The 144,179-nt window shown below is 35.7% G+C and overlaps 1 protein-coding gene across 2 annotated transcripts; it reads right to left on the bottom strand.

Moving 5' to 3' along the window:
• Nucleotides 1-32,246: 32,246 nt before the first annotated feature.
• Nucleotides 32,247-139,375, bottom strand: GABRG2 (gamma-aminobutyric acid type A receptor subunit gamma2). 2 transcript variants are annotated; one of them, XM_004450560.3, is made up of 10 exons: nucleotides 138,682-139,375; nucleotides 105,998-106,149; nucleotides 104,407-104,474; nucleotides 101,476-101,696; nucleotides 98,368-98,450; nucleotides 94,838-94,975; nucleotides 43,395-43,547; nucleotides 38,333-38,538; nucleotides 36,108-36,131; nucleotides 32,247-34,701 (listed from the first exon to the last, which is right to left on the bottom strand). In XM_004450560.3, the coding sequence occupies exons 1-10, from the start codon at nucleotides 138,786-138,788 to the stop codon at nucleotides 34,426-34,428; spliced, it is 1,428 nt and encodes a 475-aa protein (XP_004450617.1). In that variant the 5' UTR covers nucleotides 138,789-139,375; the 3' UTR covers nucleotides 32,247-34,425. The 2 variants fall into 2 exon arrangements, with proteins under 2 accessions (XP_004450617.1, XP_004450618.1); XM_004450561.2 differs by lacking the exon at nucleotides 36,108-36,131.
• Nucleotides 139,376-144,179: the final 4,804 nt, after the last annotated feature.

Here is a 144,179-nt window from a genome sequence, read left to right as displayed (position 1 = left end):
GTTGATGTGGAAGGAGTGGGGTAAGGGTGATGGGAGTATGTGAGGAACTCTTATATTTTCTTAATGTAGCATTTAAAAAAATATAGAGAAAAAAAGAAAAACCAAAAAAAAAAAAAAAAGACTGTTTCTTTTACATGACTGACTTTTTTAGGCACCCAATCAATATTAGTGGCCCTATAATAACTGCTTTCCAGCCATTCATTCACATATCCCCAAGGTCTATTCCTCTGACACTTCTTATCATTTGCTAAAATTATCTTATTCATTTATGTATTTGTAGTTTATTGCCTGTGTCCCTCACCTTTATCATACCTTCTAAAATCTTTCAGTGAAAGACTGCAGTTCAAATTCCATCTGACCCTTCCATGGCCTCAAAACTCCTCACCTAGTCAGTGGTTGCCTCTCTGAACGCATTTCTTCTCAGTCACCTCCTGCTCACTCACTTTCAGTCATGGGACTCTTAGAGTAATCACAGTCAGGAGCTCTACTTTCTTTCCCCTCTGCTTGAAACACCCTTCCCATGGATATATCACAAAACTCCCACTCTCTTCAATTCAGGTTTCTGCTCAAGAAGTATCCCAACAAATAGTGGACATTCTGACAACACTGATTGAAATAGCATGAATAAGAAATACAGAAAGAAAAAAAATGAACAAAAGATATAAACAGCTGATTCAGAGGAAACCTGAATGATCATAAACATATGAAAGGATCCTGAACCCTATGAATAAAAAGGAAACTACAATTTAAAACAAAGCAGCACAATTTCACACCCAACAGATTTGAAAAAAAAAATTAAAATCCTTAAAATAATATGTATCAGCAGGAATATGGGAAAAATAATTCTTTAATTTTTTTTTTTTTCTGGTAGGACTCTAAATAGATAGTTACTCTGGAAAGAAATCTGTCTGTAGACAGGAAATCTAGGACTAGGATGAATACCACCCAGCATTTTTCTCAGGGTTTGCACACTGCTGGTTTCCTTTGACTCACATATGTTGGAAAATGATGCAAAACAAAAAGCGCTTGCACTTAATTTCAGATGATTCTCAGAATCCCTGAAATCTATCCATCGATGGTCCAGAGTCCCCACTAACTTCTGTACCAGGGACCCATGATTAAGTTTCCTCATTGGGAAACTAACAACATTATATAATAGACAGCCATTGAATAGAAGAACTCTTACTGGAAACTGAGAACAAGTTAGACATCTGAAAGCTACTTATAAACCAAGGAACAGAAGTTTCTCTGTTCACATTTTCATCTTTGCTCTTTTAACTAGCTGACAGGCAGATCACTGACTGTTAGAGGTTTGCAATAATTAGCAAACTTTAGGTCAGCTTCCCCTGATATGCATTGGGAAAAGGCAAAGCCCCTTCCCTGTGTCTGAGGGCATGGCATGGCACTTTCCCACAGGTTAAACAAAGGAACCTCATAGAGACAGGAGTAAAGAGAAATAGAAATCTTCACCATCTGCCTATCAGGTGGAGATGGAGATCTTTACTACCCCTACCTGCATATCAGAGGGAGAAAGAGATAGAAACCTTCACTATTTACATATCCTTTCATCCCTAAAGATGAAAAGAAACATCTGCTCCTGCAGCATTCCAAGAAATGATAAACTCCCTCAACCCCCTCCTACTACTTCACTGGACCCTCAACCCCCTCCCACTAACTATCATTTCCCCACCTAGAAAAGTTCTGTATAAATTCAAGTCCCCCCCTTCCAGGAGTGGGCTGAAGTCTCTCTTCAGACCCCCACCATGCTGGTGGGGGAACTGAAGTCTGTTTTTCAGACCGCCTTTCTTGGGAGAGCTTCTCAATAAATACATTTTCTGCCTGTGGTCAATTAGTCTCCGTGTCCCAGTGAATGCCGTTTTTCTCCAACACTGACTATAATGTTAACAGTCTTGATACTAATTTGGGTTAATATATGTGTTGCTCGAAATCTACCTAAAGTGTCAATTAAAAAAAGAAACATCCATGAATATATATTCAAAAGTATCACTTGTAAGAAATTCCTTATTAAGCTAACCAGGATGGCACATAAAAGGTATGTGTGATATCAATACCCACCTCCCTAAACTACTCTTCTCTTCGTGTGTAAAATTTCAGTCTCTCCTCTCAGGACACTTTTTCATGTACATGCATCCTTCTCAAATGATATTTCATGGATTCACTTTTTATTTGCTGGAAGTGATATATGAAGTGGAAACCATTTAATTTCCTGTGGCTAGGATCTTCCACATGCTCAGGAGAAGTGGTGGGAAAGGAATTCTCTCCCTTAGATGCTGGTTAACTTTGTTTCATTCAATAAACATAAATCCCACAGAGCTCTAATCAACTAGACCTGACACATTTCATTACAATGCAACCCACTGGTCAGTCAGGGAAGGTTCTAGAAATGAAGTATAAACCAGTGAGGTATATTGACAAGAACACTTGATACTTGTATTTGAGACCATAATTTTCCAGTGACAAACTTAGAATCTTTTGACAAGTTACTTAAACATGTGGACTTCCACTTCATCATATAAAATACAAAGGTCATACAAGGGACAAAGAATGGTAGAAATAAAAAAATTAGAACTGTTATTTAAAAGAATCACTTTATTTTTCCGGTACTGTTTATTATTCTGTTCCAGCAAATTTGCTTGGTGAGAGCAGAATTATAATTAATTCTGAAAAATACTTCTTAGCAATTAAGGTAATTACTTCTTCATGATCCTACTTTAAAATATAAAATAAATGAGAAACATTTCTTGGAGAAGCATGTCTTTCAGTTATATCACTATTTACTTCTACTTACTGCTGACATTTACAGACCTTCCAGTTGTTCCCCCTTATTTAGCTTAAGCATGTGACAGCTTTGCTATTCACCCCAAGTCTTAAGATAATTCTGTGTCTTCAGCATCTATGTGGATCACCCATCCAACAACATAGCCTCCTATACTTGGATCACCTCAGTTCGAATGATATTTGATCTTCATTCAATATGAAAAACCTGAACTTTGCCATTACCTGGATCTATTTCATCTAAACTTCCAGGTTTATCATTCCATTCCGTTTTCTATGCCTATTTTTAAAAATATGTCAACTGGGTCACTGCTCTCCAAATGCTTCTCTATGAATTGGATCTCGTTCTATTTTATAAAAAAAATTTCATAATAAATTTTCAGAGTGTTGGGTCAGGATCTGGGTTGGTATGTGGGAATCTGTATGACAGGGTTAGCCTGTGACTTTTCTCTATCACCATCTCCTTCAGTATTTATGGCCTTTACTCTCCTGCCTAAGCAATGAGGTTCATCAGTTAGTTACACTGTAATCTTCCTGACAAACCATCTTTGCACTTCAGGGCATCTGAACCATGTTTTTCTCCCCTAGCCATGAGAGAAAAGGTGTTTTCTCTCCACCCATTCACTGGATCCCACCACATTCAGTCTTCTTAAGAGTCTTAGATCATTAAAGATAATTTATTTTCTTTATCTTTAACCTTGTCTTCTCTATTGACTCCTTCCCAACAGTTCAAGCCTATGAAATTCTTTAAAGTCTTTAAAAGATAAAAATTTTCTTTCTCTAGATTGGTTTAGACCTCCTGGAGCTATTTTCTCATCTCTCTCCTTTTCAAAACAGAGTGTCTTAAAGGAGTTGTCTACAATTGCGGTCTATATTTTCACACCTTCCTTTCATGCTTCAAACAACTACAATCTGGCTTCTGCAACCTCTACTTAGCTGAAATTGTAGATAAAATCACCATTGACTTCCTTGATCCTAAATTCAATGGAAATTTCTCAATCCTAATCTTAAATATTGTGCAGCATTTGATCTGTTCATCAACCTCTCCTTGTACTGTATTTTATTATTACTATTATTATTTTTGGGAGGTGGGGGCATATTAGTGTTGTGGCATCACTTCCTTCTTAACTATATAGCTGTCTGAGCCCCCTTAATTGGAATTTCCTTTTATTTTCCTCATCAGTACAACCTTTCCTTTCCTCATGCTAAATTATTTCCCTCTGTAATTTTACCCACTCCCTGATCTACATACTATTTATATTTTAATAATTCAGACCCTATATCCAGTCTAAATCTCTCTCCTTAACTCCAATCTAAATATCCAAGTATGTACTGAAAATCACCATCTGGATGGTAGTACTGTGATTAAATATAAGAATCAGAACATTTGAGACTAACTGTGGACCAGGCTCTCTGCTAAATATTTCGTGGATTATCTCATTGAATTCTCCCAACATTACAACATAGGGTAAAATATTATTACCATTTTAGGATGAGAAAACTGAGGCTTAGAGATATTTAACAATACAATGCATGCAACTAGAATTTAGATGTGCCTGATTCCCAATCCCATAAACAGTTTTCATACTGCTTCCAGTGACAACTATGCAGGGGCTTCCATACCACAACTCAAATCCAGCAGGTCCTAAACTGAAACCTTCCATTTGCTTTACTATTTCAAAGATTTTCCAATTCTCTAACAATTTACCATTCAAGAATCTGGGCTTTATCTCTTTCTCCTGCAGACCATATCTAATAAATCACAAATCCTGTAACTTCTTCTTCCTTAATACCTTAAAAATACAGTGATTTCTCTCTATCCCCACTGTTGAAAACATTAACAATCCTCTGAATCACTGCAGCAGCTTCCTAACTGGCAATCCTGCTGCTGGTCATGGCCTCTCCAATTCATTTTTCACAATGCAGTCTTAGTGATTATCTGAAGTCAAATCTGATCATGTCACTTCCTTGCTTGCTTAAAGCCTGTCAATGTCATTCTGCTTCTCTCAGGATAAACTCCAAATTCCTTACCAGGGCAGTCAAGGTTATTCATGACCTAGCATCTGCTTAAATCTATAGTTCCCTCTATCCAAGCTACTCACTTCATTCTAAGCTCTGACCATTGGACACTAAAGTTGCCCAACAGGCTGCACTTTATTTCCCTTCTAAGATTTTTAAAAGTTTCTTTTCCTCTGCCTAATAATTTCATCCTTCCCCCTTGATTCAATGGGCTACCTCTACCTCATTCTTCCTAATTCAGCTTGGTGACCACTTCCTCTTGTAAGCATTCTCTCACCCACCAAGATCCCCCACATTCTCCCAAAGCACATCAGCATTAACCTGATCAGAGGATTTATTGCGATGCATCATTATCCTTTTTTTTTTTTTTGCCTGATTCCATCACTACACTTCATTTTGTTTCGAGAATAGGCATTGCCTTTTTCTTAGCTTAGCATTCACCAGAAACAGATCCTGAGGGAAAGATTTGAGTGCAAATAATTTTGAAGGAGATCCCACTTAACAGTGGTGGCTGAGAAAGGAGTGAGACAGGGAATGGAAGGGCTGTCAGTATAGAGACCCTCACAAAACACATTGAACTATTTGTAAGGGGAGCCACTTATGCTGAAGTACTCTGGGACCCAATGCACTACATGGCCTCAGAGTTACTTCACCCTACCTGAGAGGATATTCACAACCCTCTTAGTTTGACCGACCATCCTGGTTGCACTGAAAGTTCTAGTTTTAGCACTAAAAGTCCTGCATGCTGGGAAAACCCTCTGTCCCATACAAACCAGGGTAGTTAATCACCCTAACACCAACTCTCATTGGTTACTGGTCAAAGGGAGCTGAGAGGCAGGAGGATTAGAGGAGGGAATAACACTTTTAACTAGTTGTACAAAATGTGCAATGGACTCCAGTGACCCAAAAGCCCTCAGGCAAAGAAATGCAGGAGCTGGCAGTTCAAGTTTGGCCTAAGGTGCAATAAATCAACAGCATCCGTTATAGATTGTTTACTATTCTAGATTTAATACCTCACAGTGTCTGACACATGGTAAGTGCTCAATAATATTTATTAAATAAGTGAATATGTTTTTAAATAAAGAAAAGAATTCGGTTCCCATGACTTTTTCATTATTCTATCCTCACCATGGAGCATCATTTCTAGCATTTAGTAAGAGTTGTATAAATAATGTCTGAATGAATGAAAAATTGAACTAAGGCCAACTGAATAAGGTAGATGATCTTCAAGGTGTTTTAATAAGCTGTGAGATTCTAGAATACCTCCCTCCCCACAAATAATACAGTATGTACCTTCCACGGTGCCCTCTTCAAACACATCACTTTATCTCTGTGTAGGCACAGAGGAGAGCAGAGCACACTATTTAATCATTCTTAGCCAGTTCACATGAGGGAAGAGGGACATTGAAACATTTTCTCATCAGCCTCACAGCAGAGTAGCTGTGACTAATTGGAGAAGGACCATAATGACCCAGTTTTTAGGCCTTGTCATTTCAAGAACATTTAAAAACACACCGTAGGAGACAACCAGCAAGATGGTGGTGGAGTAAGGAGCTCCTAGAGTCAGCTCCTGCCACAGGACAGTTAGCAAACACCCAGAGCTCTCTGGAGCTAGCTGAAGCACCTGTTTGGGGGATCCAGGAGGCCAGAAGAACATCCTGCAACATCCTCAAAGGATTGGAAGGAGGAAACTGACCATCTGCCGAGAAGACTCATAAGTAGAGGCTCCACGCCACGGAGGCCAGTGCCCATCCTCCACTGGAGACACAAGCCACCTCAGAAGCTGTTCTGTGGCTAGAACTGAAAGCTCCACTTCCCCAAAATGAGGAAGGAAGAGGCAGTTGAGCACCAATTTCAACTACTGATGAGGAAATTCAGTGGGCTACAGTAAAATCCTGAACAGCTGAAGCTTGAGCCTGTCCAAGTCAGAAAGAGGCTGGGAGCTGCCATCTTAACTCTGCACCTGGCATGAGGGGAAACAGGGTGGACTGAAAATCCCAGTGCTGGTGGAGACCACCTTCTTCCCATCTAGATCATATTGCAGGTCTATCCTAGGCCCCAGTGCCACCTCCAGCAGGGAGGAAGCTGCGGGGACCTGCGCCAGCCTCTCAGGGAAATTACCAGCCAAGCCATGGAGGCCAGTGATTGTCCTACTCTGGTGGCACGAGCCACCCCAACCACTGTTCTGTGATGGAAATTGGAAGCTCCATTTCCCAGAAACAGGAGAGAAGGAGATGGTTGACTGCCAATTTCGGCTACTGATTGGTGGACTTGGCTGGCTTGGAACAGGCGAGTATGAACCAGCTCAAGTCAGAAAGAGGCCAGTAGCCACCATTCTGACTCTGCCCCCAGCCTGAGGGGAAACTGGGCTGACTGAAACTCTCAGTGTAGGCAGGAACCAGTTTCTTTCACACAGATCAGCCTGCAGACTGCCTAGGCTTCAGCCCTGCCTCTGGCAGGGAGGAGGCTGAGGTGCCCTTCCCCAGCCTATATAGGTAACTGCAGGTAACTCTGGTTGGCATGGACTGAAATTCAGAAGTCTACCAGGGCAACTGGGGTCATCTTGGACCCACATTGCATAGATTGCTCCCACACCTTTAGTTCCATCCCTGCCCCAGGCAGGGGAGAAAGGGATGTGAAGCTTCATCAGTTTCTCTGGGCAACTATGTCTAGGCCTGCTCATGAATTATTCCACAGAGCTGTGATGCTGTCCCTACCCCTGGCAAAGGAGAAAGTTGGAAGAAGCTTCATTAGTCCCTGGTACAATTAGGGCAGCTTAAGCCTCCATAGCTTACAGGACCAACTACGTGCTTGGCCCCTACTGCACAACCAGCAAGGGAGAAACGATAAGAAGTCCTAAACTAAAGAGAAAAACTGCACCCAGAATAAATACTTTAGTAAGCCAGATGCGAAGACACCAACAAAAAATTATAATCCACACCAAGAAACAGGAAGTTATAGCCCAGTTAAAAGAACAAGATAAGCTTCCAGATGACATAAAGGAGTTGAGACAACTAATCATAGATGTTCAAACACATCTCCTTAATAAAGTCAATGAGATGGCTAAAGAGATTAAAGATATTAAGAAGACATTGGATGATCACAAAGAAGAATTCGAAAGCATACATAGAAAAATAGTAGATCTTGTGGGAATGAAAGGTGCAATCAATGAAATTTAAAAAAAAACATTGGAATCATATAATAACAGATTTGAGGAGGCAGAAGAAAAGATTGGTGAGCTTGAAGAAATGACAGCTGAAAATGAACACACAAAAGAAGAGGTGAAGAAAAGAATAAAAAATTGAACAAGGTCTCAGGGAACTAAATGACAGCAAAAGGCATGCAAACATATGTGTCATGGTGTCCCAGAAGGAGAAGATAAGGGAAAAGGGGCAGATGGAATATTTAAAGAAATAATGGTAGAAAATTTCCCAACTCTGTTGAAGGACATAGATAACAAGACTGTCTTTCAAAAATGAGTGTGAAATTAAAATATTCACAGATAAACAAAAACTGAGAGAATTTGTAAGCAAGTGACCAGATTTTCAGGAAATACTAAAGGTTGTGCTAGAGCCTGAAAAGAAAAGACAGGAAAGAGAGGCCTGGAAGCAAGTCTAGAAATGAAGATTATATCAATAAAAGTAACTAAAAGTGTCAAAAGAGTGGTGAAAATAAAATATGACAGCTAAAACTCAAATAGTCAGGAATAAACTTAACCAATGATGTAAAGCATGTGTATTCAGAAAACAGCAATTCAATGTTAAAACAAATCAAAAAAGCCCTAAATAGCTGGAAGAACATTTCATGCTAATGGATTGGAAGACTATCATTAAGATGTCAATTCTACTCAATTTAATATACAGATTTAATGCAATCCCAATAAAAATTCCACCAGCATTAAAGAAAAAAATTGAAAACACAATCATTAAATTTATTTGGAAAGGTAAGGAGTACTGAATAGCCAGAAACATAAAAAGGAAAAGTGAACCCTCATCTCCCGACTTTAAATCATAATATCTACCTATAGTGGTAAAGAAAACATGGTACTGGCCTAAGGACAGACACAAGAGACCAATGGAACCAAATTTATGGTTCAGAAACAGACCCTCACAGGTATGGTCAAGTGATTTTTGACTAGCCTGCCAAACTCACACAGCTCAGGCAGAACAATCCATTCAACAAATGGTGCTGAAAGAATTGGACATCCATAGCTGAAAGAAGGAAAGAAGACCCCTATCTCACACCTTTTCCAAAAGTTAACTCAAAATGGATAAAAAACTAAGAATAAAAGCAAGAGCCATAAAGCTTCTAGAAGAAATAATTGGAAAAAATCTTCAAGACCTGGTGGTAGGTGGTGGATTCTTAAAGGAGTTAATAGAAGGACTGAGTGGACTACTGATGTTTAATGTATGTAGAAGTTCTAATTAGCTTTACTGTAAAGGCATGGAAATGTATAGAGTGGATGGCAACACACAATGGGTAACAGCTAGTTTATAAATGGGGATGTGACTGAAAATGGTAGTCTAGTTATGTAAATGCCAGTTGACAGAATGCTTGAGAATAATCTAGGAACTGGATAGCACGGTAAATCAAGAAGTGGGCGAGAATTGTGGTTGATGGTACAGATGCTAGAGTGTTCGTTGTTAGCTAGAACAAATGTATATCACTACTGCAGGGTGTTGGGAGTGTGGAGAAGCATGGTAGAAAGACAGCTGGAGTGACCTATGAACTGTGGTTAGTAGTAATAATATAATATTCTTGCATCTATGTGAAAGATATACTGTGTTCATACTGTATGGAAAATGTGAGCTAAATGTACTCTATGGAAAATGTGAGCTAAATGAGCTCTATGGTAACAATCAGATGATATTATTTTATCTGTAGCAAATGACACATCACATTGTGGTGTGTTGATGGAAGGGTGTTGTTTGGGAATTCTGCACATGTGCATGATTGTTTTGTAAGTTTACAACTTCTGTCATAAAAAATATATATTTAAAATATATTTTAAAAATAATAATAGGGTAGGTTGAGGGAAAAACACACCAAATATAAGATAAGGACTATGATTATTAGTAAGATTTTGACAGTATTCTTTCATAGTTTGTAACAAATGTCTCATGACAATGCAAAGTGTTGGTGAAGGTTTGATGTATGGGACCCCTGAATGATGTTATGCATGTTTGCTTTGTAAGTTCACAACTTTTACTATACACTTAATAGTGTATATGTGTTCATATATAAATGATATAAAGATAATCAGATTGGTTAGGGGAAAACTACTTTCTTCAGTAGTAATATTTTGGCAATGTTCTTTAATCATTAGTTAAAAAGGTTTAAAAACAATGCAAGTTATTGGTGGTAGGGTGAGATGCTATATATGTTTGTTTGATGTTATATATGTTTGTTTTGTACGTTCATAACTATTATACACTTATTGTTTATGTATGTTTATGTATGAGTGATATATTTCAATAAAATTTAAAAAAAAACAAACACCATGCCATGGTGGGACATAGATTGACTATATCCACCTAAGCTTCCCTACTAATCAAAAAGTAAAGAGAACTGTGTTCTCTGAGCTCCTATCCAGACATTTTCCTTGGGCATTTTCTCTATTTTTCAAAAAGAAAAGGGACTGAAAGTAGAGGTGTGGGTGTGAGATGGGCTGAGTCTTCAAGTAGCTCACTGAAACATCATTTGTAACAGGAAGGACCTGGAGGAAAGAACAAAAGGGATATGTTTAAACAAGAGCAGAAAGTGAGCATGCTCATCTCCCAGTTTTTAGAACATTTTGGTATTTTAAAAACTTTTTTTTTTTTTTAGTGTACCTTATATGTAGCACTATGGTCAGTTTGCTTGATGGTGATTTTTAGGCAGAATGTCTTATTCTTTAAGAAAGTTTTTTTCTGTACTGCCCTCATATGTACTTTTAAAAATCCAGAGTTTTATCATAGCAATTTTCTAATTTAATAATAAACCCCTTTTCCAATTATAAAATTAATTCATGTACAAAGTGGATGAATTTAGAAAATTTGGAGTATTTGTTTTTTAAATCACCAGTGATATCTAATTCTATAAACAGCATAAATAGTATTATCACTTATCTTATATTGATCTATCACCTATCTATAATTTATCAATCTATATCTATCTACTTACCTATCTATATCATCTATCTCTAATTCTATCTATCAAATTTGATCATTATCTTTATGACTTTCAGATTTAAAATATGTTTTGATAGCATCCTCAAAATTTGCCTTATGGACCCAGGGTTAGGCAGCCAGAGAGGTTGCACATCATGATTTGCTTTGAACATAAGCAACTTTTGTAGCTTGCCTTCAGATGGGTGGCAGACGGCTTAATGATTCTCCTTGGAGAGGTGTCCTTGGGAGTTGGCTCTCAGAACACCTGAGATCTAGGTGTGGTCAGAGGACCATGGGACTCTGGTCATGGGAGATATGGCCCACAGGTACTGGTGCTATAGACAGAGAAAGATGATTTCAGGGCCCCTGTCACAAAGGCAAACTCTCCACATTGCAGTGACCAAGAATTAGTGCCTAATTCTCACTTGAGAAATATATATATCACACATCAGGAAGAAAGCATCAAGGATTCCCTCATTTGACAGGGGCTAATTCTCTCAAGCAGAGTAATAAGGCTACTCCATAGACAGGGTATAGATTTTGGCATATTTTTTACAGGGTTTGGATTATCCTCTTCATACAATTTATGGAATATTTTCCAACTAGTAAAAGAATATTTTAATTTCTTCTACTAATTTATGAAATGCAGTTTGCAAAGGAAACTTGTATAAGCATAAATAACATAACAATGGCTTTACTAATACTCAAGAAACTATATCCCTTCTCTCTCCCAGTCCCTGAGAAGTTTACATGAAATTCTTTGCATAGCCTGTGGGAATATGATGTTAAAATGAGAGTTCATGGGTTCCAATACCTTCAAGAGAAAACTCTGATCCTGCTATTATTTTTCTGAGATCCCATTGCTAGTTAATTGCAAAAACAGAGCTAGAATAGAATTAATTTGATTTTGTATCAAGATTCTTTATTGCAACCTCCTATTTCCCAGTCAGGCGGTGTGTTTATGTATTTATAATACACTGACAGTATCTGTAGGTATAAATGAACATAGAAAATGTATATAGACAAATATATCCTGTTAAGTATTTTTTGAAGTTATATGTAGAGAGAGATAGGTATGCAAATCTTAAGTGTAGAGATGACATAATTTTTACAAAATTACCTGCTCCTGTACCCAAAACACAGATCAAGAAACAGAATATGATTCTGTCCCAGAAGTCCTCATGCATGCTTCTAGTCACTACCTGCTCCCCACAAGAATTCTTCTCACTTCTGCACCATAGATTAGTTTTGTTTCTTTTTAAATTTTATAAAATGGAATCTTACAGGTGTTCTTTTTGGGTTTTCTAGATTATAGAATATGGTATTGGGAGAAATAATCACAATTCTATGCATCCTTTCTATAGTTGATAGGCATTAGGTGGTTGCAAGATTTGATCTCTTAGAAATAATGCCATGATGAGTATTCTTATAAACATTTTCTTTTGATGAATATATTTATGTTTTAGGAGGGGAATTGCAGGGTCATTGGGTATACATGGTATAGCAGTTTGATATTATTGATGAATTCCAAAAGGAAATACTGGATTATGTTTGTAAACTGATCTTTTCTTCTGGACATATTAGATTATATTGGATTAGAGGTTTACTTGATTAAGTAATCAGGTAAACCTCTTGTGCCAGTAGGGAGCTGAGTCTGCACCGCTTGGTGGGTGGGAACTCTCAGATAAAAGACATGGCAAAGGACAGAGTTGGAGAGTTTTTGATGTTGGAGTTTGATGCTGAAGCCTTAAGCTAGAGCTCCAGGTAGTAAGCTCTCAGAGGAAGCAGAGGCAAGCCCCAGGAAGAGAGAAACCTGAGCCCAGGAAAAAGAAGCCAGAGAATGGGAAGAACCCAGGAAGCCTGAACCCTTGCAGACATCAGCAGACATCTTTCTCTACCATGTGGAAATAGACTTTGGTGAGGGAAGTAACTTATTCATTATGGCCTGGTATCTGTAAGCTCCCACCCCAAATAAATACCCTTTATGAAAACCAATCAATTTCTGGTATTTTGAATCAGTATCCCTTTGGCTGACCAATACACATAGGTTATTTTTTGTAGACTCTTACAACAGTTTTTCAAAGTGTTGTACAATTTATGCTTCCACAAGCAGAGTATGAGAGTTTGAGTTGTTCCACATTTCTGTCAACAACTGAAAATTTCTATCTTTAAAAAAAAAAAAACAGTTTTAGTGGTTTTATAGTGCCATGGCATTATAGTGCAAATATTCACTGCCTTGATAACTAATGAAATTATTTTATTGGCAATCTGGATATCATCATTTGTGAAGAATGTCCAAGTATTTTGGCCAATTTCTATTGGATAGTTTGTATTTTTTGTGTTGATTTAGTAATTCTTCTATATTTTAATATGAGTTTTTGTCATACATATGTATTAAAATGATTTTTAGCATGTCTGTGGGTTTGCCATCTTAGTAGTGTCTTCTAAAGAAAGAAGTTCTTAATCTTAGCATAATCCAATTTATCACTTATTCCCATTATGGGTAACTTTTTTTTTTTTTGTATCTTTTTCTCTTTAAAGGCCCCCTAAGGCCTTTAGTTAATTATACATCAATAAATCTCAACAAAGGAAAACTTGTTATGGGAGAAATGGAATAATCTGGGAATACAACAAAGATCTAAAATAATAATGTTGCCAGATTGGTTTCCAGGTTCTTGGTTACATTGTAAGAAAAAGTTCAGAGATACACCACAGTTATGAGAAAGTTATAGGCAGAATTTAATAAAGTGAAAGTACACACACAGACATGAGTGTGGGCGTGCTCAAGCTAGAAATGTGTGCCCTCTATTCTGGGGTTCCATGTTTTCTGGGTCACTCCAGGGGTTAGGGTCTGTGCTGACTGGCATATTTGCAACAAAGCAGGGGAGATACATTCGATGGTTTGATTTTTTTAGGGGTTGCTGGTGGTGATTGGCTTCTGGCTGCTGTCCATGAGCGCTGCTGGAGTTGGCTGCATGAGGAGATATGAAAGTGGGTGGTGGTGGTGGCCATGCTTTTCCTGCCCCAAGCTGCTTTTTGATAGTGCAGCTACTGGGTGTGTGTTGCAAGTTGCCCCCACATAACTTGCTCGTGCAATTTATGAGGCTATTGCCTCAGCCTCTCTTACCATGTGGTGTTTGTGTGGTTTATTGTTGCTTATTGGGTTTTCTGCCTCTCTTCCTTAAGTCCCTATTTTATCTTGCCTCAAACCCCCCTAAGAAAGTTGTGCACCCTAACCTTAAGAAGGAGGTAAGCATGAAGGTCTTTCTTTTCTATATCCTTCTGCAGACTAAGGATTGTAGTCCCTGCTTGACAGGGTATAAAACTCTCCTGCTGCTCTGCTGGGGTTAGGAGGAGAGGTGCTTGCTTTAATGGCTATGAATGGGTGATATTCAGGCCTGAGCAGAAGTTTGTTTTGCAGTACATTAATCCTGGAAGAAATAAATTGAGTTAGGAGCTTAAAAATGCAGAGACCTACTAAGAGTATAAGGGGCATGGTTGAGATGGGGCTTAAGAGGGTTTTATTAATTAACCAAGAGAAGTGAGAGAAGTATGAGAATAGTGAGAATGGAGTGCTGCTGGTAGCATTTTCTAGTTTGTTTGCCCGGTCAATAAGACTTTTTATGTTTTGCTGGGCTTTACAAGAATGGCTGACATAGAAGAGGACATTATCATTAGGTACTTAGCTTTTTCTTTCTGCAGAGATATTCAGGTGTCCAATGGCTGGAATTTTAATGTCTCAGCAGATGTCTGTAGTACATTGGTACTTCCTTGGCCAGCAGGCTTTATTCAGAATAAATGCACCCAACTGGAAATCTCTTTAACAGCTGTCTGCTTAGTTTTGTGCTGTTGCCATGGTGGCAGCCAGGTCAAGGAAGACATTGGATGAGCTCATTTAAGGCAGGAAAATTAGTTGAGGTCATTGGAGTCTCAGGGAAAACTGGTTTCTTCCATGATCTGCTGCTTTTAGGATCCTCTATTCTTGAGTTGGGAGGGCCCCACTTCCCAGTCTGGAGGCCACTAAACTGGAAGAGTGGATATACAACCCCAATAGTCTAGGATTTCACCAGGCCGCTATTTCCTCAAAGGTTGTGTGGTCCCTCTGGGCTGTTACCCTAACAAACAAACCTCAAATCTGATTTATGTGTTCCTAGGCACTAACAGACTGACAAAGTTAAAGTAAGCAGATATTAGAACAGAAGAGAGAATTTTACACACTAACTTAGCATAGGAAAAGACCTAACTTTAGAATCACCTTCATCCAAAGTTCCCGGGTCAACTCATGGCAGAAACCTAGACCAGAAGCCTTCAGCTTCATTCCTCCAAGGAAATCCTTGGGTGCTTCTAAGTATGGAGCTGAGGGATTCAGGGAAGCCCTGTCCCCTATGAGATACAAATTGGGGCTGCATCCTCAACCTGTGGGATTTTTCACTAGAAGGATTGTAGTATCGCAAGGGATTGGCAAGGAACTAGAAGACCATTCTCCAGGAACATTTTAATCTTGGTCCAGAGGCCCTTAACAACTTCGTCCTTAAGGAGATACCACTTAATTGATGGTTTATGAGGAGGTTTCTTATTCTATAGGGGAGAGGTTTAATAAACAGGCTAGATCTTGATTCCCCATTGTGGCAGTGTGAGGTTACATATGAATTCCAAAAAGAGATTATATTTGTAAATTAGTCTGTTCCCCTGGGTAGTGTGATAACCCTTTGATTAGATTCAGCTGAGATGTCTGATTAAATTATGCTAAGATTAGAGCTTTATTTCAACTATGTCATTAGAGTGGGACTTAGCGTTGAGTCCCAGCCCTCTTGGTGAGCTGATAAAACAGACTTTCACATGGAAGTAGACACACAGAGAAGAACACAGGGAAGTGTGGCAGCTCCATAGATACAGCAGAGTCCCAGAGAAGAGAGATGAACCATTCACCTGATAGTTACAGCTGACCCTGTGAAGAGATCAGAGCAGCTGAGCCTGGAAGAAACAAGCCCCAGGAAGAGAGATGCACTTTGTGACAGCCTACAGCTGAGATCAGAAGAAGCAGGACCCAAGGAGCCTTAAGAGGAAGGAAGAAGGCTGAACCCTTGCAGACACTACCCACCATCTTGGTCAACATGTGGCAACAGACTTTGGGTGAAAAAGTATCTTTTTCTTTCTTTCATTTTTTAATAAAGCATTTATTAAAGTACCACACATTGAAAAAAACCTACCTTTTAAAAACTTAGAGACCTACCATACAAATGTTTCATACAATAGGATAGAGGAAAACCTCAAAAATTTGAAAGAGATAAACAGTATTGCCTATTCAAAAGGAAATAAACCAGAAAATAATGAGAAACATGGGAAATATAATCTATGAACTGAAAATTAAGGGGGTAAACTCTTATAAATAACCTTGGCACAAATAAAATATACATTGTGAAAAATAACAATAATACAACTACTCAATAAGAGTTGAATAATTTTACATAATTACATAAAAGTATCAGAATCACAAATCTAAAATAATATTCCTGAGATAATTATTGGTCATGTATTGTGTAAAACACATATGTAAGTTAAAATAAATGATATGAATTAGCACTTGCCTTAAAATGTTAAAAGAAATAAAATTAAACACTATTGGGGTAGAGATATAGGAGTTTAGGAGAAGCAAAAAAATAATTCATTTATAAACATAAAAATAGAAATATCTAAGATTCAGATGAACATTCCTAAGAGCTCGAGAAAGTATCTCTTATGCTACCTTGAGTTGAACTCTTTAAGGCCTTGTGACTGTAACCTTCTACCTCAAATAAATACCCTTTATAAAAGCCAACAGAGTTCTGGTACTTTGAATCAGCACCCCTTTTGGCTGACTAATATACCCATTCACTCCCCTTATTAGGCACAACCAAGATGAGAGAGGCCTGAACTGGCCTGACTGAAATTTTTTGCCTCCAAACTGAAGCCCCAAAGTTGCCTAGGTCTTGGGAGATGTTTGCAGTTACTCTCCAAACCAAAGGTACCAAGTTCTCTATGTCTTGGGAGATGTTTGGACCTACTGGTCTGGTTCCTGGCATCCTGAGAATCCAGAGGCCTTATTGCTGGGCATCCCAATAGCACCCTAGATCTTGGGAGATTCTGGACCTGGGTTCCAGACCAAAGCTACAAAACCAAAGTCTCTCCCTCAAAGGAGGGAGAGCTCCCCTAGCAGTTTTTGGATCTACTCTTTTGAGGGATAAAAGTTTGATCATTGTCCAAATAGCTAGAGATTGTAGGTCAGGGACTTGACCCATAAGGGAGCACAACTCTTCTATAGACCCTTTCTACTTTGCAGTGGCCCAAGATTGATTTCATGGCTTCTTGGGGAAGTGGGTGACCAGAAATAGAAAGTGGTTTAGGATGAGACAGATCTCCTGGACTCCCATGCTCCCATTGGACTTCTACTTCACTTGGGGAATGTCCCCAGACAGGATTCAAGGATGGTGTCACCCATTGCCCTGCACCTCTTGGATCTGCATGGCATGGAGTCTGGTTCCTACAACCTCCAAAGAGGGAGCAGGAGACCTCTAAGTAAACTGAGATGATGTCCTTTGGAAGCAGTGCTGGAGGCCCATTCAGATTGGCTAAGAAAGAGAGGGAAAGAGACACACAGGCAGGCTTTGGTTAGAGGCCAAAATCTCACTGATTTCCTTGGGTAGAGGAGAAGGTTACCAGAAATTATCTCCTGGTTTGCTCACCAGAAATATTTTGCTTAAGTTGTTTTCCAGGTTCTTGGTTGTGTCATAAGATAACATTCAGAGATGTACCACAGTTACAATAAAGTTATAGGCAGAGTTTAATAAAGCAAAATTACACACACAGACATGAGTGCGGACATGCTCAAGATAGAGATGTGTGCCATTGGTTCTGGGGTTCCCTGTTTTATGGGCCACCCCAGGGGGTTAGGGTCAGTGCTTATTGGCATATTTGAAACAAAGAAGGGGAGATTCATTGGGTTTTTTCTATTTTCAGGGGTTGTTGGTTGTGATTGGCTTCTGGTTGTTATCGCTGCTGGAGTTTGCTGCATGAGGTGATATTGAAGCAGGTTAGGTAAGAAATTAATAGATGCATCTAGAACCTGGCAAGAAGTCCACATGGACATCAATATCCCCAGATGGCTGCTGGAAGACCCTTGTAAGAAATCCCATGCGGAATGAGATTTCCTCCGGAAGCCAGGAAAAGCCCCGGATATTCCCTAAGGACTTTATTGTGCCTTCTGGGGAGATTGGTGGGTTGGGTAATCAATCAAAAGAGCAAACAGCTGGGACTCTACCCAGGTCATCCGCAAAGGGGCAGAATAATTAATGGTTTAAAAAGCAAATGCAAAGGGTTTTTGCCCTCCTGACTTAGTCCTGTCCCAGTGCCTGTCCCGGTGTCAGTCCGTGTGCCTGTTCCTCCCTTCTGTGCCCTGTTCTCATGGTTTTTCCCTGCCATGCTGGTCACACAAGTAAAACCTGGGCATTTATAATGTATAATGGGAAATTGTAGTCTGTAAGTCAGCCTCCTTTATCACTTTTAAGCCCCTTCCTCTCTACCTGGCATTTTCTCCCATTTCTTTTCCCTTCCTACCTTGATAAATGACTGGCCTAACTAACACAGCATGCACTCGAAATTTACTTCCTGCAGTTTAGTTGAGAACCTCGACAAAATCTGGTCACAATATGAAAGTGGGTGTGCTTCCTGCTCCAAGCTGTTTTTTGATAGCGCAGCTACTGGGTGTGTGATGCAAGTTGCCCCGGCATAACTTGCTGGTGCAATTCAGCAGGCTGTTGCCTCAACTTGTGCAAGTCTGCAGGCTGATGCACATCAGCAGGCTGTTGCCTCAGCCTTTCTTACCATGAGGTGTTTTTGAGGCTTATTGGGTTTTCTGCCTCTCCTCCTTAGGTCCCTATTCTATTCTGCCTCATTAATGGGTGAAATAAAACTTTATAAGCAGAAAATGTATATCAAATTATTGTTATGTCACTTTCATTGTCACCAAAACAACCCTTTATCGAGTACCAGCTATGAGTTTTATCCTGTGATTTAACTTTATATTATAAACAGCAAAGCATTTCGGAAAATTGTGAAGAGTGCTTAAATTAGTTCAAATGATAATATAAAGGGTCATGTGAATTTTAATAACAAAAAATAAAATCCTGATATAAAGGAATTATTACCCTTGGAATTCGAGTTTAATTAGCCAAAGAGTACTGAATTAACGGTCAGGGGAATATAAATTTGTTCTTTCTTTTCCCAGTGTATCATTTACTATCATGCTCTTTCTATCTTCCTGTCAGTTTTCCTCTTACTTTCACTCACCCTGAAGGCATATAGATGACCTATTTCTTATATTTTCTATAAAGAGTACAAAATAGCAAGAACAAGACTTTAAAATTACACATAACGAGAAAATCATCACCTCTTTATCTTCCTAATTCCGGAGCATGATGCATGAAAAACAAAGGCAAGCAAAATTGGTTTGGTGAGGACTTGGAATTAATTGAGAAAAGTATAAATAATTTCTAAGTTATCAAGAAAGCAAGAATTTTAGTATTGCTCCTTGTTGAACAGAATCTTACTGGCAAAGTTTAATTTAAAGAAAAGCTTTTCTTGTTTTATCACAAAAGTAATTGGGTCTATTGGTTACTATTGATGGATAATTAGTGAATAGCAAGCCTCATTAAGTTTTTTGAAATTTCATGGTGCTTGTGAATAGATTTTGGCTTTGATGATGGTCTTATATTAACATTTGAAGGTTACTTTTGGTTTTATTCATTAAGTTAAGCACTACTCTGAGGGATGAGCCTTGGAAGAATGTGGTGAATAAAAAGTATAGATAAATATATACATGCATATGTGTATATATATATAGGCATACATACATACATATGTATATATAATCTGATTCTTGTTTCAAAACGTCATGGGTATTTTACAAATAATAGTCCAGTGACTCCAGTTTTGTATCTTTTGTATTGAAAACTCTCCATCTCTCACATGCCCATTATGGGTCAGGCTCTTGGCCAGGCAATAAAGATTCAGAGATGAAAATTGTAGTCCCCACTGTTGAAAGAGTTTATAGCTCCATAGAAAAGGCCAGCAGGTACACATTTTATAAATGTACATGTGTGTGCATGCATGTGTGTAAGTCTGTAATATAAAATGATTTCTTAAGATGGGTTGATAACAAGGTCTAAAACTGCAGCCTTCAAGATAGCAGCAGGGGTTTATTTCTTTAATAGTTGTTACCACTTCTTCACTGCATAGCTGGGAACTCAACTTCTTAACATAAAACACCTTTTGGAGCCTTAAACATTATCTCTTTTTAGTCCCTAGGCAAAAATCACTGTGCCTGGAAACCAATGTGTATTCAAAAGAAATGCATGATGACTGTAAACTTCACATATATGCAGAAAGACGTTAAAGAGTACTGATTCAATACTTTATTAGATACTAGTGATTTTTTAAAAAATGGTTAACGTTTTATCCTAGGGAAGCCCTAAGAAGCACGTGAGGCTTTTCTAGGCTTATTTTCTATTTCTCAGGCAAAAATGGGTTAAAATGAATGAAAGAGTCACAGTTTAAGGCAACCTCCCCATGAAGGTAAGATCTGAGGAGGGGTAAGGATTTGGAGGACAGGCCTTTATTTATTTCCCCATTATAATTTTCACAACCCATTGAATTCCAAATTTATTGCATTTCTTCTGCCTTATATTTAAACCCTTTAAGGGCAGGGAGGGCCTGTTCAGTTTACTGTGATATTTCTAATGCTTAACACTGTGCTTGGCATGTGCTAGACATTCAAAATCAATATCGAATTGAAACAAATCTTCATTACCTTACAAAGGTATCAAATCTTTTTGTAGAATAAACAACAACAAAAAAGTAAAGAGTGAAAAAACGGTGTGGTTGTATTCACCTTAGTTTAAGCTGCACCAATTTAATTTTAATTGTTGCTGTAGGCATTCTGTTTACAGAAATAAGACTGTGGGTTTACTATTTTTAGCTTTCAACCCAGTAGATAATTGTGCCCTTGCGCCCCCAGTGACTAAGGGGGCCTGACTCTTTTTAAGTTCAGCAATAGCAGACGAGGATTACTGGCTCAGAAAGTCCACTCTTGGTTAAAACAGCTACCGGCGACTTTGACCAGGAACCTACTGGCTGACTTGGCAACTTGCTGTGGGCTCACCAGAAGGGAATGTCTAATAACCCACATTAACTCCCAGATAGTAGTTTGATAAAGGTATTTGCTTGAATATTACAAAACCAATTGGAAAGTCATTCATGTTGAACAGAATATATAGTAAAAAATATATGGGTCTCCTCTAGTATTACAATGTGATTTCTTTTAAAAGACTTTTTTTTTTTTTTTAATTGAATAGTAATCCAAATAGAAAAGCAGAAATTTCACCATTTCATCAGAAAGTTATGACGACTGTGGTGAAGCCAAAGAGACTATGACAGTTAGGCTCATGCGTCAACTTGGCCAGTTAATGGTGCCCAGTTGTTTGGTCAAGCAAGCACTGGCCTAACTGTAAGTGAGGACATTTTGTGGACTTAAATCATCAGTGAGTTGATTACATCTGTCAGATTAAATCTGCAATCAGTTGAGGTGATTGCCTTCAACAATGAGGGATGTCTCATTCAGTCAAAAAAAAAAGTGATTTCAACTGTTAGAAGAGAAAATTCTCATCTCTACTTCAATCAGCCAGCTTCTCGGGAACTCATTGAGGACCTTCACTGGAGTTTCTGACTTGCAGCTTGGACTTGTGCAATCCTATGGTCATGTGAGACAATTTTATAAAATCTCATAATGTTTACAGATATTCTCTGTCAGTTTTGTTTCTCTAGAGAAGGCATGACTAATACAGAGACTCTTTCATCCATCACAAGTGCTAATTTTGGAGGGAGGTTTGCTGGACAATTTCCATTCATTTCTCTAGATCCGTTCTCCACCTTTCTTTACTGTACTGGTTGAGGCTGACCTCACTGGCCCACCCCATCTGAGTTTTCATGCCCTCTAGTTTACATATGGCTTTGACCAATGGATGCTTTAGGTAAGAAAAGAGAGAATTCTGGGTATTTATTCCTTCTCTCCCTCCCTGCATGGCCACTATTTGGCAGTTTTTATATTATCCATGTAAAGAACAGCTCCTACAGGTTAACTTCTCTTCTACTGTTCTTTCTAGGTCCCAGGAAATGCTCCTTCCTCTGGAATTTACAGGACTATGGTCACATGATAGGCAGAATAATGCCCCTTCCCCCCCAACTTGTCTATCTCCTAATCCTGAGAATATGGTACCTTACATGGTAAAAGAATGAAAGGCATGAAGATAAAATCAGGCTAAATATAGTTAAGGGAATCAAGATGGGAGATTATACTGAATTATCTGAGCAAGCCTAATGTAATATTCAGGCCCCTAGAAGACAGAGGAGGAAGGGTCAGAGTAAGGGAAAGAGATAGAACAATGGAAGTAGAAGTCATAATGATGTGACTGCTGGCTTTGAAGATGGAAGAGGGCCATGAGTCAAGGAATGTGGGAGTTCTCTGGAAGCTGGAAAAGGCAAGGAATGTATTCTCCTATACAGCTGTCAGAAGAAATGCAGCTCTGTTCATAACTTTATTTTAGCGAGTGAGACTTTTGACTTCCAGACTGTAAGATAAGAATTTTGGGTTGCTTTGAGCTAAATTTGTGTTAATTTGTTACAGCAGTAATAGGAAACTAGTACAGGTGGTAATAGCTTTCCACTGTTGCTCCTCACCATCCTTTGTTGGTGGATTTTAATCTTGCCCACATCATTGTAAGTAACCCCTTCATTCACTTCTCTTCAACTTCCCCATCCTGTGTACCTTCTGCTGTCTGCTAGGATTCTGATTTTAAAATACTTACCTGCTTTTATTCAGCAAAACCACTCTTATGGATTAATTGTAGGGAAATAGGAGATAGATACAGTGTCCAGTAATGCCATTAATTGCAGCATTATTTATAACAGCAAAAATAAGAAATAATGCAAGTTTTTAGAAATAAGGGACTTGCTAAATAAATTATGGTACAGTCATAGGATATGATATTAGACTGCTGGAAATGTTTATGCTACATACACACAAAGAAACATCATAAATGTGTGAAAAATCAGGTTACTGATCAGCTATATACATCTATCTTTATCATCTATCTTTCTATTAATATCATCTATCTAATTTATCTGTCATCTATCTATCAAGCAAAAATATATTTAAATATACATGGAGAGATAGAGAAGAAGGGAAAGATAAGTGATGTTTTTAGTGGTTAATTCTCCCCCCACCAAGATGTCTTCCTCATCTTTTGGCTCATTGTTTTTCTCATTGTTTGTACTCGTTATCTTCTTGTTGTTGTTTACTCATTGACTGTTCGTTTTTTCTTTAAGAGACATCAGGAATCAGACCCCAAATCTCCCATGTGGGTAACAGGTGCTTACCTGCTTGAGCCACATCTGCTAACTTCTCATTTTTGTTGTTTTTTTTCATTGTCTGCTTGTTGTTTATGCTCAATATCTCCTCGTTGTCTGCTCATTGTTTGTTTGTATTCTTTAAGAAGAACAGGAAAATGAACCTGGGACCTCCTCTAAGGGAAATGGGTGTTCAACTGCTTGAGCCACATCTGCTCCTTTAGTGGTTAATTCTTGCTAGTGGAGTAAGGATCATTTTGTGTGTGTGTGCCTTATCATATTTTTCAAATGTCCTAAGATTTTTAATACTAATCAGAAAGAACAAAGTTTTACAGCAGTAACTGGGACCTTATCAGGCATTTATTGCAAAGAAAGCCTTTCTGGTTTTGTCTACAGAATAATGATTTATTCTTCCTACAACTGTTTGTATGTAACTTCATTATAGATACTTGGTCTTCTTATCTGATTCCTCTATCATATTATGAAAATTTGGGGGCAGAGAACAGTCTAAAATATTTTTCCTGCTGCACTCACATTGCCATATGTAAGGCCTAGAGTACATGTTTACTAACAGCATTATACTGAATTGGATTTATATGTGCTAAATCAAAACTTCTTGGATGAGAAACTTATTTTCAGTTCCATGAAAGATACAAAGTAGCAGAAAAAATATGAGAAAATTTCATATAGCAGTGAGATTGACACAAGATAAACAACCCAATTTAAGATGAAAATAGATAGTGAATTATTTATATATTCTTGTCAGAGAATTTTTCTTTTATGATTTGTTTACTAAGAGGATTGGATGAATGTAAGTGCTTAGCTGGGGTACATATTTGTATTTATGCCACTCAGAAATCACATCAAGAATGGGAAGAGATAAAAGAAACTAGCATATTGTACTTTAGTCAAATTGGAAGGATTTTATGGACTAGGTAGAATGTTAATAAGAGAGTGTTCAGTCTGTTGAGTCAAGAAAGGCATTCTAGGAATATGGCACTCCATTGGAGAAGACTTGAAGGAGGAAATAGGACAAATGAGCTAAGACAGCTGTATGGGGATATGGTAGAATTTAGTAGAGTTTGGATATTAGATTATTATAAATAAAGTTACACCAAAATTATCAGCAGAGTAGTGATAGAATCAAAGCATGCCTGAAGAAAAAGAGACCAAATTCCTTCAATTACGTGTGAGAAACTGACTCCCAGCAAGTTAGGGGTAATTGATGAAATCCCTGGATGTGACATATATTCTCTAACCCTGGCCAAACAGTTTTTCCTGCTTATGGGAAGAGGCTCCTCATAGATCACAAACATTATTCTTAACAAGATAGACCATAATCCTTGTGCCTTTTCTTTGGTGACACTTCCTATATGTGTCTGTACTGTGGAAAATGATTAACCTCCAATCATTGCATGGTATGAACTTAGTCTTTACAATAAAAGTTTGAGTTATGTATTATACTACTGATATTCCCATTTTAAAGATGAAAACTGAGGCAGAGAAAAGTTACATCACAAATTTTGATACGACCTAGCATTTGAAATGAGGTCATCTGGATTAAGAGCCACCATGTTTCTGTTTTGTTGTACAAACAATGATTAGAGAAATCTTTTCTTCCCTATCCCAAATATGGCAAAAGGTAGTAAAAAGTGGATTTTGCAATTGCCCTATAATTTCTAACCTTGGAAAGGGTAATAATAGACCTCTCCTACCATTTGCTGAAATGATAGAAAGAATAAGCCTCCAGAGATGAGCTATGGGAAACTCCTTGATTGCTTATTGCCTAAAACCCTGAGGACAAAGACAGGTCCAGAGGTTTTCTGATGATTGGACATCCTTTCTTTCAAATTGAATTCTAAAAGTAATATGGCTAATTCCTGACTATTGACTGGTCATTGTATTTGATAGGAAATAAAGGAAATGCAAAATCCACTCACTTATCTCTGCTGCTTGTTATTCTAAAATTTGGCTCACTACAATAAAGGAATCAAAGTGAGGTCAAGATCAAGAGAAGAGTGCATCCTCAAGTTTGATAGATCCTAAAGAGATAAAGTATTCCAAATTTTTACTTCCAAATCCCAAAACACTATGAAACACAGTGGAAAGAGAGATGCTTGGATGACTCTCCCAGGTCTATCATTAATTTGTTTGGGGAAATTTGGTAATTTATTCAATATTGAAAAGTGCATCAGTGCTATTGATCTAGGTCACTCTTTCTTTCTTCTACACATTTGAGAAAAATCCATAGTGACAAATTTTTGACATAATTCGTAAAGACTCCATCATTTGATTAATGTAATTTGACCTTCTTCACAGGCAAAAATTTTTCCTCTGAGTCAGAATAATACTGAGATTTTAAAAAAGGGATGAACACCATACAATGAATATGAATATGTACTAGGTTAAAGATAAGAGCATTGACTTAGACAATAGACAAGAACTCAGTGAAAACTACAGTTTTACCATGTCTGACTAGTGAGAAGTTGATGCTTATATTGGATGCAAGGAGTCATGGGGGTCAACAGAATGACAGGAAGAGGAATTTTAGGGCAGCTGTATTTGTAAGGTTTATACTTCTTTCTCCCAAGAATTTCAAAGGACTTCAAGAAAATATGATTCTGTCTATTGATTATGGCTTAAATCTAATCAACTCTTCTGTTTTTAAGTTTGGAAGATGCATAAAAATGTCAGGTGGAGAGGAGGGGTAAGATGGTAGCAGAGTAAGGTGCTCCTAGAATAATGTGGACCTATAGGGCAGTTAGTAATCACCCAGAGCTATCTAAAGCTCCTGTTTGGGAGCCCCAAGAGACCAGGAGAGTATCCTGCAACATCCATGAAAGTAAGAGACGAAGACTGCCCATCTGAAGAGAAGACTCCTGAGAAGAACACCTCACACTGCGGAGGCTGGTGTTGGTAGTGCAAGCTGCCTTGGGAGCTATTCCATAGCTGGAGTTGGAAGCTATTTCCCAAAAATGAGGGAGGAAGAGAGAGTTGGGCACTGACTTCAGTTACTGATTAGTAAATTTGGCTGGCTAAAGTATAATCCTAAGAACAGCTGAAGTTTGAACCTGTCAAAGTCAGAAAGAGACCAGTAGCTGCCATTTTAACTATGCCCCTACCATTAGGGGAAGTAGGGCTGATGAAAAATCACAGTGAAGTTAGGGATTGGCTTCTTTCCACCAAGATCAGATTGCAGCCCTAGCCTAGACTCCAGCCTCACCTCTATAAGGGAGGAAGGTGGGGGAACCTGCACCAGCCTCTGGGTTACAGGTGCTTTCAGCCAGCACAGATACCAGTTGGTCCATTCCCACACCCCAATGTGATAGGAGAGGAGCTGTTTTCCTTGGCCTCTCTAGGCAACTGCCCACATGAACTGGTTTGTTGAGTGCCTTCTATTCCATCTCCATATCTGCCTCCCTGTAGGCTAGAAGGTGAAAGGTGTTTCCTCAGTGACCAAAAAAAAAAAAAAAGCTGGAGTAGCTATACTTACAATGGATGAAATAGACTTTAAAAGTAAAATTGTTATGAGAGAGAAGGAAGGACATTGTACATTAATAAAAGGGGCAATTCACAAGGAAGTAATAATAATCATAAATGTATATACACCTAACCAGGTGCCCCAAGATACATGAGGCAAACACTGGCAAGCTGAAGAGAGAAATAGATATCTCTACAATAATTGTTGCAGACTTCAATAGACCACTCTCAGCATTGGATAGAATATCTGGGCAGAAGACCAATAAAGAAACAGAGAGCTTGAATAATATGAAACATTGACTAAACCTAATAGGCATATGCAGAACACAGCACCCCAGAACTTCAGGATACACATTTTTTTCACGTGCTCATGGCTCTTTCTCCAGAACAGATCATATGTTGGGTCACAAAACAGATCTCAATAAATTCAGCAAGATCCATATTATACAAAGCACTTTCTCTGATCATCATGGAATAAAGTTGGAAATCAATAAGAGGTGGAAAAAGAGAAAATTCACAACTCTATTGAAAGTAAACACACTCTTAAATAATCAGTAGGCTAAAGAAAATATTTTGAGAGAAACCAATAAATACCTCAAATGAATGAAAATGAGATTACAACATATCAGAGCCTATGGGATGCAGCAAAGGCAGTGCTGAGAGGAAAATTTATGGCCCCCAATGCTTATATTACATCAAGAAAAAAAGAAAGAACTAAAATCAATGACCTAACTACACAGCTGGAGGAACTAATAAAAGAACAACGAATTAATCCCAAAGCTAGTAAAAGAATGAAATAACAAACATCAGAGCAGAAATAAATGAAATTGAGAACAAAAAACAATAGAGAGAATTAGCCAAAACAAAAGTTGGTTTTTTGAGAGGATTAACAAAATCAACAAATCCTTAGCTAGACTAACAAAGAAGAAAAGAAAAAAGATGCAAATAAATGAATAAAAAATAAAAATAGGACATTACTATTGACCCCAAAGAAATAAAAGAGATTATAAGAGGATACTATGAGCAACTATTTGCCAAAAAACTAGAGAATGTAGACAAAATGGAAAATTTCATAACAATGTATGAACAACCTGCCCTGACCCTAGAGAAACAGAGATTGAAACAGTCAACCAACAACTCCCCAAAATGAAAAGCCCAAGATCAGATGGTTTCACAGGTGAGTTCTACCAAGCATTAAAAGAAGATTTAAAACCGATCTTACTCAAGCTCTTCCAAAACTGAACAAGAAGGAATGCTACCAAACTCATTCTACAAAGCCAACATCACCCTAAAACTAAAACCAGATAAAGATATTATGGAAAAGAGAAAATTACAGACCCATTTCACTAATGAATACAGTTGCAAAAATCCTCAAAGAAATACTTGCTAATAGAATCCAACAATACATTAAAAAATTATTCATCACGATCAAGTAGGTTTTATACCAGGCTACACTATAGTAATAAATAAAAAAAGAAAAACCACATGATCTTATTGATTGATGCAGGAAACATTTGACAAGAATGATGTTGCATTTGACAAAATACAGCATTCCTTCTTGATAAAAATACTACAAAAGATAGGAATTGAAGGAAACTTCTTCAACATGATAAAGGTCATGTATAAAACCCCACAGCTAACCTTGTACTCACACATGAAAGACTGAGATCTTTCCTGTAAGACCAGGAATAAGACAAAGATGTCTACTGTCACCACTGTTGTTCAATATAGTGCTAACGGTTCTAGCTATAAAGCATCAGGCAAGAAAAATATAAATAAAAGGCATCCAAATCAGAAAGAAAGAAGTAAAAATTTCACTATTCACAGATGATATGATTCTATATCCAGAAATTCCCCCCAAAAATCTACAACAAAGCTGATAGAGCTAATAAATGATTTCAGTAGTGTGTCAGGAAACAAGATCAAAACACAAATATCAGTGGTGTTTCTATACAGTAGTAATGCACAATCTGAGGAGGAAGTCAGGAAAAATGTCTATTTATAATAGTAATTAAAAGAATCAAATATTTAGGAATAAACTTCGCCAAGGTGTTAAAGCACTTTTATTCAGAAAATTATAATGCATTGTTAAAAGAAATTTAAAAAGACCTAAATAATTGGAAGAACATTCCATATTTATGGATTGGAAAACTAAATATCATTAAGATATCAATTCTACCCAAACTGATACACAGATTCAATGCAATCCCAATAGAATTCCAGCAACATTTTTTAAACATTTGGAAAACACAATTATTAAATTTATTTGGAAGGGTAAGGGGCCCCAGAATAGTTAGAAATACCTTAAAAAGGAAAAGCAAAGTTGGAGCATTCTCAATTCCAGACTTGAAATCATATTACCTAGCTACAGGAGTAAAAGCAGCATGGTATTGACATAAAGATAGACCAATGGAACAGAACAGATGGTTCAGAAACAGACCCTCACATCTATGATCAAGTGATTTTTGAAGTCTGTCAAACTCATCCAGCTGGGACAGAACAGTCTACTCAACAAATGGTGCTGTGAGAAATGGATGTCTATAGCCAAAAGAAAGAGGACCCCAATCTCACACCTTATTCAAAAATTAACTCAAAATGGATCAGAGCCTTACATATAAAAGCCAGAAACCTAAAGCTCCTAGAAGAAAATGTAGGAAAACATCCTCAAGACCTGGTGGTAGATGGTGTATTCTTAAATCTTGCATTGAAAGCAGGACGAATGTACGAAAACATGGAGAAATGGGACTTCCTCATACTTAAACACTTTTATGAGTCAAAGGACTTTGGCAAGAAGGTGAAAAGGCAGCCCACTCAATGGGAGAAAATATTTGGAAGCCACATATCTGGTAAGGGTTTGATTTCCATTCTATATAAAGAGATCATACAAATCAACAATAAAAAAGCAAGCAATCCAATTAAAAAATGGACAGAAGATTAAATAGACATTTCTCCAAAGAGGAAACACAAGTAAAGCACATAAGGGAAGCAGTTGTGGTTCAATTGATTGGGCTCTCGTCTACCATATGGGAGGCCCAGGGTTCCTGTCCCAGGGTCTCCTTGTGAAGGCAGGCTAGCCTGTGCCTGTAGAGAGCTGACGGCCTGCCCCCATGGATAGCTGACAGCATGCACCTGCAGAGAGCTGGCGCAGCAAGATGACGCAACAAAGGGAGACAAGCGGACACAGAACACGCAGTGAATGGACACAGAGCAGACAGCATGTGCAAGCTGCAAGGGGGGAATAAATAATTAAATAATTAAATAATTAAATATATTTTTTAAAAGGCACATAAAAAATGTTCCGTATCTCTAGCTATTAGGGGAATGCAAATCAAAACGACAATGAGCTATCACCTCACACAGCATATAATGGTCATTATTTTAAAAAGAATAGAAGTGCTGGAGAAGTGTGGAGAAATAGGAATGCTCCTTCACTGTTGGTGGGATTGTAAAATAATGTAGCCTCTGTGAAAGACAGTTTGGCAGGTCCTCGGGAAGCTAAATATAGAAATACCATATGATCCAGCAATTCCTCTACTAGGAATATATCCAGAAAAACTAAAACCTGTGACACAAACAGACATCTGCACATGGATTTCATAGCAGCATTATTCCCAATTGCCAACAGATGGCAACAACCCAAGTGTCCATCAACCAATGAATGGATAAACAAAATGTGGTATATACATATGACGGAATACTATGCTGCAATAAGAAGAAATGAAATTGGGACACATTTGATAACATAGATGAATCTTGAAGACATTATGTTAAGTGAAGTAAGGCAGACACAAAAGGACAAATATTGCGTGGTCTCATTAATATGAACTAAATATGAAGAATGAATGCATGGAATTAAAACCTAGAGTGTAGGTTATTAGGTTATTAGGAGTTAAGAAGAGGGTTGAGAAGAACTACTGATGCTTAATGAATGTATAAGTTTTAATTAACTTGACTGTAAAATTATAGATATGTACAGAGTTGATGGTAAGACATTATAGTCAGTAGCAGCTGGTTTATAAATGGTATTATGGCTGAAAAGAGTAGTCTAGGCATGTAAATATCAATTGGAAGTAATAGAATAATCTAGGGACAGAATAACACAGTGAACTTTAGAGGTGAACGAGAATTGTGGTTGATGATACAGATGAAAGAGCTATAGCGTATGTACATAACTATTGCATGGTGGTGGGAATGTGGAGAAGCATGGGAAAAATACAATTGGTGTGACCTATGGACTGTGGTTAATATCAATACAGTAATACTCTTGCATCAAGGCCAAAGATGTACTGTGTTGATAACGGAGGGGAGTTATGGAAAAAGTGTGCCAAATACATGCTATAGATCATGGTTGATGGTAATAGTCTGATGATGTTATATTATAATCTGTAACAAATATTCCACCATGGTGTGGTGTGTTGGTGAAGGGGTGTTATATGGGAATTCCACACATGTGTATGATTGTTTTGTAAGTTTACAATATCAGTAATAAAAATATATTAAAATAATAATAAGACAGGTTAGGGTAAAAATACACTAAATGTAAGATATGGACTATTGTTATTAATAATATTTTGATAATGTTTTTGCATAGTTTGTAACAAATGTTTCACAACAATGAAAGGTGTCAGTGGAAAGGTTATATATGGGACCCCTGTATTATTTTATGCATGCTTATTTTGTAAGTTCACTACTTTAACCATACACTTGTTTATATATGCTCATGTATGAATGATAAATTTCAATAAACTTATTTTTTAAATGACATTAAAAGACAAACAAAAAAGTCATTTGGCCTTAAAATATTTACAAGAAGGTTTACAATGAAAATACTCCTTAAAAATGAAACATCATGATGTAGGGTCACATTGAGGCATATATGACTCTTGCTGGCTCTTTCAGGAGAGCTGATCTGATAAAGGTAGGAGGAGCACACAGCAGTGCACAGGAAGCACTGGCAGTAAGGGAAGGAATTTTAAACCATGAATTGAATGCTGTGACTACATGGGGTGACATTATTTTACCTAATTTATAGCTGATAAAATGGTAACCTAGACCTAGAGAGTCTGAGTTGACAATTATCAAAAACCTGGTGGAATTTGGATCCCAATTCTGTCTGACACCAGATTCCATATTCTTAACCACACCTAAAATACTGAGATATAGAAGACTTTGTCTTTACTTATTTCATGATATTTCTGCTGCCTTCTCTACTCCACTCCCAAAACATACCTTGTAATGATTTTTGAAGTTAAGAAGCTCACAAATAGGAGTCTCTAAAAGTGAAGACAGTAGGGGGGAATGAGAAAGGAAAGAGGGATCACAATCTTTAAGACAAACCAACCCAACAAGATCACTGAGATGCCATTATGGTTTAGAATGCAGCATTTTTATTGTAAAAGCCCACATTAGGCAATTCCTTTGTGAAAAGGTTTTCAAATACATAGACAGGGAGCAGCTGATAATTAAGAATTAGAGTATATATAATATATATTTGTATTGCCAATACTATGCACACATTGGAAAGCTAGCTTTTTGAGTGTCCCCATTACAGAACATAGTTTGAATCAACATTAATAACATGTTTTTCACCATCAAAATTTGCCAACAACTCTCCCAAGAAGTCAACATTTAATATCTCGACAAAAACAAGAAAATAATTCATTCTATTTACATGGATTTGAGGTTATATACTAGAGCACTGGTATAATAAATGTTTGTAAAGTTGGCAGCTAAATGTGTTTCAAGATTCATCCAGATGATTTGATGATACTTCAATGATTTTATATTGACAAAGTCACTCTCTCCTCTTTTCTGTTTTTAGGTTATCTATAAAGTCCATTCTAGCTATGACTTAACACAATAATTATAATAAGAAAGAATTGAAAAAGGGTGCTGTTTTAGAAAAATTAAAATGCAGGATAAATACATGAAGATGGGGCTCAACTTATCATGTTTGAAGTCTAGGACAACCCCTTCATTTGATTAGAATATGGTCTAATGAGGCCATAGCCATTGGTTCAATCTCCTTGAAATTCATCCATTTGTTCTTTCATTCTTTCATTTAATCCATCCATCCATATACATATATTTTTTTCTTCTTTTTCACAGAGTATATTATACTACGTTCTGAACACTAGTCAGGTATGAAGCTTGCTTATTATGCCTATCATATGTCCACAAGTAGAATGTGGATGGGTCAGGGCTGACTCATCTCCAGTCCTGGAAAAATAATACAGCACCCAAACTCTAATTATGCCCCAGAGAGTCATTTCTTTGCATAAACATAGAAGATAAGTATGGTTTTAAAAAGGAGTATGAACCCTGCCTAAAATAATTTTTTGACAGTGAACAAAAATAACCAAAGTTTTTTGGATCCTTTTTGCTTTTTCCACAAAACAAATATCACTTTGTGATGTCTATGTGAAAAGATGAATCAGTTCCAAGTCAGAACAGAGATTCACCCTAGTATATGAGGTCAATCCACTTCAAACCACATTTACTGAGCACTAACTGTGTGCCAGGCACTATACAAGGTGCTGAGAATCCAAAGAAGAAATGACAAGGATTCTGCCCACAAGGCACTCACAATCACTAGAAGCAGATCTTGACATAGGGACTAAGTCATGTTATGATCTATCATCCAAAAGGGAAGAAAAATAGCGGCAAGCACATACAGTTACTTTGTACTCTTGTTATGAAAGTGGGCATATTTAGAGGTGGCAAATGTTGATTATTCGATCTATATTTTACTTAAAGTGTTGCAATATGTGAGACAAGAAAAAAATAAGCTGTTTGATTCTCCATGCATGAGGGAGAAGGCAGCAAAAATTCATCCCTCCAATTCCCAAAAACCCAAACCCTTATAATTACATTCATGATTCCTTTGTATCTCAAAGACAGAAAATAAAAGACAATATTTTATGATGGAAACTGCAATCTATTTATTTTGGATCTAAAAAGATGCATGCATTAAACTTAAAGCATTCTAAGTTATTGAAATATTTACATAATTGTACATGTGGTGGTGGGGATTTCTTCCCAACTTGGGATAGATTTGTAATAAAATTCTAGTCTATGCTCTTATATTTAATGTAAGTTATGATCTTCTCAAATGAGGAATTAATTCTATTGGGATCCAACTTACCATAATTTGACCCCAAGTTAACTTAGGGTGCCATCTCTGGGACCTTTTGCACCTAATTGTATTATGAAATGGTAAAGACACAACCACTATAAATAGTAATAGCTTTCACTATTTCAAGCTGTAGCTAAAAAATATCCTGTTTGGTTTCAATGCTCTTGCTTCAATTTCACTTTGTCTTGCAGGTTTTAAACATAGCAAACATTAATTTTCAAAGTACACTAACCGAAGGAGAGCTGGGCACACACAAAAAATGACATTAATACAATTTACCAAGTTTGGACATAAAAACACATTTGGATCATTATAAACCACATAGGAGATTATTTTAAGTGGACTTAGGGCAGCTTCTCTCCATGACATTCAGTGAATAAGACCCATATCAACGTTTCCCCGCTTCCTTCACAGGTAAAGATAGGAGACCCAATAAACCAGATTGAACAAGCAAAAAGCAGTGGGAAAAAAGATCCGAGCATATGAGTCCATTTTGGCAATACGGATATGTATCCTCCCATGTCTCCAAGCCCCTGTTCGACAGTCTTCAAAACAGCAGAAAAAACTGGCACAGTCCTTGCCATCCAGACACTCATACCCATATTCTTCATCTCTCTCTTGAAGGTGTGTGGCATTGTTCATTTGAATGGTCGCTGATCTTGGGCGAATATCAATGGTAGGGGCCTGAGACAAGGGTGGGGAAGGGGAGGGGCCAGAGTTAATTATACTTGACAAATCCTAGAATTGTTGCCCACAATGTCACCAATGTGAATGATGAATCTGAAAATGGTTACTCAGGAAATTGCTATGACATCGTGATCTACAATGGTAAATTTGAACTTAGAGAGCATATTTGCGGATTTCAAATATTGAGCTTAAGCAGTGCAGCTAAAAATAATACCATCAAGCTATAGCAAGAAGATTGAACACCAAAAAAAAACTCAAAGGTTAAAGATTTAAATAAACAACTACATGATATCTTTTCTAGTATTAGATGTGAAGTTGCATACATGAAGGCATTTAATGGTGTTGCACGTGAGTGGAACAGAGAAATAAAAATGTACCAATTTTGAAATCAGTTTTGTAGTCATGCTTAGTTATAGGCAAATAGTAATACCGTTACACTGAGCAAAGATGCTGTTAATAGAAAACATGTTAAAAATAAGTGTGTGTGTATATATGTATATAAATTGGGAAGGTCCCTGAGTTTATACCACAATGGTATGGCTTGTTTTAAAGGAATATAATATTTTGTCTAACATTCACCATTTAGAAGCTTCAGAATGTCCAAAGGTTTACCTACGTGTAAATAAAAATTCAGAAAAAAATGTTACTGCCTAGCCATCGAACCCTTTTTAGCATTTAGGAAAAAACTGGTACCACTTAAATACATGCTAGTCCAATCTTTGCCACTAGATAAATTATAAAATTGCTATAAAATTAAATGACTTATTTAATGTTAATTTGGATGAGTCAATTTGAGTATAATATAAACGGAAATCCTAGTGTCAATTGAATCAGAATTCAACTCAGAATAGAAGTCTCATTACAAAGTTGCATAATGATAGAACGAATAGGACCAGTGATCACCCTGAAGGAAGCAATGGATGTTTTTAACCTAAACCCTCCTGAAGAAAGTATATTTCTTATAGAACTGAGGTAGAGTTCAAGTCAATAGAGATTATTAATTTTTTATCAAGCAAACAAATCTATTTTGAATAAGGAATTACAGAGTTAATATTAGGCTTAAAAGGGAATGAATGCAGTAGGTGTAGCTGATGAAATTGGACCATACTTTCATTTAAGAAGGGAAGGTCAGTCTTGGATTTGATATTAAAGAGGTCCTCTTTCCTTGTGATATCTCATGGGGCTTATAGCTTTTGAAGTCCATGTAAGTTCAAAGCATCTGTGAATTAATGTAGGGCTATTGAATCAACTCTAGAAATCTATGAAACTATCTCATCTGGAATGTGTTATATCTAGTAAAATGCTTAAATGTCTACTCATTAAAAAAATAAAACACCATGTAAGCATTAATAGTTAAATTCAGCAGTTGCATGCAGTGAATTTCCATTCCAAAAACATTATACCTTGAAGGAAAACATCCGAAGAAGCTTTGGGTTTGTAGACAGAAAAGAGAATTGCATTTTTTTTTTTTTATCAAAAGGAGAGAAAGATAGAAAAAAAAAAAAGAGAGGGAGACAAAATAAGATAAATTAAAAATACATTTTGAAAACATAGTAAGTGAAAGAAATTGAAATTATAAACACAGAGGGATAGTTCTGAGCTTGGGATAGAGTAAATGCCTAACATTGGAAAATGGAATTTTGTGACTACTGAAATCTACAATGTTATTCCACATATGACTAATTATAAAAGCCAGTGTTGTCCAATTGTGAGGAGGCTTTCTTTGTCTGGCTCCTCTGTATGGCAATACTGTGATTATATATTTTTAATTATCATCAAGCAGGCCTTAATAGATGTCTTAACATAACAAAGGACCGAATATACAGGAAAATGAAATTTTCAACTTCTCATTCAAAGCTTAGGCTCTTGCTAGTTTCAAAAAACCATCCAATTGGTTAAAGGGAGAAATGTATGAAATTTCCAAGTAATTTTATTGTCTTCATTTCCTTAATTCTCTTTTTCCCCTGTTTTCTTCTGCAGTTCCCATGTCCCTGGATTAAGAAATCCATGTATTTCTATCTTTGCAATGAAATCCACCTTGCACTGACTTAGCTGCTAGAGAGAGTCAAGCTCCCTTCAGAGCTTGATTGAAAGCTGGTTCACACATCCTTGTTACCGCTGGCAGATAATAAAGCCTAGTGTCAATTAAGCCATATTTTGAGGGAGAGCAAAATGGAAAGGGAAAAAGAAGGAGCAAACAAGGTACAACACGACAAAGAAACTAAAACAAGGATAAAGAAAATGGAAAGGCAGAGAGATGCAAGACAGACAGTGAAAGGAAGGACTCATAAAGCATAATAAATATTTGGTAAATTAAAAGTAAGCATTTTCTATTGATCATCAAGAATAATGCTTCTTTCTTTACCTGTTATAAAGCATTATATTCAAATAAATATTCATGGCTTGTATAATTTCACTGGATTCCCAGAGCTACATCAGGATACAACTTGGACTCAGCTAGACTCCTTCAGTTTAACTCATCCTCTGAAATGTCTTGCTCAGATAACTAGCTATTCTCTAATCTCACATGTCCTTTAGAGTAGAAGACTAGGAGAGGCCATCAATTCAGGAGGCCAGGATGATTTCCTTTGGCCCCGTCTTGAAAGAGAATGGAACATAAATTTCATGGGGCTCTTATGAGTCAGAAACTGTGTCCAAGTGGGTAAGTGGGTAGCAATATGCTCTTCTCAAAATCCACAAAAAAAGACAATTACTTTAAGCATTCATGTGCATGCTTCATCACCTCTATTAGAAGTCTGGTGTCAAGCTGAAGTCCCTCTACCTGTTTCTAAACTGTTCAGACTTTGGGGTCAATCCAGTTTGCTTATTGTAGAAATCATCATCATCCACCATGATCATCAATTATTAATGATGAGGGTTTTCCATGTGCCAGGTGCTATGTAATTAATGATTTTTTTACCCATTTTAGCACATTTATATTCATAGTAGCCCCACAAGATATATATATTTTAATAATATTCATTTTATATATGAGAAAATTAAGGCACAGGGAGGTTAAATCACTTGCCCAAACAATAGGTGAGTCATGTGTCTTAGAAGAGAAATTAGATACATTTCAAACATTAAATCAATAGAAATCCTGTTGTAGAAACACACACACACCTGCACACACAGGTATGTACATCACATTATTTGCAAAAGTGTGATGATACTGGAAACTTCAAGAACCTTGTGGATTCCTAGTAGAGTATCTTGGTTGAAAATTCTAATTTAAAAAAATCAATGATTTAAAAATATAGTAAGGGGGCCAGGAAGACCAAAAAAAGAAACCCAGTCTAATAACACCTAGAAAGGGAATATGTTTCTCAGCATTGGTTATATTTCCCATGAAGTGAAGAGAGCAGGTAATTATATTTACCTAACTGTTATAACTTAGAGAACACATAGATTGGGGGAGTCTGTCTTTGAGAATCAGCTCTCTCCCAAGTCATTAATGACTGGAATGGATCCTCATGGTCCAGCCAAAGTCACACATTGCATTTTCATCTTGGAGAGCAAGTGCTGAGGTTTAGCTTACTCACAGACTAACCAAAACCAAACCAACACAAAACTGGGTGGTCTTTCTACATAAATATTTCAGTGACCTCAAAGAAAAAAAGATACATACAGGGTTTTTCTTCTTTTTGTCTTTATCCTTGCTTGGTTTCCGGTTGCTGACAAAATAATGAAGGGTGCCATACTCCACTAAAGCAGAGAAGACAAAGATGAAGCAAACAGATACAAAGAGATCCATTGCTGTGACATAGGAGACCTTGGGCAGTGATTTCCGGGCAATGGTGCTGAGAGTGGTCATTGTGAGAACAGTGGTGATACCTGAACAGGGGTATAAGAGAACAAACAGATTACGTGGCCACATCAGCATGGTGGGTCACCAATAAGACCAAACTAGATTCGTGACTTCCCCTGTTAGAATGGAATGGCCTCATAATGAGAAAGAGGAATAATTAGAATTAATTTTCTCTGACCATAAATATTTATTGCCCATTATGTACCTGTCACCATAATAGGCACTGGATATATGCTGAGAAATAAAATAGACATGGTCCCTGTTTCCATGTACCCTAAATTTTATAGAGTAATTCTATAAATCATATAAACAAAAACAATATAATTACAAATTTTGGTAAGCAACATGAAGAAGAGCAGGCATCTGAGAACCTAGTTATATAGAATGCTGATGAGAGATCTCCTTGAGGAGATAGTATTTATGGCAAAACCTAAAAAATAGAAGTAATTAATTTTTTGACAATAAAGAGGAGATAACTGAAGGTTGGGTTCTGATGAAGGGAAATTTTGTCTGATCTTGGAATTTTCTGAATACCTGGCATATAGGGATGGGCAAAGGAATCAAGGTGATGTCAATGAAACAGGAGGTATAGAAGTTATAACAGGCAGTGCTTGCAAAGAGAAATCATTGAAAGGTGCCAAAGAGAGGAGGCAGGTGGGTATAGGTCACATGATCTGATTGTTGCATTTTTAAATACTATTGTAGGATGAAAAAAGTATCTCAGAAGTAATATAAAACTCATATTTACTGAGAACTTCCTCATGCCAGGTATTTGGCTAAGCACTTTATGTGCATTGCAAATATTTTCATCTTGATTTTATAGATGTGGAAATGAGACCAAAAGACCAGCTCCACATTCGACAGTTAGTAAAGTAGCAGAAGAGGTATTTGAAGATAGAAATTAAATGTCTAATGTCAAAACTCTTTTACATATTGTTCAACAGCATCCAAGCAAACTGTATGTTCCCAATGGTTGTTTAGAGATAAGGAACAAAGATAAGACAACCTATATGTGCTGATCAGTGGAGGATCAGTGGTTCTTCTGTAAAAGCTGTGTTATTCATATCAGTGAAAACATAGATTCAGTATCAGAATAGGTTCAAGCTCCTGTTGAAGGGACTTCAATTCACCTTAACAGTTCAGGCTGCAGTTTCCAATCTGTTGGTCTAAATTTTGAAGGTCCACAACTGCATTGTGTTTTAATGCCATGTGTACCTTTTTTTAGAGAGAGAAAATATAACAATGTGGTTCAGAGCATAGCATTGGAATTCAGACTTCCCAGTGGAGTTGGGAAACCATTGTAGATTCCTGATAGAAAATGTGAGATGGCTCTCTGTCTGCCATGTCATCATGGCGGAACCTTAAGAAGGTTAGAGCTTCCCACCTACAAACTTCAGGGTTGGGGAGGAGATAAAAATACCGTAGAGCGTTCTTTTGAAAATTAAATTAAACAATACATATAGAGTGCCAATATTAATAAAGTCACAATGAATGTAAGGTATTATTATCATTAATTTCAGGGACAAAAAAGACTGGCTTCTCAAACTGAAAAAAAAATCTCTCTTTAGGTTTCTATGCATTAATTTATACAGGAGTTCTTGATTGCATCTAATTATAGCTGATGTCTCTTTGAAGAAATCAAACGCTAAATTGTCACCTCGGTCTTCATTACACATTCAGGCCTCAAGCCACATCTGACCTATGAGAAGTGAAAAGGCCAGTGTCTATGTTATATACCAAAGTTGAGCCCACTTTTAAAAATCTGGCATATAATAGTTTGGTTGAAACAAATTCTGACATGTAAGGTAAAACACTGATCTAGCAAATAACATAGCTGCTATTCAGGCTATGTGGAAATTTATCACTAGCCATATAAAATTGGGCTCTTGAAGAATTGCTTCATGATATTTTCAGGGTCCTGCCTAGAACCACAGCTATGACATAAACAATAAAGCATAGAGGATGGCAGTTTTAACTGATTCACCAACCAGCAACTAAGTAGCTTGATGTGGCTTTTCAGTCCAATTTTGCTCAGCAAAGAAATTAAACTTCTCTTACCTGGGGTAGAGGAAAACTATCCACAGTTCCTGGAATGAAGTAAGCTCTTCAGGGATTTTAGCTTACTCCAGATTACTTGGGTGATAAATAATAATTGCCATTTTAATCGTTCCATCCGTGGTCATTGCACCATGATTAAACCTCACCGGTTACCACCTGTGTGCTAAACTACGTTCAAATATTATAAGCTCCAAGATGACTCTCTTCTTTCATGGTCTAGTGGTCTCTTCTCAGGAAAGAACCAGAGCCCTGAGCTTGGTGGAAATATTTTTCTTGCTCAGCAAACACCTTGGCTCTGTTGATGGCAATAAACTTAAGCCCACACGGGTTTAAAGTCATGTGGTTAACTCTTGATTGTAAACATTAGAAAAGGTAATAAGACTCAATGAAATCTAGGGCAGTGTTCTACTGTATGATTGTATATTAGAATCACCTGGGGAAACTTTTAAATATCCTGCCACCCAGGTCATGCCTGAGACCAATTAAATAAGAATCTCTGGGAGTGGCAATAAGGCATCTGTATTTTTAAGCTTCCCTAGTAATTTAAATTAAATGTGCAGCCAAGTCTGAGAAGTAATGATCTAGAGAAATGAGTGAGGCAGCAGAAACTGGCCCAGGCCTGGTTCCCTCTTTTACACTTTTCTCCCACAACTCGTCTTCAGCAAAGCTTTACACCCAGAGCAATTCTAGGTCTCGTCATCCAATGATCTGCCACCCACTGGCTATGTGACCTTGTGCAATTCATTTAACCTTGCAGGGCCTATGCTTTCTCAGCTCTAAAAAACATGATAGTGCTATATTCGTTGCAACACTTCCTGGGGTTGTAGTGATGAGTAGAAAAGGCTTGGGAGCTACTTTGGATGTGCTTGACTTGCAGCAAGTGACCTACAAATAGAAGTATCTATCTGCTCTTTGTTCAGAAGCCTTTCATTCCTCATCCTGCTCACCTTGATCCTGGCTCCCACCATGGCACTTTGCCAATGAGTATTCATTTAATATATGGCTGAAATGGCCTACCAGAGTGGTCATGGTAGGAGTTGACCAGTAGCAATCCTGACTGTCAGAAGATAAGTTGATATGAAATATTTTCCTTCAGATACCTTGGGGAATGGTAGATTAGAACACATCAATGCATTTGTTCACTTGATTCATAATCACATGCATTAAATGAGCAATCATTGAATTTCCTGCATGTGTGAGGCACTAGCTAGTGCTAGGATAAAAAACACATTTCCATTCTGATGTGAGAGATAGACATCTAAGCATGTAATTAATGGTAATGGCCCTAAAGTAACAGGTTCAATATATTTTGGGTTTGTTTCAGCATGTAGCATAGATGCGATATTACAATTGTTGAATAAGACTTGTAAAAGAGAGTACATCACATAACAGAAAAAAATAAAAATAAATTCCTTTTAAAACAGATGGGAAACTAAATTAGGTTTGGAAGAAGGCACATATGCAAATGATGTCTTTTTTTTTCCTTCCAGAAATCACTTCTGTACTCGATTTTAATAACTTGGTACAAAACATTTTGTCATAAAATGAGTATAGTAGCTAACATTTCTGGAGATCTTACTAAATTCCATACAATTTGTGTAGGATATCTTATTTAATTTAACCCTAATAAAGCTCATGAGTTAGGTACAAGGATCATACCAGTTTAAGATATGAGGAAACTGATTTAGAAAGACTAAAGGGCATTCCCAAGGTCATACTTGTTTGTGGATTGAAACCCAGGTTTGCTGGACTTCAAAATCCAAGTTCTTAACTATTTCACCATATGTTTTTTTAGATAGTGGGTTAGAAAGAGAAGTGGCTGTAAGTTTCACATAGCTAATGGTGGGGGATTGTGATTTTATAATTCACCTTTCAATAACTTTATTCTTAATTTACTCTTTAAGGAATTTTATGTAATATGAACCTTTCACTCATGGGCCTAGACTTCAGTGTCACTGTGAAGCTTTAGTTTGTTTCAGTCTATGTGAGCTTTCATTTTCATGCGAGGAAACAGATGTCAAACCTCAAGAATAATATAGCCATATATATAAGTTGAGTATGTATCAAATGTTCCTAAAAGTGGAAGGTTTGTGCCAAAAGTTCATAGGTAAATTTGTTTTCTTTTCCAAAAATAATACTTTCAATGACTTATGTGATAAAGTGCTAATTATTGTGAATGTGTATCTTCAAATATCACCACAATAATTATGTACATTAGAATTAACCCACAGCCAGTGATGTTCTGGTGAAAGTTTAACAATTAACACCCTAGTGACATAAAAAACAATAAAAAAGCAAGGCACTAATTTGTAATGTTTGCCTATTTCCATAGCATAAACACTCTCACCTTGCTAATTTAAAGCTACCAGGGTAGTATCACTGGACATGGCAGTGGGAAGAAGCATGACATCAGCTCTCATAAGCTGGTGTAAGCAGGTCCAGCAAACCACTACCTAGATTTCCCAGTAGCATTCTGAATGGGAAAAATATGCAGTAAAGTCTCAATTTTCTAAATATTTGCAACCAAAGTAAAATATCTGTTGAAAATAGGAGACTTAAGAATATTTTTAAATTTTTAATTCAAATTCATTAGTAAGAAAATTTATTAAATAAAACCTATTGAGGAAATTAAGGAAAACAGAAGAAAGGCTGTTTAAACACTATTTCTTTCAAAGTATGGTCATTTTAGTTTTAAATGAAACAAATAGGATTTCTATGTAGTTACTGGCTAAATTTAAAAGCAAATGAACTTAGAAAGGGAAATATAGACTATGTATATTGGATACTTATCTTGGGACACTACAACACAAGCAAAGTTCCTTACCCAAAGAAGTTCTGGCTGGAACAGCATCCTTATTGATCCAGAAAGACACCCAAGAAAGAACAACAATGAGCGTGCAGGGGATGTAGGTCTGAATGGTGAAGTACCCCATTCTTCTACTCAGGTCAAAGTAGACAGACATGACCACATAATCTCCTGAAATGGAACAAATATGACACCGTACAAACCCTTACCAAAAAATTTGGAAAGCATTTTTTAAATAAACATTTATTCAATTCCCATGTGGTATACACATATATATTAAGTGTTCTATATTTTATACAAAATGTGAATTGAGAAACTATCTTTTATCCACTTGGGAGAGAAAAAAAAGGCAATCCAAACTGAATCCTGATTCCTTTAGAAGCAATATAACAAATAAAGGGGAAGGAAATATTTGTTGAACATTATGATCACATTTTATTCTTTCAAGTTTTTTTGACAGTGCCTTCCCTTCCCACTGTATTTTCACATGCAATATAATTTTTTTTGTTGTTTGGTGGGAAGAGTGAGGGATGGTGTCTCAATACTGTGCCTCTCTTATCTGCAATTATTGTAACAATTTCTTGTTGTTCGTAGGACTTTGTCCATACAAACCAGAAAGGATATCCTGGTACTTGATGTTGATAAGTGAATATTTCAATCTGAATTTATAACCAAATTCCTATGCTAAGACATTTTTCTTCTGGAATCACTGAACTGTGTGGATTTCCTTTATGTAGTTACTCTAATTGATATCTGTTCATGGTCAAGTCTGACTCTCCTCCTAGTCTTTAGCTGCCTGAAGTCATAAACAGTGCCTATTTTAGTCCACCATTGCACACTGGTTGATTTCAAATAGGCATTCAATAAATGAACAAATGAATGAATGCATTTATAAATTTTAGACATAGAGAAAGAAAACTGAAGAAGCTCCACCACAGAACATTTGAGTTAAAAAAGTAACATGTAAAGGTCATCCATACAGTGTACAAATAATAAGTATTAAAGGAAGCAAAGAAACAACATATAGCAATACATGAGAACAATTTAATTTTTTAAAATTGTGATTTACAAGTTGTTTTTAAAATTCCATGTCTTTCATTTTAGATAATTCTAAGTGAAATTTAAGAGAATTTTAATGTTTGAAATTAGAAAACATATGATGAAAACATATCCTAGTTATTCTATATTTATGTTTGCTTTTTACCCTTGGAGAGCATCGGTTTCAAAAATTATATCCACACTCTCTTCGTGAAGTGAAAAATTGAGACCATTTTTCAAAAGTTGCCTCTTTTATTATGTAAGTTGTGTTTTGTGCTACATGCAAATAAGTGTGGATAATTAAATCTAAATCATGTGTTTTGGTTTAATTATTTGACATTATGCCTGTGTTTCTCCATTTACTTTGCTGGTTTAGAGCAGATTTGAAAATAAAGTTCTTTAGAAGCCTAGTGCAGAGAAAACAGGTTTAGTAAGGTATTCATTAGCCTTCAAGTCAGTTCTTTCCCACTGTCAAACTTGACCCTTCCAAGTTGCCGAGACAGAGAACCCTTCACTGACTGATCTTTGAGGGAGTATAGACTCTCTTCTAAACCTGCAGTGTTTCCCAAGTGGGGCTATTGCCTTTCGGTAGACTTATGTGCTGCTGTCAAAACCATGCTTGTTTAGGGCAGTGATAGTGATCCCAATACTCACTGGGGTCAGGACTCCATTAAACATCTGAACCCTTTTGGAGATCAATATGATGCAATTATTTAGCAATTATTCCTGAAATTTTGAAGGCAGGAATTCCTTATCAATGATAAGATTTTGGTTAAGTCTCCAAGATTATGCTTCTCTGTATTGATTTACCTAAATATAGGCTATTTAGAGTTACAGAATTTCATAAATTAGCTTAGTCTCTTTTTTTCCTGATTTAGAATATAATAGTCACAGGCTATCACTGAGGAGTAAAGAACATTCATTTGAGATGACACCAATTAATGCCCAACTTTTTCTTTCTTGCTTCTTTGATTAGAATATTAGAGGCAAATACCAGCTCTCTTATTACAGATAGGAATATCAAACAAAGAATGAGAGATGGTTTCCTTTTTCAAATGATACTACTCAGGGTATATTTCTCCTGTTTTCCAACCTTGGGAGTTCTTTGTGCATAATTGAAAATTTTGCTTAAATGGGAAGTTACAACTCATACTATCTTAAATAAATCTAGACAATTTTGGAAACTTTCTTCCTCCTCTGTAAGAGAAGGGAACTCTACAATTTGGCATTAATGATCTACTCTTTTAGAGATGAACATTAATTTTGCCTCAAGTTAGTAAGATAATTATCTCAATTCAATTCTGCACTTCCCTTATGGTGAGAGTTTAATCTTCTGTGGCCTACTTATCAATTTCTACTAGAAAGTAATAGGCTCTGAGCATCTTTCATCTATGCTAACAAATCCAAAACTCTTCTACCACTGGATTATTGATTCAAACTTGGGAACAGGCTGTTTAAAGCAAAGCAGCTTCACGGTGACACCCTGGTGCCAGTCTTATCTCTCAGGCCACATCACTTTTTGTAGTCTTAAAACCTCTTAGGCTGAGGAGCCTATAAAATCAAATCCCCTTAAAGTGCCACATCAGTGATTCACCAAGCCCAAAAGGTTTAAATGCCAACCAAGTCTCAAAGGTGGTTATTTCCACCCCTTCAAATTTATTCTAAATCTTCACTGATTCATCTTAATGTAAGCTATTTAGTATCATAGCAGTTTATAAATTAGTTTGGTCCCTGCTTTTGTCCTAATTTAGAATGCAATAGACAGAGGTTAAGTTTGAGAAGAAAATGTATATGATTTGAAATAACACCTATTGATATCCATCTTTTCCTTTGTTTCTTCTTTTTGAGAGTTTTATCTGTCTAGTTTTGAGAAAAATAAAATCAACATCAGTGAAATGTGAGGTTTCAATTATTATTTTTAATTTTATGTGGTGTTAACCACATAAAAGCTTTAAAAATCGGCATTTCTTAGGGTTGTTAGACTCTTATTTTATACATGAAACTATCACCTCTTAAAAAATTAAATATTCCACAGTAAAGAGTTCTCTCCATTGAACCCTTGAAATAATAGCAATAATTATTTTCTCGTTACCAGCACTGAAGGGTTATAACATGCAGCCCAGGCCTGAATGGCTTGCATATTGTATCTCGAAACATCCTAAAACCTTTGCCAAGAGAGTGAACAAAAGACTCATATATTTTCACCTTGTTCCTCTTTCATGATTGTTGCCTTACTTAAATACTGTTAGAGTCTATACTATTCCAATAAGTTCACTTGAAATGCATACTTAGTGCTATACTCTTCTGTATATCCCTTTCTATAACTTCTTCTTTATTTAATTCAACAAAATAAGATTGATCCCTTCTATGCCCAGAGCACTGTATTAGGTGATGCAGAGATTAAAACTTACGGGTCTTTCAACTGATTCTCAATTAAATGGGTTGAACAGAAGTAAGATTATTTTTTCTTTGACTACACTCAGAGAGATGTGTTTAGGCAATACATTAGATTTACCTTTATCACCCCTTATTAGACACTTGAATCTGAGGCATAATCCCATGAGGTTGATTTTGACCACTGATAGGCAGGCAGGAGAGTTGATTGTTTAGGATAACATTTTGGAAAAGTGTTTCATGAAATTATATGTGTATCTTATCCAATATACAGCAGTACATTTTAGAAATGGCCTGAATATTCAAATTTAAGCATAAATATAAACACTACAAAAGAGAAAAATGTAAGAGAATATCTTTATAATCTTAATATGGAAAAGACTTTGTTAAGCATAGCATAAAATAGAAAAGGCATACAGGAAAGATATTACAGATTTCCTACATAAAATTTAGGACTTCTAAATTATAGGAAATGCTATTAATAAAATTAAAAGGCAAAATACCACACTTGGAAAAAATATTTCCAAAATAAATAATTGAAGATTAATATCATGAATGCATAAAATATTCTAATTAGTCATTGAGGAAAAAAAATTTTCAATAGGTTACGAAATGGATGAAAATTCATGAGTGTATGAATAGATTTGAAACCTCAGTAGTGACCAGTAGAATGCAAAGTAAAATAAAAATACTTCATTTTTAGCTTATCTGATTGGCAGAAATTAAACTGGTGAGATGTGGAAAAAGAGCAAAGCTACAAACACTTGGTGGGGTATATTTGGAAGGTCATCTGAAAGTATATAAAATCAATTTTACTCCTACATTTTTTGGGATAAACACTGAAGGGAAAAAATTGGTTTTCAAATATTGCCTTTCAAATTTTTCTCAAGCTTGCTGTGTGTCCAGAAGTGTGAGCTATAACACATTTTGACAGAAGAATTGTCCTAAACTAAAGGGGCCTGGAGATTTATGGGGGAAAAAAGCAGTTTTCCAAATTCAATTAGTAGTTAACTTCTGTGCATGTTTCTACATGTAGTTTCTACAATCATCACCTTCCATCATTCCTAACGATGGCTTAAGTCATCCTTAGTTTTCATGAACTACTTTGTAATCACATTCAACATTCTCCCAGCAACTGGGTCTTGTGAGATCTCGGGGAGAAACACATAGGTAAATATAGTTCTTGCTATCATGGAATCCTGAGGCTAAGAAGAAAATATTCACAGCTAGATAGATATATCATCATTATGTAATAGCACAGGGCTCTAATAAAACATTTACATGTTAATTGATCTTATACAGTACTATTAGATTAATTTCTGGCAAGCACATTTCTAAACATTCTGACTAAATAACACCCTCTTCACAAGCCTTAAGTTTCCTCCAAAGAAAATCCAAATGCCTCAGCCTGGCATTCAAGGATGTCTATAGTCTGAGTTTAACCTAGGTTGTCCTTTCTCATTATGCCCTTCAAATTCTCTAAGCCTTGAAAATTGTGAACAGAATATTTTCAATTCATGCTTCTATGTTGTTATTTTTTTTCTGTCTTTAGTTTTCCTGGCATTCTCTCTCTCCCAGCTTATCTCCAGTCTCCTTTCCATCATTCCAACTTTCTGACCATCCTTCCCTCCCGCCACCCCATACACCCTCTCTATGGTATGTCTAGACCTGCACTTTCTAAGATGGTAGCCACTAGTCACATGTAGCTAATTAAGTTTAAATAAATTAAAAATTAAAAAAAAATCAGTTCTTCAGTTGCACAAGCCATATTTCAAGTGTTCATTTGGTTACCTGTGGCTAGTGACTACTATAGTGGACCATGCGGATTAGAGAATAATTTAAATCATTGCAGAAAGTTATGGTAGTGCTGCTCTAGAACAAAGTTTCTAGAATGCATATTTATACATGCCATTTGCTTCAAGTTCCCCCATATAAAATCCATACCACTTATATATGATTCTGGTCCGTTTTGCCTTGATCCATATTGAACTATCCTAGCCTTGTCTCACCCTATTCACCCCTACTTTACTTTCTACTCCTTCAAGAGGCACTGCTCTTTCTTGTGTTCTGGTTGTACATTTGTTGGCCCCAACTTCTGGAAAGCTATCTCTCCCTCTAATCATGTCGCCTACGCATATGCACCTCTAAATTGCCAAAGTCTTTTAACTCTCCCTAAAAGGCTTTGTATGGTTTTTCCCTGTCTACATCTCCAGCCTCACCTTTGATCAGGGGTTTTTAACATTTTTTTGTTCCATGAACCCCTTTGCCAGTCAGGTGAAAACCACAAACCCCTTACTAAGTCCACACTATGCTGTGTATTATCTAACAAATATGTCACACCCTCACCAACACGTCCCCACGAGAATGATGTGGTTTTTAAAATTTTAATTCAAGCTCATAGACCCCTTGTTAAGAACCCCTGCCTTAAATAGTGCTTCTCCACACTCCAGTTGGGGTTCTTGCTGTTGCCTAAATGCTCCATGTTACGTCTTGTCACTGGGTCTTTCACATTCTGATTCCCACAAATCAAGCTTTATTATACCTCATCTTTACTTAATTTCTTAATTCATTCAAATATCAATTCATTTTCACCATCATCAAGAAAGCCCTTATTAGATCAAGCACCCTCAATATGATCACATAGCATCATATGATTATGATAGAGCTGATCACAATTTCTAGTATATGATAGGTATGAATATTGGATGCCCTTTGGACTATAGTCAGTTCATAACCTCCAAAAGGAATTAGCTCTATTTTGTCTGAATATCTAGCACAGAGTCTGGTACACAGAAGGAGTTCAATAATAGTTTGTAGCTCAGATTGCCATGAGGAAAATCATGAATAAACTATATACTAGAAGTCTTTAAAATCAAGGCAAAGGTCAGCATGGGCTTTAAAAGATATTAATTTTTTTTTTTTACTTTAGATATTATTGTATCTAGGAATATTCCTGCTGGATAAATTGCTAAATTTAATCTCCTGATATGTAGATAAATGGTCACAGTGAGTTCCTAATTTTAACTCCTTGCCAAGAAGACTAAAAGGGAAGGGAAATCAGTTCATCTGAGTAGCTGCATTATGCTTATTAAAGAATCGATCAGTGATTTGAGCTTCTCAGCCACACATAATTAGTGAAGAAGGAGAACGGAGGGGTTTGCCTGCAGAAAAAGAACCACCACATTCTTCCAATTAAGCCTAATAGATGTTTCCATTTCAAAACATACCATTTTTATTTCGTCTGTGGTTTGTTTAGTCATATGTTAAAAAATGCAATGGGAATGTAAAATGAAAAATGTAACAGGCGTTTTCTCATGCTCAATCTCTTTTTAAGACCCACTCAAATTCGTCCATTGAGAGAGGAAGTGGGGAATCACAGTGAAGGATGGGGGTTGCATTAAGTAAGCTTCACCAGAAGCAGGCCTCAAGTCTGGAATTCTTACAAGGCTAACTTGTTTGGGTTGAGCTCACAGAAGGGAAGTGAAGGGAGCAGGACTGGGCAGAGAAAGGAAGCTAAGCATGGATTTGCTTCAGACTGCTTTCACAGGAAGCTCTGGAATAAACTGTACTGCAGAGTTAATCCTCCCTTGAAATAATGGAGCCAGTTACATCCACCTTGCAGGTTGGAGGCGGGGAGGGGGACTTATTTTCCCAGTCTAGGAGGCTCTATTTTGGCTGAAAAGCAATTCTTCAGAAAAGGAGAATGAGGCAATGGTGAGCTGTGAGTAGTGGACCCTCACAGCGTGTGGAGTGGGGATAGAGATTCACCAGTTCAGGAAAGGTGATCGTGAAGGGGCATCAATAAGGCCCACTGCATGGGCGTTGGTGTTAGGGTGAGAAGTTCAAACTCCTTTCATTAACTGGTTGTTTGCTCTGGGGTAAGTTCCTTAATTCTCTGAACTTTCAATCCCATATCTGTAAAGAAGGGATAATAATAGTATATCCCTCATAGAATTATTGTAAATATAAAAGAGTTAATATGCACACTGTTTTGATACAATTCCTAGTACATCGTAAAAAATAATTATAGTATAAATTAACACCATTCTGGTACATAAGTATAGAAGAAATGTGAATGAATATTCATAAGAGAATTAAAATTAGAGTCTTGGAATTCATCTAAACCAACCAACCCTGTCATTTTAAAGATTAAGTAATTGAGACCCATCAAAGAAGAAGGGTACTTTATCCAAGGAAACAGCCTATTTAATAGTGGGAGCAAGACTCCTACCTCTTCATTTTGAGCCTGTAGTCAGGGTCGTGGAGGCAAAGCAAGAAAGTATAAATTTAAGCAATTGTTAAATGTGGTTAATATAGAAATTGTTTAGAAAACTGGGGATTCCAACCACAAGGAGGAAATATGTTTTCATGTGTTCTTGAACCTTTTATAATGGACAATATTCACTTTAGAAGCTAAAAATTCATTTGTCTGGAACACCAGCCTGACTCGGTAACAAAGTAGAGTTCTCTTTTTGGAGAACAGCTTTAGATGAAAGCTCAATATACTCAAAACCTCTAGAGATATGTGTTTTTTTTAGGTTTACATGGTGAAATACTTGCTAATATCTCCGTTTTCTGCATTCTTTTACTATACACTTCTCTTTATCAGTAAAATATCTTCTTCTCACTCTCCTAAAAAATCTGTTACCGATCCTTGGACCAATGTGACATTTGCAATACCATTTATTATTTTGAGTCCATCATCAGATTTCAAATCTGCAGCAAAGGATCTATATTTTAAAAATCACACAAACAAAAACCTTTCTCAGAAACCTAAAGCTGAAGATACAAATGAGTGTTATTTGCCACTTTAATCCATTCAAAGGGAATGAACTTTCTCAACATCATTAAGTGTTAAGTTTAACATCTATGAATCTTTGACGAGATACTAAAACAGATTTGCTGTGGATGCAGAGTAGTTTACGTAGCAGAAAACACACAGGAATCAAGTCCCAGGATTCAAGTGATACAGATATCATTTACAAGATGCAGGGACCTAGGTAAGTTGTTTGAATTCTCCTAGTAAAATAGGGATAATTACACTCCTGTGAAGGATTATTTACTAATGGTAGGGAATGTATTTTGTAACCTTTCAGATCCATGTATAGATGAGTTGGTACATTTAGCTTGTTGAGAACAGGCAGTTGTGTCACAAAATACCTATGACCTTGGAAGGTAAGGTCCCTACTCAGTGATATTTCTTGGCCTTTTAAAAAGGACCTCTTTCAAACATCGCAAATAATAGTAAAGTAACCAGACTTGTCTTTTTGTTTATACAGTTATCAGTGTATGCCATATCCAAGAAAACTTTTAATATATTCTAATTATTTTAATAGACCTCAAAGATTTATATCAATAAAATTATGCTCTCCCTTGTTCTACCCAGACTCTGAAATGCATACAAATTGGGTATCAACATGTTTTTTGGTTGTTGTTGTTGTTTTTGAGGAACAGGGGCCAGAGTTTGAGCCTTGTACCTTGTATGTGGGAAGCCAGTGCTCAACCACTGAGCCACATCAGCTCCCCTGAGCTGTTTTTTTCAGTTTGTTTTTGCTTGTTGTCTGTTTTTTTTGGGTTTTTTTTTGTTTTTTAGAAGGTAGTGGGGCTCGAACCTAGTACCTCCCATGTGAGAAGTAGGTGCTCAACTGTTTGAGTCACACCTGTTTCCCTCAATATGATTTTAAATTCAAAGATTATAAAATACCCTTTTATTTGTAGTTATTCCTTGTTTTAGGGTATCATTTATGACACCAGCAAATCTCCTAAATTACTTCTTTCAGAAGTCCCATTTCAGGAGAAATTTTAAAATGTGAATTCATATTCCACTCACAGCTCTCCCAGCTCTAAGTCACTCAATAGAAATATTTTTAGCATTTCGAAAGAGAAACATCAATGAGAAACACATAAATAGAATAGTTTTAACTTTGAGAAGAAAATCAGATCAATTCAGTAGAGCAAATGTTATCTATAGAGGTATCAATGGAAATCAAAGAAATCCTGAGAAAATCATTTGCCTCCAATCAGCTGTACACATGGAGATAAAATGAAAGCTGAGGAAGGACTCTATGCAGCATGGAGGTAGAGATTATCATTGGGTTGTCACAGTTGTAATCCCAGGTTATTATTTTGGCATAGAAATGATGAAACTTCAGAGAGAAAATAAGTAGAAATCCTGTTTGTGACCTGTAGCAAGGAACAAGATTCCCAATTAAAAAAAAAAATGCATGGTTTACAGTTCTGTTCTGGGAAAATGAAGCATTTAGCCATAGGTAGCCACTTGTACCATCTATGAAGAGAGTTTGTTCTTCTAGAAAGTTGTTTGGCATCCATTGATTTGTGAAAACATAAATATTCACAAGAAGTACAAGTTTATTGTCCCAAGTTGGCCAAGGACTAACTTTGTGATACTAGGAGCCTATTTCAGCTAAGCACTCAGAGCCTTGGTTTCCTTTCTTTGTGAAAGAGAGGATGAAAAAACCCACCCTTGTAACCTCACAGAGTAATTGCAAGGATCAATAGTTATTATAATTACCACCATTTTGAGCAACTCCTATGTGCTAAAGAACCTACTAGGCACTCTGAAGACACCTAAAAACCTATGTTTTACTACTATTCAACAAATTTCACTGATTTGTATAGAAAGACTCCAAAATTTGTGGTAACTTACTTCTATCTGCTAATATTAGAGTAGGCATGTAACCAAGCTGGACTATAACTCCCAGTTTCACCAATAATTAATTTTCCACTAATTCTAAGAAAATAACATATGCAATAAGTTTAGAAGGGTAGTCTGAATATTTGTGGGGTATTTTAATCACAAAATAAGGGTTCAAATTATAATGAGAGAGGTTCAAATTATAATGAGAGAGATAATTCCTTATGGCTTCCAAAATAAGCATTCATATTCTTTATAAATATTTACCTAAATTTATTCTGTAGAAGAAACTTTTTATAAAGTATATATTTTTATTCCACTGCCCACTCATATTTTATTTCATTCACCATTAAAAATTTCTGTCAAAATTTGTGGGATACCAGAAATTAAAATATTAAAAAAGTAAGAAGGAAGAAGAGAAGAAAGTATGGAGGAGGAAAAAGAAACAATTAACTAGGAGTAGTTTGAAAGCAGTGTTCTTAAAACTGCGTCTAATGGAGCATTGGTTCCATAAGGAACTAAAAACAGTTGTTTCTTTAATCAGGAATCTTTGACTTAGCTGCATAACATGTTAAACAACTGTAGGTTCACCATGCACATTAGCAGCGATGTGGTTTTGCACTGTGGGAAGGTGTCTTTCTTTAACCTTGCATTTTCCAAGCACATGTGCTGATAGAACCCTATTTTTGGAGGACAATTGAGATAGCCCCAATACAAATATTTAGCAGAACTTACTCTAGGACATATTCCTCTTCTGGGGGGCACAGTCTCTTCCATCTTCCCTCATTTTTTTCTGACCTATTAAGCAGGAAATTCTACCCTTTTTAGAAGTACTGAGAAGAAATATTCCAAACTGCTCTCAATTCACTTTATTCATTTCTCCTTTTCTGACTGTGAGCTTGGGAGACTTGCCCATTTAGGTGTTGTTTTATTGTTCTCCACTTAAAAAGCACACCTGAGTCAAGCTTCTAATTTTTTGTGCTGATCTTGAGGCCTGCCTCACCCAGTCTCAACTTCGGGTACTCAGTAAGTGACAGGAAGCTATTCTGGGCAAGTATGTCTATCTTGTACACACAGCTCTCCCTTGTGTTGGTTAATCCGAAGGATTTGACTTGGAAGAGAAATTGTAAGAAGTCCATTTGTCACTACCAACTGATTCTCTAAACCAATGCTACAGTTCAAAGTTATTTGAGTTCCATTATTTTATTGTTGTTGATTTTACTCTTTCAATGGGCTGTAATTTCGTGTTTGAAGCCATGCCTGATTAATCTAACTCAGACTCTGACATTTTCTTAAAGAAAAGGCTCCACAGAGGTTGAGAAATTTAATGTTATCAGAATACCAAGCATTCTAAAATGGCTTTGAAAAGCAGCTGGAAAAAAGAATGTTGAAATTCAGGCAACTGCAGGCAACAATTGCAAAAGGTCAAATCATAAAATGTTCCCCAAGATGTCAAATCACTCCTGGGGATACTCTTTAAAATTATAGGTTTAAAAAATTTGACCTCACTTGCTCTTTCTTCTATGCCTTAGCACTCAATTTGAACCCCAGCCCCCATGGTGGATTTCTTTTACTCAGGAAGGTTTACGTTCTATAGCATTCAAGGATATTTTTAAAACACCTGTCAAAAGACCATTATCAATATGAAAAAATTTCTTTGAAAATTATATCATACTATATAGCTATTACTGTTCTTATTAATTATTGAATAAAGCTATTGCTTCTAGGATCTTGACTCACATTTTAGAGCTGATTATTAAAAGGTCAATTTATTTGAGTAAGGAAATTTCATGCTTGTTGGAAAAAACACTCAGCTCTAAGTTAGCAGACATGCTTTTTAATTCTTTCCTGACAGTGATCTTGTGTGGCCTTGTGTAAATCCATTAGCCTCCCTAGCTATCTTTTTCACTTCACTATAAAATATAACTAATTCAACAAGCTAGTAGATCTAGTAGAAACCCTTTGAAAATGTTAACTATGACTTTAATATTGAAAACATTATTGTTATTGTTACTTAAATCTTCATATTTGTTGAAACATGTCCAAATTTCAACAGAGTTCTAAAATTTATGCAAACACAAAGGAAAAGGAAATTTGACCAATAAAATAAAATAAAGTCCAGCTATTTGGTAGTTTGCATCCATTAATTCTATGATCTTGAGTTGGTTGCTTCTGGTTTCAGTTTTCTCACATGAAAAAAATGGGAATAATAGTTATCTCACAGGGTTGTGATGAGGAATAAATTAAATGATTCCTGCAGAATATCTGTAATAGGGTTTGGGATATTGTGGGCTGTTAGTAAATATTGCTTATTGTTATTACCATTATTTTCTTTTCCTTTCCATAATGTTTTCACATAAATGAACAGGTTTTTGACCTTGAAAATCTAGTTGGATATCAGAGCTATTCATTTTGATTTGTCTTTAAAATTGATGTCTTTTTCTTTTTCTCCACCTATCAAGGAGTCAAAAATCTTAATCCCATCGTTTCCTTCTTCACCTTTAAACCTAATGATTCTGTAGCTCCCCTTAAATTACAATGCCTAACGCAGACAATGTCAAGAAAACAGCACAATCCATCCTACCACTGACAAGTCTACATTCAAAGAATGAAACTGTGAGTCAGCCATGGCCCAGACATGGTGTAAGAAGGTTCCTTATTAGAGGGCGGTAGCCGTGTGGTCCCAGTGTAGCATGAAACATCTGTCCTGCCTCTACTCCAGTTAGGAACAATTGCCTTCTTCTAGCCATCAAAAAGAACTTACTGTGCCTTGACAGGGAAATGAAATAAAATAATGTGAAGACTTTGGGGGAAAGCAACAACCATATCCATTTTCAGATTATATTTGGGATTCACACCTCAGTTATTTTTGTCTTCAATTTATATATCAAAGAATGAATTCTAGTGTCAACATGTTTCTTGCATGGGGTGATGCATCTCTTTCATTTTACAGGGATGGACTAGAGCAGGAGCTTGATGTCAGGCATTTTCTGTCCACAGGGATGTGGGGACTGTGTTTTTGAGCAGAACATTGGCCCCCAAAAAAGAGGTTTCTAGGAGCAAATGTTCTCAGGGAAGAATCATGTGACTCAAGGGATGTAGTCATGCCCCACATCTGGATTCTGCTATTGCAGGAACTGATGTAGGGAATTATCACAGGTCCTCAAGTCCATTTTTTGAGGTGATACTTGCTTTATTTTCACAGATCGCATTCTATGTCTAATCAGCATCAAGAACAATGGCATGATGTTCACCAAAACAGAAACTGTCCTTGACTTCGTTTAATAGGGAGTTTTCAGAGATTTCATCACAGAATTAGGATTTGGATTTGATCTTACAGTTTCAGAGCTGAAAGAGAATTTAGAGATCAGGCCAGAGCCCTCATTTTCAGATGGAAAAACCAAGGCTTGAGAGGTACAGTGACATGACAAAAGTCACAGTCCACACCACAGAACCTGCATCAGAAGCCGGATCTTTCCTCATTTAAATAACTAAACTATTCTTTGTAAAATTGAGCTATGTAAAATTGAACTATGGTGTTATTCACTACAGATGTAAGAGATTTTCCATGCTTGAGTTTCTGAATAAAATGCAAAGTTAACCAATCCTGGCTGTAGATTGGTTATTTTTTGCAAAGAATAAGAAGGAAAAAATTTTAAAGAGTTATATTATTTGCTAAGGAAAGCAGTACTGTTCCCTCATCATTGAGGCAATAGCTTCTCAGCTGATCAGGAGAAATGTCTGAAGGAGAATTTGTGGGTAGCATTAATGAAATTGCAACCTCTGTAGAAGGAATCTGTTTAACAAACAGATTAGAGTTCCTTTCTTCCCTCTATAGTTTTCCCTTCAGGGACACACACACACCCAACGAACAAACAAACAAACAAACAAAAATTTACTCTTCTTTTCAAGTAGTTTCTACTGAATGTGCACTTTGTAGAATTTATTCACATTAATGTAAAACTCATTTGTTAATGTATAACCAATTCCTTAACAATTTACAGGATTTAATGACATGGGGTTAGCAATGGATATACTTTGTGAAGACTGGTTTGTTAGCTATAGGGCATTATAGAATTGAAAACTGCTGCTTTAAGATAAATATTGGCTCTTTTAAACTTTCCAAGGAGAAGAAGTATAATATACTCTTGGTGAGGTTTTCCATTTATTTTTGTTGTTGTTATTTTTTTATTTTTGGTATGTTTGTTTTGTTTTTTAATTTTTTCTGTGCTTTTGTTCATGGGAAGTGTATTAGTCAGCCAAAGGGGTGCTGATTCCAAATACCAGAAGCCTGTTTATAAAGGGTATTTATTTGGGGTAGAAACTTACAGATACCAGGACATAAAACATAGGTTACTTCCCTCACCAAAGTCTTTCCACGTGTGGAAGCAAAATGGCTGCCAATGTCTGCCAGGGTTCAGGCTTCCTGGGTTCCTCTCTTCCCAGGAGATCTTGCTTCTTTCCAGGGTTCCTCTCTTCCTGGGGCTTGCTTCTCTATCCTCTGTGAGCTTACTTCCCAGGACTCCAGCTTAAGACTTTAGCATCAAACCCCAACATCAAAACTCCAACATTAAAAAGTCTTCCAGCATCAAAAAGCTTCAACTCTGACTTTTGCCTGCCTTTTACCCTTTGGTGGGTGGGGACTCAATGCCCTACTGACGTGGCCCAATCAAAGTCCTAATCATAATTTAATCATGCCCAGGTTAGACCAGTTTACAAACATAATCCAAAATCTATTTTTGTAATTCATAACTATATCAAACTGCTACAGTGAATTTTAAGACTTGTATTCTGAAAATGGAGACAGCCCCTCTCTTTTCACATTAGTTGTGTCAGTTCCTGTAGAAAACCTGCAACTGCCCCTCTGTCAAATTCAACAGCCTTACATATAGCTCTTCTTTTATACAGAGGCACGACAACTCTGGTGACATAAATATTTCTCACAAATATGCTTGCTCTCCTATGCCAGTCTGGCTATTGTTCTTATTAAGAATAGGCACTGTTAAATAGGGAATAAAATATAAACAGACTCTTTTTGCTCCTAGTTCTAAAATCTTTTCTTTAAACCACTATCACTTTAGAGTAAGTAGAGGATACACCCATAGGAATGAAGGAAATAGCATACATCTTAGACTAGCTAGAATTATAAGGAACCTCAAGAATCAACTAATTCAGCTACAACTAAAGCTCAGAGAGTTGTAATTATACAACCAGGGTGCATAATTCATTGGTACCAGATCTATGGCATAAAATTCCAGTTTCTTGATTCTTAATTTAAAATTTTCTTATAATGAATTTCCATTGAAAGTATTGCAAAGATTTTTGATCCCTGTTACTGAAATAAAAACACAATTGCCATAACCATACCTTTATACAACTTAAAATATCATCTTGTTTAGTTCTTTCATCTTAGAAATGAGGGTCCTCATTTCTCAGCCTTTTTTCTAGGGTACTGAAAGCTGTAAGTGTTCTTCTGTCATAGATTTCCATGTGTAATTTGCAAAGAGAGAAAGTAGAGACAGAAGAGCCTGGCATTGGAAAAATTTGATTATCTGCCTGCTAAGAGCTGAGCTTGAAGCAACAGCATTTTGAAAATGCTGATGTTTCCCTCTAAACATTAGAAAGGGAAGGCAGAGCATTTCCTAGCGTTATCCTTGAAGATCTGTGGCAGGCTGTTGCGTAAAACAAACCCAAACAGGGGAAGGAATACCAGCAAAAAGTTACATCCTACTTAGCCAAATGCCCTGCAGGGAGAGACTGACAGTGTCTCTCTGCTTATAGGAGAAGAACACCACTTGCTGAATTCTGAGTGACCCAATGAAAATCTGAACTGAAATCAATATATATCCTCACTTTATCTGGACTGTGAGGAAGAGAACTTGGTGTAGCAAAGCAGATGAGATACTTGGCTTGGTCATGTTCTCTAATCTCCAGGAAAGGAAGGGCTTTCAGGAAATTGGACAAGTTTTTACAAGAAAACATCATGATTTTTCCTCTTTCTGATCAATTCTGGTGACCTAAGCAACATCATGACAAAGGCTGAATTTATCACTTATTTTTCACATTTCTTTGGTCTTTTCTTCTTGATGTTCTTGGTCCAGTGTGACCAAAGATCTTTTTTCCATTCTCTCCCTAACTTTACACAGGGCCTCCACCAGGCCTGCTTACCTAGGGCAAACTCTGTGCTCTAAATACATTTATGCCATGTAAGCTGGATTTGCACCCTGACTCTGGTTCTTGCTAGGTGTACCACTTTGGATTAATTACTTAACTCTTTAAAACTTTAATTTTCTTCACATCAACATTTAGCTCTCTTCTGTGCTGCATTTCTCTCCTTTCTGACTGATCTTGAAGAGAGAAGACACCATAGGTTGCAGATTTATTGACTGATGGAATCTTAATGGATTGCCTTATCTAAGAGGTTTGCATTTCAAAGGCGATACCTATAGACTCAATACTTTAACTCAGTGGACAAGATTTTTAATGCTGGGATTTCAGGTAACATGACAAATATGAAGCTAGGATCATTTCCAGAGCCCCTAAAACCACATCTCAGAGGAATGATTATAATCTACCTTTTTAAAACCTCAGCCTCAATAGGCTCTTTATAAAACTCTGTCCTCTCAGTTCCTTGAATTCCTCTTGTCCAATGATGCAAAGATATTGACCTCAACATTGTTTCATTAAGCCACTTGCACAGAATACTTTGCAAATATCTTCTTATAATTAATAACTACAACTTTCTATAATCTCTATTTTATGAATTCTACTCTGTGACCAATTATTTTTCTACAGCTTACTCCCTCTAGTAATCCAGCCCCTGAAATCTTTTGACCTTACACAGAGATCTTTAATCCACTAGTTCTATCCCCTTTTTGCTCTCCTTCATCTCCCTCAGTGCCCTCCCTCATTTTACTCAGTGTAAATTCTTTGCTTGCTCATTATAATCACTTTCTCATAGTCTCTTAACTAGTGCTATTCATCATATTCACCTCCATTTAACTATCTTGGTTAAATCCAAATTTCCTTTTGATTGTTGCCTCCTGCCATGTAGTGAATATGACTTCAGAACAATATACAACCACAGTTAACATTTTTGCTTTGACCACATAACTAAAATCCTCAGCAGGATCCATAATGCTGCCCTGCCCAGTAATAATACTACACAATAATTTAGTTCATTTATTTTCCTGTTCTCTTAGATGACTAATTCATATCTTCTCTCTCCTCATTCTTCCATCATGTCCTTCCTCTTTTTAATTCTCAGATGAAATATTTTTTCTTCACAAGCACACTGAAGCAATCAGATGACAAATTCTCCAGACCCACTCCACATCTACCCACTTAATTGTATCTTCATCCACATATTCTACTTTCCTCTACTAACCATTGTACTCCTTTCTATACTAAATCTCTATACCTGCAACTTAATCACATGCTGTGTCTCCTATTCATAGAACCATCACTCTACCAATTTTCCCTTTTTTTCTCCTTCATTGTCAATTTTTCACTATGTTTGATTATTTCTGTAAGTACCCAAGCATGTTTTTTTCTCCTTCATGTTTGTTTTTGCTCTTCACCCTTCTTCCCCTGATAGCTACTGTCCTTTTTCTTGCTCGTTTCTGTGGATTTCTTTGTTGCAAAACTCTTCCAAAGAGTTATATATATACCTGTTGTACCAATTTTTTTTCTTTCATTACCTCCTAAACCAGGCTATTCTTCCCAACATGCCATAAAAAAATGCTATTGTTAAGCTCATTAATAATGACCTTCACATCAATGACTCCAGTTTTTAACCCTCTATGATTCATCTTATATGACTTAATAGCAGCTGATAGAGTTGGTCCTTCCCTCCTCCTTGATTGATTATTTTCATTAGGTTTTGAGGATTTACTTTCTTAGTTTTCTTCCTCCCAAACTGGTTGTTCCATCTTAGTCTCCATTGCTGATTCCTTTACTTCTCCAGGGATATTAATATTGGAGTAGTTCAACGTTTAGCCCATGGTTATCTTCTTTTTTCATGCAGGACCCTGGTTTTCAATGGAGTCTCCAAGTGAAGAGCTAACATATTTGTATCTCTAGACCAGACCTTGTTTCTGAGCTCAGATTCATTTATCTAACCACCTATTTGATTACACCATTTGCAGGTCTAATAGATATCTCTAAACTATCATGTCTGTGACAATTTTAAATTATTTTTGTGAATCCTGTAAAAGATATGTTTTTAACTAATCCTTTCCTGTGGGCATGAGACCATTTTATTGTATCAAATTCAGTTAAGAGACCTATGATTAGATTTTCTGATTAAAACACTTTAGGGCTTTGATTGGACAACATGAGTGAAGAATGACTTAGGTTTCATCTCTGCCCTCTTGCTGAGAACACACACAGAAGAAGAAAAGAGACACAGAAAGAGAGACCTGAGAGAGAGAACTTCAGGTTCACCTACCATTGCAGAAAGACAGAAACATCCCAAGAGGGATGTTAAAGTGATGAGGTCAAGGAGAGATGCCAGATAACCCACAGATGAGCTCCAGGAGAAAGCAGAGACAGAGAGCCGCAGACCCGCCATCTTGGCTAACCACTCATTTTGTATTGGCAGCCTTGTAGCAAACTAAGACAATGTCCAAAACGAAACTCCTGATTGTAGACTCAACATAATATAGCAGTCTTTCCTTCCATTTATTCTGGTCAAATCTTACAGTTAACCACACACCCCAAATCATGGTAGATTGGCTCCTGTGTTGGTTTAGCTTGCCAAAGGGCTGCTGATGCCAAGTACTAGAAATGGTTTGACTTTTAAAGAGGAATTTATTTGGGGTAAAACATGCAATTCTAAGGCTGTGGAAAGTCTAAATTGAGGCAACAACAGAAATTCTTTCTTATCAAAGTCAGCTGCCACATGTTGAAGTAGGATGGCCACTGATCTTTGCCAAGGTTTGAGCTCAGCTTAGCACAACCAGGCATAGCTTGTCTCTTTGTGGGCCTCCTATACCAGTCTTAGCTGTTCTGCTTTCTCCCAAGTTCAGCTGTAAGATTTCAGGCATCTAGCATTGCTGGTCTCATCTTTAGCCCAGACTCTTGCAGCTTTTTGCTTAAGTGATCCTCTAGTCCTCTCTCTTACATGGCAAGATCAAACATGGTAGCTCCGTTTTTCCTGTGTCTGTCCGTTTCTCTAGGTGTGTCTGTTTATATCAGACCCAGCAAGCAGGCAGAGACTCAACCTGAGTCTTGCCTCGCTGACTTTAGTCCAATCAAAAGCCCTAAAGTGATCTTATCAAGTAATCTAATCAAAGGCCCCTCACCTGAATTTAATGCAATCAAAGGTATCACAGGGAGAGGAATAGATTAGTTTATAAACATAATCTTTCTCTTTTTAGAATTCATAAAAATAATCTCAAACTGACACATCTGTTAAAGTATATTCAGAAGTTGAGCCATTCTCACCTTCTTTACTGCTACTATTCTGACTTGTGCTATGATTATAGTTCACCTTGATTTTTACCATAGCCTTCTAACTTGTCTCCATACTTATAGCCTTCCTTTTTGTATCTATTCTGGGAACAGCAGATAGAGTAATTCTCAAAACCAGAGATCAGATCATGCCACTCCTCTGCTTAATAGATTTCAATGGATCAGAGGAAAAACAGACATATTTTCAAGGGCCTTTAAGGCCTTCAATAATCTTTCCTATAACTTTCTCCTTGATTCACTCAGTGCCAGCCAAACAGAACTTCTTTCTCTTCTTTGGACATTCCAGGCATCCTCCTGTTTTAGGAACTTTGTAGTAATTAATTGGCAGTTTTCAGAAGTCTGGGAATCCTAACTCTCCAGCATGGAATTCACCACCATAGCAAAACTTTTAGGTCAGCTGCTACCCCTTGAGGCCTCTTCAATGCCTATGTCACCCACAATCTGGATGGAAAATGTTTTAGTCCCCAGAACCCAAGGACCTTTCAATTATTTTATACCTTCATGATGAAATTTATAAATGATTGTTAAAAACACTCCAACCAGAATACAAGAGGAGGAGACAACCAGATAGCATTAACGATCCAGAGCATTAAAATGAACTTCAGCCCCCAATATAATTTGTCCAAAGATTTAGCTGTTAGGAAATAAATACAAATTCTCACTATTAGGAGGGGAAAAAAAGCAGGTAACAAAAACCTCTAATTGTTTCTCTAGTAGAAAATGAAAGCCTCTGGCATCTTAAGATATAGCATATTTATCTCAAGGTCTTTTCTTTCACGCTTAATTATCTGAACTACTAAATATAGATGAAGTACAGTCAGAAAAATACCGTGATTCAAGCTAAGAAACACTTTCTTTTATGAAGTTTTTCACAGGATTGTCTATCAATTGACGCATGTGTCTCTCCATTCCAGAAAAGGAACACAGAACAATTCATCTTATTTAAGACTGATTTTATATATAAATAATGCCCTTTCTAGGTGATTTGAGAGATCTCTTGAGCCATTTTTCAGAGGTACATTTCATTTCTACTCTCTGTTATTGGGAATACTGAAGAGCTAGAAATGAAGGACTGGGTTTCTAGCATTGTGTGACAGGTAGAGAATTAAGAAAATAGTCAATTCTACTGGCTATTTAGCTATAGATTTTCTAGTTTGTTTGAGGTAAAGGGATGCTTTGTCTGTACCACTGTTGTTTTCTTACCTATGGAAGAAGCTCCTGTAGAATAAAACTCATAGTCTCTCTCTGTTCTTTCATTCCACCCCAGGGAGGGTTGAATCACTAGCTGATGAATGACCTTTAAAAGGAGACACTAAGCATGCATTAGCCAACCCCCCTCCTCTTCCTCCTTCATCTGGGGAGCAAGCTGCCTAAAGGGCACACAGGTTCAACTCAGTTATTCTAAGAGTAGGTAATTCTAAATTTTCTGGGTAAGTAATTCTAACTTTAATTTTATAAAGCTCACTGCCTCCTAGGTAAGTGTGAGATTTTTCAACATAAGTTTTATTGGTAGTAAGGTTGACACTTTGGTCTCTTTCAACATACTTTTTAATTTAATTATTCAATTGTTTTAGAACAGAGGAGGTGAGAGGGGGTTGTTATTAATTAGGTCCATTAAACACCCAAAACTCACACTTGCTTAAATAAGCTTGCTCATTCTTCTTCTGAGCTTTTACTTATGCTATTATATTCACCTAAATAAATGCCTGTCCTCTCTTTTCAGCCTATCCAAAACCTGCCAGTCCTTAAAGAGAGAACCAGCTCAAGCAGTCCACCTTCCAGGGACCCTTCTCTGGTTCCTCATGAACCTCTGGCTTAATACTGGGCGTTGCTTAAATCCTCGTGTGCCCTAATCTTGAATCATTTTTCGATGTTACATTTTACTCATGCAGAAATTCACTTTTTCCCAGATTTGGTGATGGTCATTATTTTGCTAGCATAGCAGTGATTCTTACAAATAGTTCACACACAAACAAAAATGTTAACAGTGATTATGAACACATTCTTTGAAGTCAGACAGGTTCCTTTTTAAGTCTTGGCATTGCCATGTATTAACAGACCCCAGGCAACTTTCTTAATCTAAGTTTCAGTTTCTCACATGTATAATAATAGTAATAATAATACAATTCCTCACACCATAATGCTCAAATGAGCAAAGCCGTACAATACTTAGTTCAACTCCAGACATAGTAATTACCCATTAAATGGTAGCTACTATTAGTTTTTATAACTACATATGTGTGTACATGTGAACAGGTATATATGTGTACACAGACACCCATATCCATATGTATATTCCTTTTCCATTGTGATAGAGCTCCCAAGAAGACAGATTGAGGTAAACTGGATTTTTAAAAATTGGTTTGAAAACATATAATTCTTTTTACTGGTTAATGCCCACCATATCCCCTAGGAAAATGTGGTTAAATATAAAGAAGTATGCTATGACAATCCCATAGCCTTACAAAAATAATTAATGAATGGATAAAGGAGAGATTCATCTGTATATAGAAATTCTTCAAAGGCCCCAATAAAAATAACTAAATACAACGCATTAATGACTCCAAATAAATGCATCCATAAGTTTCAATATATGCTTAAAATAAAAGGGAACAAAATAATAATAATAATAAATAAATAAAAGGGAGAAGAATTTAGAAAATAAAACATACCAGAATGATTTTCCAAATTTTAAAAATAAGAAACAAATGGCATCTATGTCCCATTTTTTATCCGAACGTGATTGTTTAGTCTTGGTAGGATATCCTAACATTCAGTTAGTCATCTATGATCTATAAGAACTAAACACTTTGTTTTCAAATACCCAACAATTACCATGCTTAATATATTCTAAGGTATTTTAATGTGAATACTTTGATTGCACCAGAAACTGACAAAGGCTAACAGAAAATGCAAGATACCGTTGATTTTATAATACACACTAATTTCAGTGATGTTAAAATATAAAATAAACATGTATATTATAATCAACAAAATAAGAATTTTTTCAGAGGCATTTATCGAGAATATTCATCAGATGCTAAGTCAAGGTATAAATGAAAGACCAAGATTGATAGTGCCCCTCTTCTAATGAATGTCAAGAGAGATTATATGGGGAAGGCATGGAACATAAAGTTAGGGCTTAAAAGCATCAACAATTTCGGAATTTTTATTCCAAGTCGATTTTGGTTTAAATGCAATTAAAGAAAAAATTTCAAAATTAAAATGTCAAGGGATATTCATAATGGTAGGCAAACGAAAAATGATCGTATAGACTTCTACTTCAAGCTATGAAGGAGTAGCTAAATTCCTGATGAGAATAGTAGAAAGGAAATATAAATACATCATTTAAAAACAACAGGGAATAAAGGAGGTAGCCAGAACCCTAGAGAGAAGAAAGACATTTAACTTTTGTTAAATGTTAAATGACACAATTGACATTTAGTTATTTGTGGGATTTGTTGATTCAGCAGTCTCATGGTGCTTTGCAGATTAAAAAAAAATGGAGTTCTGGAGCAGCCCAGTAAGTTGGAGCCTGGTAAACAACTTATACTCTTAATGGAGTTTCTAATTACTATTACTAATATATAGAAATAAAAATGATTTTTCTGTTGGAATTTGATTTAGTGACCTTACTAAATTCTGGTATTTCATGGAGTCTATTTTATTTTCTGTGTAGGCATCATACTATCTTCAAATAATTAAATCTTATTTCTTCCTTTCCAAATGTAATTATTGTTGCCTCACTACCCTGTTCTGAATCTCCAGTGTTCGGTAGAAGTAGTGGCAATGTGAATCCTTTCCTTGTTTCTGATTCCTGGGGAAAATCTTTCCATTTTTTATCATTATGTATAATGCCTGCTATAGGTCTTTATTTTAGGTATCCTTTCTAATATTAGGGAAGGTACTTCCTATTAGTGGAATTCTAATAGATTTTTGTGATTAATGAGAATTAAGTTTTCATCAAATGAATTATCTGCATCCACAGAGAGATGACTGCATGCTTCCACCTTTCATTCAATGATGGTGATCAATTTGAAATAGAATGGCTAATTTTTAAATTTTAAGTCAACTCTCCATTCTTGAAATAAAACTCTACTAGACCATGAACAATCATTCTTTACATAGCATTGGAGTAGATCTGTTATCACTTTGATTAGAATTTTAGCCTCTATGTTCATGAGCAAGACTGGCCTACATTTTCCTTTTTTACCTCATAATGTCTTTGTCTATTATGATACCAGGTTTTATTGATCTAAAATGAATACTCTCTTTCTCTCACTCTCTGGAACAGTCTATTAAAATAATATTTTTTTTCTTAAATATTTGAAAGTATTTACTGATAAACCATATAACTGGAGATGGCTTTGTTAGTCTGTCCTTCTTTCCTTTCATTCTTCCTTAAATTTCAATAAAATTAATAAATATGGATATATTCATATTTTCTATTTTCCTTGTGTTACATATTGCAACTTCTGTTTTTCAAGGAATTTGTCCATTTACTCAAAAGTTAAATGTGTTTGGAATAATTTTCTCATAATATACTCATTATCTATTTATTGTCATAATATTTGCAGCTACTGCTCCTTTTTCATTCCTGGTATTAAAACAAGTACCTTCCCTCATTCTCCTTTCCATTACCACTTTTGCTAGAGCTTTATCAATGTTATTTACTATTTTAAAGAATTACCTTTTAGCTTGTTGATTTATTCAACCACTATTTTATATTTTGTTGTTTACTCCTCCTTTTGTAGATTCAGTTTGATTTTCTCCATTCCCACGTTTGTAATATGTGTATTTAAAATTATAAATATAGTTGCATAATTCAACTCAAAATATTTTGTAATTCTCCCTGTCATTTATTTTATTACATGTTTTATTGAATAACATATTACATATTTTCCAAACACTCAGGGAATTTTTTTTGCTATTGATCTCTAGTTTATTCCTACAAGGGGTAGAGAAGATATTTTGAAAGATGTCAGTCCTTTTAAATGTGTTGAAATTTATTCTTTGGTCTAGGATATGCTCAATTTGATAACTGTTTCACCAGCTTATGGAAATAAGCCACATTCTGAAGTGTTGAGGACAGTGAGATATATAAATACAGATATAGATATATAGTTTTTAAATCATTTTCAAATTTATTACCCTGTTCTGATTTTTCTCTTATTTTGGGTCTATGAGTTATTGGAATTTATTAAGGAAAACCTCAAATGAAAGTTGTGGAATATAGTATTTGTCTTTTAATTCTGCCTTTTTAAAAATATTGTGTGATTATATAACTAGTTGTATAAATATTTTGTTTATATAGTATTCAGTGTACTGACATTTTTATTACTCTGTAATGTCTCTCCACCCTTGCTAATACTTCTTGGTCTAAATTTCTCATCTGAAATTTGATGTAAGTAAACTAGCTTTGTTTTCACTAATAGTTATATGGTATATCTTTTAAATTATATTTCCATATAATAGCAACAGAAATTGGAAAGCCAAAATCTAAAATATACCATTAACAATATCATCAAAACCCAACAAATACTATGTATGATTTTAATGAAAAATGTACAGGTACTGTACATATATACATACACACATAAATGAGAAAGTACAATTCTGAAAAAGTTAAAGACAATCTAAATAAAGGGAAATATGTACTCGGTTCATGGAAGCTAAATATTGTAAAGATGTGAGTTGTCCACAAATTAATTTATAGAGTCAATGCAAAATCAAACAAAATATCGGTATCTTAAATTGAGAATTTTGAGATTTATATCAAAATATGAAAAACTAATAATAACTAAGAAAAAGAATAGAATTGAGGAATTACACTACTGGATATAAAGAGCTTTATGAACTAGAGTAATTCACACAATATGTTACTGGCAACAAGATAGAATATCTGACAAGAATGAGTCTTAGGAACATATATGTGATCACTCAATTCTTTACAAATTTTCCAGTATGGGAGCTTGAGGTTTTTATGGACCCCATAAAATAATGCCCATAAAATCCATTCCTGTGGGTGTGAACCTATTGTAGGTGGGATCCTTGATAAGATTTTTTCAGTAGGACATGACCAAGGGTGGGTCTTAATCCTCTTACTAGAGTCCTTTATAAATGGGATGAATACAGAAAAGAGATGGAGAGAAACTCACAGAAGCTGAGACAAAGCCAGGAAGCCAGAAGATGTGGGCAATGGAACCTGGAGGAGAAAGCAAGTGCAGGTGCCACCATGCACCCTGCCATATGGCAGAGGATTCCAGGGTTGCCTGCAGTTGGCCTTTGGGGAGAAAGCTCCACCTGATGATGACTTGATTTGGACACTTTTCTCCACCTGGGAACTGTAAGCTTGCAAACCTGTAAACACCCACTCTAAAGCCAACACATTTCTGGTACATTGTTTTGGCAGCTTTTAGCAAACTAAATAATTGTCATAGAAATGCAATATACATTTGGTAAATTTGAATCTTGATCCTTACATTACACCATAAAAAATCTAGATGTATTGTGGACCTAAATTTTAAATGTCTAGGAATACAGTTTCTCAAATATAACATAGAACTTCTTCACAACATTGGGGGAGGCAGAGATCTTTAAATAAGACACAAAAACACTAAGCATAAAATGGGGGAAAAAAGCTATTTTGCTTTCAAGTTAAGAACTTCTGTTCATTAAGGGGCATGATTAAGAAGTGAAAAAGCAAGTTAAAGAATGGGAAAAGGTGTTTGTAATATATATCTTATAAAGGATTTACATTTGAAATATGTGAAGAATTCCTATAAACCAATAAGAATGGGTTAAAACTTCAACAGGCACAAGTAGGACCTGCACAAGTAGAAATGTGCAAATGGCCAATAAGCACATGAAAACTTGCTTAATATTGTCTGTTTTAGAAATTTATATGAAAAAAAACACTCAATGTAACAATCAAGATATGATGGATTTTATCCTGCCCATTAGACCTCTCTTCCTCCATTTGTACTGAATAGAATGTATTTTAAGTCTAAGAATTCAAAATATTCAAAATAACTTGCTTATGAAAAACTGTTAGGACAAAGGCATGAGTGAGGAATTTGTAGAATTTTACTTTCTTTAGTTATGTGTTTTAAAAAATTGCTCTGTTATACTTTTTAGCTCATACTTACCTATATTTTCCATTTATGGTGTTGAGTCCAATAGAGTTTGCAAATAATCAGCTGGATAAACGATTTTACACCTCTTAACCCATATTTATTTCTGTTTGACCAATAATCTTGCTATTGACACTCACACAGTTTACTCATAATCATATCAATAAAGAGTTTAGTTTTTCAGGGACTAGTTACCTCTACCAGTGCTATCTATGAAGATTCTCAAAAGGTTATCTGGATTTCTCTATGTCCATGTATATTCCTATTGTCAAAGAATCCAATTCTAGAGTGGGTTAAGGATAGTCCTAACTTTAAAAAATACAAAATGCCAATCACAATATTTTTTATTTTAATTTATTTTTATTTTATTTTAATTATTACAAATATACTTTGAGGCAGATATTATTTTATCCATTTTATAGATGAAGAAATGTCCATTTCAAATAGATAATTAAGATGAGCAATTCACTAGCTGGAAAATTGTGATTTGGAATTCAAACCTCTATTTTTCCAACTATGGAGCCCCTGCTAATCCCATGCTTGAAGAATCAAGGGCAGCTGGAGGTCAATAACTCTATGACAACAACTTTAGGGTACTTTGGTGCTTTCCTTTGAAACATTTGAAGCTCTATAATATAATGTGATGATAAAGACTCCCGTATCATCACACGCCTCTATTACTAATTCTGATCAGATGTTGTAGTAAGAGAGAAGCTATGCATTTTGTTACATTTGTTCTACCTCTAAAAAGAGAGCAGGATTTTCCTTAGCATTCCTACCTCTCTCTGGTTTATTTTGACCTCATAGAACAAGTTAGGAATTGTTCTCTCCGCTTCAATTTTTTGGAAAATTTTTTTCTATTAATTCTTGGAATTCCACAAGCAAAGTCATCTGGAGCTGGACTTTCCTTTGCTGGGAAGTTTTGAGGATGAATATCTTTACTTCTTACTGTTTTTTTAAGATCTTCTACTTATTTTTGAGTCAGTGTAGGTAGTTTGTATATTTCTAAGACTTTGCCCATTTTAGCTAGGTTATCTGCTTTCCTGAGTAAAAGCAAGACAGTACAAGCAGTTTTCCCAAAACCATATTTTGTGACAACTGAGGTTTGAAGGATAATTTTAAATGCTACAATGATGTACTTTCAAATTTTATTTTAATGTTTATTTGAATTTATTTTTAAATTCATATTATAAAAAAAATAAATCTGCATTTGGACCTGCATGTTCAGGGATTTATTCTTGGGATGAATAATTATAATAACAGCAGCAGTAGCAGCAGCAAAAACAAATACCAGGCACCCATCAAAGCACTTTACCTATTATTCTCATTTAATCTTCACATTATTCTATGAGATGTATAAGGTTATCATCCCTGCTGTTTCAGATGAGGTAATCATGGCACGGAGAGATTACTTAACTTGGGTAGTCAGTGGTAGGCGATCCCAGGCAGTTTGGCTTCAAAGATGTGCTCTTAACCATCACATTATATTTAAAAAAATAATTTTTATAAAAATATTAAGTAAATCATGGTAGAGATTACATTTAATTATGATAGAAATAGTGAGGGACTGACTTTTGGATAATAGTACACTGAATGAAATCAATTATTACTCTCTCCAGATAAAAGTCAATGTCCAACAAAGGAATTGCTGGAAAATCCATGACATAATATTAAAATTTATTATGATTTATTTTTCCATATTTGTTTAGACTCATTTAATATCTATCTCTCCCACATGCTTATAAATGTCTATGAAGACAAAAGAGGAAACAAAACTCAAAGAGATTAATAATTTATCCAACATTTTAACACCTGTAATGGTGACGTCAGGATTTTAACTAGGCTTTTTGTTTTACTCGAATGCCTGCCAAATTAATTAATACATAATACTGTTATTGGATGACTAAAACCTGAAAAACCCACTGAGACCAGTGTTGTATGACTTCAGCTATTTTTTCCATAATAAATTATGTATATCAGGACTGATAAGGGCCCGGAAGGTGACATAAATGAATGAAATAGGGCAGTTGTGCCCAGAGATTGTAAGAAACTAATCCAGATAGATCTGAAGTGAACAGCTGTTGCATAGTTCCAGGCAAATGTAACCACTTGACAAAGTATAGCCAAGTGTGAGTGTATCTTTCATTTATTTTAAAAACTCTGGAAATCTAACGTTATCAATAAAATCTCTATATACTTCAATGGTGTGTATTATTTTTAAACAGCACACAGGACAAACAAAAAATATTTGTTTACTGAATTCACCTTGAAGATTGCCAGTGAGTGACCTCAGAAATAGGGTGTTTGCACCAGTGAGTTGCCCAACTCTTTCATGTCTTCAACATTCTGTTACCTCTGCTGCATTACAGTATAGACACTCACAAGTTGAAACTCAAGAGCCACTTCAAATTTATATGAGAGAGATTTCCCCAGACATCTAAAACATGAGATTCTGAGGTACAAATTCATTATAAATATTAGATCCTATTTAAATCTTTCTCTTTATTAAGGTCTCCGAAACACATAAATTCTTTCAGAATTCTAAGGCATTGGCATATATGTGACTGGATTTAGTAGAAGGTGAAGGATGTTGTGATACATAAAGATTTCTGCAGGATAATTTACCAGGAAAGAGCATGGGTGGGTTGTAGATATGGGACTTACATCAATCACCTAACTCATTTCTACTACTGACCCCTTGATTTTCCTTGGGGAACTGCTTCCCCCACTCTCAGTCCATGTATTTGCCTGACCACACCCTCAGCTCTAGGAGTGGACATGCGGTCACATTTGGTTCAAGCATGGACAAGTGGGTTACGATAGGACAATTGATAAATCTAGACTCAAATCCAGGATTTTTATTGTAATTGGCAGAAGAGAAGCATATTCTCTGTTGCTGAAGTTGCTAAGAGAATAGACCCTAAACATGGAACTTCTGATAGCCATTTGCCCATCACAAAGCAAGAATCTTTCTGAGAATGGATTCAGCATGGAGGAAAATAGAGGTCCAAAAGTGAAGAAGTGAGCTTAAATTTTGACATAATTTCATCCCTAGATTTCAGCCATGTCTGAAGCCAGATATCCTTTTGGAATTTTAATTACATAAAACATTCCATTTTTTAAAACTATGCTAAACTTAAGTTTTCCCATTTTTATGATTTATACTGACCACTTCTTCAGGTTCACCTAAAGATAAAATAACATTACATAATCTGAAATGTAAAGCAGACTACCTCTGACAAATCTCTGTACTACTGATGAAGACCTTCAATAGTTAGTGTGACCAGTGGATTATATAGATTACCCATCTTCTCCTTTAGTTCTTTCAGTGAAAAGAAACTTTTTCCATTTTTAAAATATTTTAATTTTAATTTGTTCAATTACCCTTGTAAGTTTTAACAGTATTTTTGAAGCTTGAGTTGCTTACTTAGATTAGTTTTAATTTGGTTTTCAACATTCCAACAAAAGGTTAAATCTTATAGCTATTAGGATATGGGATATATTAATTCTCTTCAAATATTCAACTTTCTCCTTAATTTTATAAAGTAAGCACAGTATTTCAGACTCCAGGCTAGTGAAATATAGGACTACACATATTAAACTCCAATTCCATAAAATTTTCTTGTGCTTCTTTAAGGAATTTAAGGTTAAGAACTTTTTTAACCATTTTTTTGCCTTCAGTAGCACTGAGACATTGCAAAATAAGTAAGAGCATTAATGTATCCATGCATGGATGTACAATTTCTAGAAGACCCTTTGATTGCTCACTATTCCATATTTTACAGACCTAGAAATTCAAATGCAACACTAAGATCTTTCACCAAAGACAACAGTTAATTTTCCTGATGACACTACCTAAGTCTCGGGTGAAGGGCAACAATTGTGAGAAATCCATGCCTAGAGTTTTGAAACATTTTCTGAGATATACCTACAAATCTCAGGTAAAGTACTTCAAACCATCTCAAGCATACAAATTGTTGTTCTTTCTGCTTTTCCCTATCTAGCAAGCTTAATACCTCCTGCATTCAAGTTTCAGTTCAAATGCTTTTATCTTCATGAAGTTTTCTTCCAGCTTTGACGACCAGTATGTATGGAACATTTACTAGTGCCAGAAACTGTGCTTGCTGCTAATGACACAAAGATGGAGTTAAATTTTCATAATATTGTATCTATATTTGGTCTTATAAAGACATATCTCTAATATCAAACACAAAGAGAGGTTGTAATGGGCCAATTGATTAAAAACTATATATTGTTGGGTATTAATAAATATGATTTAGGCATTGTTTGAAAATATTATTTTAACCTCAAATCTATAAAATGTACATTTGACCTGACATTTTAGAAATTATAGACCCAATACTATTTGCAAATTGGTCTTCTAAGTGATGTTTTCATACATAAGTCATATCTAAATTCATCCACTTTAAAAAATCAAATGTAAAATCCTTTTAAATATTGATGATTTTTTTATCATTTGCTTACATTTAGCTAGCCGATACCTAAATATGTGACTCCATGCAATATTTGCATTATATCATTAAAATAATAATTCAACATTCATAAATAGGTTTTAGGAGGAACATAACTGATTCTAGGTAGATAGTAAACTCAACAGAATTACATGGCTACATAACAGGGTAGTCCATGAGATTCAAGTGTTCAAATGGACACGGACATCAGTCAATATTTGGGATAGAGTTAATGGACAGGGTAGCTGCATGGGTTTGTCTGCAAGTCAATTAAGTAAGGAGAATAGAGTGTTGCTACAGATTTGTATTTACTTGAATAAATAGCTAAAATAAGTAGACTTGAAGCCTCTTGAAAATGGAATCAATGCCTTATTCAAAATTGAATTAAATATCCCTTTCTATGGTGTTTTACATATAAAATGGGCTCAGTAAATAATAAAAAATTATGAATAATCTATTTAACTGCAGAATATCTTGGTTAATGAATGCAAATTCTGATTCCCCTACCATATTTTAGTAGGAATTATTAGACTAAACTGTCGTTTCCTTTTTATATGATGCAATCAAAATTACCCTGCAGAGTTACATTGTACTTTGTAATCATAAAGCCATTTTTTGTAGACTTTCATCTAATTTTGTTATTATAATGATTCTGTATGGTTGACTAAACAGACCATCCCAATTCCTATTTATGGGCATGGAAACTGTCTCATACAGGCTAGAGACTTGCCCACACAGTTTACAGAGATAGACTCAGAACTCAAGTTATCAAACCCATCCAGAATTCTCTCATTTCCACCTCATAGGTTAGAAGGAAACATTATTCAAGTAAAAGCTACAGTGCTTATTGCTGACTACAACTTCATGTTCTCTCTATTCTACAGAGAATTCCAAAAGGTATAATTTCATTTTTAGATGTGAAATTGCAATGCTAGAGTGATGGATCTCAAAGAGAGCTCAATACTCCCCATGGTTATGATCTATTATACTCTCCCAGGCCTGAGAAGGGACCCCTGGGGGACTGAGGGTGAATTGAAGGCTTAGATACAATATCCAGTGCTTATCATATCTGTACAGACAGGTCAGATTTGTCTGGATGCAAGGCTCAAACCTGGTACTTCCAAAGGCCAAAAACTGAATGTAAAAGACAGGGAAGGTAAACAAAAACCATGTGTTTCAGGCAGAATTAAGCTGATAAAGCCATGGGAATACCACCTTTGCCACTGACTAACATTTCAGCAAAGTCGCCAAAGCAAATTCCAGTTACCAGAGTGCTAAACAATTGGTCTCTGCAGAAAACTCTCCCATCAGCCAGTGTGTGGGAGGCACTAGGCACCGCAGGCATGGGGGCGAACATCTGCCTGCCAGAAAGAGGGTGAAGGTAAGCAACTAGACTAAGCCCACTCAGAGCAGTCACTATTAAGAATTACAATAGCTCTTAAATAGGATAATGACTGTACCCGATATATCCTCAAATTGTATTCCAAGCGTATGCTAAGGTATTTTAAGAATTAGAGGTATTTTTAGGGTAATGACTTCTTCACTGAGAAAAAAAGTGACATGCTATTGAAGTACACATGCCTTCATGTGCTCTGGTATAGTAGAAACAATAGATTTGTGAGTGTTTGTGCTTCATCTGATTTGTCCTATAGAAATTGGTGTAGAACTCATTTAAAATTCAGTTATAGCCAACGCCTTGGGAATCCCATTAGACTGTGAACTGCTCAAGGGCAAGGACGATGTCTAATTTAACGTCTTAAACCGGATTAGTGGTGCTTAGAAAGCAGGAGGCCCTCGGTAAAGAACAAATGACCTGAGTCGAGCTGACCCCAGAGAGAAGAGTTTCCAGTAACTCCCAATAAAGTTTGGCAGTGTTGCACAGAGTATACATAGGGACTTTGCTGTCTGAACTGAGTCTGAATTCTAAGCTCTTAAATTCATTTAGTCATAAGACCTTGGGCAAATTATGTAAGTTTTCTTAGCCTTGATTTTCTCATCTGTAAAATGACAATAACAAGTCCATAGCAGGGAGTAATTAAGAAAATGAAATAAAATTAGTGCTATGAAACAAATTATTATTTAAATAGCAAAAAAAAATGTCTTTTTGGAATTTTTTTTCTACATATTTTCATTAGTGCAATGAAATCCTAAACTGGTTAAAAGTAGAGCAATGTTGACATTTCCATTCTATCCAATAGGTTTTGAGTGGGTTTACCTACTAATTTGCATGAATCCCTACCTTACATTGCATCTCTGACTATTCCTACAGTTGGCGAAATTCAATAGTAAATAAGCCTCTAAGAAATAAGGAAGCTGGTGCATTCAAGTATCTGTCACTCATCGAAAGCTGTTTGAAATTTTTCTTTCCATAATTTAAAACATAGTAAGGAATAAAGCAGCTCTGTTGTCGCTGCCTTCGGTCAAATCTAGTAGCAGTTTGGCAAATGTCTCCGAGGCCGGCTGGGTCTAAGTTTACTGTGGTTTCCAAAGTAAATTTTAAGCATGGAATTATTTTTTCCCTTTCCCCATCATTCCCTCTTCCCCTGCATACATTCTCACCAAAAGAAACCTCTTAAGAATTACTACCGAGCAGAATGTTTAAGAACATTAAATTTGCAGCCTGTTCAATTTGATTCCAAATTCCCTATTTTTCTTACTGGCTGTGAGGGGTTGAACTACTTACATAAGTTCCTTGAGTTTCAGTTTTCTTATCTCTGAAATGAAACAAGTAACCATATCTACCTTGAAGTCTTTATGGGGATTAAAATAAATACTTTTACAGACTGCTATGGGCAGTTTGTTGCATATAGTATGTTTTCAATAAATAAAACAGATTATTATTTATTACAGCATTGGGTAGCTATGAAATCTCGATATAAACAGCAGTTATCCTGTGGGAAATGTCTAACTAGACTACCAGTTTCCAAGAAGAAATAAGTATTTATTTCTCCCAGTCTTATACAGAATGGACTCACAGTAATGTAGAGATTGTAATTTTCCTTGCATCTGCATTTAGAGGCAAGAGAATGTTTTGAATGTTTTCAAATGAAAGGATAATTATTTAAAATCTGTTTCTAAAACTCTATGTGGAATCTAATTTCAAATTGTTTTTCATTCTACATTTCTCATCTGAAAGTTTAACTTTCAATTCGAAAGAGAGTTAAAGGACTGTACTCAGCCTGATTCAGGTATCTCACATTCCTGGGAACTTCAAAATCATCTAACACTACAGGTTACAAACTGCTTTAGGTGAAAATAAATTAATCCTATGGGCCGTCCAATGTCCACCTTCCTCTGAGTGCAGTTTCCTTCATCCTTCCAATTCCACATTTAGCCTTGATCTTTTCAACAATTGCTTCCCCCAAGAGTGGCAGAAAAAGTCAGAATTTTGCCTTTTACGCTGCTTTAATAATATCCTTGAGTTATCAGTTTGTTATTTTCTTTATGTCCTGATGATAAATTGTGACCACCCAAGAGAGAGAAGCAGGAGCTTGAGTCGCACTCCCAGCCTGGCTTCTTTTGGAGTTGGGACAAATGATTCATGTTCTTTGGGTCTTGATTTCCTTAAAGGCACACACACACAAAGTATGCCTGATGCCTTAACTCTAAGGTAGGACTCTAGAATTTTAGGTCACGGGGGGTCTTACAGATAATTATTAAAGCAATGATAATGATGCTTTACATATGTGCTGTACTTCCAACATGCTAGAAAGCCTTTTACCACCCATTATCTCATTTGCTTCTCTCTCTACCTCTCAGAAAAAGGAAGCCTACTGACATCAGGTACATGTACTGTCTGCTTCTTACATGAGAAACAGAAACACAAGGGATAAAAGGGACTTAACCAAGGTAAAACAGCACATCAGAGGAGGCCTGCCCCTGGAACCTAGAATCTAAGACCATTACTTTCATTTTATTCTCCTCTCTGTGTTATCCTAATTACTAACTGATAAACACTATCAAAAATTCTAAGTCATATGTAACTTATTTCTCAGAAAGCACTATTGACATCTTCCAAAAATTTAGAAATAGGTCGTGTTGTTAATTCAGTTTCTCCCTCTTGATTTTCATTTTACTTCATTCTGTTTCTCGCCAACATCTGATGCAAGAGAAGGATCTACCAAAGTACATTTTTAATTTATAAACCTTAAGAGGGAGGCTTGAGAAAGATCTATGGGCCTGAGAATAGAAAACCAATTCTAGAGTCAGTCGGGAGGTCATCAGAGGGGTCGCGTTTATGCACACCTCAGCAGGACCCCAGAAAAAGCCAAAATAGATACAACCCTAGGGACTGGTTCTCCTGAAGGTTTTGGAGATCCACAGGGTATGTAGTCATGGCAGATCGATTTGGAGCTCTGTGCCATGTCAGAAAGCCCTACTTTGGAATTTGTGCTCCTGAGTGTGATGGAGCTGGACTCAGATGTGACTTTTCTACACATGCCTCTTCTGTCACATACTCAGAACAGGGATGGGCCATACTCAGGAGACTTGAATATCTGGACTGCCCATATGCCAGCTGGGCCCTGAGCCTCAGCAGAGTGGCGACTCCTACTCTCTGGTTCGTTGGTCTTACCCACGTCAGCTAACAGGGAGGTGAAGATGGTCAACCACCACACCAGGGAACTGAGAGTGCCTACAACTGTAAGCAGAGGAATTGCATCCATCATCCATGTTGAATCTAAGCCCCCTCTTGATCTAGAGGTGGAGGGGACATCGCCATCCCAGGGTCCACAGAATGGAGGAATAAAATATGGACTAGAGTGGACTTACTTCTAATCTCCTATAAAACTATTATAACAAGTAATAGAAGAAATTTTAGCATCGAGATGGAGAAAGTGGCCACAGTAGTTGCTGAGGGCAGGGAGAGGGTAGAAGAGATGTGATGTGGGGCATTTTTGGGATTTTGAGTTGCCTTAATGATTTTGCAGGATGAGGTGGTGGACTTTATATACCCTACCATAACCCACTGAATGTACTGGGGCAGAGTACGAATTACAGGGTAAACTATTATCTGTGTAGTGCAGCAGTGCCCTAAAATGTGTTCACTGATTGTGATGAGGGTGCTGCAATGATGAGGCAAGTTGTTGGTGTGGGAGGAGTGGGGGAGTTATATAGAAATCTCTTATATTTTTTAGTATAACAGTTTTTTTGTGCTATATATATCTTCAAAAATACAATTTACAAAAATGATGTGGTTGAGAGTGGGGAGTGAGTTATATGGGAACCTCTTATGTTTTTTGTTTTTTTATGTTTTTTAATGTAACATTCCTTGTGATCTATTAATTTTAAAAATTACAAAAAAAAGAAAACCAATTTTATATGCTTTATTTTCTATGAAATCAGTGGTGAGGCCTTAGGCAAGTCATTTCACTTCTCTGGACTTCAACTTTTTAAATCTAGGAAATAAAAGGATTTGACTCAGCAAGTCCAGGCTCACTTTGACTTGTGTGCTTTTGTCTTTTTAATAGATAACTATGGCACAGAGTGTTGACAGTTGTATGAAATGGAAAATAATTAAATTCCCTGATACATCTAACAAATGTGTGTGTGTTTGTGTGTGACACCCTGAGTTAGTCATGGTTAATCAGCAAGTTAGCATAATGACTGTTTCCCAAATCTTTAGACACTTTTCTTCTGAAGCTACTTTATGGGACTTTATGGGAAGGGTATTCAAAGAGCACTCCACCTCCCCTCACTCCATGCCTCTGCCATTAGTGGACACAATTCAGATTTCCTCCCCCTTTGCCATATAAATGGAAGAGTATAGCACGAACAAGATGGACAATTGCATCAATCACTAGTTTCTACAACCTTTTGACAAATTACAAATCAGGTTTATTTTCTCAGAGCCATTAAATATGCATGGAATTGTCCAAGAATTTTCATGTAAAAGCATTTTTTGAACTCCAGGGTATATTAGTCAGTCAAAGGGGTTCTGATGTGAAATATCAGAAATTGGTTGGTTTTTATAAAGGGTATTTATTTGGGGTAGGAGCTTACAGATATCAGGCCATAAAGCACAAATTACTTCCCTCACCAAAGTCTATTTTCATGTGTCAGAGCAAGATGGCTGCCTATGTCTGTGAGGGTTCAGGCTTCCTGGGTTCCTCCCTTCTAGGGTCTTGCTTCTCTCTGGGTTCAGGGTTCCTCTATTCCTAGGACTTGCTTCTTCTTGGGCTCAGGGTTCCTCTTCTCCTGGAGCTTGCTTCTCTTTCCTCTGTGAGCTTACTTCCTGCAGCTCTAGTTTTAGGCTTCAGCATGAAACTCCAACATCAAAAACCCTCTAACTCTGTCCTTTACCATGCCTTTTATCTGTGAGACCTTAATGACATGGCCCAAACAAAGCCCTAATCATAACTTAATCGTGCCCAGGTACAGACCAGATTACAAACATAACCCAATATTTTTTTTTTGGAATTCGTAACCATATCAAACCACTACACAGGGTCAAAGAGAGGGATGCAAAAGTGGAGAAAACATACTTAAATTATGATCAGATAATTACCTCAGTTAATTCCAATAGAACTTGTGGCAGGGCAATAATAATTCTTCCATTTTAGAGATGAACAAACTGAGGCCAGAGAATTTAAATGTCCTGCAAAAATTTATACACCTATAAAGTTCAGCTAGGACTGAGGGCCAAGTCTTCTAACTCCTAGGCTAGTAATATAATATTTCCTTTTGAATTTTACAAAATGAGATGCTTTAGTAATACAGTAATCATGTAATTTCACACAGTTTTTCAAGGGTCATAGATAATACTTATAGCTGTGGGAACCATTTTAACTTTCCTTGGTCAAGACCCCCTGTTACTTCTTCATTCTTATTTTGCAAAAGGAGAATGAATAGGACTTATCAGATTAGAGTCAGTTATCAAATTTTTAAATATTGCTATCAACTTGAGTAACAGAACATATTGAGTTGTTATGGTAGGCAATCGGTGGGAAGCACCTTGAAACCCTGTTCATTTATATCATATATTTACTTTACTACAGTTATTTATTTTATGGTATATGTTATATAATAATGTATCGCATGTTAGTTATATAAACGTATACACACAGAGAGAGACCATGGGAATCTATGTTCACATGTGAATGGACTTTTTCATTAATAAAACCACTGTATCAAATCACCACCATCTACAATTTGACCAAACACAGAAGGCTGCAGACTACTCTGAGAGCATGAGATCCAATCCTGGTTCTGTTACATATCAAGAATGTGATCATGGAAATAAAAATAAAATCTACCTTTTAAAGTTGTTGCAAGACATACACAATCCTTGTAAAGTGCTGAGCACAGTGTTCAGCATATATGAAATGCCCAATTATGTTATTACAGCACCTCTTACCTGTGCTTACATAATAGTGGCAGATTTCTAGAACCAAAATATCTCTTACCATTCTCCTATCCAGTGTCAGCCAATGAGATGGGAATTCTTTTTTCATGCTAACTTAGTCTTAGATAGTGGTCAGTAAAGGGAGTAGTGGCTTGGAATTCCAGGTGCTTAGTAATTAGCTCCTATTAGAACCAATAACTGGCAATGTGCCAATTTTTAAAATTACTAATATCACTAAATTTCAAGTACTCCATCTATGAAATAGAGGGACAAAATTACTTTTATGAATGTTTCATGCATGAACAAGTTAAAATTACAAGTCATTGTTAATATTTAATGCCAGAAAGCATTAAATATTAGAGATTTGCTTGAAACTTCCTTATTTGACCAAGTCTTTCCTTACACAGGACTATTAGAGACAGTTAAGGATTATTTTCCCATGAAAAACACAATAGCAATCAAGACACCCTAATATTTTTCATTATTTTGTGACCATTCTTTTGACTTGTTTTAAATTATTACCTCCAGCTGTCAGATGGATGGTTCTGGTTTACTGTTTCTCAGAAGTTACCATTCCCTAATATCTGTAAAATTGAATTTAGTACAGGATGAATATTCTTGAAAGTGTGTTTTGTTGTAATTAATAAAGATGTCCCAGTGGTATAAAAGGTGAAATCTTGCTCATGTTTATAAAACCTGGCAGATCCCATCACCTTACAATCATTCCCATATTAATATTGTGCCTTCTCACCTGCTCCTTCTGAAGCCAATTTTATGTATATTGGAAATCATGGCTCTAGGTCATTGACAATATGAGGTGGACTTGACCCACAAAAGTCTCTTTTCAAGAGCATAATTCTCAGAATGAGGGATGTTTTCATGCCTTCATGGTATTTTCCTTTTGAGTAAGCAATTAGTTTCCCTTGCTTAAGGTGACATACCTTGATCCAAATTCTTGAGCTTTAAAGATCAACAGAAACTGGTAATGATGAATCGCCAACAGAGGACTTTATTCCTCACCCACAATATTAAGAATTCCTTTCACCCTTTCTAAGAAGATGGATCTTTGGCAACATCTACCCTGTACTGCTGGATTTAGATGATACAGAATACCGCACTCTTCACTAATGCTAGGGGAGGCATCATGACAGGTGGTGGCTGCAATCTTCTGACTTCCTGCACTTACATACATAACAAGTTTGGTAGGGTAGAAGAAAGGCTATATTTGGGAATTTCTCTGTAGGTCAAAATACTGGCTTCTCCTTTCAACCAAGATCATCCCGATAGAGGAGAGTGTGTTTCCCATCCCATTTACATCAGGCTTGCATTGTGACTTAGAATAGAATGTGAGCCAGAATGACTTATGCATTTCTCAACAAAAGCTTTAAGAATCATTGCCTTCTTCTGCCATTTTCCTTCATGCATGAGAATGAGATGCCATAGACTGAAGAAGCATTAGGTGCAGAGAAATAAGGGACATATAAATATTTTTTACTGTTTATTTTAAACCACTGAGGTATACTTTTAATTTTTCATTATTATTATTATTATTATTATTATTATTATTATTATTATTTTGAGGTACTAGTGACAGGGATTGAACCTGGGACCTCATATGTGGGAAGCGAGCACTCAACCCCTGAACCACATCAGCTCCCCTGAGGTTTTGTTTTTTTTTTCATTTGTTTACTTGTTGCTTGTTTTTTATGTCTTTCGGAGGCACCAGGATTGAAGCTGGGACCTCCCATGTGGGAAGCAGATGCTCAATCACTTGAGTCACACCCACTCGCACCACTGAGGTTTTGAGGGCCATACGTTAGCATAGCATAGTCTAGTTTAAGCTAATACATTCTAATACAGTCTGATTCTGTCACACTTGTATGAAACAGCATATATATCTATATATATATATAGATATATAATTACCAGAAGCATAGAAGAAAACATATAATACACTAGATAAAGAAATAGAGCCAAGGTCAAGTCTTTCTGCAAACACAAATTCATAAATAACCCTATTTGAATATATCATATCAATGGATTAGATTCAGTCTATCAGTCAGGAAATGTGGGTGCTTTTCAGGAACTTCATCTGTGATCTTGAACAAGGACTTTTCCTTCTCTGGATATCTACCCGCTTTTGTACAAGGTTCGTTATACAAGATAATTACATCTGGAAAAGGAATATCACATCATAGAAATGCTGTGAGAAGTGAACAAGATGATGCATATAAAGGACTTACAAATGCTGGCACACCTTATTACCACTATTATGGTAGAGGTATTCATATCATTACTATCTTAATGGACTTCTGGCTTACAGCTCTGTATGCATCAGGCCAAACTTACATAGTTAAGCTATTAAAAATGAAACATTAAATGAATAAATTAAGAGTCTATTTTTGCCCTGCTGACTTCAAGTATTCTTTCTGTTTGAGAATACCAAGTGTCTGTTCTTCCTCCTCTCTGAAACCCTTGTCGCAGCCATTGTGCTAGCTTCAGGCCCTCCCAATATCTCATTCACACTAAATTCAATTAACATCCACCCTAATTCCTCACACTCACAGTAGCCCTATTTTTCCCATGCTAAATTTGTTTTCATCAGATCTTAGCTAAATTACCAGCCATCTCTATGGCAACGCCTTGGGCACCTTGCCCCCACGGTTGCCATCAGAGATCTCCATACACGACAGGTAAAACAATCTGCTAATTTCTGAATTTTACATAATGAGAAAACAAGAAGGAATTTCTGTTAGGATCCCTTGGGGGCATAGAAGACCTAACACTCCACAAGAAGCTCGCTAAATATTAGGAAATGCTGAACAGCATTTTAAAGGGAAAGAGGACTTTCAAAATAAAACTAGTCTGATCTCTTTTACAGATGAAGAAAGGGAGGGCCAAAGGGAAAATGACTTGCTCAAGGTCATTCAAATGTAAGTGACAAGACAAATACATCAACCCTTAATTAAGAATCATTCCATTTTTCCTGTGTCCCATCAGCCTTATTTCAGCTAAGAGAAAATGGAGAACAGACTTTAGTGTAGAAAAAGCAATTTTCCACTTTTGAAGCTCTTCAGAGAAGTACAGTGTGACAAAGTGCTAATAGGCTATGAAGATGTCATCAGTAGTGGGCAGGGGAAAGGAATCAGAGATTTTTGCCGCCTACATGGAGGAAAGAAGAGATGAAAATACAGAAAAAACTATATTCACAGAGGTATCTAGGGCTTCACAATTTTATTTTTATTTAAAATCCATCTTCAATGAAAGTAGATAGTAGAGACACCAAATGAACATATACTTTTTTTGGCATTGGTTTTGTTAGATATTTATGATAGATAACACAGTTGTAGAATGTGAATTGGAAGAAGACCTAGGCTGGCCGGGTTCTGACTCCTCTCTGCAACCATGCAATATCTTTTTCAGGCAAACTTTGGTGGAGATCCTAGGTTCCACATTCATTGCTTAGCATATTGTTTTTTGATAGAAATGCCATTTACCATAAAAGATAAAGAATATTCTTCACTTCTACTGATATATTTGTGCTCTTATTATGAGATAATTTCCGGCCCCCACTTTTAATAGAGGCATGCACATAAATAATTATCCGAAATAACTAACAGTAACTCAAGAAGAAAGCTATATAACTTATAACTGAGTAGCAGAGACTCGGGTAAACAGGAGATTGTGTTCTCCACATGTAGGGACACTCTTTAACCAATTGCTTTCATATTGAAATGAAGGTCCACATGTTGAAAAGGAGCAGAACATCCAGATTTTCAAAGGAAATATCTCAATTGTTTAAGGTTGGCTGAAATATATAACATTTAATTCTGTTTACGCCTAATGATTCATGCTGTAAGCTATAGCGAGAAAATTGGCTTCCCGTTTGCAACCTCGGGCTTTCCAGTTTTGGAATAATTTCCCTGTTCGTAAAATTATAATTGGATTTGTTCTTCAACATTTAGCCCTAACATTTTATTTTCCTATCAATTTTAATTTCAGTTTCAGTCACTGATACTGGTAACAGGAAATCACCAACTAAGGAAATGTAATCATTAGGTGGTTACAATTTGTATCTGTGATTGTGCTATTTCTTTAAAAAGGAGCTATTACACAGCTCATGAATTACACATTTTCTTTTATATTACATAGCTCGTCATCACTTAGCAGTCAACAATAGATATAATGATGAAAATCAAAGTGAAAAGTGCCGTTACTCATATGACTATAAGCAGATTAGAAATACTGTTTGGAAACTGTTCCATTGAACTCAGTCATATAAAATGAGGCTTTCCCCTTTAAGCCTTATCAGCCATATCATTTATTTATTGTACTTCACTCTTCATAAATAAAGGCATCATCTTATGGGGCTGACAAAGAAGTGCATTTAGGCAGGAGGCCATAGGAGTAGGACTATCAATTTAAGACAATGCTAGTTTCAACTATTTCTCTTTGTCATCATTCTGGGAAACGGTATGCAACAAGGAGGTTTTAATTTTGGAGTGATTAAGTTAGAGAACAAAAATATGAAAATTTGACATTTATGGTATGTTTTCTAGGTTAAATGTAAAGCATTGCCAATTTCTTTAAACAGTGGAGATGCCCATTTGTCAATATTAAAAAAATAATATTTTAAGTCATGTTTAATGCATGCTTAATCCTCTTTTCCTTGGTATTGTCTGAACTATATCTGCCCTTCTGGAATGTGCTATTAAATAATAATGCAGGCTATGCTTGATTTTCTAAAAGGAACAGATTGCATCAGTAGTGGTGAGAAGTGTAAACAAATGCTGCTCAGTCACCGCAATGTGTTGTGACCGCCATAATAATCTCCCTATTAAAGAACTTTACATTACAAAATCAAAACAAAGCAAAATTGCCACATTATTTCCCTTATTGCTATTTGTCACTTTTTCCAGGCTCTGATAGGTTTAAATTTGCATGTTTGCCATGCTGACGTTGTGATTTTTTTCCTGAAAATACAAAAATAAGCTAAAGCAATTTTCAGTTAAATCAAATTTGATGACAGGAGACTTCAATGAGTTTGTGTGTAAAGTATGAGCCCTATAGGCTCAATATCCATCATCTCTCTCACATTTTTTAATATTTTGATAACTTTAAGGTTTTAAATTCCCTTGGGAGCAGCAGCTGGACAGGAAGGATCTGTTATATACGTTACATTGATGTGGATGCATTAAATGTAGAAAAATAATAGGACTTTCATTTGAATTAGAAAATACCAACACTTTGTATAAGAATTAGGGTTTTCTTAATCTGACTTTTTTATAGATTGTTTTAATAAAAAAATTTTTAATAGACTGTCAATATAAGATATTAATCTTCTAAATTACTGCAAATGGAAGTCATACAATTATTTTATTAGATTTTTTTCTCTCAGGTGAGATTTTTCCAAATAAACACTTTTGTACAAATACAATAAATCCAACAGTTTCTTAATTAAGGACAAATCTGGATGGTGACCCTGAGGTCCCCTTGACCAGTGAATAATTTCTCTTTATACTTAATATGTTCCTGAGTGATGAAAGGATATTCTTTGCTAACTTAAGATTGTCACTTAATGTTATTGCTATATCTAAATATAATTGTTATTCCTACAGACTGAGATTTTGTTATTGCATATATATGTGGTGATTAGGTACAAATACTTCATTGCATTTTTCTTTTTGTAAAATTAGCTATTATCTGGACTAGGAATGACACTTTTTCTTTCAATTGCTTCAGCTCTTTATCTACTATGTTTACAAAGGGTGGTGAGTTAAAAAATTCAGGTTCTGAATCAATAACTCTCCTGATTTATATCCTTGAACACGTTATTTTGCCCCCTCCCAACTTCAGCTTTTTCAATCTGTCAAATGGAAAAATAACAATACCTTTCTCAGAGGCTTGTTGTGAGATGTAAAATGCTGTAATGCATATTACACAGACTAAGTAAAGTTATACAATGTACATTGCCTAGACTAACTTAGAAAGTCATAAAATCCATTTTCCGCTCCTACCACACAACTGGCCTACCTTCCCCTGAACTTTTTTATCTTCATGGGAATATGCAAGTAGTTCTCACCAATTTATGGTAACCAGGAATAATGTGTGTCACCTTGAATCCAAGCTATTTTCTGTGGACCATGACACCTCTCCAAGAGACTTCCCTCTACCCCACAAACTCCATCTTCCCATTATACTGTCAGGGCACTGTTGGAATTTTAAATATAAATGTGTGAGTTCACATGAAGTATGTGAATATTCTAGTACTGCAAGTGAAATAAAATAAGTTGTGATTTTTGTATTAATATAACATTCTTTATCCTTATGTTTGTAATAACCCATCACTAAGAACAAAATAGATGGAGGGGGAGTTGTTTCCACTAAATTAAAAACCTAAATGTCAAGAAGTTTGTTTTAGCATTTGACTTGCTTTGAAAACATTTGGAAAACTTGATGAAAGAAAAAAGTTCTAGGGAAACAATTTATAAAGAAGCAGCTCTAATCTTTGGATATTTACAATATAACCGTGGCTATGTCATGGTAGTTATGAGTAAGTGTTAAGAACAAGGACTTTGAAGAAGCATTTAGTCAAATACATTTATTTTACACCCAAGAGAGGGCAAGTAACTTTTCCGTGGCCCCTCTTGGCCCAGAACTTTTTACATAGTCCATAATTTATGACTATAAGTTCTAAAATCCTAAATCAAGAGTTAACTCTTCTAAACTGAAACTAATAAACAAAGTAAAAATCTATTCTTGTACAATCCTCTCCTGACTTTTTAAAGGTATTACACAGCTAGATGTAGTCTGAAAAGTTTATGACTGACTAAAATAAGCTCAAAACCTACTGTGACTCAGAATTCTGCTATAGACTTATTGTGATTCTAGCAATGGAAGAAATTATATCATTGGTGTGGAGACAGTGGCCACTGGAGTTGGTGAAGGAAAGGAGAGGGAAAAAGAGGTATAATATGGGGGCATTTTCAGGACTTGGACTTGTCTTGAATGTCATTGCAAAGACAGCTACAGAACATTATATATCCTGACATAACCTAGAATTGAGTGGGAGAGAGTATAAACTACAACGTAGACTATAATCCATGCTGTGTGGAAATGCTCCAAAATGTGTTCATCAATTGCAATGAATGTACCACACTAATGAAAGAAGTTCTTAATGTGGGAAAAGTGGGAGGTGTGGGGAGTGGGGCATATGGAAATCCTCTGTATTTTTTAATGTAACATTTTATATAGTCTATCTTTTAAAATTAAATAAAAAATGTATTTTAAAAAGTAGCAAAAGACCACAAAAGTGACGCTCTAGGTATTAATTTTCTCCAATCATTTAGGATTTTCTTTACTTTTCAACTTCTTCAATGAATTACTAAATAGTAAACTTTTATTTTTTATTTTCCTTTTTCACCCCTTAATAGGTCAACTTAAAGATGAGTAAATTTTTACCTGTGTTCCCCTGGATTGAAAGAGAGTTGTCTTTTCTTTTACCTACAATATCTAAATTAAAACATAATGTGTTTGTAAGCACCTCTTATGTTTTAAATGTGCAACTGTGTGATTATACCAAATACCATTAATTGTACACTTTGGATGAATTAGATGCTTTATCATTATGTATCAATAAAATTGATTTATTAAAAAATAAAATTAAAAAGTGAAAAAAATAAATGCTGCCTGGGAATTTTATACCTGTTAAATTTTAAAAGCCACCCCACCCTTTTATAAATGATCGAGACCCAAAAGGTGAATATTTTGCCCAAAGATTTTAGTGTGCACCTCTATTAAATGGAAGATCTGGAATTTAAACTCAGGTCTGAAAAGAGCTTGAGTTTTTAACTCTTAAAGCATGATGTGTTACAAATAATTCAAAATCTTAAACATTGGATATTCACAGTTAATAACTAAATAAGCTAAATGCAAATCAACAACGGGGGAAGCTACTAAATAGATATTTTCGGTAATAATGCCTAATGCTACCAGGTGTCCAAAGACACATGAGACAAGGCAATTTCATACCCTCCAAGGAGGGTTTTTTGGAAAGTAGTTTGGTGGACTATACATCCAGATTCTTAAGATATTCATTTCATTTAAGCCAAGAAAATGAAAATAAATATTGATTTTTCTTCCTTACAATAAGTGATCTCCAGTGTCTTAAAAAATACACATTTGATTGATCATAGAGATGGCTGGACAACTTTGTATATATACCAAAAACCATTTAATTGTACACTTGAAATAGGCAAATTGTGTAGCAATGGAATTATATCTTAGAAAAGATGATATTTTAAAAACTTTGATAGGAAGCTAGAAGCTATATTTTTTTATTCAGGCAATTATTTGATGAGTCAGCCTACACTGATGTGGTGGACGAAGCTTACTGAGAGAAGGTTGGAGTTGAGCTTGATATTAAATAATGAAAATGGGGCATCAAAATGAGCAAAGACCTAAAGTAGGTGCAAACTATCCAGAAAACCTCCGAGAAGGAAAAAGGTATGGTGGGAAAATGATGGGCAATGTTTGTAGAGCTACGGTGGACTACAGACATTTTAAAGATAAGGCAATAAGCCTGGACTGTATGCACAGTGCTGTTATTTCTAAAGTGCCACTGGTGGGATAGGAAATGAATTCAGTGGTATATAAACTTTTAGTTTTAATATGTATGCATTTCTTACTATGGAAATTAGAAAAAATATAGCTAGTACATGAAATCTAAGCTAAAAATTGAGGGAAGGATTAAAGACAACATGAAGTAAACAATTGTTCATGTATGTGGGTATGCCAAAAATTACAAATGTGTTTCATGAAATATTGATATTTGGGATGCATTGCTTTAGAAAATATGGTAACTTTAACAACATTTTAATAGAAGAGGAATGTAAGTATCCACTTTCAGTTAAAAATGATAATATTTGGATTCCAAATATAAAGATTCCCTTAAGTTGCTCATTTGCCCAATTTTCTAGCCCACATTTCTGAGAACATGGGTGAATATGTTCTTCTTGACACAAAAGTCATGGAAGTATTTTTTGAACTGGCCATGGCAAACTCTTCTACATGATAGTAAACAATGAACAGTGGTAAAATATATGATAGGTATCTCCATTACTTATTTAATTGACGAAAAACATATATTCCTATAATATAAAGTTAGTAAAGGTTTCACTAAGGAGATAACACTTTTGTAAACCTTAAAAACTTGGAATAGATGGGGATAATTTAAGAAGCTATCCAAGAGAGAAAGAAGACAGAGATCAATGTGGGTATAGGATTGGCCAGCTATATTTAGGAAAATATTAGCAGATTAGTTATGACATAAGCTGAGGAATTATAGAAAATAAAGCTAGCAAAAGTTTCCTGAGATCAGCTGCTTACATATCAAGAACAATAGCTTGTGATTAATTTTTAAGGCAGTTGACAATGGGGAGGTCCAGTTAAGGGGTAGGCATACTGCAACTGGAATCTACTGAATTCCTGAAATGTGATGGAAGTTGTGATTCAGGAAGACTCTTTGGACTAGAGTGGAAGTAAAATAATATAGTAATTAAGAAAACAAGTTCTGGGATCAGATCAGTTGAGTTTATATTCCAGCTCCCACACTTGATGACTGCAAGTACATGAATCTTGAATCACCTGCAGTGATACTATCAGTGTAGATGATATTAAATGTGACTATGGTTATGGGAATTAAAGTAAGTCATTTACATTAATGCTTACCACAGTGTATGTAGTTAGTACTCAGTAAGTGCTAGTTATTAATGATCACTGTTTATAAGCTATGTGAAAAAGAGACTGTCAACAGGGACATAACATGATGGCCTAATGACACAGTCCAATGAGAACAGACAAAATAGTGAACTAGGGCAGTGGTAACAACAACTCTAAAGAAGGCACTTAGAAGTATAAATGACTTTATGATTTATTAGATGAGGGAGGCAGAGATATGAGTCTAAATGTTCACCCCAGGCTCACTGGGACAATGGTGGTGCTACTAACAGAAATAGAACAAAAGTGAAGAGTGAGAGTTGGGGTGAGAATTAATGGAACCAGAATCTTTTTTGATGTGCTAACTATGAATTAAAGGTATTTCTCAAGTCCTATTAATACACCACTAAGGCAATATTATTGTCAAATGTGGTAAAAATATCTCTGGTAGTAAAGTTGATGATTCGGGTGGTGGATGCAAGGGTTATCAAATAGCATTGACTTACATGGTGGGAAAATTCTGTTCTGCAAAATGCTCCTTCTATCCTTTTTACATCAAGAAAAATGTCTTACTATGGTGCTAGTTACACTTCATTTTCTCTCTAATATCTCTTTTTCTTTCTTGTCTCTTTTCTACAATTTTAGAGTCTGGGGAACACATATATAATATTTTAAAATATTACTGCTTGGTTTTCATTATATTTTTGTATCAATTTTTATTTGCTTCCACTGAGTCTGATTTTCCAGTTATAACCCTAATGTGAACTTCCTTCTTTAATGTACATTTATTTTACTAAAATCAATGAATCAATTTAAAGGAAAAATATTAAGGAAACAATAGTACAGGTACCACTTGTATATACCAGTTATGAAAGCTGAGTCTGAATGAATGAAGGCTAGAAAATCCTGCACTCAGCTATGTCAAATTCCAGGCAATATTCCCCACAAGTTACAACAGAAGGTTCTTAAAGGGAGATACATTTACTGTAAATCTAGGTGAAGCCCATGTTATAGTATTATAATGGTTAATATTCAAAACGACTATAAATTTGATCATTTGATGATTATTCAAGAATGCTCTTAATATAACTCCTAGTAGATATTAAGTAATTATTGAACCATGATTTGAAGATAAGAATGACATCAGAAATCAAACAAAAATCAAGTAGAAACTTTCAAGTATTACAAAATTAACTGGCATGACAATCAGACTGCCTTTCAGTGTCAACACTAATTTTCAGCTCTTTACAGAAGCAAGTAGAATGAGAGTACACACAAAATACAAATCAGTAAGAGCAAGGAGGGAGAGAAGGCCAACGTGAGGCTAACCACCAACAGAAAATCTCAAGGGAATCGATGAGATCAATTGAATTATGCTACTCAACAGCAAATCTGTTACCTTATACAAAGCAGTTTGGCCCTAATTTCCCTAGGAAGATTAATAGCCTTGGTAATTCTTGCCATGTTTTAAGTAGATCATTTTTAGGAAGTATCTCTCAATGACAGTGCATGCCTTAAATCATTCTAAATAAGAAACACGGAGGAGGGGATGATGTTAGGTCCTGAGATTTAAAACCACCTCCTCCCCCATCATTTATTTGGTAGTGATGCCACTCTGGACTCAAGATGACTGGTCAAAAATTCTGCTAGTCATGAGTTTGTGGGTCCTGTTTTAGGAGGCCAGGATCATTACAAAAGTATGAATATATAGCAGAACTTAATGCTCACTTTCTCATTCCAAAAGCATGCAGAATTGGAGATTATTTTTATAAGTATTCTTTATTCAACAGACGGAAGACTTCAGTTCTAAGCAAGCCTGAACTTTCTTTTTTTAATAAATAAATGACTGTTCTAGTGCTTGATAAAAGGGATTTCCTGTGAATAAGGCCGCTTTTAAAAAATATACTTGAGTATTATTTTTCCCTTCTTTTAGATTATTTTTGCAAAATAAGAAGGACTTTAGGAGAAACTTGGAAATACTAAAAGCAATGATAGGTTCAGATAACTCTTTGATTTAGAATATGGTATACATGAAGGTAGAATCTTAGAATTCCATCTTCGTGTAACTCCTTAATTTTGCCTCTCTTTCTAGAGTAGATGAGGGACTTATTTCAAAATAGTCAACACAAAAATATCCTTTGAATTCTAGAAAAAATATCAGGTATGTGTGAGTAAATCAACAGAAAACAGTTAACTCATGGAAATATATTTCAAAAGACTTGTCTTAACAGATGGTAACCTGAGAACACAATGTTTATATTTGAATTGGGACATATTTAAATGCATATTATTTTTAAAGAAGTAACTGGAATACTCTACATGGATTACACACACAGCATTGCTGAGGTTTCAAAGTGGTCATTCTTGAGACAAGTCTAGTCTAAAACTATGTTTAATTTGGTCTACATGGAATTTTAAATAAATTGAATAACCATTAAAATCATGAGATTTCATATAAGAAACATAGACGTTTAGCTTCTCTTGAAAAATCTAAAGTTCTGACCACACCTGATAATCATAATTGATATTAGTAATAGCTACTATTTATTGAGGACTGCTGACTAAATGCCAGGTATTTTTCTAAGCATTTTACTTTTTTTTAATGAACACATTATCCCTGTGATGTAGGCCTTTTTTTTTTTTTTTTTTTTTTAAATCAGGGAGAACTGATTCCCTGAGAGATTTAGTAATTTGCTTGATACTTACAACTATTAATTGATGGAGTTGGGATCTGAACTTAGAACTGTGTGACTTCAAATCCTGGTCCTCATCTATTGGTGGAGCCAGTTAGAACTTAATATTAATGACTGAATGGGGAATTATTCCATATTCATTCACTATGGTCACTTTTCAGCAGCATTTTAAATGCTTCTATCTCAATATATTATAAAAACATATTTCCTAAAAGGAAGTACTTATCTTCAAAAGTACTTGCCAACTGATGCTTTAACAAATCTTTCTTCTTCCTTTTTTGAATAATTGCTATTCATTTTTGCTTAAAAAAATTAATTAAACTCTTAATTCAATTTGAATCCTATTTGATTAAAATTGATAGCAAATATTTACATTCATCTATTTTTCTGGAATACCAATTAGAATTTTCTCTAGGAAATTAAAACACTTTATTTAACCTTCTGAATATCATTTACAGACAGGTAATAAAGTCTACTGAATCACATATACCAGAATTTTAACTCTGAAAGAGTGATGCAAAATTATTCTCAAGTGTATCTTACCAGAAGTTGTCTTCACTACCTCAGTGGTATTTCTCAGTCCAACAAAGGAAAATTGATAAAGCCTCCAAGATCTCGTGTCACCTACTTCAACAGAACTGCGCTTCCATTGATAGACAATTTCTTCACGTGGATAACCGTCTGCCATGGGAAGGGAAGCACATACTTAAATTTATTACAAATGAACCTATGTAGCAAACTACCTTCTATGACAAGGTAGGTCCTGAGAAAGATAGAGTTAGGACTTAGATGAGGATTCTGGATTGAAGAACATCACCAAAGAGGAAATAAATAGAGACTTCATATCTTAATGAGAAGAAAAAGGTCAACACCAAAGGTCAAAATTACCTTTGAATGTTCATCACAGCAATATTCATGATAGCCAAAAACTGAAAGCAACTCGAGTGTCCATCAACAGATAAACAGATAAAATGTGATATGTCCACACAATGGATTATTATTTAGCCATAAAAAGAAATGAAGTCCTGGTACATGCTACAACATGGAAGAACTTTGAAGACTTCAAGTTGAATGAAATAAACCAGACACAAAAGGACAAATATTGCATGAAACACTTAGGAAAAACAAATTCATAGAGACAGAAAACAGAATAGTGGTTACCAAGGGTGGGAGGAAGTGTAAATGGGAGTTATTGCTTAATAGGTATGAATTTTGCTAGGCAGTAAATAGTGGTGAGAGCTATACAATATTGTCAATGTACTTAATGTCACAGAATTGCTCACTTTAAAATGTTAGCATTATTTTTATGTTATGCATGTTTTAGGACAATTAAAATCACTAAGATTAAATTGTAAAAATTATCCATATGGATACTTTACATTGTCTGGGATAAAGGATTAAAAAATGACCAGTACATAATAAATAGTAGATATAAAATGTATGGTTTCACAGTGAATGGGAGCCAATACGACAAGAATCTGAGTCACGTAGAAACAGAAAATTATAAGAAAAGAACATACTACAACCGTTCTCTAGGAGATGTACCCAGAATAGAAGATGGTTGGGAAAAATAACCTCAAATAATCTCAAATACATACATTAATCTCTCTATCAATCAATTTCACCATTTTATGTAAACAGAAATCTACAAGTAAAAGTGGCAGTGGAATTGCCAAGGAACAGATACCAATGAAAACTATGGAGATATAGAGTGGAGAAAACAGCAAGGAGAATAAAAGTCTTCATGAAAAAGGTATTCCACTAACATATGGGATTTGTAGTGATTACTAGTACCACTTCCTAGTCACAATACCCTGGATATTTTCTTAATTTTTTTTTTTAATCACTCATTGCCTTGAGAATAGTACTTACCTCTTATAATTGAGACTCAATATATATTTCTTAAGTGGAAAAACATTATTAAATAAACTGGAATGAACCTTTTCAAATAATAAATAAATACATACGTACAACTAGATATTATCTCAACTATTTTTCTACTAATAATGCTGCATAAAGATGAATTGATTATGGGAGCTGTTGGACAGCTCGGCATTAGATCCCTCTTTTAAGTTTCCTCCTATCATTCATTTTGGTGCAATTCTGTGTCTATATTTCATGTTTAGTAATTAAGAAGGGTGAAAAAAGAAAGGAGGTGCCCAAGAGAATTATTGGGGGGCGGGAGGGGGAGAGTAAGTTGAAAAAAAGAATGGTGGCTGAATTGTTTTCACAGCAATAAGTAACGTTACATTGTGTTGGGTGGAGAAGACAGGAGGACAGTTATTGATTGGAGATGGGATGGCACAGAAATCACCAGTTCTTCAGTTAGCTGAACCAGGAGAGGACTAGACTCACTTGGAAAATTTAAAGAAGCTTACTTTCCTAAAGCTCTGTGAGGCTTTAACTTCTTAGTTAAATATGCTCTTTTCTTTGATGTGGCAAAACTTATGAAATGAGATTTGTAATGGAAATATTTCTAAGTGTACATGATTTTCAGTGATATTTTTCCTCTAGTTCCCTCAGGTACTAATGTAATCATCAACAGATGCTTGCTTCTCTGGTCATTGATTTTTTTTTTTTTTTTTAAGTATAAGGATTATGATTGAGTTGGTTTTTGTAAATCTTCCTGATGTCTTGGAAAATTATATTTATAAAAATATAAACTTAAATCCATAACTGATTTCTAATTCTGCCTAATTATAAGACAGACTAAAACTAAGGAGACAATGAGCCACCTAAGACAGAAGCTAAAAAGAGTAGGATAAACATTTTGGGGAAACTGGGAAGCTGACTTGGCCCAGTGGTTAGGGTGTCCATCTACCACAAGGGAGGTCCGCAGTTCAAACCCCGGGCCTCCTTGACCTGTGTGGAGCTGGCCCATGTGCAGTGCTGATGCGTGCAAGGAGTGCCCTGCCACGCAAGGTGTTCCCCATGTAGGGGAGCCCCACGCGCAAGGAGTGCGCCCCGTAAGGAGAGCCGCCCAGCTTGAAAGAAAGTGCAGCTTGCCTAAGAATGGCGCTGCCCACACGGAGAAATGACACAAGCTGACTCAGCAAAAAGAAACACAGATTCCCAGTGCCGCTGACAACAACAGAAGGGGACAAAGAAACAAGATGCAGCAAATAGACACAGAGAACAGACAAATGGGGGAGGTGGGGGAGAAATAAATGTTAAAAAAAAAACATTTTGGGGAAACTGAGACTTATTTTTGGTTCATTTTAAAAAATCTGTGGTTAGGAAAATTTAATCTATTTTAGAGTCATCCTTGATCTTCTTACTATAGTCTATTATCTAGTAATATAATTAATAAAAATAAGAATGTTTTAATTGAGTCTTTGTATGGCATGAGCGTATGAAGCATTTTACATATATTGTATCAACCAAATAACATCACTATGGGGCCAGTCTTAACAGTCTCCATTAAGCAACAGAGAAAGCAGACAAACTAAAAGGTTCAATAATTTTCCCAGTCAGTAGTTAGGAATTGATACAGTTGGGGTTTAACTGGACCCATTGTCATGAAGTCCTGTCTTTTACTCACTAGAGGGGAAATCATTCTTGATTTAAATCAACTCTGGGTAGAAGACGTGTTTCTCAATTTTGTTCTCTCAAACAGACATACAGAAATTAGAACCAGCAAACGACACTATTGAATCTCTGAACTTCCTGATGTGTAAAGGGAGCAAATAACTCTCTAACATGCTGCCATTCTCCTTTCTTGGGTCCATGGGGAAGATGTATAATCAACCATCACACTCTTTCTTTTGAGTCCAGGACTGGCTTTAAATCCTTCTCAACAAAAGGCTGCCAGAAATTATAGCGATTTATTAAAAGTTAGTACCTCACTGAAACTTACTTGGAATTCCTGATAAAATAAACATGTTATTTTGCAAATATCTCCTTAATATGGACAAGCTGGGCTTATGACTAAGAGAATGTCAAAATCTTTTAAGCCAACAACATTGTTTAATATAAATTCACAAGTTTCTGCAACCCTCCCAATTAATCAACATTGCAATCAAAAGGACTTCTGGTAAGAGGGGATACAGAATATAGAAGGAAGTATTACTTACAACTAGAAAACTCCAGGGGGCAGGAGTGTTCATCCATTGGGAAGTTGTGCAACTGTAACTGACATTCAGCATCGATTGTCAACCTAAATAGAAATATATTACATTTTAATCCTAATTTTAAAAAGTACAGTAGTAGGATTTTTAATGACTTTTATGTCAATCTTTTTTTTCTGGAGAACCCAGTTCACATTCTTATTGATAATACAAGGTAAGAAATTCACAAAGTTCAGGAGAAAGTTATTTAAGATTTAATGTAGTCTATTCATTTTCACAGATCAAACAATAGCATCTTATTCAGCTCAACTCTCCATTTATCCACAATTTATGTTCACTTGAATTATTTTTCCCCAAATTAATTGCACACAAGAGATTGCTCAGTTAATACTTTTAATTTACTTAAGGGAACGAACTATTTTAAAAACTTAAGCTCATTTACCATTTGCATGTAAATGAATGCAGTTAATGCTCAGATTTTACCTACTAATTAAATCAGGACCTTGTGTTTGTTAAGTGCTTGTTAGCTATTCGCTTTAAATTACTATATGCGAATTAAAAAAAAATAAACAACTGCATATACAACAAAGTTTCTTTTTACAATGGACCACTATGAAGCCATTAAATAGGATGGTATAGAGTAGAAGAATGGCATACAAGAATGTTAAATACCCATACACATACACAGACATATTACTACAATATTTATCAGTGATTCTCAGTTTGCATCTCGGGTACATATTAAGAATACAGATTTTCTGCATCTCAAAATAGGTTGGGATTCCAGGAGGCAGAAAATTTAAAGGAATAGCAGATGTTTAATGGGTTTTGGGAGAAATAAGAACATATTCCATACTGGTAATGGTGATGTACTGATGATTTGTAAAATTTCATAATTGTTTGCTATACTCTAAAAATGCATAGATATTAATGTTGAAGTAATAAAATACTATTTTATAAAAATTTACTTACTTTAAAAGATTCTTCATTTCAGAATAATTTTTAATCAGGGAGATTGTATTATTCCAGTGTATAATAACCGACTAATTACAGATCTTGAAATGCAACTCTTAATTATTTTGCCCTTAATTGTCTGCAAAGTACTGCTTAAAGTGAATTTTTTTATCCTTTAGTAAGTGTTAGTATCCCTACTTTGCAGTTGACTTGTCCAAAGTTACGTAGCTAGTGGCACAGTTGAGATTCGAATCTGTCTCCAAAGCTGGAGACTTTAATCATTGTCACTCAATAATTATATGTTCTTCTAAAGAGAATACGGATTTTATTCATAAATTAAATCACAATTAACTCTGATGTTTTATTAGTATTATTTATAGAAAATTGAAAAGAATATGGATAGATCATAGATAGAAAAATAGATAATAGATAATCTACACACACCTATACTCATAGATGATGAAGACAAGTAACCAGAATAAAATCATCTTCTATATTGGTAACTTCTCAAAACTTGATTGATTCTCATGAATGACATCTTTGAGATAGTTTCCATAATTGTAATGTTTGCACAAATTAATAGAAGTAAAAGTACTCTTATGTTATGAGAAAGATTAAGGGACTTAAGATAGTATGACTGATCTAATATTTCAAAAGCTTGCCTGAGCTCTGGTTTATCAGTTAGACTTTGATTTCTATTAGATTTTAATTTCAGTCCTTATCTTATCTCAATTCAATGAAACCTATGATGAATACAAACTACTATCTTTCCTAGTAACTGAAATATCTCCGATACAGTTTTGGAACAATTTTAAAGTATTATTTCCAGTATGTTAGATAGAGTATAAGGCATAAAGTCTATGCCACAAGTGCACTTAGCATGAATCATTTTGAAGCTAGAAATTCCAGTATACTAAGACCTAGAGCAATTATAATATTTTAACATATGTTGTCACTATTTATTCAGCACTATTATACACTTTATCTGTCATCCCATTTAGTCCTTAAAACAAGTCTCTAAGGTAAGAATTATTATCTCTATTTTGTAGAAAGTTGAGAAAATGAAAGCAAAACTAGCTTTTTTTGTTGTGGTGCCAAATAGTGCCTTGTGAATGTATAGGGGGGGATGGGGTGGAGGTGGCTTCTTTCCTAATTATCTCCATCAATTTCTGTTTAGCCCTTCTAAATAAAAAAGTAACCTGAGTGAAAATATCATGCTTACTATACAAACTCAGACTTTACATAAAACTTCTAGTACCAAGACCACTACCACTACCTAGCTGCCCCTAAATCCCTTCTATTCAAAGATTCTGGAGAGTTGTCCAAATTTTTTGCAAAGATAATAAGATACAGGACCTAAGAACCAAAACCAGTTCTGTTTGACTTCTGAATCTGTGTACTTATCTATTACACAGCTTAATAATGTACTCTCACCAAGGAGAAATTTCAATGGAAAAATATTTTAAATGCATGTAAGAATGGAGTGCTAAGATAAATGGCATAGAATAATTTAAATCGAAAATCTTCCAAATGTTGCCTAACATTTAAGCTCAGAAGATAAAAGATAACTCCTTCAAGTTTTCCCCAAAGAGGTCTATTCCCAAAATAGCCAATAAATTAAGTCAAACAGTCTGTCAATGTAATGAGGAGTTGCATGTCGGGGGATGGAAGATAATTCAGTCTAGTTACCTGCCATTGTTCAGTTAAAAAGAGAAGGATATATGAAGACTTTGACGTTAGAAATTCTTTTCTAGAAATGGTTTCCTTGGCAATGGAGGTATCTCCAAGCATAGCACCTGGTGGTCCCAAGGATGACTTATTGTCTTTTAGTTTTTATATCTGAAAGTATCAGGGTACCCACATGAAAAGCCAATTTTGTTGAAAAAGTCAGAGCATCTTGCAAAGGCAGAGGAAATTTCACATCACTTGTGGGAAAACAAAGTTCTCATATCAATCAAAGAAATTAGCAAGTTTTACCTGTGGTTAGTACTTTGGAAATGCTCATTAAAATGAGAAATAGAAACGAATTTGGTAGTGTCATGTGTTTGTTTGATAAAACAAGCTAAACCTGATGTGGACTTGAAATTATTTTCTTTTTAAGGAGGTTGCGTTGGTATTTGTTTTATTCCCAGCAAGTAGTCTTTTCCTTTTCCAAAATACCTTAAGGTGTAGAGCACTCGACCATCATTCCAAATTCGCAGCATCCTGTTGGGGGTGGTTATCCAATGTGCATCAGCCTTTTTGGAGTTTCTGAAGAAAGTATCTGGAATCCAGATTTTTCCTACCATGTTACTATTCAGTCGGAGGACTTTAATGGTGCTGTTAAATTTCAAGCGTCTGTCATACCATGTTTGGGCAAAAAAAATATCAATTGTGTATTCCTGTTTTAAAGAGAAAGATGAAATAACATTTTTAACACAGAAGGATTGTATGGTAGAGCCTTCATTTATATTTCGGTCTCTCTCCTGTTTCTGTCTTTCTCTTTTCTCATTGTCAGTCTGATACAAAGTGACATTGGCTTTGTATAACACAAAAGGAAGTAAGAGCTTTGCTGAGGCGATTACTGATCCGCCCATGTTTTGTATACCAATTTGATCTTTTTTAAGAGAAATGGACCCTATCTAAATGAGCTCTGGCTGAAGATCACCACAAAATAAGACACTCCTCATTCCGTGTCTACAGAGCAGACTTGCTCAACCTCGATATTTTTAGGCTGTATAATTATTTTTGTGGGGGCCATCCTGTGCATTGTAGGGTTTTGGACAGCATCTCTGGTCTCTACCCAGTAGATGCCAGTAGTGTACCCCTCCCCCACGCTGTGAAAATAAAAATGTCAGTGTCAGTTATCTCCTGGGAAACAAACTTGCCCAACTTCAAAACACTGCGGTTGAGTGAAACAAAGTCCAGAATGTACAAAATCCCCAAACTGGAGCTCTGCAGGCTCGGTTCTCTAACAATAAAATGGGCATCCTAAAGGTCACTTGCATATAGAAAAGGAGAATACATGGGAAGTCTTTGCACCGTTACTGGCAGATAGCAAATGCTCAATGAAAGGTGAGCATTAAAAAAAAAAACAAAAAAAAACTATTTTTGTTGTTCTTTGCTCTAAATTAGATGAAATTAACCAATTTAAAATAATCTCCAATACTCTAATACTATCACAGAGAATGTTCTTTGGATGTTATAATGACAAATGACTCTAATGATTTCCTTAAAGCATACATCTCTAAAGTGGAACGTGATTGTCTTTAATCAATGAAATGTAGGTGCTGTGTGATATTCAGACCATTAGTCCTGGAGCGGAAACACCTGAGTTCTAGTTTGGCTATCATATGTAGAGGTAGTCTTTGTGGAAAACACATTTATTCTCTGGGCCTCATTTTCATCATCTTCAAAAACGAACAATTAATCCAAATAATTACATAGCATACCTGCAGCTCTACAATACCTAGCTTCCTTTCTTCCGAACTCCATCATCACAATTATTATCACCCTCATTGTAAATTAACAGATTTCTAATATTTTACTCTTGTTAATATCATTATTCATCACATGCTTACTTTGTGCTTCTCCTCCTGCTAAATGACTTTTCATGCATTATTTCATTTAATAAACCACGTCATGTAACAATAAAAACCAGAAGTAAACTATATTTATCATAAAAACATGGTATCTACAATATTTTGATGAAGCGATCCTAATTACACCTAGAATCATTTTACTACATGATCTTAACCATGTCAATAAATGGGAAAATAGTTTTTTTTTTTTTAGTTCAGCTATGAGAGCTGGGTGGCAAGGGTTTTCCATATTTTCTTGTCCAGTCCCTTCCATCCACTACGTTTTCATGATGAAGAACGCAGAGGACAAGAAAGATTATTGTTTTGCCCAAGAACACAGAACCTGTCTGGTCCAGACTATAATTGTCTTTTCTTGGTGACTCATCCTGTTCTGTGTTCTTTCCCTGCATCACCTGCCACCGTGTTTCATTGTGATTAAGTATGCCCATGTTGGAGGTAAGCATGCTCCCTTTTTCATATAGTTCCATTTAGTTTCATATTTGCAATATACAAGTAATGGGAAGGCAGCCTATTCTATGAAGTCCTTTGTCGACTAATTAGCGATGTCCCAGAAGATACGGTAATTAGATAATTTCTGCTCTCCATTTAGGCAAAAATAAAAACAAAAGCACATAAAAGCACTGATTTTTTGAACCAGTATTTCATAAAGTGTGATATACGGACATTAGTTCTGGGGTCTAGTATTCCTAAAACAAAGAGCTCTAAGTTTAAATACACCACATATGTAGCTTCTTTCATTTAGATATTTAAAATGCACATCAGAATATTAAAGATTCTGAGAATTCTTGTTGTAAAGAAAAAACATGTGGAATTCGTTTAATGATTAAACTAGCAAACTTATTTGTTTCGAGTATGAGGGTGGTGGCATACATGTTATTTACCCAAGTGAGAACAATTAAAGTTTGTCCTCTCTCTCTGTCTCAACACAGTCTTCTTATTTCTAGCTTGGCAAGCACTGCCTTAAAGCTATAGAATCAGTACATTATGTTTGTAATGCTTTGCTACACTGTACTATATTCCATATCATAACATATCATATTATATCAAAGCACATTCTTCAATATATTTTATTTCAGATTTGGGTAGAAAATATTATATAAAAATAAAAAGAGACATTCATTATTAAATCTGATGAGCTATTTCTTCTAAAAAACTTTTTTCATTTGAAGTAAACTATTCCCTCTTCACATTGTCAATGCTCTAAAAAGTGGTAGAGCGTTATATGTAGCAAGTAGGATGTAGTGAATTCATAATTACTATTGAATATGAATAGCATGGCATATTTACACAGATTAATTTTATACATATGATACCATTGAATTATAACAAAACTTAAAAATTAATTATACTACAAGAGATAAAAAGAGCTGAAAGATTATCTGTCCTATCCAAAGCCATGCATCTAATTTTTTTGGTTGATATGTTTCCTGCTATTACCATGATGCCATATTTCCTCCCTAACATGCTAATAATAAATAAAATTGATATTGATAAACTGTTAGAAACTTACCATATTTATAGCATTCACTGGGCCGATGCTATTCACATACATGTCTGTATGAATTAATGTTGGCTTCACTGTAAAGAGAACCATAGAGATATGTGCATGTGGAGAAATACAAAATTTTAATGTTTTTAGACTTTGTTTTTCTAAAAAGAGATTTGTCTAGATATATCAGAAGTGATTTATTTACAGCTATCCTGGTGTCAGTGACTAATAACATTACACAGTGATTTGATGAATTGTTTTTAGAGGAATATCTCCTTTTAAGCATATGAATGCAATAAACAACATAGTAGAGTATTAAAAGTGACTATACTTGGGAAACTGTATATAAGTGAAGCAATCATAAAGCACTACTCCTAGCTTTCCTTCATTCTTTCTTCAGATAGCTTGAATATTAACGTTTTTCCTCAAGCTCTGGAATCTATTTGGACATTGTAACTGGTTTGACCTAGATAGAAAGATAACTACTTAGTGACCTAGGAAAAAATGTGCATTAGAAACATGAAGTAGACACAAGAAGCAAGAGCTAAATATGAATTGCTTTTGAAACATTGCTCCCTAATGATTCCTTCCATGACCACTTTTCCTCAAATGCTTCTCGCACCACAAAATCAATCTTCCTTAGTGACTTATTAGATGCTGTGATTCATCAAATAACATGAAGGAAACCATATGGCAGCCCATTATATACCTATTTGTCAGAAAGGACTGATATTAAAAATCTGCGGTATAACATCCATGACCAAAACCATGTGCTCCATTTTCATTTGACATTTACTGAACAGGGATTCATAATATCATTCTGGGCTTCAATTCAACAAGCACATTTGTCTCATCATTCTCCATTTTTTCCTGAAAGGGCTATTACCTAGTTCTCTGCAGTAGATTGCATTCTTCCTTGTTCCCCACCTCCACATTCTTTCCTTGGCCTCAGTGAGGGTACTTTCCCCCTTCTTGAACTTGACCTTTGCCATGAGATCTGCTTTGGTCAATAATAAATAGACAGAATTGACAGTGGGCCAGTTCTAAGCCCAGGAACTTAGGTGCCTTTTGAGTCTCTACTTTCTCTCTTGTTATTTGCTTTCGTCCTGAGACGGATAATTCTACCTAAGTCCTTGGTGTAGAATGAGAGACACTTAGGATAAAGCTACCCCAACTTGGCCCAGCCTAGATTAACTCACTGTCAGTGTAGTGCAAAATAGATGCTTACTCTTTAATGCTCTGGAAATTGTTAAGGCTGTTTGTTATTCAGTAATAGGTAACTAACATATCCTCCCTTCACCTTTTTTTCTTGTTTGTTTCTGTGATGATCCTTCATAAAGAGGCTGACATTTTTCTTCTCCAGTTTCTGTGATGTGTCTGGGGGAAATATGAATTTCTAGCTCTCAAACCTGACTTGAAAACCATCTTACTTATTCATTTTGTGCTGATGAATGCTCTTCTCTCCCCAGGTCTAAGTAAACTTTTTCACAATACATAATAAAAGTATTGTTAGGGTTTCTAGCTCTCTCGAACTATGCTGATAATTACTTCCATTGTGGTATGTGTGTTTACGTTTTCAAATAGACATCACACCACAAAGCCTGTAAAATACCTCCTATATCAGGTCGCAGTTTATTGTCATATCCTTCCAGCAGGTTGTTTAAGATGACAGTGACATCACCCTCCGGAACTTTTGGAGTCAAGACCCATGTTTTGTTAGAAGCATAATCTTCATAGTCATCATCAGATTTTTGGCTACTGAGCCTAAAAAAAACAAAAATATTGGTCAAGGACACACAGATTCACTCAAGTTAACTTTTACCCACAAACCACCAATGGGAAAGAGGAAATGAAGCAGGATTATACAATGGATTCAATGGTGGAAATTTTCACCCAGGAGTAGTTATGTCCAATTAAATTGCACAGAAGGAGATGAAAGCGTGTTCAAATGTACACTCCAGTTTTCCAGTATGCCTTGTCCTTCTACCTGTAAATATCCCAGTTACTGCTGCCTTTTCCATATGTGATTGCCTTCTGGTCCACCTTCCCAGCATCATAAAGGAGTGTTTAAAAACTATTTTTGTGAAAGTGATGCTCAAATAATCAGAACACACTCTACGATTTCAGGCATAATCTACTTCTTCCTCCTTTGAGAAGTTAACTTGCTCCATCCTATTAATGAAAGTAAGAAACTGATAATTAGATTCACTCCCACAAACTGCCAGACATGCCTCTCCCCCCTCAATTGAACTACTAAGAAGTGCTCCGTCTTGCTGCCTTTCCTTCCCCCAGGGTGTGTGTGTGTGTGTGCTTTTTCCTCACTTGCACTGAAGGCAAGGGCGGTTCATTTATCTTTAGTTGTTAAGAACCTGGTACTATTAAGAAAAATGTAGTTGTAGACTAAACCACCCTTTATTACAGTAAAGGTTTCTAAGACGGGAAACTCGTACAAATGGAAAAAGTACTAATCACGGAAATGGAATTACTGATACTAATGGATCGTAGAGCAACATAATGTGCTGTGCTTCAGTTTCATACTCTCTGATCTGTCAGGAAACCCTGCACAATTGGGCTGGAAGTTAAGGTTGACTTTGGAAGATGATTGGAATTCCTATATTGTGCTGCTCCCTTTTCCTGAATTCTTTCCCATCACAAAATGATTATATTTTCCAGACCTAGGGGCCACGCAAACCTTTATAATAGCTGCTATTTTCATTTTATCAGCACTAAGTAGTATTGGTTACCTCTATATTTTCTAGCAAATGAAAAAAGCACAGACTTAAAATATAAAGTTTTCCACCCCACCCTCATTGTCAATTTATTTTCCTCAAGAATGGATAATGTTAGATATCAAATCATTGCTACCGTCTCCTGAATAAAAATATTCTAAAATATTAATCACCTTTCTTCTACATTTATATCTATGTATATGTATGTGTGTATATATATAGAATATAGCTTGAATATGTATGTGTATATCTATTATACAGCTATGCTATATGTGTCTTGAATACATATATACGTGCATGTAGAAATGTGCATGTATATATGTGTGTGTATATACAGAGTATGGTATGAGTGTGTGTACATACTCAACATGCACAATAGTGTGGTAGAAGAAAGGTGATTAATCTCCTTTGAGAATGTGGAGATGAAGTGTTAAAGAGTAATCACTGACATGGATCAACTTACTAAACAAGTACAGTAAGCTCCTCTTGTATCACTCCTTTAATGTTTCATGGGTATGAAACACTGAAAAATGAGCTAAGTATCTGCTTTCCCAGCATAAAACTTAACATAGCCAGAGTCTAACATCTTGCACTTCTGTTAGCATATGATCTCTAAACAAGTACTGAATTCCAAAGAGTTTCCAAAGAGGGTATGATGTGGCGGGCAAAGCTTCAACCAGTTCTTAAAGGTATAATCACTGCAGGCAAAAAAAACTAGTTCTCAGCTAAGAAGATTCCCCTTGGGCCTTAATTCATCATTTCTCTAGAGCACTATTGAACTGTGTCTGATAGAACTCTAATTCTATGACCCAAATCTTAGTCAGTTTAAGGAAAACAAAAGCAAAAGCTCTCTGACAAAGAAATTTCCAAATCCTTCCAACAATACATTGAGAAAAGAATGAAGTTAGCCCATTGGATATCACAGTAATGGAGTTTTACTACTGCTTAATACGTCCATGCAAAAAATGCTTTTTCAAAAATATCCTCCTTCTCCCTCTCATGTCTGTCTTTAAATGAAGGGGCTCTGTATTCAACTTTTTAGTTTGAGTGGTTTTGGTCCCTCCTCACACTAACAAATAAATGATCCTAGTATCATGGCACTATTACTGTTATTACTGCTATCTGGCAGACTAAATGAGGTTTAATAGGGGAAGAAATGCCTGAAATGAAAAGATAAGGGATAATTGCGTAGAAAGAGCACTCCTTTCAAATTGTACCAATTAATCCCTCAGAATCAACATGTACTGTATGCCAAAACAATGGCAGAAATTGTCAATTGATTATTTCATATAAAAGGAACTATAACAGAGTAGTTTACATTTCAAGATGTCTATTTACGCAGAGAAATGTAAAACTGAATAGAGAAATCAAGAGTATACACTTGGGGGTTAGAAAGTCCTAGGTCTGCGTTCTAGATTCTAGTCTTGCCTCTGTCACTTACTGTTGTCAAGTTCCTAAACCTTGAACTAGTTATTTAACACTGATACATTTCAAAGTCTTCAACTTTAAAATATAGATAACACTAGTACCTATATCTTATTTCTGTGTGAGGTTAAGACAATGCTCATTAAGTGCTTTGCACAATGTGTGACACATAGCCGTGAAAAATATGTCCATTATAATTATTTTTATGACGTGACTACTGCTGGATTTTTAATAACTACCAATGATATAGCGAAAATCTGACTCTACAGATGCTACTTCCAGGCCTTTCCCCAATAGGGGTTGAGAAGAACTAAAAACAGATGTTTTCTAGGAAGAAAAATAATGAGCCCCTAGGTTATAAATAAATGAAGTTTTTCTTCTCTGCAGCCTTCCTAGATGAGGCATAAATTAAAGGGGCTCATACATAATCTGGGATGGTTTCCAGATTTTACTTTAAATAAAAAGAACCTCTCTCATTCAGTGCTGTCTACAACTCTCTGGAAATCTTAGGAGACAAGCACTCTGCATTCACAGGTGGGTCACCTGGAAACAGTGAAGTCTGACCATGAGTGAGGCATTCTGTGGAATTGTGAACTCTACAATAATGTCTGGGCAGAGATGGATTGCTAATGATTCAGGAAAATTGACTAAACAGTTGAGTGGGCTGAGAGTAAACATAAACTTGAACTTCTGGCTGAGGGCACAAATCTGAATGTAAAAGCCTTCAGAATTTATTACTCCTCCTTGTGCCCTTTGGTTAAAAAATAATAATACTCTTCTGGAGAGAACTATTGAAATTGAAATTACTTCTAAATTAACCATAACATTTTTGTTGATCTGAGTGATCATATCTGAGAGAATGCAGAACATGTTGTGGAGCTTTCATCTCAGAAAGCTTTGAAACATTGTTATAAGATCATCTTACTTAGAGCCTTAACACATCAGCAACACCTTGGAGCTTGTTAGAAATGCAGAACCCAGAAGCCACACAGACCTCCTGAATCAGAACACTTTATCAAGATTCTCAAGCGATCGGCATGAATATTAAAATCTGAGGATTCCAGTCATAGATTGTTTATACCCCAGGTGCTTAGTTCTTCGCTGCATGTGTGTGTGTGTGTGTGTGTGTGTGTGTGTGTGTGTATCAGGGGGGTGTTTGTATTTTGGTTTAGGTTTCAAAAATAGAGTTTCCCAAGTTCCTGCCCCAGAGGGTCTGAATATGAATCTCCATGTGACAAAAGTTGATTATTCATTTTCTTTGTGCTTTTATGGTTTTAAGCATGATTTGAATTTTTTTTTGCAATAAAGATATTTAATGCTTATAATGGGAAACAAACAAAATTGTATTTAGAAAAAAGTTGCTTAAAATATAAAACATACCCTGAAAATACTTTGTTCAATGAATGAATGCCTATAATTGATATGGATGATTCTAAATATTTAGATTTAGGCACATATTTTGAATATTTGCATCTGTGCAAATTAAGCATTCATGTACAGAATTTTAACTTTTAATCCAGATGTTTCTGATTCCCACAGATTCGATAAAGCTCTAAGGTTAACAGTGGAATAATCTAGTCATTGAACTTTCCAAGAGTCGTTATACTCAGATATTTGCAGGTCCATTGGTGTTTAACATAATAAAGGCAGAATAGATATTCTTCATTCTCTAATATAGAGCAGTGAGTAGTTGAATATAAAAATAAACAAGAAATATTTTTATGCTTGAAATATTATTAAAGATTAAAGCAGTAGATTGTTCTTTCATAACATTGCTTTCATTAATATTTTGTAGGTCCTAGTTTGAATTTACTTTTATTTCATAAGTACAGCCTGAATACAGAGTGCTTTATATGGTAAAATAAATCTCCCAAGACCTACATCCCAGTGAAATGAAACCTTTGAATCTCTTCTATAAAAATTCCTGTGCACTGGATTTTTCTGCTCTGTTAATATTACCTCTATTCTGACTCCCACAGCTTATGCATCATAAATCTCTATTCCTGTCCCTTACCACGCACACAGCGGTGCCCTGCTACCCCAAATTCTAGTCAGATGATGGAATCCAGTGGGAGTCCCACGCTCCAAAGGCTCATTAACACAGGAATGTGATTTTCCTTACATCCTCTTGTTACCTGAGAGTTTGTCAAGTTCCTGAATCCAGGCCAAACTCGTCTTTGCACATACCTTTCTCTCTGCCTACAACCTTGCTGTCATCCCATTCCCCACCCAATTCTTGACCAGGCTTATTCCTTCGTATCTTTCAACTTTTAACACAAACATTACCTTTTCATAAGAGGACTTCTTTGACTGTCCTATCTACATTTGTTCCTCACTCTACCATTCCCTTGATTGCATCATAGCATTTATCACAGTGTGCATTTATTGATTTCCTTAGAGTCTAGCACCATTACTAAACTATAAGCTCCATGAGGGCATGTTTAATGGAGATTTGTGGACAAAATTCACTTTTGCCTAACTAGCTTTCTTTAGAGAAATAATAATAATATCAAAAATAGCTACCATTCATTAAATACTCACTATGATCCAGGATAATGTTAAGGACTTCAAAAGCATTCTCCCACTAAGTTCTTGAAACACTGATGTTCCTATAATTATCCCTAATTTGCAGACTGAAGAAACAGTGATATTTGCCAATAATTACTTTCATTTATCAAAGACAAAGCCTTTAAGTAAAGTAATAAGTAGGAGAAACCATCACTACCAGGGTATATTCTAGGATTATCACCAAAACCCATTTTCTCTGTATTAGCCAGCTCATTCAATTTTTTCCTCTTTTTGTTGTCTTGCTTTGACCCTTCCTAAATTAAAGGAAAGAATGTGGAGCAGTTGGGACACTTATACCATACACGGCTGGAGGGGAATCTTCTAATGATGAGCACACATATGTCCTATAACCCAGACAGTTCATTCCTATATTTAATTCCAAAAGAAATGCAGGGAAGCAGATTTGGCTCAACTGATAGAGCATCTGCCTACCACATGGGAGGCCCAGGGTTCAAACCCAGGATCTCCTGACCCATGTGGTGAGCTGGCTCATGCACAGTGCTGATGTGCACAAGAGTGCCATGCCACACAGAGGTGTCCCCCGCATAGGGGAGCCCCATGCACAAGTAGTGCACCCCCACAAGGAGAACCGGCCCACGTGAAAAAAGAACAGCCTGCCCAGGAGTGGCATTGCACACACAGAGAGCTGATGCAGCAAGATGACACACACACACACACTAAAGGACACAGATTCTTGGTGCTGTTGACAAGAATGCAAGTGGACACAGAACACACCACGAATGGATACAGAGAGCAGACCGGGGGGTGGGGACAAAGGGGAGAGAAATTAAAAAAAAAAAGAAATGCATATGCGTATCTCCTATAAGACGTACAAGAATATTAATGGTGTTTTTTATTGGTAATATCCATAAATGGCTATAAATCAAATCAACAGTACAATGGATAAATAAAAGTTGATGTATTCACATAATGAAATATTATAAAACAATAGCAATTAGTGAACTACTGCTACATGCCAGCAAAATGAATCTAAAAAGTATAATTTTAAACAAAAGATGTCATGCATAGACAATTATGGTATGTTTCTGTGTATATAAAATTTAGCCACAGGCAAAATTCAATTTTAGTACTCAAGGTCAGGATAGAGGTTACTTTGAGGTAAGAGAGAGATGGTAGAAATCGGCAGGGGGATGAGGAGATTTTGAAGAAATGAAAGCAATATTTATCTCTACACTTCCTTAGTGGATACATGGATACTCATTTCAGTTGATGACAATTCATTGAGATATGTTTATGTGGTATGTACATCTTGTATATTATATGCCAAAATTTATTATACCTAATACTAAAATGAGTCAACTATACAAACCATAATTGTATGATTTATATCATTCTCTTAATTAAATACTATTGATTTTCAGGATGTGAAAACCTAATTAACACACATAAAAAATTTTATTAGATTAAAATGAAACAAGGCCAAGGTTAACACACTAAATCAAATATAGTCATCGTTATTTTCTAGGGCTATAAGATAGAACATAACTAAAAGCATCGATACTAAATTGTGTTAAGAAAGAAATTTCAAAAGAATAGGAATTTCCTAATATTCTAAATAATATTAATTATTAAACTGATATATTCCTAATTTTTCTCTTTATAAAGCACTTTAATCTGACTATTAAAAATATTAAAAGTAATGATTGCTAGTTTCTCATTTATGCATGCTTTCTACAGAATAGAAACTGGGAATTTTGCTCCACTTAATGTACAGTTTTAAAACAGAATGATCTTGGGAAAACTTGTGTAACTCATCTTGCACACTACACTTTATAATGGAATCTTTAAAAAGGCTGTGACCTGAAGTGGGGCCATTAGTGTGTTGGTCTCATTCAGCAAATCATGTCTGTGAGGGCAGAACTTAGACCCTGTCTTTTATTGTGATTGAGTTATGATGGCAACAGAATGAAAAACTAAGTCACAAAAACTTTTGGTGCTCATCTCCATTCCAGAAGCATGCATGGAATCTGCATTTCTTGCTATGTTCTGTCTATGGACATCCAAGATCAACTTTAAACACAGAATACTTTCAAACTATAGAAGTTAATGTGAATGAAGGATATAATTATTTACCCTCAAGAAATATACCAAGGAAGAAATATATTGTATTTCTTTATTTATAGAACAACTTTCAAGCATTAAGTTTGCACAATGTCCAACACATGCAGAATGTGCAATACATGATATAGAGCATTTCTTTTATTTTTAAAGATTTATTTTTTATTTATTTCTCTCCCCTTCCCCCCGCCCCCCTCCCCCACTGCTCGTTATCTGCTCTCTGTGTCCATTTGCTGTGTGTTGTTCTGTGTCCGCTTACATTCTTATCAGCGGCACCGGGAATCTGTCTTTTTTCTTGCATCATATTGCTGCATTAGCTCTCCGTGTGCGCAGCGCCACTCCTTGACAGGTTGTGCTTTTCTTGCATGGGATGGCTCTCCTTGCAAGGTGCACTCCTTGTGCATGGGGTTCCCCTATGAGGGGCACACCCCTGAGTGACACAGCACTCCTAGTGCTCATCAGCACTGTGTGTGGGCCAGCTCACCACATGGGTCAGGAGGCCCTGGGTTTGAACCCTGGACCTCCCATGTGGTAGGCAGATGCTCTATCAGTTGAGCCAATCTGCTTCCCAGAGAGCAGTAGTTCTTAATCTTGGATGCATGCTAAAATTATCTGGAGTGTATTAGAAATGCTACTACAACTAATGTAACTTACGGACTATAGTTAACAGTAATATAGTTTTTTGCATTAGTCACAAAGAAGGTACTATACCAATGCTAAGGGTTGATAATAGGGGGATATAATGGCGTTTGTGATTTTTCCTTTTGGAGTAATGAAAATATTCTAAAATTGACTGAGGTGATGAAAGCAAAAGTCTGTGATGAAACTGGAAGTCACTGTGTGGACACTTCAGATGGATTCAACCAGGACACAGGACTGGAAAACACAGTGAACTCTTGTACCTGATGATGAACTGTGGTTAATAGTACAAAAAAAGAGAACAATTTTTCATGAAATATAACAGATGTTCAATGCTAATATAGGGTGTTAATAATAAGGTGGTTTATGGGAAAAATACACCAAATGTAAGCTATGGACGATAGTTAGCAGTAATATTTTAATGAGGTTCTTGCCTCATGTGAAACATATTCCACAAAAATGAGAAGTGTTAGTAGTGGGGTAATGTACGGGACTCCTGTATGTTATAGGTGGTTATTTTGTAAACTCACAACTTTTCTAATAAAAAGTGCCAAAAAATTTCACTGAAAAAGGCTTGCCTCTAGAGATACTGATTTACTTGCTTTAGGGAAGATCTAATACATTGATATTTAGGTGATTCTAAGGTGGAGCCAGAATTGAGAGCCACTGGGAGAAACTTGTGACAAATCCAACTGCACTTTGTTTTCTTATAGTAAATAATCACTTTGGTAACTGCTTTCAGACCATTCAGATACAATTTACTGTAGTACTTCAAGGAATACTGGAAATTCAAAATAGCACCATCCTCAATATTTATGCCCTACTAAAATTGCTACATATCAGTATTTCCCAGAGTTTGGGATACATGTCTCTGCTGCACAAGACAATTTTAAGTGGCACATAGGCATAGAAATAAATGACTTGGACACTCATAACTAGGGCATTTTCTCTTTTTAATTTTCTTTCAGCAAGTCCTTATTAAAGGCAAAGTCTCAGATTACTTCTAATTTGTTTTTAACCACTCTCTTAGATTTGTTAATCTACTTTTTCAAGAGAATAACAAGCTCAGTACTTCCAATAAGCAATAATATATCATCAAAATTTGAATGTTGTTTTGGTTTCATTATATTGACCTCAAAGGTATCATCTGCTAAGGTAAATGACACTGTCTGATTTTTTAGTAAATAATTTTATGAAATTATAAATAATTATATTAAAATGTCTTGGTTTTATGAGAAAAATTAAGTAAATAAATGACCTGCTGTCACACAGATGTGACACAAACCATGAAGGTGACTGAATTTGCGAAACCATGCCTTATAGATTCAGATTTCTTGACTTTTCAGTTAATCAGATTAAATTTTGAGGCCTGTTTAATGTAGAGTTGCTGATGGAAAGAAGTGCAAAGTACAATGCTGATATCAAAACACCTTTCATCTATTTAAGGAGTAAAGACAAATACACAAACAACCAGAAAATGCAACATTTAAAAAACAATGCAAGACAATAATAAAAACATCACATCTCTGTCTCTCAGCACCTTCAACTTGATATCAAAGTTATTTCTATCAATGTGCCTCTGTGTTCTCTTCCAAATCTTGGTTTCTGTGGGTAAAAGATATTTTTCTCTAGAACACACAACATTTTGAGAAACTGATAAAAATGTTGGTCCTTATACCTGGAGAAACATGGTCAAACAGAAACAAGTTGTCCACCTATATGTAGGGAGGCCACAGATGGGTAAGTGAACCTCTGTGTTCTTCTTCATAGTCCACTAACCAAAGAGTAAACTGACCCTAGCCTATAAAAGACTGGCAGCTTCCACCTTGGTCTCTTGGAGCCTTGAGTACCATGTAAGAAGTCCAGCTACCCAAAGAACTTTACCCTTGAAAAACATCAATGTGTTTGTATGTTAATTTAAAAATAAAACAGAAGTAAAGCTATTATTCCATAGACTAACTCAGTGAATTTACTCAGAATATTTTCTGGCATGATATTTTGTGAAATTCCCCTACACTGAAATAAGAGATAATCAAGCATAAAAATGTTAAAATGTGCTGGGGAGGAAGAAATTTTTAATAGTGAAATATATTCTGGTTTATTATTAATTTCATACATAGTTTTTTGTATTTCTTTTAAGCTTTTAGATGGAATATTACCTTTCCCTGGGTCTGCTTACACAGACTAAGTCCAACATTATATCTTTTTGGATAGAAAATAAATGTATTTTTGTTAATGATCTCTGAAAATCCCTTAAAATCTTAAAGTCAATCATCCAATTACTTTTAACCTCAAATCATATTGATTGATTTGGAATCTAGGGACAGTTTTTGCCATTTGTCAAATGCAAAATATTCATCTTTATAAAATATGTCTGTTTAAATACATTAGTTAAATATAAAGCAACAGTTTCACAACAATTCTGTAAAATAATTATTATGCTTCAAATAATTAGCAAAATAGTAGAATCAATAACAAGATTTTGGTCCTACTAAGCTTCTGTAGAAGGATATGTAGCAGTACTACTAAAATTACTCTCAGGCAATAGGAAACTGACATTCAACAACTCAGTTAATGGCCAAGCAAATGGCATTGGTAGGTAAACTGAAACTCTCACCAATCCCCAAAACATTTGTGGCAGCATTTCTTTCTTAAGGGTGAAACTGATGGAATTATTATATGAAGTACTTTCCTAACTCAGAAATTAATTTGAATCTTTCACTATGGCCTCCAAGGCAATGAATTAGGAAGTAGCTGCCTACTTCCCAAATCCTGTCTCCTGACTTTTTGAACTTTATTCACAAGAGCTCCAGTTATCCTGGCCTCCTTTCAGTTCCTAAGTCTTAGCAACCTTGTCCACTTTTCAGGGCCTTTGCACCTTCTGTTACTTAGACTTTGGTCTTCCTGTCAATCTTCCCATGGCTGGATCATTTTCATCCCCTTGTAGTCTAAACATAGTATCCATCAACTCAGAGTGGCCTTTCTTGATCATCCTACCTAGAGTTGATTTTCCCTGATTTTCTTCATTGCACTACACATTTTACTTCTTTTTTTTCTTTAACACTTACCACAGTTCGAAATTTGTCTGTTTATACGTTTACTCCCTGCCTTCCCTCAGACTGCAAGAACCCAGAGGAAAAAGGTATCTGCTTTTCTCACTGTTTTATCTCCATCCCATAGAATAGAACCAAGCATGCAGTAGAAATTGAATAAACATTATTGAGGGAAGGAAGAATGGAAGGAAAGAAAAAAGGAAGGAAGGAGGGGCAGAGGGAGGGAGGGAAAGGAGGGAGCGAGTGAGGGAAGAAGGAAGGAAGGAAAGACAAAAGGAGGAATTTGTCCATTTTGCATTTATGTTCATTCTATATTTGACACAGCAATTTAGAGCTCAACGAAAGTCAAATGATTTCTCATGTTAGCCTATTTTAAGGGAAAAATGGACAGAATCATGTGCATTTGCATTTATGGGTTTTAAAATGGTTGAGTGTGAGGAGGGGAAAGATGGCAGCAGAGTAAGGAGCCTCAAGTATCAGCTCGTGCTACAGGGCAGTTAGTAATCACCCAGAGCTATCTAAATCACCTTTTGGGGGGCCCAGGAGACTAGAAGAGCATCCTGCAGCAGCTTTGAAAGAATGGAAGGAGAAGACTGCCCATCTGCAGAGAAGATTTGTGAGGGAGCATTCCACATTGCAGAGTCTGGTGCCCATACCCCACTGGCAGGGCAAGATGTTTCGAGACATATTCTGTGGCTGGAATTGGAACTCCATTGCCAAAAATGGGGGAGGAACAGACAATTGGGCACCAACTTTAGCTACTAATTAATAAATTTTGCCGGTTAAAGTCTAATCTTAAGAACAGATGAAGTTTGAACCTGTCCAAATTGGAACGAGGACAATAGTTGCCATTTTAATTTCTACCACTTGCGTAAGGAATCAGGACTGATTGAAAATCACAGTTATGGTAGGGTTTGGCTTCTTTCCATCCAGGTTGAATAGCAGGCCTAGCTTAGGCTCCAGCCCCACCTCTGACAAGAAGGAAGTTGGGGGACCTGCACCAGACTCTCTGGGCAACTGTAGTGACTTTTGTTCTACCGACTAGATTGTAGGGCTCCTGTGTCTCCATCCATGCCCCCAATAGGATGAGAGGGGGCAGTGTTTCCCCAGCCTCTCTGGGCAACTGCAGATGCTTTCAGCCAGTATGGACTGGATTGTTTGACTCCATCCCTGCACCTAATAGGACAGGAGCAGGAGGTGTTTCCTCAACATTTCCAGGCAATTGCAGGCACTTTCAGCTCACAGTGACTAGATTTTTAGGCACTCCTGTGGTTTCTTCTCTGCTCCTGAAAGAGCAGAAGGTACAATGCTTCCTCAGCCCACGTGGGCAACAGTAGTTGCTTTCAGCCCACATTGATTAGATAAGTGGGCAAACCAGTAGCTCCATCCCTGCCCCTGACAAGCCAGGAGGAGGGATCATGCTCCCTCAGGCTCTCCAGGCACCTGCAGTCATTTTTGAGCCACAGGAACTAGATAGTTGGCAAAATCTGTGGCTCCACCTCCACCCTCAACAGAGCAGGAGGAGGGACAGTGCTTCCTCACCTTCTCCAGGTGACTGCAGTCACTTTTGGCCAGTATGGACTGGATTTTGGGGCATGCCTGGGTCACCATTCCTGTCCCTGACATGAAGGAGGGTGACCAGAGCTTCATCAGTCTACCTGGGTAATTGCGGTTAGTCTTGACCCACAAGGCTTGGATTATTGCCCACACCTAGCCTCCATCCTTTTCCCAGGCAGGAGAGGAAGGGAAGTGAATTTCATCAATCTCTCCAGGCAACTACAGACAGTTTTGGTCTGCACAGCCAATATTAATGCACAGAGCTGTGGCTCCATTTCTAAACCCTGGCAGGGGAGAAAGGTGGGAGAACCTTCATTGGTTCCTGGCTCAATGTGGGTAGCTTTAGCCTTCAAGACTTATAGTACCAATTGCATCCCAGGTTCCAACTCTGCAACCACCAAAGGAGAAAGGGCATGAAACAAATGAAAAAGAGCTGAAAACAATCAGACTGGTTAAACACAAGCTATTATAAAGTTCCAAATTAAGTCAAACCAGGTATCAAAGAGGAGCACTAAGCCAATCAAATAGAAAGACCTATACTAAGGAGATAAATAGCACCCAGAATAAATATACCTAGTAAACCAGATGCCAAAACATCAACAAAAAATTGCAGTCCATACCAAGAAACAGGAAGATATGGCCCAGTCAAAAGAACAAGATAAGCCACCAGATGACATAAAGGAGTTGAACCAACTAATCATAGATGTTCAAACAAATCAAGCATATAAAAGAACATACTATGAAAAGAGTAGAAAAAATTGAACTGGATCTGAGAGAACTAAATGATGACAAGAGACATGCAAACATTCATGTCATGGTTGTCTCCTTCCAGAAGGAGAAGAGAAGAGAAAAAGGACAGAAGGAATATTTAAAGAAATAATGGTAGAAAATTTCCCAAATGCTATTGAAGGACATTGATGTCCATGTCCAGGAATCACAACACACTCCCATCCAAATAAATCCAAACAGCCCTACTCTGAGACACATACTAATCATAATATCAAATGCCAAAGATAGAGAATCCTGACAGCAACAAGAGAAAAGTGATTCATTATATACAAAATAGCCCAATAAGAGTAAATACAGATTAGATTTCTCATCAAAACCATAAAGGCAAGAAGGCACTTGTATGATACATTTAAGATACTAAAAACTGTCAGCCAAGAATTTTATATCCAGTTAGACTGGCATTCAAACATGAGCTAAATATAAAATATTCTACAGCCTGAAAAGAAAATACAGGAGAGAGAGAAGCTTGAAAGAGAGTCTATAAATGATTATTATATCAGCAAAAGTAACTAGAAGTGTAAAAAGAGTGGTGAAAATAAGATATAACAGATAAAACCCAAAGGGCTAAATGGGTGAAGAACTGCTTTTATGGTAATAACATTGAATGTGAATTGATTAAACTCTCCAATCAAAAGACATAGACAGGCAGAATGATAAAATATGAGCCATTTATATTCTGTCAAAAGACACTCACCTTACACCCAAGGATACAAATAGATTAAAAGTGAAAGGCTGAAAAAAAGATATTCCATGCATTCCATAACCAAAAAGCTGGTGTAGCTATACTTATATCAAACGAAATAGACTTTAAAAACAAAGTTTTTATTGGAGACAAGATAGAACATTACATATTTTAAAAATGGTCAATTCACCAGGAAGAAGTAACAACCATAAATGTATATGCACCTGAACAGAATGCCCTAAATTACATGAGTCAAACACTGCCAAAACAGAAGAGAGAAATAAATGTCTCTACAATAATAGTTGGAGAGGTGAATACACCGGTCTCATCATTGAATAGAACATCTGGGCAGAGGATCAATAAAGAAACAGAAACATTGAATAATATGAAAAACAAACTAAATTTAATAGACATATACAGAACATTGCACCTCAAAAAAAATGGATAAAAATTCTTCTCATGGATCTTCCTCCAGGGTAGACCATATATTGGCTCTCAAAACAGATTTCAAGAAATTTAGAAAGATAGAAACAATACAAAGCACTTTATCTAATAATAATGGCATAAAGCTAGAAATCAAAAACAGACAGAAAAAGGGAAAATTCACAAATATATTGATATTAAATAAAACACACTTTAATAAAGAAGTAATTGCAAGAGAAATCAATAAATATCTCAAGAGGAATAAAAGTGAGAACACAACATATCAGAATGTATGAGATGCAGTGAAGGCAGTGCTGAGAGGGAAATTTATAGCCCTAAATGCTTACATTAAAAAATGAAGAAAGAGCTAAAATCAATTACCTAACTAGACAGCTGGAGGAACTAGAAAAAGAACAGCAACTATTCCCAAAGGAAGCAGAAGGAATGAATTAACAAAGAGCAGAAATAAATGAAATTGAGAACAGCAAAATAAAAAAAGAGAGAGTATCAACAAAACTAAAAGTTGGTTCTTTGAGAAGATTGACCTTAGCTAGACTCACAAGGAAAAAAAAAAGTGTAGATGCAAATAAATAAAATCAGAAATGAAAATGAGGACATCACTACTAACTCCACAGAAATAAAAGAGATCATAAGAAGATTCAATGAACAACTGTATGCCAATAAGCCAGACAATATAGATGAAATAGAAAAATTTCTAGGAACATACAAATAATCTATGCTGACCCTAGAAGAAAAAGAAGACCTCAACAAATCAATAACAAGTAAAGAGAAGAAAACAATCATCAAACTACTCTCCAAAATGAAAAGCCCAGTATGAGATGGCTTCAGAGGCGAATTCTACCAAGCATTCAAAGAAGATATAATATCACCCTTACTCAAACTCTTCCAGAAAAGTGAACAGGAAGGAACACTAACAAACTCATTTTATGAAGCTTATATCATCCTAATACCAAAAACAGATAAAGATATTATGAAAAAAGAAAATTACAGACTCATTTCCCTAATGAATATGTATGCAAAAATCCTCAATAAAATACTTGCTAATCAAATCCAACAACATATTAAAAGAATTATTCATCATGATCAAGTGGGTTTTATACCAGGCATGCAAGTGCAATTCGACAAAAGAAAACCAATCAGCGTAATACACAACATTAATAAATCAAAGAAGAATAATAACACGATTATCTTGATTGATGCAGAAAAGATATTTGATGAAACTCAGCATCCATTCTTGATAAAAATATTCCAAAAAATAAGAAGTGAAGGAAGCTTTCTCAACATGATAAAGGGCATATGTAAAAAATTCACAGCTAACATTTTACTCAATTGTGAAAGACTGAAAGCTTTCCTGTTGAGATCGGGAGCAAGAAAAGAATACCCACTGTCACTACTGTGTTCAATAGAGTGCTAGAGGTTCTAGCTAGAGCAATCAGGCAAGAAAGAAAATAAAAATTGCCCAAATTGGAAAGGAAGAAGTAAAACTTTCGTTATTAACCGATGATATGATCCTATATCTAATAAGTTCCCCCAGATCTACACTAGATCTGTACTAGAACTAATAAACAAGCACAGCAGAGTGGCAGAATAAAAGACTAACATGCAAAAATCGGTAGTGTTTTTATACACTAGTAATGAGAAATCTGAGGAGGCTGTCAGGAAAAAAATTCCATTTATAATCATGACTAAAAAAAATCAACTATTTAGGAATAAACTTAACCAAGGACATAAAGCATTTGTATTCAGAAACTACACTGCATTGCTAAAAGAAATCAAATAAGACCTAAATAAATGGAAGAACATTTCATATTCATACATTGTAAGACTAAATATCATTAAGATGAAAATTATAACCAAATTGATATACCTATTCAATGCAATCTCAATAAATATTCCAATAGTTTTTTTGTAAAGCAATGTAAAATCTAATTAACAAAATTTGGGGGAAAGATAATGGTCTCCAAATGGCTAGAAACATCTTACAAAGGTAGAACAATGTTGGAAGACTCTCACTTCTGGGCTTTAAATCATGTTACCTAGCTACAGTGGTAAAAACAGCATGGCACTGGCTTAAGATAGACATATAGACCAATGGAACTGAATTGATGGTTCAGAATTAAACCTTCACATCTATGGCCAATTGATTTTTGGCAAGGTTATCACACATACACAGCCAAAGCAGAGCAGTCTATTTAACAAATGGTGCTGGGTGAAGTGGATATCCATAGCCAAAAGAAAGAAAGAGGACCACTATCTCACACCTTATAAAATAACTCAAAATGATTCAAAGGCCTAAATATAAAAGCTAGAACCATAAAACCCCTAGAAGAAAATGTAGGGAAACATCTTCAACACCTGGTGGTAGGTGGTATATTCTCAAACCTTACACTGAAAGCACAAGCAATGAAAGAAAATGTGGATAAATGGGACCTCCTCAAACATAAACACTTTGTGATTCACAAGACTTTGTCAATAAGATGAAAAGGCAGCCCACTCAATGGGAGCAAATATTTGGAAAACACATACCCGATAAGGGTTTGATTTCCATGCTATATAAATAAATTCTATAATCCAACAATAAAAGAGCAAGCAATCCAATTTTTTTAAATGGACAAAAGGCTTAAAATAGACATTTCCTCAAAGAGGAAATGCAAATGGCCAGAAAGCACATAAAAAAATGTTCAATATCACTAGTAAATATGGAAATGCAAATCTAAACTACACTGAGATATAATCTCACACCTCACAGAATGCAGAATGGCCATTATTTAAAAACAAACAAACAGAAAATGTAAATCCTGGCAAAGATGTAGAAAAATAGAAACACTCCTTCCTGGAAATGGAGAATGATGCAGTCTCTGTGCAAGGCAATTTGGCAGTTCCTCAGGAAGTTAAATGTAAAACTGCTGTATGATCTGGCAATCCTTTTTCTAAGAATATATTCAGAAGAACTGAAAACAGTGATGTGAACAGACATTTGCACACTGATGCTCATAGTGGCATTATTAACTACTATCAAAAGATGGAAACAATCCAAGTATCTGTTAACCGAAGGATGGATAAACAGACCATGATATACTATGCTGCTGTAAGAAGAAATGAAATTGGGACACATGTTAACATGGATGAACCTTGAGGACATTATGCTAAGTGAAATAAGCCAGACACAAAAGGACAAATATTACATGGTCTCACTAAGAGCTAAATATGAAGAATAAGCCCATGAGGTTTAGTAACTAAACCCTAGGGTAAAGTTACTAAGAAATAGGATGGGGGCTGAGAAAGGGTACTGATGCTTAATGTATGTAGAATTTTCAATTACTTAACAGTAAAAGTGTGTAAATGGATAAAGTTGATGGTAACACATTATAATGAGCATAACTAACACAGCTCGTTTAGCAACAGGATTGTGGCTAAAGCGGGTAGTATAGTGATGTAAATGTCAGTTGAAGAAAAGCTAGAGAATAATCTACAGGGACCAAATGACATAGTGAATCTGGAGGTGGATGAGGATTATGGTTAAGAGTACAAATACAAAGATGTTCTTCTATGTACTAGAATACTAGGATGTTCTTCTATGTACTATTACAATGTGGTAAGACTATGGTGATGCATGGGAAAATATAATGAGTGTAACTTATGGGTGACAGTTAACAGCAATATTTTTGTATCAATTTCAAGGATAGTACTATATCAATGCTAACGATCAGTAATAAGGAGAACATGATTTTTTTGGACTAAGGAAAACATTCAAAAATTTACTAAGGCGATGACTGTACTGCTCTGCTATGAAAGTAAGAGCCACTGAGTGCACATTTTGTATAGATTGTACATGGAAGGGACTGTATAACACAGTGTACCTTGTGGTAGAAGATACACAGTGGTTAACAATACAAATATGAGAGTGTTCTTTCATGAACTACAACAAATGTACAATACTGATTGATACATGGTGTTAATAATAAAGGGTATGGAATAAATATACCACATATATGCTCTGGACCATGGTTAGTGGTGATATTCTGATGATGTTCTGTCATTATCTGTAACAAATGTTCTACAACATTGTGTTGGTGTTGGTGGAGGATTGTTGTATGGAGATCCTGCACATTATGCATGATTGTCTTATAAGCCCACAACTTGTCCAATAAAAAATATTAAAAGTGGTTGCAATGGGAGGGGGCTGTGGCTCGGGTGACTGGGCTCTCGCTTACTACATGGAAGGTCTGGGTTTGGTTCTGGTGCCTCCTAGAGAAACCAAGCCAAACAGTGAGCTGATGTATCTGGCTGGCACATGGTGAGCTAATACAGTGAGATGATGCAACCAAGAGACATAGTGAGAAAACACAATAAGAGATGCAACAAAGCAGGGAGTGGAGATGGTTCAGGCAATTTGGTGGCTCCTTCCTGTATGGGCAGCTCCCTCCCATATGGGCTGTCCTAGGTTGGGTTCCCAAGGCCTCCTAAAAAAAAAAAAAGAGAGAGAGAGAGAGAAGAACAGCAAACAACAAACAGACATAGAAAATGCAAACGATGAAGGGGTAGGGAGAAATTAAAAAATAAAATAAATCTTAAAAAGGTTGCATGTACAATGTGTATCTGCTTACATAGTTTCCTTAATCAGAAGCAATAAGAGAAACACATCAACATAAAGGTAAATCAAGTCTATAAATAAATTTATAAAAGTAAGCCTTACATTTACAAAAATAAATCCTTTTTCTGGAATGAAAAATATCAGGGGAGAAAGAACTGTGTTGGCTTTGTTCAATGCTCTAGCTTTAGCACCTGGCATAGTAGCAGGAACATAATGGGTAGGAAATAAAAGAAATGCTAAGGGGTGTGGAGTCTTTCTTTTCAGAGTAATGAAATTGTTTTAAAATTTGTGAGATCATGAATGTACAACATTGTGATTATACACTTTGGATTGAATAGTTAGAAATACCACTTGTGTACAGTGGGGGAAGCATATAGAGGTTGAGAGGTCAGAAATTTTCTTGTTTTTTTTTTTATTATCATTACTGAAATAATGAAAATGTTCTAATAATGACTGACATGATGAATACACAACTAAGTGATTATACCAAATTCTATTGATTGTACAATTTGGATGTATTGTATGCTTTATTAATATGTATCAATAAAATTGATTTGTTAAAAAATAGCAAAGGATGGATAAAAACATGAAAAAAATGAACTGTTATTCACAAAGTAAAAGGAATTTGGGAATGCACATTTCCGATCACCTAAATCAGTGTATACTTTATATCCAATCTCCTGATTTATGCTCATCTGAATTTTTCTGAATATAATTTTTGATACTTAAACATATGTTAAGACTCTGCCTGGGAGATTACTTAGTTTGAAGTCAGGGAGAATAAAATCAAATGAGGGAATTTCCTACATAGTTTACTCTGATGCTAGTTCATCAGAGAAATTGAGCTAAAAGCTTGAAAATGGCAGCAGATCTGCAAAAAAGGAGCTCCTATCTTAGAACCTCTCCTGAATGCCCTTTAACATCAAGAGAACCCATAAAAACATATTCAACCATAATGAGTGGTTGGAAGAATATTTGAGTGCCCACATACCTTGGTTTCATAGCACTGAGGTTATTTTTTTTTTTTTTTACATAAAGGATTTGGAGTGACATGTGATGTGACTGGAAAGTTTTTTTTTCCTTTAGCTAGGCAGAGTCACTTTCATTATTGAATAATTTTTATGCCTACAAAAACATTAATTAACTTAGTTAAAATTGCTCCACTTATATCTCTTTTTCAACAATAAAATAGAAAAGATAAAATATCTCACAGATCCTGAGGAATCTTACTGCATTGAAGACCTAAAAGGTTAAAAAATGTAACAAAAGTAAGAAACTCTGAAAAGAGTATGTACAAAGGAAGTAAGAAAATGAGTGTGGTGTTTTGAAAGGATCTAATGAAATCTAGTGTGGATGATGGAGGGTCAAGAGCTGACATTAAAGAGGTTGGCAGGGATCAGATCATCCAGGACCAAGCTGAGTGATCATATGCCCAGTTTGCCTGGAACATTTCCAGTTCACACCTGTGGTGCTGGCATAATTACTAATAATTACACCCTCTTTCACTATGAAAATGTCCCAAACTGTACAACAAATATATGACTCTATTTAAGAAGTTTGGATCTTATCTTATAGGTAAAGGGAACTTATTGCAAAGCATTAATATGATAGCAACATAACCATATGTATTTAAGAAGTCACTCTGAAGTGGCTTCATTCACAGACAACAATATTGTATACAGAAAACCATAAAGGATCTACAAAAACTATTAAATGATTTTCACAAAATCACAAGTTACAAGTTAAAATACAAAAAAAAATTGTATTTGTATAAAACAGTGATAAGAAGGCATAGAATAAAATTTTAAAAGTATCTTTAAAAATAGAATAAAACACACAATATACTTAGGAATAAATTTAAGGAAAATAGACAGACCTCTACATTCAAATACGCAATAAGTTACTGAAAAGTATTCAAGGAAACTTTAATAAATGGAGAGATTTATCATGTTCATGAACTGAAAGAGTCAAAATTTTTAGGATATCAGTGTTTCCTAAGTTGATCTTGAATAGATGCAACTTTACACTCACTAAAGTGGCTGAATGTCAGAAGACTCTAGAAACCAGTCTCTAATATAGTTCCAGTGATCATTGCTCTATGGTATCCCCACATTTCCTTTATCTAGTCTACTCCCTTATTATATCAGGGTTGGTCTGTATTACTGTGCTACCTGTAGCATACAGCAGAATTTATGGTGTATAGCTTTTGAGATGCTATTATAAAAGCTGTGACTTCCATCTTCAACTCTTTCTTTGCCTTTGTATTTCTCTCTTGCCCTCCCCCGCAATGAAGAAAACAAAGGTTCCTAGCAATATCACAATGGATGAGCCTGGAAGCAGCTCTTCACCACCTTCAGATGACTAGAAGCCAGGTCAGCAATTTGACTACAAGTTCATGAGAGTTCCTGAGTCAGAATCACGCAGTTAAGCTACCCCTGGATTCCTGGTCCTCAGAAACTCTATGAGGTAAGAAATGTTTCTTATTTTAAACTGCTAAATTTTGGATAACTGGTTATGCAGAAAAGGATAAGTAATAAAAAGACAAGAAAACCTAAAGCAGATAGGCATTTGAAATGACTTGAAGTGCCATGAAAAAATTGTTTTGATAGGTTGGTAGTTTGGTAGTTGGCAGTTCAACAATTCTTATAATATCAAAATATACCTATTCTATTATCCAACAATTCCACCAGGAAAAATGAAAACCTGTCCACAGAAACACTTGTATGATAACATTCATTCCAACTTTGTCCAAATAGTATCAAACTGGAAGAATCAAGAGAAGAATGAGGAAATATATTATAATGTTGATTGAATAGCATGATCATGCATTATATATGCAAGATCAACATAAAATGCATTATGTTGAACAAAACATTCAGGCACAAAAGAGTACACATACCATTAATTTAAGATATATAAATTTCTAGAAGTGGAAAATGTAATCTATGGTGATATAAATCAGAGGAGAGGTTACCAGGAAGGGTGTAAGGGGAAAGGGGAAGCATGATTGACTGGAAAGGGACAAAAGGGAACCTACTGGTGTGGTGCAAATTAAATACAAAGGACGGGTGTTTATACTGGTACATATAAACTCCTCTAAATGTACACGAAAGTTCTGAACAGCTTACTAAAGCTAAATTATGACTTTTAAAAATTGTTACAAGGGAAAATGTCTCTGTGCAACGTGGTGAATGAATTGCAAGACTGCAAAACTAGTTTTAGAAAGATACTTTAGATGGCTGATGCAGTAATCTAGCAGAGAGATGATGGTGAGTTTTGTTCTACAATCAGATTGATAAGACAAAGAAAAGGGAAGAGTTAGCCATGATTTTGCATAGCAAAATATCAACTTGGATTTTCACTTTCCCCATTACTTTCCATATTCAACAGTAATTGTTTCCACTTCATGTCATTTAAGAAAGACTTGGCCATCAAGAATAGTGTATTAGTCAAAGGGGTGCTGATGCAAAGTATCAGAAATCTGTTGGTTTTTATAAAGTGTATTTATTTGCAGTAGAAGCTTACAGTTACAAGGTCCTAAATAGTCCAACTCAAGTTACCCTAAGAGGTACTTTCTCACCTAAAGTCTTTTGCAACATATTGAAGCAAGATGGCGGGTGACATCTGCCAGGGTTCAGCCTTCCTCTTCCCTCTTAGGGCTCCTTGTGTCCAGCTTCTTCTCATCTCAGCCATAAGCTGGCATAGAGCTTTCTCTCTTCCCAGAGTTTGTTTCTTTCCAGGCTCAGCTGCTCTGTTCTCTTCACAAGATCAGCTGTAGACTCTCAGATGAATGGTTCAATTCTCTCCTCTGCCGTGGTTATGGAGCTGTTTCTCTTCCTCTGTGTATCTTCTTTGTGTGTCTACTTCTGTGCTCTTGATTGAGCATCCATTCATATAGCCCAACAAGGGGCAGGGACTCAACCCTGCACACCCTAAAGATGTGGTCGAATCAAAGCCCTAATCTTGATTTAATCACATAAATGTAAAGCCGTTGAATTTAAATTAATCAAAGGGTATCGTGCCCAGAGGAACAGACCAGTTTACAAACACAATCAATATCTCTTTTTGGAATTCATTAATAATATCAAACTGCCACAAGCAACAACCTGGATTTGCCTTGAAAAATGATTAAATTTTTTCACAAGTTCAGAGACAAGAGTTGTGCATACTCTTTAGAAAAAGATCTTTATATACATATGGTTAGGGAGGCTGTCTTCAAAAAGGAGTCCCATGTGGCAGGATGTATTTTCTCAAGTTGGGACCTAATCTACATGTATTAAAGATATTATCAAGTTTACAATAATAATCTAATTAAACTGAATGAAGAATAACAGCATTCTAGAAACTTTAGAATTTCCATTCAATTTGCTTATTTTACACAATTTAAGATTCAGGGGACTGGAGAATTAGAAAAAATTAAGAAATTCTTCTCAGTTTGGCTAGTACCCTCCCAGGATGTAGAGTTTAATGGGGGCGGAGAGCTCTTGGGTCTTTAGGAATATCTCCAGGAAAAAATGACTCTGAAATAGTAACAATAGCAACAACAACAAAAGAAGTAGCAGCAGCTACATAAAAGGAATGGTTGTTATGTGGCAAGATCCTAACATATGTCCTGTCAACTACAATCAAAATATACTTTTAAATAAGTATTCTCTTCCTTTTAAGATGAAGAATCTGAGTCTGTGTGGAGTTATGCAAGTTGATTGAGGACAATTAAGTAGTAAATGACAGGAATTTAAATTCTGGTCATTTAAATACTACAGGGTCTGTTCGGTTGCTTGTTTTATGTTTGTTAGTAGCCATACACACCAGAAAGAGATAGATTGCTGTGGAAGAAACAGATTTCTCCTCTCTACCTTTTTCAAAAGAATAAAAATTTCAAGAAAAAGGAGATGCAATTTTCAATGCTTAATTTAAAAATATTACTGATAAAATAATAGGGACTAGGCAATTTTCAAAAAGCCTGAGTTATTTTGGTGTACAAAATAACATAGATATCAGTCTTCATGGATCCTGGCTTCTGACTGAGAGATAGAAAAAGGAAATATAAGTAATAAGCAAACAACGTAAAAATGCCTAGTTACTTACTGAGTGCCATAATTATTCAGGAAAAAAAAACCATAAGAGATTAAGAGAAACTTGTGGTAGTCCAGGGTTGAGGAGAGTTCCCCCATTTTGGGAGCTAAGTGTAGGCCTCATTGAGGAGGTACCATTTGAGCAAAGACATGAAGAGGAGAATTAGTGACTATCCTGGAGAAACACATTACGTAAGGAACAGAACATCAAATGAAACTTTCTCTGTTGTTGTTATGGCTGAGGTCCTATGTATGAAAATAAGAGGTAACAATTATTGTACTTCCTTTTAGTGCAAATGTAGTAGACTTTTAAGAAGAGCCAGAACTTTCTAGAGAAGGCCAAAAATTAGGCCTGGGTTCCTCTTCCTTCATCCACCTTGCAGCATTAGAGGAGAAGGTAAAATATTCAATGAGAGAGGAGTTCTTATGGAAAAGAATTGTTAACCTTAGGGTAGAAAGAGCTGTGCGATTTCACAGCCCATGGGGATACTTGCTCTGCAGCCATCTCAAATCAATGCAAAAAGTCAAGAAAACCACTTATAGATGTCTATTATGAGGGAAGAACAACAGGACAATTCCCTTTATTTACTCCAAACAGAAAACTGAATAACCACATCTTAGTACTGTCTGAACAGAGTGGACAGAGAATTCCTAGGGGGACTTGACCTGCGTTCTCTAGATCTAAGCAGCTCAATGACTACTGCAGCCTGATTCTTTCCTTAAAAAGTCTAAAGATAAAAGAGAGATTTAATCTACCTCACAAGTGAATCTGTAAAAGAAGGGCCTGTACTTCCAGAATCTAACAGGAAAATTTGTTGAGGTTTTTTGTTTTCCTCAGAAGCTAATTTGATGACAGAAAAAGAACCATGTTGACACCATCTTGAAAAGATGGCCCACATATCAAGACAATCCTAGCAGAAAGAGTCAGAGTGGATGAGTCTTTGGAGAGCTGCTGGGAGGTATCATACATTATCGGCCACCATACATTACCCATGGCTGTAGCAGTAAAGTGCTGGAAGTCCCCATAAGGGAGGGAAGGGGGGAAAGAGTAAGCTCCATAGAGTCTATCAAACATTCCAACAAAAGAATGATTCAGCAATTATCTATTAGATAATAGATAGAGTATTGGAAGAAGAAATGTGAAAGAAAGTTGATAATTTATTAATGTATAATTACTAGCATCTACTATTATCTTACCAAAAGATTATATTTTATCAATATTGAGAAAAAGACTGAGACACCAAAATTTCCTCCTTCTATAAATATTTTTATAAACCTTATGTAGTATATTTTACACCAAATGCTAAAAAGCGCCCCCCCCCCCCAAAAAAATCACTGTATTCCTTGATTCTATGGTATGCAATTGTTTGTACTTAATACTTCTGGAATTCATTGCAGCTCAAAACTGGCATATGTATTTAAAGTGGTCACAATTCTTTTTATTCTCTAAAGGGAAATAGCTAAATCAAACAATCAAATGTTTCTGACTTTTTGTATTGAATCAACAAAATTCAAAGATGTGTCTCTAGGAGGTGAATGTAAAAAACAGATCAATTTACATATATGTAACTTGAAGGCATTATCTTAAGTGTATTTAGAATATTTCCTAAGAGTGTGATGGTTCAAAAACCCATCAATTGGTTACCATTTAGCAAATTGGTTAAGATAATTCAATAAACTACAGAGTTGCTTTATTTAACTGCCCTCAGTAATCTTATTTATCTATCATATAGATATTTTAAAAAACAATTTACGCCATTTTTACCTCTTCAGTAAATTCAATTTATTTTTTAAATGAAAAAAACTCTACTAACAAGGATAACAAACAATTTAAACAAAGATTCTTCTGATAAATAAGAGTGAGAAGAATACTAAAGTTAATTGGATAATTGCTGATGAGTTTCAGCTACATTGTGGATTCTAGCTTCTCTGTTCTATGCCTTTACCAAGCTAGAAATCTGTTATACCCTCTCACAGAATCAGGTGTCTTTCTTGTGTAACATTTATCTGAGTTAAAATTTGACAATTATTTGCACACCTTTTTAATCATGGACTGTCACTCTATGAGAGTGTAAACTCCCTGATGTCAGACGCCATATATTCCTCTCCCCTATAATTACTCACCCAGCCCTGGCTCAAATCCTGTTCCTTTAGTGAATTTATTAAGAAATTATACATTCATTTCTATATTTTATATCGAGACATTTTCTTCCATTAAGTATTTCAATTGTGTTTTCAAAAGGACATTTTAAAAAGCACTGATAACCTGAAGAAAAGAACATAAAACAGCAACTATTCAGTTATTTATTTTTTCCTACTAAATTTATATTGACAAGTTATATTCAGTTTGCTTTGACCATTTTATTTAAATATTTCTAAATACATTAAAATACACTTTGTTTACTTGGCTTACCACACAGACTTTGGTTCTACTACTAAAGTTGAATGGTGGCAAGATTTCAATAATTACAAAGGATCTTTGTTTAAAGCACCCCTTGTGTTCCCCACTATTATGTTATTTGGTATTCATTTGGTTTCCTTTATGAATGGGTGGAAAGTGTAATGTCAGTGCTACTTATTTAGCATTTACAAGGCACTTTATCTATACAGAGTTATACAATGATTTTTATAATAATATAGAATTATTACTGTATTTTGTGCTCTTATATCATAATACTATAGGGATTAATAAGATTTGAAGCTAAAGTTCATTATTATCCTAAATCACTAATGTGTAACTTACAAGGAGCTTTTCATTTTAAAAGATATTTATTCTCTAGAATACGGAGGAAGTGAATAGCAAATAACCCTCCTAGTAAGGCAAATTGGTGAGGCTTTTTGCATCTCAAAACAATCCAAGTATTATTTTTATTTATTTATTTTTACTTCTAGGGCAAAAAGGTGAGTAAATTTGTTCAGTGTGGAGTATTGCATTAAGAATATGATGGGGGGTGGCAGTTAATCCTGCTTTACAGCTAATATCTGAGGAGGCTTAGACAAGTTCCTTAACCTCTTCAGATCTTATTTTTATGCAGCTTCCAGAATGAAAAAATATTATATTCTCCATCCAACTTTTGAGACTACTGTGAGAATATGAATGCAGATACAACCATTCTTAAATAAACCTAAAGGCCCAGTAAATTTCTAGAAATTATAATTTCTTTTTCTCCTTGAAGCTAAAATTTAAGATTTCTGGTATTGTTATATAGCAAAATGAATTAAACAATATGATTGAGGTGATTAAAATATATGATTCTTAAAAACCTACATATTGAAGATATAGAAGTCTAGATATTGAAATGGTAATATTTCTACTTCAATTTTCTGTATAATTTCCTCAATTTCGTTTTTCAGTTCTCTAAGAAGCTTTGTGGGAAATCTGAAGGACAACATTGAGCAAATTATCCTCTATATTTGATCAACAGTGGACAAAATCTCCTCTAGAAATGTTAGAATGGCATGCATTATTTAAATTCCTGGGTAATGAGTGAGTTGCAGATTGACCTATGCTTTACTTAAAACCAATACAGCCTTTCAGAAATGTATTTTCTAAGCATAATTTTGTTCAGGATATAAATAACATCATTTAGCAGGTTCTTAAGCTCATATAACAATAAATTAGCATATTATTTCTAAACATTTCTGTCCAGTGCTTCAACTTAAAACAAGATATAATTTAACAATGATGTGATTGGTAGAGAGTATCTCAAACTATGCTACTATATAGACTGAATATTTTTATTTATCCCAAGGGTTGATGGGATCTAAGGTACATACATATTCTAAGTTCTATTGTCTGAATGTAGAATCAGAGAATCATAAAAATAAGCTGATAAAAGTTTTCAAGCTAATCTATTCCAGCTACTACTCTTATCATATGAGGAAACTAATATTGGTGGAATAAAATGACTCAAAGACTACACAGATAGTGACAGGTAAGAAATAAAACCAGTTTCATTAAATATTATATATATTCTTCATAATATATATGCATATATATTTACTTAACATTATATACCTATATTTATTTATTCACATATACATTTATCATTGTTACTTCTAATTATATGTTGCTTTTAGGCAAGTCATTTAATCTCTTTATAATCTTGCTTTCCTTCTCTCTCAAATGTGGTTGACCATAGTATTTCTCAGAGTCGTGGTGAATGTTATATATATGTATGTATTATTTATTTGTTTCAGTATATTTATATACATGATGTAAGTAGGTAGGAAAATTCTGAAAGTCTTAAGTTGATATTATGTTGTGCTTATGTAATATATGACTTTAAAAGTGTCATAGATAGTTTTATAACTCAGTAGCAGAAGGATGGATCTTTTTCTTCGCATCCAATTGAACAAGACATCACATCTGGAGTAACCATCCAGATTTTAACCCTGGCCCTTTAAGCACTGAAATTGCACTGACACCCATAATGGTCAAACAGTTCCAGAACTGCTCTACTTATAACTTTTAATTAATCTTCTGAGACCAGTCAGTTCAGCAGGAGTACTTTGGAAAACCACAAATATGTGCCATTCTGTTAAGGATTGCTGTAGTTGAACTATGTAAAGTCTTTGTAAAGTCTTTCTTAGAATGACTTGGAAATAGGGCTGTCACAGTGAGAGATAGCTACAGCCCTGGTCATATATTTAGAACAAATATAAAGACCTTATAGTCAGTCTTGATGTCTTCCCATTTTGAATGAAAAGCCTTGGCATGAAGCAAATATAAATACAGAGTTCTTTTATTACTAAATTAAATCTTCTGTAAATCAATTATTTGGGGGATATTAACTATTCTAAACTGAACTTATGTTATCAGATAGACATTTATGTAATTGCAATTATTTACATTAAAAGCCACGTTTTAAATTCCTGCCTACAATCCAGTTTTGCTAGAGGGTAGTGGGCAGCTGAATATTGGGGTGTACTGGGTGATTAGTATTTCTTTTTTATTTCCCAGGAGATGTTTGCTTCAGGGTAGACAATTTGAAATGCTGTATCTATCACTAATCTATTAAATATGCTGAGGATCATTTAGAAAGATAGCAAATAATAAGCTTGACTGTAGAGATTAATTCTGGAAACAAATAGGGATATCTTGAGGAATCAAAATATTCACTCTGTACATGTGGTCATAGATTTCCTAAAGCTAAAATTGTAAAATTTAATTATAGGATAAAAAATTTAGCAGCTCATAAAAGAAGTCACCTGAAGCTGGGACAACAGCTGAGAACAGAAATTTTTGCAAGTCTTAAAGACGTGTATCTCAAAATCTCTTTTTAAAAATTATTCTTTAACTGTGAGTGCTAATACTTTATAGTCAGGTTTAAATGGATTATAAAAAGTCAGTCCATTTCTACTCAATCTAGCCTTGAAAAGTAATTACTTATCACTATAAGTGTATGAAAAGATCTTGTTTTATTCTATTAGAAATAAAATAATCTTTACATGTGGCACTTATTCCTACTACTCTAAATAATTTTCTGTAGCATCCCATTTTTTCATTCTTTTTTAGGCAATTTTACCTTACAATATGAAATATAGTTGCATTGGAGGAATTTATGAAATTTGGTTTCAAATACAATGTGTGTGGGTATGTGTGTGGAGTATATATAGCATGAGGATATAAATACATAAACACATATATATATGTAATTTTGACACTCTTTTGCCAATGATTTCTCATACATGATGCGGGTTTATTAAAATTCTCTATAGATGTTTCTTATCCGTTAATGTTTGTAATGAGTTATATGCAAATAAAAATTCTGGGATTTTGAATTTTGAAATTTGTTTCATCAATGAATAATAAAGTAGCAACAATGAAAGTATTTGTAAATATTCAATATGGTGATAAATAAACTTATTCAGATTATCAAAGGCTAGACCAAGTTTCTTCAGTGTGTCTAGAGTGCTTATTGAGAAAGAACATTCCTGAGCTCCACCTTAATGATGCAGAATTTTTCTGGGTATGGCCCAGGAATCTCCATTTTAGCAAATTCCTCAGGTGATTCTTACGAAAGCACTGTAAACAAGGTACAGGATAAATTTAGAAAGTTTTGTGTTTCAGAAGTCAATTATTTCACTTATAAGAAGGAATAGTTGCTATTAATATCATTATTCAAATATTTCATTTTCCTTATTGTTTTATATTTGTGCTTAAATATAATGGATGTAGCCAATTTAATGAGGGAAACATGATTTTTGGAGCTGTATAAATGAAAGAGTCAATTAAATGTATATTTTTTTCTCTTTAACTTTCTACCTGATTCTGTTACCAATTATCCCAACAGACTCTTGTGTATTGACTGCTAGTATCTCAAATGTTCCCCAGTCATGTATTTTCCTTCTTTGGAGTCAGCCTCAGCTATCAAAGCTTCCATTTCCACTCAGCCTTACTCATCCATTCCAATGGGCTTTTTATGGGATTGCAGAAAGCAGAAACTCTGATCACATTCTTTGCACCAGACTACAGAAGCTCTTTACTCTGTCATTACTGAGAAAATGTACAAAAAAAATCTTTCTATTAGAAAGTTTTCATGACACTTTTAACTTCACTTATTTATTTCTATTTAAAAAGCTCTCTTAGGCTACTATATAGTAAGACTGAAAAAAGAAAGTGCACCATCAAGTTTTACTTTTCATATATTATTGGAAAAGAAAACATGGGGTTATTGCCACAAGATGACATATTAAATAGAACACTATTTAGAACAGTAATAAAATTACACATTTTCAGTTAAAATAGGACCATTGGAAGCAAAGATACATATGAACATCCTCATCTATTTGGTTATAAAACCATTTATTAAGATGATGTAAGTTGGTAGGAAGGAAAGGAAGGTTCCTCTATAACTTATGTAGATTTTAATCCACAGGTTTCATAAATGGTAAAAATAGGGTAATATTTTTCTATCAGCAAAAATCCATCACATTGCCTGATTTATTTTTGAAACAAATTTAACTTTTAGAGCTACACATAACATTAAATAGGAAGATATGTGCACAGATTTTCAGTAGAAAAATTGTTTTTCCAGGATTCAAATAAAATGCACTATACATAAAACCATTTTCAGTAAAAGGCCCTCTACTCTTGTGAGAAATATATTTAATCTTATGCATTTAATGAAAATACATTTTTATAGCAAAGAAGGGTTATGTGAGAAGTGCTGTAAGAATTAAGCAAACTCTCCCTCTTCTTGGAAATTCCAAAGAGAGGTTTTCACTCCTTGCTTTGACTGGATCTCTTTTCTATCAGAAATCTGAATCTCTCAGAGAAGATAAATAAGTATTTTTTTAAAAAAGAGAAGAATTGTTTCCCTTACCTATTTTACCTCTCCTTATTACAACTCATACATAATAGTGTCAGGTCCAAGGAAAATCTAAGAGCAGTGTCTTGCTTTCTTCTATAATTAGTTTTGTTGTGTGTATATTTTTGGGGGGTGGGATAGTAGGGTGGCATTAGGGTAATCCTTATAGAGTTTTATTTCAAAATGACAATACAGAAGAGAGAAAGTAGAGTAAATAGTGGGCCTTTAATCTGTCTTTGGCTCTGGCTTCAACATCCTGTGAGGAACTGTTTATGTGGGTAGAAGAATGGTGAATTAGAGGTGGAAAGACACTCCCTTGACACTTTTGTTCCCAGGGAGTTCAAGAAAATTTAGGTTCAAAGCACTTTGGAGAACACATCTGATCAGTGTTTTCAGTTTTCTAGATGCATTTCCCCTTTCCTCATTCCCCTCTTCTCTATTTAGTGCAGCAAGGTGCTGAGGCATTAATGCATATTTGACAATGTTGGCATTATATTCACCTGGTTCAGCATATTTTTCAACACTCAGCAAGGCCAACTCTTTTTCAGACATATATCCCCCATGCAGTTATTCACTACATTCTCCACCACAAGTCCAATAGTCTCCCTCCCACCCCACAAAGGGGGTGGGGGACAGTAATCAGAACGGGGTCCTGGGCTTCATTAGAGATCCTTGGCTTCATCTGCTTACAGTACATGGGTACTCTGTCTAGATTTAGAGATGTCCTATTGGGCTCAACAATCCTCTTCCCATTAGTCCCTAAACTGGACTGCTGTCCCTGGTGCTGAACCATGTTTGCTCCTCAAGGAGTCCGTTGCCGGGTCAATGAGGATGGATAGAAAACCTGGCTGGCAGACTTTAACAAAGCCCAATACAGAAACAAGCAGTACTTAATTGCACAGGAGGAGAGTCGCCCCCCACTCCTCTCTCAAACATATTTCCCGAGTGTGCGCCAGTACCCCATTTGCAGCTATCTCTTCTAGACCACCATCCAAAACGCCTTCAACATGGCCTCGAATGCCTGCGTGTATCAGCACAGCCCACCTGGACATCAGATTGCATTAATATCAAAACGTTACTCCCCGAACACAGAGTATTTATAATGTTAGCTTTACCACTCTAAAACAATGAAAATAAATAAAAATCCAATAAATAAATAAATAAATAAACGAAAGTGACCTTCCTCTTTCTTCCCTCCCTTTTCCGCTCCATATACCCAACTCCTCTAAATTATGGAGCCTCAAATCCTAGAGTGTTTTAATCAATCTGGGTGGTCTCCCTAGTTCCGCATCCCCACCCCTTCCCCCACCTCTCCAGAACAAAACGACGCTGAAAACAGCGTATCTTACCCAGGATAAAGCGATAGCAGGAGCAGAATCCACACCGTCATTTTCTGGGAAAATACAGGAGTCCAGTAGGCTAGGCTTTCTGTGCTCCATATATTTGGCGAACTCATCGCTTTTTTTTTTTCCTCCTCTGGCCTCTTGGAAGAATCCCTCCCCTTTGTATTAGTATTAAGCTATGATCTGATGGTGGCTACCCCCACCTGCCTCTAGTGGGTCCCGTCACTGGGGAGATGTATTGCTAACAGCTTCAGAAATTAATATTCAAGGGGCAGAAGTAAGATCAGCACAAACGCATGCAGATACGATCAAAGCGTCAGCTCAGGCAGCCGCTTCCAAGTCTGAGGAAATATAATTGAGGCAGGGGGAGGGTGCAGGGAGAGACGCATGCCGAGGCAAATAAGGAAGAGAGAAAGGCAGGCACCCTCTTACACACACACATGCCTTTCAAACTCACGCATACTCCCTCAGATCCATCGTTTTTGGTTTGCTTATTTGTTTGCTTTAGTTTGATATCTCTTTTAGAAGAGGTAAGGCTGAGTGTGTGTGCTTGTGTGTGTGTGTGTGTGTGTGGTGTGTATGCGCGCGCGCGTGTGTATTTAAAAGAAAGAAAAATCACTAGAAGCTCAGCTTGATTATCACGCAGATTAACTATGAGGTCAAAGTGGAAGTGATGCACGCTGCTGCAGCACGAATTAACACATGCGTGGTGTCTTTCCAGCGTTTTGTAACCCTTTCCTGCACACAGAAGCATGCAAGGATTGGCTTTCATGGACACAAGGATGTTTTGGCAAGCCTAGAAATTGTATCATCAATAATAGAAGATTTGTCTGGTCAGATCTGCGAAGAATCTTTATTTTAATTACTGCAATCTTAGAAATCACGATTATGTGTATTTGGGGGAAGGAGGAACAAACAGTGGCAGAGGAGGGGCTGTTTCTCTGTAAGACATCCCTTGGAAAAAACAGATTTGGTGGGTTCAATTTGAATGGAGGGAGAAAACAGTGAAAGAATTAAAAGACATAGGGGAATTCTGTGCTTCCTAATATTCACCACTCTCCACTGTGCTTTCTGCATTACTAATGAAAATGTAAATGCGCAAACTGCTTGTAGGTGGAAGAATATAATTGCATGGGGATTGCTGTCCAAGTAAAGAATGTAGTCCACAAAATAAGAGACTGCGTTTGGAAAGAGTGGGCAAATGGGAGGGTCAGGAGGACATTTAATGATACAAAAGGATTTCTATTTGCTATGAAGAGATAAGTTACTTTTGTTCTTCTTAACAATCCTGAAAACCTGGGGTGTGTGGGGCTGGGGTGGGGGGGGGGGCCGCGGGGTGAGCATGTTTCCTTCTTGCCTAAAATGTTACCATGGATACTGATACATGGGAGATATCCTTTTATGCCAGTCTACCTCCCTTACCACAGAGGAAACTCCATTCACTCATCGTGGGAAATGTTTTGGAAGATTCCTGTAGAACCAAGAGGGAACAGCTAAGATGTTCTTGAGGAGGTACAGGTAAAGAGGACCAGTCCCATCCCTGCCCCTGATTAAGAGAATTATCTCAAAACCAGTGCATTTTCTGAAAGGAGAAAGTTTTCCAGGTAGGGACCTACAATAAGGAATCCAAGAGACAGGAATAAAATAATAAAATAGTCGGTATACATTCCAATACTATCTCTAAAACGTACTCATGGAAAACAGAATTATTGGTGACGGCTGCCAATGAGACAGACTGAGGAAATAACTGCAGAGCATGAAGCATAAAAGATCTCTCAGTCACACCCTAAATCTGGATGGTTATTTAATATCTGCCTTAGGTAGTGTTATTTTGTGGCATATGGACAAAATTCAATGATGCGGGACCAATATTCACATGTAGTCAATTGACTTATGTCCCTGATATTTAAATTATAGGCAGAGCAAATGTAAATCTCTTTTCTTTGTGGCTCTCTTGCTTCTTGCTACACTGTCAGGATCTTTGTCTCTTCTTATATTCACAAATTCAGAGTCTAGACTATTTCTAGCTGTATATTTATTTGCAGTGAATATATCCTGACCATATTTTTGTAGGCCAAGGCATACTTACATACCTATAAAAAGGGAGAGAGATAAATGAAAGATTCTAGCTGGCAATAAATCAATAAATTGGGGGACACCAAGCTCACTGAAATTGCTACTGCTCATTTCCTATCAGAGTTGCTAGAGGTACTGGAAATGAGAATGTTCAAGTGAAATTTTCCAATTTGTAAAACACAGAGTAGGCCAAGCCAAACAGATATATAGGTCACTAATTTGTAAATTTATTATAGACTGTCTAAAAAATCTATGTGAAATATTTTGTATTCTAACCAATAGAGCAGTTCTTCCCAAACTTTCCTTCCAATAAGTTTAGTGACAAGCAAAATAAAGCTTAAGAATGAATGCTGTCACATTCACAAACTAGTAATCCATAGAGTGAGGTATCCTATCATAATAATTCCTGTAAGTTATAATCTGTTTTAATAATGGAGTATCTCCTAGCCAATGTATTAAGACAATCAGTAGAGGAAATTTTACTATTATAGTATCTGTGTATAATATTTAACTCTGCTGGTTTTTGCCACTATGCCTCAGTATGCCTCTGTGAGTCTTTCTTATTTGGTGACTGCTCTCTAAAAAAATTAACATCTTTTCTAGGATTCTGCAACACATTTATTGATATTTGTATGAGATTTTTTTCTAGTAAACTTTTAAAAAAATATTCAATTTATCTTTACTTCAATTTAAGAGATATAAATGGAGAATAAGGTAACAGTCCATGGAATTGCTCAACTTCAGAAAGATTATCTAAAAAATAATGGATCTAAATTGTTTGCATAGTACCGAAAACATAATATGTATTTCACTTGATGTTTATTTCAAGAAAATTTTTTTTAAAAATTAAGAAATTTGTCATTTTGCTCCTTGTTTTGACTTTGTATAATATCTAATGCCCACTTATGCCAAAATGAATGAATACTCACATGCCCTGCACTTTCTTCCTCCATTTTATTTGTATGATTAATTCATATTATCATAGTTTATAACATTAGTATTTCTTCTAGAATCATAATTAACATATTTTTGGTTTTGTCAATGAAATTTATCCAATTATCACTATACCTCATTTTACCATAGCTTTTATTTTTTTTCTCTCTATTTTTTTAATGTCACATTCAAAAAGTATAAGAGGTCCCCATATACCCCCCACACCCCTCACCCTACTCCTCCCATGTCAACAACCTCTTTTCATCATCATGGGACATTCATTGCCTTTGGTGAATACATTTTGGAGCACTGCTGCACTACATGGATGATGGTTTACATTGTAGTTTACACTCTCCCCCAGTCCACCCCGTGGGCCATGGCAGGACATACAATGTCCAGCATCTGTCCCTGCAGTACCACCCAGGGCAACTCCAAGTCCTAAAAGTGCCCGCACATCATATCTCTTCTTCCCTCTCCCTACCGTCAGCAGCTACCGTGGCCACTTTCTCCACATCAATGCTACAATTTCTTCCATTACCAATCACAATAGTTCTGTAGTAGAATATCAGTAAGTCCAATCTAATCCATACTCTATTCCTCCATCCTGTGGACCTTGGGATGGTTATGCCCACTCCACTTCTATATCAAGATGGGGCTTAGATTCCACATGGATGTTGGATGCAATTCTCCTACTTTCAGTTGTAGGCACTCTTGCCTCCCTGGTGTGGTAGTTGACTTTTTCACCTCCCTGTTTGCTGACTGGGGTAAGTCCAATAAACCAGAGGGTAGGAGTTGCAAGTCTGCTGAGGCTCAGGGCCTGGCTGTCACATGGACAGTCCAGAGATTCAGGTCTCCTGAATATACACCAACACCAGCGCCAACCACAGGTTCAGTAAAAGTGACAGAAGAGGCATGTGTAGAAAGGTTACATCTGACTCCAACTCCATCACACTGAGGAACACAAACTCCAAAGAGGGCCAACTGACATGGCCCTGAACTCCAGAGCCATCTGCCATGACCATAGAAGCAGTGGGTCTTTGTAGCCCCCAGGAGAACCAGTACCTGGGGTTGTATCTACTTTGGCTGTCTCTGGGACCCTGGTGAGCCGTGCGTAAGCGTGACCCCTCTGATGACCTCTGACTCTTTTTTGGAGACTCATAGCCATATAAACTCATTTGTCCTTTCCATTTCCCCCTTTTATTCAAGGTCCAAAGATAGTTTTTAGCACCTGATATTACATGTAGACTGAGATATTCTGCTGGCTCTAGTAAACTTTTATAATCACCTTAATATTCTTGCCATTTTGCCATTTTTTAGAAGATATATTTTATAATATGGATTTAAATAAATATTATTTGGTAAATATTTTCTTTGTAATAGCAGATACATATGAATTTTTTGAAAATATTGAAAAGGGAAAATTACCCATAATCTTTGCATCCAAACAAACCATTGATGATATTTTGGAGTAGTTTTTTGCAGGTTATGTTTTCTCTGAACAGAGTTTCATTTTTATTTTTAACTTAGTATATTATTAGTATTATTTATTATAAGAAGTCTACTCAGAAATTATGAGGTCAAAAACTGAACCAATTTGTTGACATCAGATACCTCATTATCTGTGAAATTAAAATTTATAATTTAAATTCTACTTTTAGTCATGATGGAGTAGCTTGTATCAGGCAAACCACCTCACATATAATACTTATAAATGGTAGACAAAATATGAAAAGGAAACTATGTCAAGTACCAGAAAGTTACCAAAAGCATATAGAAAGTAGAGAAGATTTGACCAATATAGAAGAAACTGTTTTGCATGAGATCTAAGATTATGAGGGAATGCATATGGTGACCAATGTGTCCTTGTTTGGGTGGGAATTTCCTGTGTTTTCACTGAAAATGGACATTCCAGGAATCCCACAGTCCCAGAAGTACAGAATGGCTAACATCGGCAGAAGACAGAAAATCTTATTGACTTGAAGTTTAAGAGGAGAACTTGAGGCTGCAAAAAGTGCTCAATTGGAGAGGAAAATCACAGAAACAAAGTAGCAACAGAGTGGTAAGACTCCAAATCTTTATATAAACTTCTCTTGATTAATCTCAAAACTGTGCACAATAGAGGAACAGGGTAAAGCAGGGAGGAGAGAAGTCTCAAGAAGTCTGGCAGAGAGCAAAAAATGAGCCAAGTCAATAATTCAGCTTTTATATACTGCAAGAGATACTTTTCTGTGTTCTAGAACTAAGGATTTGTTCTAAGCCTCAGGGGGAAACTGATATACCTGAAAAAGTTGTAAAACCAATGCTCCATAATATTAAGGTGATTTGTCAATAAATTAACTCCTTCTGGGAGAAAAATCAACATTCATTAGAAGAATATAATAAAATCCTTGTGTCTAAGTAATATAATACATTATAATATGTATATATTATATAAAATGTTCCATATATTGTTAAAATTATGATACATGCAAAATATGAGAGACATTTTATTTAAA

Source organism: Dasypus novemcinctus, chromosome 2, assembly GCF_030445035.2.
Source record: "Dasypus novemcinctus isolate mDasNov1 chromosome 2, mDasNov1.1.hap2, whole genome shotgun sequence".
Classification (NCBI taxonomy): domain Eukaryota; kingdom Metazoa; phylum Chordata; class Mammalia; order Cingulata; family Dasypodidae; genus Dasypus; species Dasypus novemcinctus.
The sequence above is the reverse complement of the archived record's forward strand: the minus strand, read 5'-3'. Positions and strand labels throughout refer to the sequence as shown.

Bases quoted from the DNA above. Each gene is read 5' to 3' on its own strand.
- GABRG2 (XM_004450560.3), bottom strand. From the start codon at position 138,788: ATGAGTTCGCCAAATATATGGAGCACAGAAAGCCTAGCCTACTGGACT. The intron at 38,539-43,394 runs GTAAGGAACTTT...ACCCCTGTTCAG, and splicing joins TCCAGCCAGAACTTCTTTGG to GTATCACCACTGTTCTCACA. The intron at 36,132-38,332 runs GTATGTATCTTT...ACAAACCCAAAG, and splicing joins ACAAAAAGAAGAAAAACCCT to CTTCTTCGGATGTTTTCCTT.